Below are 144,179 nucleotides of genomic sequence, written 5' to 3' on the forward strand. Positions count from 1 at the left end.
CAATAGTGAATGACCGATCGCATTCTTACAGTTGGTTCATTCTCCAAGTAGCCACACATAAATTCTAATCTGTGCTCTAATGACCAGTTGGGAGGAAAACAATGAGAGAATTGATGGAGCCACGCTTGTGGATGAATGTCGTTGCCAGAATTCTTAAATGTTTTGAATTTACGTGCAGTAATGAACAGCTTATAGTCGAAATCATCGTGTCGGCGGGTAGCATATCGGTCATTGTTACGTCGTGTCGGCGGTTCCATCTCAAAATTCGGTGCACCTTGCCAATTTCTTTCATAATTTCTGAAATGCCCTGTGTTATAATTTTGTGGCTTTTCCGTATTTATAAGTCCCTCTTCCCGTGTTGGAGCGCGAGTGTCCTCTGAAATACGTAATTCTTGTATTACCTGTGTCAGCTGATCTTGCACTTCCCGGATTTCTCTTTGGTGTTGTGTATTAATTTGATTCTGATTTTGTTTGAATTTCCTAATTTGTTCGCACTCTTCTGTATCATTCAGATCATCATCTACCTTTGTAGATAAGTTAATGAACTGATCTGAAAGTTCGGCTACTTTCTCCGATAGTGAACATATTTCCTCAGTGTGTTTTTCTGAACCAAGTTTCAGAGCGTCCATTTGTGTTGAAATCGAATCTACTGTGTCCTTTGCAGTTCTTTTATGGCTGCTTCGTGATTCTGTAATGCATTTTCATGCCGGGAAAAAATAGGTTGAAAATGCTCACAAATTTGTGTTTTTACCTCATTACAGATTTTTTGACATTTCGATTCAATGTTATGTAACTCAGTAGTTAAATCTTCACGTGATTGTTCAAGCGTGGTGTCTAACTTTTGAAGCTTTTGCTGTGTTTGTCTCTGATTTTGTTCCATTGTGTGTAACTGTTGCTGTGTTTGTCTCTGGCGTTGTTCCATTGTGTCTAACTTTTGAAGCTTTTGTTGTGTTTGTCTCTGATTTTGATCCATTGTGTCTAACTTTTGAAGATTTTGTTCCATTGTGTCTAACTGTTTCTGTGTTTGTCTCTGGTTTTGTTTCATTTGTTGCATTAATTGCAATAATAATGTATTAGTGTCTGGAATCTGTTCCTCTATGCTTTTCGGCAGTGCATTTGCACCGGCAACATTCCATTTTGACAGGCAGAAAATGTGTCTTGACTTATTTGAGAAAACGGTGAGGACGCAAAACCTGAATGTACAGTATTTGCAAGATTGTGTCCTGTCATTTCGGATTCCTGACGCGAGCTGTTGCCGACCGATCGATCGATAATGCTTCCCTGTTCACTAATTGTTTCACTGCCTACACCATTATTTGCAGCCTGCTCCATTTCCCTATGCACTATTACCAAATTACTAATTTGAACATTAGTGAATTCATTGCATGGTGGCGCTAACACACTGCTTTCGTCTTCACTGTCATTTCTCAGTTTACTTTGTAGCCTAGTATTACGTTTTTCACACGCCATTATTGTCACAATATTTCACACGATAACACAGAAAAGCACAATTTGAAGATCAAAAATAAGAGAACACATTTTGAAGAGCAAAAATAAGAGAACACATTAACGTAGCACTGAAAATAATATCTAGTTAATTGCAAGCGCAGCTGCGAAATACTTGGTGCAAACCTACATGAATGCCACAACTGTTTTACTGTATAACAATGAAAAACTACAACTACAAAGGAAATTCTCTCTATAATTATGCGCTAGCAATAAACAAAAGCTACTCTAATTACACAAACTACAAGAAAAAAAATCAGAAGATTCCAGTGAGGTATCCTCGGCTAAGGGTCGACATATGAAACGTCCACTTAGAACAATTATACAAGACTGTGCTTAAACTGACACACAATATTTTTAGTGCAACGCAATCTGACTTCCAAAAATCCCTACGAAAGAATGGCCCTGATTAACATTAACCTATACGTTTCACAAATCACTTACCTCACAAAAATCTTCGTTACTCAAGCTACAGCAAGACAGCGAGCGCCACTACTGCCAACTAAATAAAAGATTCAAACTACTGAAGGCACTAACTACTGATAGGCACAGTTAGAAAATGAAAGATTTTAATAGAGAACAAACAATGTATTTACCTTAATAGTCATAATATATATAGCAGTTCATAACATCCAGTCTTACAAATTTCAAAACTCCGCCATCTCTCTCCCCACGTCCACCACTGCTGGTGGCTCACCTCCAACTGCGCAACGCTACGCACTGTTAACATCCAGGTGCCCAACACTACAATGGCAGACAACAATGCAAACCAGCCACAGACTGCACACAGCACAGCCAGTGATTTTCATACAGAGCGCTACGTGGCGGCGGCGTTACCAATAAAAAAAACTAAACAGCCTTCTTACACAGTATCTCATTGTGTGGGTGATGCACGCAAGAAGAGAGATGTGTCCAGGTGACCAAGAACAATAGAACTTTATTACTGACACAGAAAATGCACACTAATGTTAGGATCTGAATAGCAACTGAAGAGGCTGTGCTGTGCTCTTTCGAATGTCGATGTCAAACTTGTGAACTGGAGCTGGAACTTGGACACTCGTAGTACTGGAGAAGTCCAACTGAAGACACATGGGTGTAGCCCTGTAGAGGAAAGGTGGATACTCTACTGACATGAGGAGGCACTTGAGACAATCATGACTGGTAACATATGTGGCTGGCCACCAGGGTAGAGTGATGTAGAGCAGAGACCCAGAGTAGAGGTGTCACTTGCAGTGAAGGTGCCATTTGAAGAGGAAAGCAAATACATGAGATGAGTGTAACCAATACACTGACAAGAAGAAACCTGGGAGAGGAAGCAGGACCCCAAGGATGTGGGTTGCACACTAGCACAAGCAGAAAGGATGGCTGAACCATGGGCAACATGTCCATAGGGAACAAGATGTGGTCAGTAGAGATAACAGAGAGCAGAGTGCAGTCACCTTTGGACTGAGAAGGGGTCACAAAGAGGACAGCACTGGAAAGCATATGAAGCACAATTGTGGTTCTGTGGAGGAGATGTCAAGTGGGCTAGTGGGATGCAGGCTGGGAGCATGTGGGATAGCAGCATGCTGGCTGCCAGCAAGGAGAATGTGAGCTGTGCTGAAATCTGAAGAGGTGCCAGGGCTAGCAGTGAGGGCACAACTGGGCTGGAACTGCAAGAGATGTTGGGGCCAGAGACAAGGGCTCCTGCAGTACTGGAGTAGGTATGGTAGGAGCTGGTGGCACCACAGTAGAAGATGTTGCAGCAGGAGGCATTGCAGTGGGAGGCACTGGATTGGGAGGTGCCAGATGGGAAGGTGCCAAATGGGGAGGCGCCATGTTAGGAGGTGCCAGATAAAGAGGCACAGGATCAGAGCAATGGATTCGAGGTGCCAGAGCAGGAAGCACCAGATCCAATGGCACTGGAGACAGTGGAACCCATCATGCAGAAGCCGGCAGGGCCTGTGGCACAGGAGCCAGTGAGGCCCATGGCATAGCAACTAGTCGGGGCTAGAGTGCAGGAATTAATGGAGGCTGAGGAGCAGGAGCTGATGGTACAGGAGCTAGCAGTTCAGGAGCAAGGGGGAATAGCAAATGAGGGCCCACCAGCGTGAATGGCCTGCATCATCATACAGATAGTTTAAAAAAGTCGATCACACCACTGGGGAGTAGTAGCGCAACAAGGGGATCAGTGCAGTTGGTTAGTGCAGGTTGCCGACTTCAAGGGCAAGTATACGTTCAGGGCCAAACCTATTGTTCTCCTTTGAGTAACAGGTCCTTAACCAATTGTTCTGCTATGAGTGTTATGACCCATTGGGGGTAATCTATTCTTCCAAGAACCCCTCGCCCCACCTCCTCCTCCCCCTCCCCTCCTTCTTCACCACCCCTCTCGGAATGCCAATTGCAAATGCAAGCACACATTTGATGTCAATTTGGTCGACTAATTAATTAAATCGATCAATTAATTAACCCCTCCCCCTCTAGGAAATCCCCCAGCCCTCCTTCTCTCCTCCCCACCTGTAAATTGGTGGGAAATGATTCATTTGATTCGCCACTTGGCGGGTAATCGATTGCAGTGTGTGGAATGTCTAAACAATTCAGACAATATGTGGGACATTGCTTAGTTAAACGATTTATAGACTACAAGGCAGTGTTTGGAATATAGATTATTTATTTATTTAAAGAAACTGGTGGGAAATCGATTGCATTGTACGGAATAATGTTAATTTGAACATTTTGAGGACGACGCGGCAGTATGGAATGTTTAACAGTTGCGGCGCTTTTTTCCGATCATGCAAGGAATATCGTCAATATAATTCACTGCACGAAATTACACTGTTAAAAATCGTTCACAGCAACCTCAAGGTTGGACAGTGAACGAATAACTTTAAATTAAGCCCGCTGATTATTTTTCAATGTGTTGGGCTAAAAAGTTGATAATTCCCTGCAAATAATATAATCATACTAAAAATGAGCGGTCTGGAGAGCTCTTTAATGTGATTTATCATCAAAACTGTGTATTTTCGTAATATGCAAATACTAACACAAAAACCTCGCAAACTCTGAAATCAACATGTCGGCTGCTCTGTGATCCCGTGTCTTTCTTCTGTTTGCTCCAGTGTAAATGCCTATTCGAAGGCACAGGTATGGATGGCATACACTAGCGAATACTTGCGCATCGTTCACGCGAATGTGCATTCGCTCATATTCACTTGTGATCACTTCGGTGTAAAGAAGGCTTTCGGTGTAAATGGGGCCACGAGATGTGGTATTGTTACTTTTACAGAATGAAGGATTGACTGCCTACATGAGGAACATCAAGGCTTGCGACATTAGAAGCAAAAAAAGCCAGAGATCAGACTTGTTGAGGAAAGAAAAGTGTGTACGTCAAAAATGTTAAAGGGCAAGAATTGCTCGACAAAGAAGCCCTCAGTGAAATCAGGCGTAAATATGACAATACAGGTATTCAGATTAGGGCACCACCTGAAGTATAAAACGAATCCTTTCACCTAATACGTTCGTTCTCGGGCTTGTACTATTTTCCTCTTCTGAATGTTTATCGTGTTTAATACGAATATAGGTTTCAGATAAAGGTGTGATTAGCATGTGCTGATTGTTACTGGTGAACTGAGGAGAACTTGATTCCTGGAGTTTCAAAGATACAACCCGACATACCTGAGGAAAACAGAAAACCCATACTGTTGGCGACACTGATTAGCGACAATCTCGCTATGTGATTATTGTGTTGTTTAAGCATGGAGTGTGGGAGTAGGACTGTGTGGATGTTATGTAGGAAAAAATTACAAGGACTGCGTAAAATATATGATAGTGATGTTGATCTTTGAGAGCGAGTTTGGTTATTGTTAATGACTGTAAGGAGTCCATAGTCCGCTTTGCTGCGATCATAGCAGCTGAACTAGGTTAAGTTTATCTGTCAAAAATTTACTTTTTTGTTTTTAAACAGTTTATTGCTCTTTCTGCGAGTTTATCATTGTTTTTATGAACACTATGTACGTCACAGTAAATTATTTTCTCGTCGTGAATGAATATATTCATACGATTCATGATTATGTAGTACACTTCCAGGTGAGAAAGGGGCGGAACTTGTCACCGGTAGTAAGGCCTAATATTCAGGAATGCATTCCTGTGGAACGAAGCTGAATATATCCGCGATATTTTTCTATTAGTAGAAGTTTGAGAATCAGTCTGAGTACGCGAATGTAAACAAATTGATTGTATATTGAATTTGCAAACTTTGTAGTCTCCGTATGACAGCCTCACTTATTTGGTTTTTAGTGGATGTTGCTGTGGTTTTCTATGGTAGCGTTTAATTCGAATCAATAATTGAAGTTAGATCTTCTTTATAAGAGGTTGTAATGGTGCAGTGTGTCTATTATGATTTTCAGATATTTTATGAAAAGTATCTCAGACAGAATTTGTGACAGGTCGGTTTATTTTACAGCTTTATCAAACATGGCTCCTCCCCCGATTGTAACCGGAATTTCCCCCAAAGAAGGACCTCCAGGGACGAGAGTGACACTGAGAGGAGAATTTCTTGGAACTAGTCCCACAGATCTTATTGGTGAGTGACGATATTCTGTATCATTATTGTTGTAGAATGGTAACACAATCATTAATTCGCTACTTTGTGTAGATGGTACTTCCTAGCATAAGAGCAAAAAGGTGTAGCTAAGGAATTGTGATAATATTTGCAAAATGTATGGTAGGAGTTAAGCAGTGGATCTCCCTACCATTTATCATAGTTTTTGTAAACAATGTACATCAAAATACTTGTTGGGGACATGTTAGTTATGTATTACACAGCGTTACGTTGACAGTTCAAATTCTTTATAAATAAAAGTGTGTTATATATGGAGTGAATGTAGATATCATGTTATGTTGGGGGTCAGTGAGCTACCACAACCAAGGTTTTCAGAGAGGACAGTATCACGCTCCAACCCCAAGATAAGAATAAATACATAACTGAGCAACAACTGATAAACAGCTAACTTGGTGTAAACGTACCCTCTCAGGGTATTAGTGAGTGGGATTTGTATGTATTTTTGATTATGTCGGCTTTTGATTTCCAGCCAGGTGCTAGACTGCATAAATATGGCTGTTACAGCTTGTCAGGTTTAGTGAGTGTGTTATATATGTATTTTTTGTTGTCAGATTTCCATTTCCAGCCAGGTGTGAAACAACATAAATAAGACAGGCACAGTCTGTCAGATTTGCTGAGTTAGAAGGTCTCACTGTCAGTGTGTAGGCTGTGATATGAGTGTTTGAGTTTGTTATAGTGTTTAGGTTTTCCTAGAAAATAGTTTAGCCAACAAAGCCAAACATTAGTGTGCTTATCACTCAAATATATTTCTTCATAGCACTATTTATTTAAAAAAAAAAAAAAAAAAGTACGGTCCCCCCTTCACCTGTAAACTTATGCTGTAAGCCTTGTGTTGTTCTCCTTCTTTATCTTTCATGTCACTATGCTCTGTAATGGCTTTCAGGCTAACTATATAGACACACACACACACACACACACACACACACACACACAGGGTGATTCACGAAGATATGCAAATGTTTTGTTATTCTACAAGAAAATCGAAAGAAAAAAGTTTATATAAACATAGGTCTGCAAATGTTTAGTTATGGAGTTAGGGCAAATGAAAGATTTTTCCTGATATTCAGCAACTTCACTAATATGGACCCATCACAGAACTATATAAGGTTAAAGTAAAGCACAAATTCCATTTATTTTGTTGTTATTGATCTGGTGAATCTAATAAAACATGCCCCAGACATGAATGTGCAATAGGTTCCCAGGACATCTAGAAAAGCAAAGAAATCATTTCATAAAATTTTTTAATTCCAGACAATTGTAAAAAGTTTCTAACAGAAGTTGTAGAGAATTTAATTTTGCAAACATGATGGTAATAACGTTAACTGAAACTGTATGAATGTGTCAGGTGTTCTGCTTTTATTAATATCGTAGCAAATGTAAATTCATGTTAAACCGGAAAAAACAAAGCTCATTGTTAAGGAAGTTGTACACTGTACATACAGTTTCACAATAAATGTTCAAAAATGTCTCCACCAAGTTCAGTGCGTTTAACTGCATGTGTACGAAAAGATTCTGTAGCTCGTTTCAGTTTCACAAGGTTGTCCGTTAACTGCAGCCATAGCATTACCATTACATTGTCATAAATAGACACCACATCGGCGTATTCCTCTCGTAAATTTGAAAGGAATCCTTCTTTCACAATCAATCGACAAACTACAACATTTACTATGTGGTTTCACTTAAATACACTGTTGTTATTATGTTCTTTCTCTGAACAGTGCAGAAAACTAACTCATTTCAAGGTTACGAAGTGACAGAAACAACTCACTAATGGTTGCCAACAATGACCTGAACATCTCTACATTCTTAATGGAAAGTAAACAAATTTACTTGTATAATAATATTTGCTTCTCTGTATGTTCTGGAAAACTACTGCAGATACACGTCTGGGACATATTTTATTAGATTCACCAGACCAATAACAACAAAGTAAATGGAACTTGAGCTTTTCTTTAACCTCGTGCAGTTTTGCGATGGCTTCAAATTAGCGAAGTTAAATTTCAGGCAAAATCTTTTATTAGCCGTAACTCTGTAACCAAACATTTGCGAACCTATGTTTACATGAACTCTTTTCTTTAGTTTTACTTGTATGGTTGTACACAATTTCGTAATCCTTCTAATTGCGTCTGGAGGTTTTTATTGAGTTTTTTATGCATGTAGTCATCTAATTACATTTGAAATACTTTTAAAGGTCTTACAATATGTGGATGTGACTGCCAACTGTCTGCTGAATGGAAGTCACCCAACAAAATCATTGCACGATCTGGACCAGGAAAAGGTCGTGGAGATATTATTGTTACCACCCGGTCTGGTGGAAGAGGAACATCTACTGTGCAATTTAGAGGTATGTGTGCATGAAGTGCTGAGCATTGTGTCTTGTGTTTGTTTTTGTTAAGGCACTTGCTCTTTCCAGTGTCTTGTGTATTGTCTGTATCCTTCCAAAATCTTTTAAATTCTTTCAGGTATTGCTTAGAAAGCAAGTATGAAATCTCTTCACTGTAATAATTTTAGTTTTTGTCTTTCCATTTTCTCAGTTGCTATTGCTGATGTAAAATAAGTGTCATTTATGTCAGTGAAACATTGGGACTTATGTATATTGTACTCTGACAGAAAAACCATATTTTATAACTAACAATTCACTCAGGAAATTGTTTCCATCTGGTCTCTTCTCTTCTTTGTGATGTTTTAACATGTGACACTATATTATTTATTATTTAGTGCAGTTCAAACATAATGTTGTAATGAGGGTGTTCACGCTGTGTTGAAACAATGAGAACCTCTCAGCACTCAGATCACACCAGTCCTTGAGATGACTATATTTGAAGAAGTACTCTCTTCTCCCTAGCTTCAGCCACGTCAGTGTCATCCTCCTCCTCCTCTTCAGTTAACAGATGGGTTTGTTGCAGCTCTCCATGTTAGTCTATCCTGAATAACTACTGCCACCTACAGCCATTTGAATCTGCTTAATTTATTCATCATTGGTATCTTCCTTCAATTTTTACTGACCGCACTTCTCTCCAAATACCAAATTGATAATTATTTGGTGCCTTAGTGTGTGTCCTTTGAACTGATCCTTTCTTTTAGTCAACTTGTGCCACACATTTCTTTTCTGCTCAGTTCACTGCAGTACTTCCCCATTTGTTATTTGATCTACCCACCTGATCATGAGCATTGCTCTGAACACCAAATTTCAAAAGCTTTTTTTTTTTGTTTTGTTTTTGTCTGAACTGCATATTGTCCATGTTTCATTTATGTACAAGGCAATATTCCAGACAAATACCTTCAGTAAAGATGCCCACAGGTAAATTTATATTTGGTGTTAACCAAATTTCTCCTTTTTGAACTGCTTTCATTGCTGTACCCAGTCAGCATCTTATATCCTCTCTGCTTCAGCTATCATCATTCATTTTGTTGCTCAAATAGAAAAACTCATCTGAGGCTACTTTTAGTGTCTCATTTACTGATCAGATTCACAAAGCATCATCTGGTTTAGTTCAACTATGTTCCATTACCCTTTGTTTATCTTCTGTTAATGTTCATCCTACAACGTCTTTTCAATAGATTATCCATTCCACTCAACTGATCTTGCAAATCCTACGTCTTCTCTGACAGAATTACAATGTCGTTAGCAAACCTCATACAAAGGCTGTACCATAGGTACCCAACTCTATGTATAGATAGTGGTTGTTGTACCAATCTTATAAAGCCTGAGTTTGAAGTGTGACGATGCTACATTGTTTAGTATTTGTTTGGTAGCCATCAGTAGTGAACACCAACATGAATTTGTAAATGTAGATAAAACTGGTCATCATTGTGGAGTACGATAATGTACCCTGCTATTCCTCCCCTTTTGTGCCCTACTCCTTATTGTTGCTTTTGTTCGATACAATAGTTGCAGTCTGCCCAAAGCGGCCGAAGATAGTACTGCTGTGTGTGTGTGTGTGTGTGTGTGTGTGTGTGTGTGTGTGTGTGTGTGTGTGTTTTCCTTTCTATTTCTGAAGAAGGGTTTGGCCAAGAGCGCAGTTGTAATACTCTTTTCATTGTGTCTGTCTGCAATCCAGTCTGTCATCTTTATGGTGACTAGCAATCTATCCTTTTCATAATTGTTGACAGAAAATTGTGTGCAAGTTGAGTCCTGGGTTTGACCATAGAACAGAAGTGGTGTCAGGTGGATGTTGCAGTTGCGTGTTTGGGGATGTTTCACTGCAATAAAACCACATTTTGTGTCAATTCATAACCATGGATGGAATATAGGTCCATCACATCACACCTGATATGAAGGAACAGTCAGAACAGTGGATTGAAAAAGTAAAATTGGCTCCAAAGAAGGCAGAGACAATTCCATCTGCTGGCAAGGTTATGGTTTCATTTTTTGGGTTGTGCATGGGGTAATTTTCATTGATTATCTCCAGAAATGAAAAACAATCAATGGTGAGCATTTTCTAAACTTATTGCAGCATTTGACTGATAAAATCAACCAGTTGCTTAAAAGCAAGTTATATTTTATCGCGACAATGCAGCAGTTCACAAATCTATTATTGCCATAGCGAAAATCAGTGATTTAAAGTTCAAATTGCTTTGTAATGTACTTTATTCTCCAGATTTATCCCCTCTGATTATATTCTGTTACCAGGCTTTAAGAAATGAATGGCTTGGTGGTAAAAGATTTGCCAAATATGAATTGGTGGAGTCTGCAGCTGACGGCTTTTTTGTAGAGCTCAGTGTTTGTCACTACACATAGGGTATCAAAGCTATTCAGCATTGATGGGAAAAGTATATTGAGCTGAAATGAAACTATGTGGAGAAATAAAGATGTCTTCCCCTACATTTTTGTGTTTTCTTTGTCAATTTTGTAGTTGCTGGGACAGTCCTTGTAATTTATATTTCTTCTCCTTGAACTTCAATTTCATCTTCAAATTTTTTGTTGGTTTCCTTTACTGCTTGTTCAGTGTGCAGATTGAATAACATTATGAATAGACTACACTACTGTCATACTCCCTTCTCAACTACTGCTACCTTTCCATGACTGACTCCCCACTGCGGGTCCAGGGGTTAGAATAGGACCGAGGTATTCCTGCCTGTCGAAAGAGGCAACTAAAAGGAGTCTCTCACTTTTTGGCCCTACGAGTTCAGGTCCCATTCTACGGTTTGACCTGCCACTTTTGAAATTCTACAGAAGTGCAGGCCATATGGGGAAGGACGCCTTACGTGGTGCATGAGCTATCCATAGTGCTGTAAGATTCGATCTCCTGAATCTCTTGTCATGGCTTTGCATATTTGCAAACTATTTGGGTGAGGACACTTTCCAGGGTATGTCATCTTCTTCTGTTGTCTCCTGTCCTCTCTCGACCCCATGACGATATTGGATTTCTCTGTGCTGTATATCCAGCACGGTAGCATGGCCATTGTGGTGGGGCCGTCTTGTACCTATTTGGTGGTAGCCGCCTGACAACACAGGGCTCACACTGCTGATGTCTGAGCTGTAAACTCCCCACATACGTGAAGGAGTAGATGCTTGTATTCCTGGGTTATCAGGACTCCCAGCAATGGCCATCGTACCAGTTGGCCTTTGTTGTGGCTGGGTGACATCCATGGGGAGAGCCCATGATTGGAGTGGATGGCATCAGGGTGGATGACCCACAGTGAAGTGGACTAAGTCATCTCTTGCTGGTGACCGTACGGCACCAGCAGTCTCTAAGAAGGGCAAGATCAAATACAATGCCGACAGGTATGACCCTAAATTGTTTCCCTCCCTTTCTACACCATGGGAGGAACATATGGCTACAGAATGGACAGAGCCATATTCACCTCAGTTTTTAGTCTGTAGCACAACTGACGGGGACTCCTTTCTGCCTATGAACCCTCAATTTTTCGTTGAACACCTTCAGGATAAGTTTGGAGAAGTGACAGCACTGTCCAAGATGCGAAACGGCACAGTCTTAATTCAGGCAGTTTCCCCAGCCCAATCCCAAGTGTTACTTGCCTGTGACATGCTGGATGATATTCCTGTTTCTGTCACTCCCCATAAAAACCTCATCATGGTCCAGGGGATCATTTTCCCTCGTGATCTCCTCTTTCAGTCTGATGATGAGCTCTGCACCAATTTAGAACAGGGGGATGTTCATTTCATCTGGTGCGTTTACAGGGGACCAGAAGACAACAGAGTTGCTACCAGTGCCTTCATCTTGACATTTGAGGGTGATTAATTGCCTGAAATGCTGAGATGTTAAACCATACGTCCCTCTCCCATGTGGCGCTTTAAGTGTTCTAAGTTCGGACACATGTCTTCACGCTGCACTTCCAGCGCCGCATGTCGAGACTGCAGACGTCCACTGCACCCATATACTCCATAAGCGCCTCCTCCCACTTGCATCAACTTTGGAGAGCACCATTCTCCCTGCTCGCCAGACTGCCCAGTACTCCAAAAGAAGTGGAACATCATGAAGTACAAGACCCTGGACTGGCAGACTTACACAGAGGCTAAATGTAAATTTGAAAGATTACACCCCATTCGGTTGATGTCGACAAAGGCTGCAACTATGGCGTCCCAAGCGCCATTGGTTCCTCACTCTGTCCCACAACCAGTGAGCTTTCCAGGCCACCTGAATACATCCAGCACCTTGGTGGTAGGTGGAAAATCTTCCTCCATTGCTCCCAAAGCACCTACTTCGGGAACAAGGCCCCCTCAAATGCAAGGGACATTGGTCCCCTCCCCCCCCCCCCCCCCCTTGCCGCAGAAGCAACAGCCTCCTCCGGCTCCTCTCATGTGGAAGGGGTCCCTTGAGGTCGTCTCTACCAATGCCATGGTGGACACTGGCCAGTGGCTTAAGGAGCCATAAGCTATTGGATGAAGAGCTTCACGATTTTCCCCCGTGCCTGAAGCTGCTTGGGAGAATTCTTCCCAGCAAGCCCCTAAAGAGAAGCGAGAGAGCAAGCAAACTAAGAAGTACTCTGCTAAGAAACAGGACCCTATGGTGGCCCCAACACAACCACCACTCCCTATCAATTCTGCATCTGAGGATGCAATGGAGATCTTAGCGTCCTCTGCAGATCTGGATCTCACTGATGCCTCATCCACTATAGAAATGGCTACAAATACTCAATCGGTGGCAGCAGGTGACCCTAAGGCATAACCTGCCTCCATGCGCATTTCATGCCTTCCCAGCCTCACGATAACGTCATCCTCCAGTGGAATCACAGTGGTTTTTTCCACCACCTGGATCTGCTGCGGCAACTCTTAAGCTTGACACCTGCTATCTGCATTGCTCTTCAGGAAACCTGGTTTCCGGAAATGGGGACTCCTGCCCTCTGCGGCTATAGGGGATATTACCAAGAACCGTAGTGACTATAGTAGTGTGTCAGGTGGAGTTTGTGTCTATGTCCTAAACTCAGTATGCAGTAAACCTGTGCCCTACAAACCCCTCTTGAAGCTGTGGCTGTTAGGATAAGGACGACGCAGGAAATATCTGTCTGCAACGTATATCGTCGTCCTGATGGTGCAATACCCTGATCGCATTGGCTTCACTGATTGATCAACTCCCTAAACTTTTCCTGCTTTTGGGAGATTTTAACACTCAAAACCCCTTGAGGGGTTGCACCGTGCTAATTGTCCGAGGCAGAGATGTCGAATGTTTACTGCCACAACTCGACCTCTGCCTGTTAAATACAGGTGCCCCCACACATTTGAGTGTGGCACATGGCACGTATTTGGCCATTGATCTCTCGGTTTGCAGTCCTGGATTTCTCCCATCTATCCATTGGAGACCACATGACAACCTAGGTGGTAGTGACCACTTCCCCATCTTCCTGTCACTGCCCAGATGGGCTAAAAACAAGGCAGACTGGGAAACTTTCACCTCTGCTGTCGCTGCTGAATCTCCTCACATGGTAACATCGATGTGGTGATTGAGCAGGTAACTACAATGATCGTTTCTGTGGTGGAAAACACGATCCCTCGTTCTTTAGGGTGCCCTAGCGAAAGACAGTACCTTGGCGGTCACCAGAAGTCGCTGAGGCAGTTATGGACCGTCAGCAAGTTCTACAGCGGCGTAAGTGGCACCCTTTCCTGGAGCACCTCAAAGCGTTTAAACGGCTACTTGTCTGTGTTCGCCAGCTTATCAGAAGACGGAAACAGGAGTGTTGGGAGAGATATGTCTCGATCATTGGGTGCCATACGTCACCTTCCCAAGTCTGGGCAAAGATCAATAGAGTTTTTGGGTACCTGACCCCAACAGGTGTTCCCATAAATGGCGTGTTATCTACCGACGCAAACATGATTGTCGAGCACTTTCCTGAGCACTATGCCTGTGCCTCTGCATCAGAGAATTTCTCCCCAGCCTTTCGCTCTCTCAAACGGCTTGTGGAAGGGAAAGTCTTTTCATTCACTACACACCATAGTGAATCCTATAACTACCCATTTACAGAATAGTAGTTCCTCAGTGCTCTTGTACATGGGCCCGACACAGCTCCTGGGCCAGATCAGATCCACAGTCAGATGATTAAACATCTCTTCTCTGACCACAAGCGACATCTCCTTGTGATCTTCAACCAGATCTAGTGTGATGTTTTCATTCCAAAAACCCAATTGATGTGGATAGCTGTTGGCCCATCAGCCTCACCAACATTCTTTGTAAGCTGCTGGAATGTATGGTATGTTGGCAGTTGGGTCGGGTCCTGGAGTCATGTGATCTACAGGCTCAGTGTCAGGGCAGTTTCTGCCTGGGTCGCTCTACCGATGATAATCTTGTGTCCCCCGAGTCTGCCTTCTGAACAGCCTTTTCCAGACGCCATCACCTGGTTGCCGTCTTTTTTTTATTTACTACATCGTATCCTTGTCACATTATATGAGTGGGATCTCCGAGGCCCTCTCCCGATTTTTATCCAGAATTTCCTGTCGCTTTGTACTTTCCGTGTCCAAGTTGGTGCCTCCCATAGTTCCCCTCACATCCAGGAGAATGGGGTCCCACAGGGCCCGGTATTGAGTCTATCTCTATTTTTAGTGGCCATTAACAGTCTAGCAGCAGCTGTAGGGCCGTCTATCTCACCCTCTCTGTATGCAGACGACTTCTGCATTTCGTACTGCTCCACCAGTACTGGTGTTGCTGAGTGGCACCTACAGGGAACCATCCACAAGGCGCAGTCATGGGCTCTAGCCGGTGGCTTCCAGCTTTCGGCCGCGAAGTTCTGTGTTATGCACTTCTGTTGGCATAGTACCGTTCATTCGGAACGTGAACTTTACCTTAGACTCACTGTAGTGGAGACATATAGGTTTTTAGGACTGGTTTTTGACACCTCACCTTCGTCAGGTAAGTGGAAGTGCTGGCAGCACCTCACTGCCCTCTGCTACCCGAGCAACACCAACTGGCGTCCAGATCGCTCTACGCTGCTGCAGCTCTACAGAGCCCTTGTTCAATTGCACCTTTACTATGGGAGTCTGGTTCATGGTTTGGCAGCGCCCTCAACGTTGCGTTTGCTCGACCCAGCACACCACTGTGGTATTTAACTATTGACAGGAGCTTTTAGGGCAAGTCCAGTGACCAGTGTCCTGGCGGAGGCTGGAGTCCCTCCATTACAGGTCAGGCATGCGCAACTTCTCGCCAGTTACGTTGCACACATTTGTAGTTCTCTTGTGCGTCCGAATTACTGTCTTAGAATTGCAGTTCGCGTCTGATCCCTTCTATCTGAACTATAGTCGTTACTTTTAACACCTATACTCAAGGTCCATTCGCGTACACCTCTATGGTGTACACCTAGGCCCAGGCTTCGCCTGGAACTTTCACATGGTCCAAAGGACTCAGTTCACCCCACAGTTCTCCGCTGTCACTTACCCTCAATTCTTGACATGCACCGAGGCCACGAAGTGGTTTACAGTGACGGCTCGATGGCTGATGGTCTCGTCGCCTTCGCATATGCCTGTGGAGGACATATTAACAGTATTCCATGCCCGATGGGTGCAGTGTTTTCACTGCAGAGCTGGTGGCTACATCTCAAGCTCTTGAGCACATCTGTTCATGCCCTGGGGAGTCTTTCCTATTATGTACTGACTCCTTGAGCAGTCTACAAACTATCGACCAGTGCTACCCTTGTCATCCTTTGGTAGTGACCATCCAGAAGTCCAACTATGCCCTAGGTTGGTTCAATCATTCAGTGGTGTTTGTGGGGACTCCAGGACACGTCAGAATCCCAGGCAACAAACATGCTGAAAGGTTGGCCAAATAGACTACACGGAAACCGCTTATGGAGATTGGCATTCTAATAACTGACCTGCATTCATTTTTACGCCACCAGATTTTTCGGCTTTGGGAGACAGAATGGCATAGTCTCAATACGCACAACAAACTGCCTGCCATTAAGGAGACTATGAATGCGTGGCAGTCCTCCATGTAGGCCTCTCACAGGCTCCGCATTGGCCATGCTTGGGCGACCCGTGGCTACCTCCTGTGCTGTGAAGACCCGCCTCAGTCTGGATGCGGCACCCAGTTGACAGTGGCCCATTCATATTGCGATGCACTGTCCCACTTTGACTGTCCTGCAACAAAATCTTCAGTTACCGGACTCGTTGCCACTAATTTTATCTGTCAACGCTTCATCGGCTGATTTAGTTTTACGTTATATTTGTGAGGGTGTGTTTTATCGTTTGATCTAAGTTTTTTAGCACATGTACTTTGTCCCTCTGTGTGCTCCACCCTCGTGCTTTTAGGATGGAGGTTTTAATGTGTTGCAGGGTGACTGGCTTCTCTTTCTTATTCTCATTGTCAGCCAGCCATGGTAATCTGTTTTGTCGTTTTAATCTCTTTTACCTGTTTCTTGCATTTCTGTGGTTTTCTTCTCCCCTTTTGTCCATTTAAGTAGTTTGTTGCCCTTCAGTCGTTCTTTTGGTTTTTCCTTTCTCTCCATTTTGTGTTGTCAGTCTCGCTTGTTTTATTCTCACTCTTGTGGCATTGTTTTATTCAGAACAAGCAGTTTGGTCCCTTCCCTCCTCTTTTAAACCAACCAACCAATCATGACTGACTCTTATATCTTCAGTCTGGTTTCTGTAAACGCTGTGTTTAACAGTTTGCTCCCTACATTTTATTCCTGATACCTTCCGAATTTCAAAGGGAATAGCCCCATCAACGTCGTCAAAAGCTTTCTCTGAGTTTACAAAATCTGTAAATGTTGGTTTGTCGTTTGTTGACCTATCTTCCAGGACAAGTTGTATGGTTATTATTGCCTTGGGTGTTCCCACATTTCTCCAGAACCCAAACTGAACTTCCCTAAGGTTGGCTTCCATCAGTTTCTATATTCTTCTGTAAATGATTCATGCAAATATTTCTCTACCATGAAAAATTAAACTGATAGTTCGACAATATTCATGCCTGCCAGTACCTACCTTCCTTGGAATCATTACATTCTTCTTGAAGTCTGAGGGTATTTTGCCTGTCTCGTATATCTTGCACACCAGGTCGAACAGTTTTTTTGTGGTTGGCTCTCCCAAGGATCTCAATAATTCTTAGTGGGTGTCATCTACTCCAGGGCCTTTGTTTCCAGTAACATCATTGAGAGCTCTTTCGAATTCTTCCCAAAGTATGGTATCTCCTATCTTGTGTTTTCCACCTACACCTCTCGTTCTATATTGTGGCTTCATGTTCATTTCCCTTTTAGAGCCCTCTATATATTCCTTTCATGGTTCGCTTCTCTGCTTAGTATTGGCTTGCCGTCTCAGCTGTTAATATTCATAAAGTTGCTTCTCTTTTCTCCAAACATCTCTTTAATATTCTGATGGGCAGTATCTACCTCTCCGCCAGTTATGCGTGTTTCTGAAGTGTAGTATTTATTCTCTATCCATTCCTGCTATCAGGTGTGCACTTAACACCAATTTAATTTTTGAGATGCCTGTATTCCCTATCAGCTGTTTCTTTTGCTGCATTGTTATGTCTTCACCTTTCATCAGTCAAATTCAGCATCTCTTGTAATATCCAGGGATATGTAGTAGACTTGCCTTTTTACCTATTTGACCTTCTGCCTTCACTATTTCTTCTCTCAAAGCCACCCATTCATCTTCCGCTGTGTCCATTTCCCCTGTTTCAGTAAAAAATTGCCTGATGCTCTATATGAAATTCTCAACATCCTCAAGTTTTTTGAAATTACCTAGGTCCCATCTCCTTAATTTCCTACCTTTTTGCAGTTTCTTCAGTTTTAATGTGCAGTTCATAACCATTCAATTGTGGTGAGAGTCCACACTCATGCCAGGAAATGTCTTGCAGTTTAAAATCAGGTTTCAAAATCTTTCACTTATCATTATGTAATAAATCTGAGTGCTAACAGTGCCTCCAGGTCTCTTCCACGTGTACAGCCTTTGTACGTTGTTATTAAACCAAGTGTCAGTTATTATTAAATTATGCTTCTTTAACTTTTGCAACTATTGAGTTCCAGTTACTCATCACAATTAAATTTTCACCGACTGAGGTGGTGCAATGGTTAGCACACTGGACTCATAATAGGTAGTATGACAGTTCAAACCTGCATCCGGCCACCCTGATTTAGGTTTTCCTTGATTTCTCTAAATTGCTTCAGGCAAATGCTGGGCCGACGGGACTAATGACCTCACTGTTTGGTCCCCTCCTCCAAATCAACCAACCAACCACTTGAGGGTCCTTAATTATCTGCCTAATTTCTTTTGATCCATCATACATTCTTTCAGTCTTTTCACCATCTGCAGAACTAGTGGACATATGAAATTTTACTATTGTGTTGGGTGTTGGCTTTGTGTTTGTCTGTGCTACAATTATATGTCCACTATGCTGTTCGTAGTAGCTTACATCTACATTCACATTCATACTCCACAAGCCACCGAACAGTGTGTGGCGGAGGGCGCTTTACATGCCACTGTCATTACCTACCTTTCTTGTTCCATTCACCTATGGTTCGCGGGAAGAACGACTGCTGGAACGTGCACGCTCGAGTCTCTCTAATTTTGCTTTTGTGATCTCCTAGGGAGGTATAAGTAGGGGGAAGCAATACATTCGATACCTCATACAGAAACGCACCCTCTTGAAACCTGGACAGCAAACTACACCGCGATGCAGAGCGCCTCTCTTGCAGAGTCTGCCACTTGAGTTTGCTAAAGATCTCCATAACGCTATCACACTTACCAAATAACCCTGTGACGAAATGTACCGCTCTTCTTTGGATCTTCTCTATCTCTTCTGTCAACTCGACCTGGTACGGATCCCACACTGATGAGCAATACTCAAGTATAGTTTGAATGAGTGTTTTGTTATCCACCTCCTTTGTTGATGGACTACATTTTCTAAGGACTCTACCAATGAATCTCAACCTGGCACCTGCCTTACCAACAATTAATTTTGTATGATCATTCCACTTCAAATTGTTTTGTACGCATACTCCCAAATATATTTATAAATATACAATAAAGGATCCTTCTTTCTATGTATTCGCAATACATTACTTTTGTCAATGTTAAGGGTCAGTTGCCACTCCCTGCACCAAATGCCTATCCGCTGCAGATGTTCTTGCATTTTGCTGCAACCCTCCAATGCCACAACCTCCCTGTATACCACAGCATCATCCGCGAAAAGCCGCATGGAACTTCCGACACTATCTACTAGGTCATTTATATATATTGTGAAAAGCAGTGGTCCCATAACACTCCCCTGTGGCACCCGAATTCCTGTTTTCTTACTTTCTATTAGACTTACTCCTGAATTACTCTTATTTAGTTTTGTGTGTATAATCCTGTATTCATTTGACCAGAAGTCTTGATCTTCCTACCACTGCACTTTACTGATTCCTACTGTATCTTACTTCAACCTATCCATGTCCCTTTTTAAGTTCTCTGACCTCTCTACCCAGTTATGAGGTCTTAACATTCCAAGTTCCAACGACTAGAATGCCAATTCTGTTTTTCCTGGTGCCAGTATTCTTAGTTGTCCCCACTCGGAGATCCAAATGGGGATCTGTTTCAGCATTGGAATATTTTACCCTAGATGACGCCATCATTTAACCATACAGAAGAGCAGTATACCCTTAGAAAATTAACAGCTGTAGTTTCCCCTTCCTTTCAGCATGCCGGAACATCTTAAATTTCTGTGTTGAAGCTTAAATGCTGTTGAGTATTAGTATCATGTAATGATTTCCCCAACAGTTAAATGGTTAGTCAGCCACATTTTTGTTGGCTAATAACTTGGACTAGCTTCTGTTCCTGCTTCCCGAGTTTCAGTGCAGTGCTGCTTCTGTTTGCTTACAGTGCCTGTTGATGATTTACACTAAGGACAAATTTTTCAGACTGTCAATGGTAAGAAAAGCATTTCTGAAAAAGAGAAATTTGTTAACATCAAACGCAGATTTAAGTGTTAGGAAGTATTTTCTAAAAGTATTTATAAAAAAAAGGAAATGAGCATATGGCTTCATTGGCCGTGAGGCCTGATCCAGGGAAGTTCGGTTGCCAAGTGCAAGTCTTATTTCATACAACGCCACATTGGGCGACTTGAGTGCTAGTGATGAGGATTTATATGGAGTGTAGCCATGTGCGGAAGCAGAACATGCACGATAAACAGTTTAGACAAGAAGAGAATAGAAGCTTTTGAAATGCCGTGCTGCAGAAGAATGCTGAAGATTAGGTGGATAGATCATGTAACCAATGAAGAGGTACTGAATGGGATTGGGAAGAATGGAAATATGTGTCACACCCTGACTAGGAGAATGGATTGGTTGATAGGACGCCTTGTGAGACATTGAGGCATCACCAACTTAGTATTGGAGGGAAGTGTGGGGGGTAAAAATCAGGAGGAGACCAAGAATGAATACAGTAAGCAGATTTAGAAGGACGTAGGTTGCAGTAGTTACTGAGGTAAGAAGAGGCTTTTACAGGATAGAGTAGCATGGAGAGCTGCTTTGGTCTGAAGACAACAACAACACAAATAACAAGATACCTGTGCAGATTTATTTGTCTGACAGTGTCATACTTTGCAAATATGATTCCATACAATATTGTGGAAATGGCAGGTTGTTATCTTCCTTTGGAGTGGTTGTGAAAGGTCTTTGATATATACTTGTCACTCATCATCATCATCATCATTTAAGACTGATTATGCCTTTCAGCGTTCAGTCTGGAGCATAGCCCCCTTATAAAATTCCTCCATGATCCCCTATTCAGTGCGAACATTGGTGCCTCTTCTGATGTTAAACCTAATGCTTCAAAATCATTCTTAACCGAATCCAGATACATTCTCCTTGGTCGGCCATGACTCCTCCTACCGTCTACTGCTGAACCCATGAGTCTCTTGGGTAACCTAGCTTCTCCCATGCATGTAACATGACCCCACCATCTAAGCCTGTTCGCCCTGACTGCTACATCTATAGAGTTCATACCCATTTTTCCTTTGATTTCCTCATTGTGGACACCCTCCTGCCATTCTTCCCATCTACTAGTACCTGCAACCATCCTAGCTACTTTCATATCCGTAACCTCCTGAATCTACCCAGCTTTCACTCCCATACAACAAAGTTGGTCGAAAGATTGAACGGTGCACAGATAACTTAGTCTTGGTACTGTCTTCCTTCTTGCAGAAGAGAGTAGATCGTAGCTGAGCGCTCACTGCATTAGCTTTGCTACACCTCTCTTCCAGTTCTTCACTATGTTGCCATCCTGTGAGAATATGCATCCTAAGTACTTGAAACCGTCCACCTGTTCTAACTTAGTTCCTCCTATTTGGCACTCAATCCGTTTATATTTCTTTCCCACTGACATTACTTTTGTTTTGGAGATGCTGATCTTCATGCCATAGTCCTTACATTTCTGATCTAGCTCTGAATTATTACTTTGCAAACTTTCAGTCGAATCTGCCATCACAATTAAGTCATCAGTCTATTGTTTTTAACACACTTGTCACTGTGACATTTTAATTGAAATAACTTTATACAAGATACTAGTGGACCCAGCAATGATTCACAATTGCTACATATGTATGGGAATTGCATATGCATCCAAGATTCCATGCCCCACCCTGCCCATCTTCCCCCCCCCCCCTCTCTCTCTCTCTCTCTCTCTCTCTCTCTCTCTCTCCTCTCTCTCTCTCTCTCCTCCTTCTCTCTCTCGCTCTGTGTACATTCCCTCCCCCTCACCCCTTTCCCCATCTCTCCTGCCTCTGCCCATCTCTTCCTCCCATCTCTCTATACCCATTGCTGTCTGAATGTCCAATAGCTCTGTACCCCCCCCCCCCCCCCCCCTCCTCTCCCCCAATTCCCTCAGTGCATAAGCTCCTCCCACCTTCCACTGTCTATCTCCCCCACTCCCATGTCCATTTCCATCTGAATGTTTGTTAAAGTGTTGTGTGAAAATTTGTAATAAATTGGTTAAAAACTTGGAGAGTTTTTGGCAACAGCTTTCAGGTGATGCCCTTAAGACTAAATAGTACAGAACCAGTAAACCCCCATCCCCGGCTCTTCAAAGAATCTAACTCCCATGTATAAAACATCATATCTCCAGGTTCATTCAGTTCTCTATGTGGATGCTGACTGCAAAATGTGTTGCAAGTAGAGTAAGTGTTGCAAATAGAGTAAGTAGTAAAGACATAATAAATTAAAACATCATGCCAGATGCTGCATGAACAGTGAAAATGCATTAAGTGATAAAATTTATTTATTTATTTTTGGGTGTGGAGGGTGATGTCAATTAGAAATAGTTTTGTAAAGGTTGGAAATTATGTGTAGAATGTGTTGGAAGTCTCTAAATGCTCTCATTCTCAAATACCAAACGAATGAGTAATTAGACTCTGTGAATTATGCTGCCTCAAGATATATAAACAGTTCTTAACAGCAGTACTTGTCTAACCATATCAAACCTTTAACATAAGATCATAGCTCTTCATGCTTGGGTTGTGATAGCCTTTCAAATTCAGTCAATAACTATATGAAATGTAGAAAATCAAATTTTTGTTGCCTCCAGAAACCATTGGGTAGGCACCCTGCAAATGGGACCAAGCCTCAGGTTAGTCATTTAGCAATAAAGATACACACACTGACACATACTTGCCTAGTTTCATTGTTCTGGCTAACCACATTTGTCTTGTCTTACTGGAGGTGGTCCATGGTTTCAGTACAGGGAAAGCTGGAAATTTGTTGCGAGTGTTGTCAAATTATCAAGAGCCCAAGTGTTCTACCAATTTTTGACCCCTTCAGTTATTTTTCACAATATGTGTTTTTGTCATTTGTATATAGGTATCGCACTTCTTCCAGAAACTGTCAAAGTGAGACACAAGTAACAACAAGAAATTTGGAAATAATACGCATTATGAAGTAATTATCACTTGATATCAACAGTTTTAAAAACATCAGACTTAATTATTTAAACCTTAGTTGAAAATATTTGAAATACTTCCTGGTGATTTAAATTCCTTAATAAATGAGTGAAAAATCTATTTTAAAACATCTTTTGATGTGGCTCCAATTAGAGTTTTTAACTTCACGTTATGCCTTCTCTTGTCATACTCACAATAGATGGGTCCATCTCATCCAGAGGTTTTAGTGACTGCCCCTCCTTTCTAACCTTTACCAATCTCTTCCACTTTATTCCCTGAAGTAGAATGTAATTGTTCTGAAAACTAGGAATAGTTTTTTGCTTGTGAATATTTATATTGGTGGTACTGGAATTTTATGTGCTGAAAGTACTGGTAATCCATTCTCTCTCTTTTTAATTTTATAATTACGTCAAGTGAACTTCCTTTTGAGACAAATTTAGGTTACATCTTTTCTTTCCCTTTGTAATCCTTGTAACAGTTATTTTCAATTTTCACATTTAGCACTCTTAAGTAATTGTGTAAACGGACACGAGACTCTGCTGCCCATCACTGGGTTCAAACGTTGGTTTGCTGCTGGCTGTGACGAAGAGGTTGGTGGGGGTACATCTATGGATGGGTCCTGATGACAGAATAACAACATTTATGAAGAACTGCAATACATTGGTTATTGGCCCTCTGGCTGGGGTTTGCTTCTGCTCCTAATATTTCAGCAATGACGAAGGTGCTGGCTGATGCTCAGATGTGCACCTGCTGAGGTAACTGTAGCTTCTTTGGCATAACTGAAACCTGCTGTTTTGCAGTGGTGCTGTGCCTTGCTGGTTTGTACCATGAAGGCTGGAACCATGTGCTGTGGGTCTCTGTTGCTCGATACCATATTCTGTCCTCTGTGCAGGACTCCTTTTATTTAGAAAGCCACTGACAGTCCTCCATTCAGTTATGTCACTGTCTGTGCATTCCATAGCATGTACCTTACAGTTGAGTCCATCTGCATTAGTGTGCAACCTTCCTGGGTAATATACTACCTCACAATCCAATTCGCTTAACCATACCCAGTTCCAAAAATCACTTCAAGCATTTCCTTCTCTGTAGTAGTATAATTTCATTTAGCATTATTGAGCTGCTGTGAAATATATGCAGTAGGGTGTCCTGTCTATCTACTTTGAGACTCAAAATAACCCTTAGCACGAAAGTGCTTGACTCACTAGAGAGAATAAATGGGTTTTCAAAGTCTGGCTAGACAAAAACGGGACTAGATGTCAACAGATCTTTTAACTTCTGGAACGCCATCTCTCACTAAGCTACTCAGTGAAACTTCAGTCCTTTCCATAGCACTTGCATGAGAGGTCATGCAGTTTCTGCTAATTATGGAACATACCTATGGTAAAAATTCGTGAGCCCCAAATGAAACGACGATTCCTTTACTATGTTGGTGGGTGTTGGAAAATTTTGAAAGGCCTCAACTAGCTTTGGATCACTATGAATTATATCCTGCCCTGTAAAGTGAACCAAATAGTGAACTTCTGGCAGTACAAAATGGCATTTCTCTAAGCTCAATGTTAACGGTGCAGTGTGCAGATGATCAAACACTTTGTACATTTACACCAATTGTTTTGGAATATCCTTTGAATACGCGATTATGTCATCCAGGTACACTATGCACAGTTGTATTTTTAATGCATGGAACACACTCTCTAACACATGAAAGGTTGCCGGCCTGTTTTTAAGTCCAAAAAGTGTGCAGCAAAACTGAAGGTGTCCAGTCAGTGTGGAGAATGCAGTTTTTGGTCAGTCCTCTGGTGTCACTGCCAACTGGTGGTAATCACTATACAAATACTGTGTTGTTAAATACTGACACTGACACAAGTTGTCCAGTGTTTCTGTTATATGAGGCATAGGATATGCATCCAACCTTTCTCTGTTTGAGGAACTGGTAATCGCAACAGAAACATTATGTTTGCAACCATCTGGTGTTGTTTTTTGCTTACAATTACAATAGGAACATGCCAAGGACTGCAGCTAGGTCCTGTGATGCCATCTACAAGTTGCTGGTCTATAAACGCTTCCATAATCAGCTGTAAATGCCTTGGAACTCAATACAGTTGTTTGTTGATGGATGCCTGATTTCCAGCAGGAATTTGGTGCTGGCAGATAATGGAACCGACGGATTAAATAATGCCTTGTACCCACTCAGTAGTTTTTCCACTAATGACAGTGCATTACCACAATGCAACCCAGGTAATGATGGCCCTCCCTGACAGGCAGCAGCCTGCAGGCAGCGTCCGACAATCAAATAGTGACAGTGATGAGTACAGTGGCGGCATCACTCTGGCACCTCCTAGACAATGACCTGTATTATGATGCTAACTATGACAATGACTGTGATGACTCAGAAACGGTGGCGTCTCTGAATGACATAGGCTCTGTGTCGCTCCAGTATCTCACGGTGGTCGACGATGACCTGCCTGTGGGTCCTGAAATATGGCTTTCTGCTGCTGATGTGTGCAGTTCATCATCTCCAAAAGGATGATAGAACACTGTGGTGTTGCTCAGTTGGCATAACTGACCCGATTACCACCCTTGATGTTGATAGCTGGAGTGCGGCGAGCTGTGTCTTGTCACGTCCTCCGATGGCCAGTGGACACAGCGTTCTCCTTTGTACTGCTGAACTCGGTGCTCTGCCAACCCACTTGCATCACATGATCATACCACTGAGCTGTGCAACAGAATGTAACAAACATATGACTTCTGGCTCCCAATATTCATTTGCATTTATTTCTGTGAAAGTCTTGTCTTTAACTAACTGAACTGTGTTAATCATTCGACCCTGTGCAATAGTCAATATGGGTGAATCTTCAACCAAAACAAAATTTCACGCTCAAATTCGGTGTTATATTTGGCCAAATTTGATGTCATTTGTTGCTAGATTAAGTGCTGCTTTTTTTCAAATTCAGTGTTGCTTTTTTGCACAATTTGGTGTTATTTTTTGCCAGTTTTGGCGTTATTTTTTGCATGAGTTCCTGTTGTTTTTGCCATATTCAGTCTTTTTTTTTCCAAATTCAGCTTTTTCCTGTGAAACTTAGTGCAATTTTTTGCCAAATTTGATAATATTTTTTGGCAAATTCAGTGCCTTTTTCCCAGTTCTGAGTTGTATCCCACCACCAATTTTTGTGTTGTCCCACCCCCTCATTTTGTGTTGTTTACTGCCAATTTCTGTGTCATTTTTTTTTTCAAATTATGTGTAATTTTTGCAAAATTGGATTTTTTTGCCAATTTGTTACAAGATAAATGAAATGTCATTTTAAGATTATGCATGAACCTCAGCCTTGAGGAAATTAGATATCACTACAGATTGTGAACATCAGTAAACTACCATTCTTAGATTTATAACATTTTTATACAGCAAAATTACGAATTTTGTGACATATTGTAAAAATTGCCTATTTTGTTAAAAACTGCTAACTTCACATTATTTTCCATGTTATATTTTTTTGTGAAATCTTCTTGTCCCTATGTATGAGTAAAACTACTCCATTGTTGTGTTTACTTCTATAGTAATATTATGTCCTACACAGGTTATCATGAGACAATTGGTCCTTTGAAAGAAAGTGCCGTTTGGGTTGAAGAAGCTCCACTTCGGACGCTTGTTTGGGGGCGAAGATCACTTTCCCCCACAAGTTATCAACAGGAAGATCCGCTAGGTCTATCTGTTGAAGAAAATGAGTAAGTTAATAGATTAAGTGTTTGCTTGTGTCGGTCTTCTAATTAAACAAATAAATGTCTCACGTCTTGCTCAATCTTTCAGTAAGAAATTTCCTGAGGATGACCTTCGAGAGCTTTTTCCTGATGGATCAGGTGATCTAACATCAGAGCAGTTTGTAGCTGCTTGGTTTCTTCTTGAAAACCACCATGCAACATCCTTTGAAGATTTAAAGGCTGGCCTCGCATTTCTGCGACGGAAAGTTGATGGGCAAAAAGAAGGACAACTTTCATTTTTGAAAGTGAGATGCACTGCTTAACATGAAGTTTTAAGTAATGTACTGTATTATGGTAAATATTTGCTTGCAGAAATTTGCTGAGATGGTAATAGAGGATATATCTGCTAATTTTGCTTTTGTACAGTTCACCAAAGATTTCCTTCGGGGATATGGTCTTGAGTGTACATAGAAACGAAACTGTGGATACTGACTTTGGTTGCAAGTTATCCTTTACTTTGGTATTTTAGGATTGAATTTGGGTGGAGCATACTTCCTGACATCCAGATTTATATTTCCATAGTTTCTATATTTCAGCTGCAGTGAATTCAGAATGGCATCCAAATTACTTCTCCATCCTTGTTTCCCCTAAACGTATGTTCCATCGTGTAAGACCTTGTCGTTAATGGGACACAAAACATTAATTCCCCCCTCCCCTTTATTTTTTTTAAGAATGATCTTCATTAATTTAGAAAAAAATTGCCATTATACTTTGATTAAATCTTGAACATCAAAGTATTTTTCCACAGTATATTTAATATACTTTGCCAAGTTATTGAATCCATGTATACCCTTCCATGTGACAGTATGGAAGGTCATATATTAACTCCCTTCTGCATTCTGAAAATAATATCCCTGCTAAAAGACCCTCGCTCCCCTAAAAAAGAAATATTCATATTCAGTAGCAAATAGAAACTATTAGAATAAACTAGCTTCTTTATTTGTAGACCACATATACCTGCAGTCCTGCGTACTTTACTGTAGTATAACAAAGGTATTTGTTAATTAAAGTGTATTAGTAAGTTTTTCAGTACAGATTGTGCTTAATTTGTAGTTCTAAAAACTGAATAGTATCTACTACTTGCAACATCGGTATATCACATTATATGTACCTCCAATTTTGAGGAAGTATTTTATTTATTTAATATACGGGTTGTCATTCTACTGGTGCTTGTCACTTTTTAATTTTGCATGTTGATTGATATGGTGCAACGCATCCTCAAAAAGTTTCAGAATGAGCATGGAAACTGGAATCTTCCTCCCCTCTAAAAGTTGATTATGAAATAATCAGTGAAAATAATCAGTGTTTGAAAATATATTATAGATACGTAAATAGTTTACTCACCAAGCATCGGCAAGAATAACACACGAAAGATGTGGAAATACGTGAGCTTTTGGAGCCAGTGTTTCCTTCTTCGGACTCACTAAGCATTGGCAAGAATAATAGATGAAAGATGTGGAAATCTGTGAGCTTTTGGAGCCATTATCACATTCTTCTGACATAAGGGTTGAAGGGAAAGGAAGAAGGATGCAGGAAAAAGGGCTGGTGAAGTTTGAAATGGGAAGAGTTACAGAAAAGTTGCCCAGAATCGTGGGTCAGAGGAGGCTTACTAGATAGGATGAGGAGGAGAGACTGTTTGTTGGTGTCTGCGCAAGATGGGATTAAAAACCTAAGAACTGAGAAGTGGAAGGTAGGGTAATGAGTTACACAGATTACTGGGAAAAAAATCATGAAAGCGTCAATCAGAATGGAAAGTTAAGCTCATTATATGTGGTACACTAGATCGCGTGTTAATGAGTTACACAGATTACTGGGAAAAAAATCATGAAAGCGTCAATCAGAATGGAAAGTTAAGCTCATTATATGTGGTGGTCAAGTGAGTAGGACAGGGAAAAATAGAGAGATTGGAAAAAATATAGGAAAATAAACGGGAGTGAAGAAAAGGAACTGATAAAAAACTTCTCAGTCTGCAGACGTTAAGATACAGATGGCAGTGTGATGAAACAGGCACTATGATCTATTTCCTCCCTCCCTCCCTCCCTCCCTCCCTCCCTCCCTCCCTCCCTCCCTCCCTCCCTCCCTCCCTCCCTCCCTCCCTCCCTCCCTCCCTCCCTCCCTCCCTCCCTCCCTCCCTCCCTCCCTCCCTCCCTCCCTCCCTCCTCCCTCCCTCCCTCCCTCCCTCCCTCCTCCCTCCCTCCCTCCTCCCTCCCTCCTCCCTCCCTCCCTCCCTCCCTCCCTCCCTCCCTCCTCCCTCCCTCCCTCCTCCCTCCCTCCCTCCCTCCCTCCTCCCTCCCTCCCTCCCTCCCTCCCTCCCTCCCTCCCTCCCTCCCTCCCTCCCTCCCTCCCTCCCTCCCTCCCTCCCTCCCTCCCTCCCTCCCTCCCTCCCTCCCTCCCTCCCTCCCTCCCTCCCTCCCTCCCTCCCTCCCTCCCTCCCTCCCTCCCTCCCTCCCTCCCTCCCCTCCCTCCCTCCCTCCCTCCCTCCCTCCCTCCCTCCCTCCCTCCCTCCCTCCCTCCCTCCCTCCCTCCCTCCCTCCCTCCCTCCCTCCCTCCCTCCCTCCCTCCTCCCTCCCTCCCTCCCTCCCCTCCTCCCTCCCTCCCTCCCTCCCTCCCTCCCTCCCTCCCTCCCTCCCTCCCTCCCTCCCTCCTCCCTCCCTCCCTCCCTCCCTCCCTCCCTCCCTCCCTCCTCCCTCCCTCCCTCCCTCCCTCCCTCCCTCCCTCCCTCCCTCCCTCCTCCCTCCTCCCTCCTCCCCCCCTCCCTCCCCCTCCCTCCCCCTCCCTCCCCCTCCCTCCCCCCCTCCCTCTCTCCCTCTCTCTCTCTCCCTCCCTCTCTCTCTCTCTCTCTCTCTTTGTCGTTCAGCACTTTCAGAGTTTGCCCCACATTCAAGAGAATGGGGTTTCTCAGAGCTCTGTACAGACTGTCCCACTCTTTTTAATTGTTATTAATGGTCTCGCAGCAGTAGTGGGATCCTCAGCCTCCCCTTCTCATATGCTGACGATTTTTGTATTCCCTTTTGCTCCTCTTCCTATTGGTGTGGTTGAACATTGACTGCAGGGAGCCATACAAAAGGTGCAATAGTGGGCACTCACTCATGGCTTTTAGTTGTCAGCTGCAAAGACTTGTGTCATGCACTTATGTTGTTGTCTTACTGTCTACCCACATCCAGAACTTTACCTCAGTCACCAGCTACTTAAAGTAGTGGAGACTTACTGCTTTTCAGGACTGGACTTCAACACCACTTAACTTGGCTTCCACATCTTCATCAGCTTAAGGAAAAGTGCTGGCGGCATCTTAATATTATTCGATACCTGAGTGATACCGACTGGGGTGCTCATCGCCCTACAATGCTGCAGCCGTTTGGAGCCCTTGCACAGTCCCGTCTTGACTATGGGAGCCCAATGTGTGGTTCAGCATTGCCCTCAGAATTGCAGCTGCTGTACTCTATACACCACTGTGGAATTTGGCTTCGGGGCTTGGGACAGAAGCTTTTCGAATGATCTCATGCCGCCTCATGGAAGCTGGCTTTGCTCCACTGCAGATCAGGTGACAACAACTGCTTGCAAATTGTACTGCACACATTCATAGTTCATCTCATCATTGCAATTACTATCTCCTTTTCCCTAACACAGTGATCCAGCTCCCACAACGGCAACCCAGATTGGGGATTCCAAATGCAATCCATGTCCAGTCGCTTGTTATTGTACTTGACGCTTTACCTCTACCTTTCATGTAGGTCCATTCGTGTACACCTCTATGATCCATGCCTCGGCCACAGCTTTGTCCACACCTATTGCAAGGCCCAAAAGGCTCAGTTCTGCCGACAATTTTTTTTTCTCTCTCCGTGGTGATTTCAAGGACACATAAATAATCTACGCTGATGGCTTGATGGTCGATAGTCACATTGGCTTCACTTACGTCCACGCTGTACATACTGAACAGTGCCGGATGGCTGCATTGTTTTCACTGCAGAGTTGGTAGCCATCCCTTGCGCTCTTGAGCATATCTGCTCCTGCACAGATGAGTCTTTTGTTATCTGTAGTGACTCCTTAAGCAGCCTACAAGCTCTTGATCAGTGCTTCCCTCACCACTCTTTGGTAATGACTATCCAGGAATCTTTTTATGCCCTTGGAAATAGTGAATGCTTAGAGTCCTTCATTTGGACCCCAGGAAATGTTGGGATCCCAGGCAATGAACTCGCTGACTGCTGGCCAAACAGGCTACTGGTAAACTAACTCTGGAGACTGGCCTGCTGGAGACTGATCACTGATTGGACTTACACTGTGAAGTTTTTGCTATCTGGGATACTGAATGGTGCTTCCTCAGTACACCAACCAAACTACACTATGTGATCAAAAGTATCCGGACACCCCCAAAAAATACGCTTTTATATTAGGTGCATTGTGCTGCCACCTACTGCCAGGTATTCCTTATTATCGACCTCAGTAGTCATTACACATTGTGAGAGTGCAGAAGGGGGTGCTCCGCAGAACCCAGGGGCATTGAACGTGGTCAGGTGATTGTGTGTCACTTGAGTCACATGTCTGCACGCGAGATTTCCACACTCCTAAATATCCCTAGGTTCTCTGTTTCCGATGTGATAGTGAAGTGGAAACGTGAAGGGACACTTACAGCACAAAAGCGTACAGGTGACGCCGCCTGTTGACTGACAGAGACGGCTGACAGTTGAAGAGGGTCGTAATGTGTAATAGCAGACATCTATCCAGACCATCACAAGGAATTCCAAACTGCATCAGGATCCACTGCAAGTACTGTGACAGTTAGGTGGGAGGTGAGAAAGCTTGGATTTCATGGTTGAGTGGCTGCTCATAAGCCACAAATCATGCCGGTAAATGCCAAACGATGCCTTGCTTGATGTAAGGAGAATAAACATTGGAGGATTGAACAGTGGAAAAACGTTGTATGGAGTGACGATTCATGGTACACATTGTGGTGATCCAATGGCAGGGTGTGGGTATGGTGAATGCCCAGTGAACATGTGTAGTGCCAGCAGTAAAGCTCGGAGGTGGTGGTGTTATGGTGTGGTCATGTTTTTAATGGTGTGGTCTCGCATCCCTTGTTGTTTTCGATGGCACTATCACAGCACAGGCCTACATTGATGTTTTAAGCACCTTCTTGTTTCATGCTGTTGAAGAGCAATTGGGGGATAGCGATTGCATCTTTCAACATGATCGAGCACCTGTTCATAATGTATGCCTGTGGCAGAGTGGCTACATGACAATAACCTCCCTTTAATGGACTGACCTGCACAGAGTCCTGACCTGAATCCTATAGAACATGTTTGGGATGTTTTGGAACACCGATTTCGTGCCAGGCCTCACCAACCGATATCGAGACCTCTCCTCAGTGCAGCACTCTGTGAAGAATGGGCTGCCATTCCCCAAGAAACTTTCCAGCACCTGATTGATTGTATGCCTGTGAGAGTGGAAGCTGTCATCAAGGCTAAGGGTGGGCCAACACCATATTGAATTCCAGCATTACCAATGGAGAGTACCATGAAGTCATTTTCAACCAGGTGTCCGGATACTTATGATTACATAGTGTGTTGCAGAGGAGCTTGCTCACCCTTTTTTCTTCTTGTGATCAGCCATCACCAGCCATCAGCTATATTCTTTTAATACCTCCTACTGCTTCATTCCTTTCTGTGCCTTTTCTCTTGCCTCTTTTATTTTCTCCATCAGTGTGTTTCCCAGTTAGTTTTCCATCTTTTTTACTTTCCAGACTTTTTTGGGGAATGGTTTTACTCCGTGACCTGTTTGAATATGGAAAATAGGACTGATGACTCAGTAGTTTAGTCCCTCTCTCTCCAGCCCAACTAGCTATCCAAGCTCCCTTTCTCTCTCCCTCCCTCATATTTTTAGTGGCTACTGGTTCTGCTGATGAGCACAGAAATGTCTTGACTGACAGTAAATGAACTTTCCTTGGGAGATTAGTATAAAGTACTCATAGTACCCCATAGCAAATTGTCATTTGTGCCTTGCTGCAGAAGCTAGTATGATTGCAAAACATATACTTATGAATCATATAACCCCGAAATTTATGCCACAGCTTGATAATATGTAAATTTCTTTTTGTTTCCAGACAAATGTTGGCTCTGTAATGGAGCAGCTAGATACTCTGATGGTTTTGAAGGAGAAATTTGAAGCTGACATGAAAGAGTTTGGTCCTGATCAAACAGCCACAGTCGAGAAAGCTATTAGAGGTATGAAAACCAATGAACTGGCAAGTTAGAACAACAGTTCATTAAAACGGTTAACACTAGAGAGCTTTGTGAAGTCACGTTGCATTACCCCCCCCCCCCCCCCCCAAAAAAAAAAAAAAAAAAAGGTTGCAGTGAGATGGTCAGATGATCACCCCTGCCCCTCCAAACAAATCTTCTTGACTTTTCTACGTAGCCCATTATTTTACATTGATCTGTTCAAGTGAAAAATCTTTTACTGTTAATAATTGCACTTACTATCTGTTTTGCCGTAGTGCTAAGATCTGCTTTCATTTCAAGCGCAAGTCCAGTTTTCCAGAAATGTTTTATAATATTTCAACATTTGTATGGTTTGTGCACTCTATACAAACACTGATTCTTGCTGTATTCATAGTGCTCTGTAAGCTACCTGTGAATGGGAAGATTCCAAGAAAGTTCATCAGGCTGTGCTGAAGTAAAGTTTGACGAACCTTAGATTCTCAAATTAAGTTGCTTGAATCTGGATGTTTATAATTTGAGCCTAACTTCTATGCTAGAAAACTTATTTGCCTTAAAGGCTGGAAAAAAAAGATGCTTTTGTTAAAAAAAAAAGGCTTAAAGAAAGTCCATAAATTATTCTTCTACTTTATATTCACTAAATATTGTGATATCTCAAACTCCTTGAAATTGATTGTGGTTGAAATTTTCTGTTTCTGTATAGTGTCTGTGGAAGAAGCAAACAAGTTGTTCGAAGATGTTCTTGCTCGCAGAGAACGTGCTGATGCCACTAGAAATGCTCTTGGTGTCTTGCAGAGGTATAAGTTCTTGTTCAGTTTACCAGTGAACATTGAGCGAAACATACGGAAGGGTGAATATGAAGTTGTCATCAATGATTATGCAAGAGCAAGAAACTTATTTGGAAATACAGAAGTCAATGTGAGTTCTTTAAAGCACTATAAAATTAATTTACTGTTTCAAATAAATGCTTCATGAGGCAGAAATGAAAATGTAGTTGTGACTTTTTGAGATAGGAGGAACTACATATAGGAGGAAATACATATTGTAATACTAACCTTTTATTACATAAAGAATAATGTCTTCTCAGGAGAATAGACATGTGGGGTATGAGAAAAGCTGAACAATAGACATGCAGATTAAGTAAGAAGAAGAAATTGTTTTGGAACAATTGTCACAAACATGTCTCCGTATCTCAGTGAGTTGCACCCCACCCCCAATACCTCAGAATGTAGTGTATAAAAACAATGGAAATTCCTGAATGGAATAATTCATAAAATGGTGGAAAGGCAACCACTTACCTGTAGCAGATCAATGTGAGACACGTAGAAACACTCAACAGAAAATGTTACTTTCATCAGCTTTCGAGCTCTTTCTCTAATAGGAGTACACACACACACAACCACATGGACAAAATACACATCTATCGCTGTGGGACCTTCTTGCTGTGGGTGAGTGTATTGTTGTGTCCATGTGGTTGTGTGTGTTAATGTATGTATTCCTACTAGATAAAGAGGAAGAGCTCAAAAGCTAGTGTAAATACTGTTTTCTGTTGTGCGTTTGTATGTGCCACACACTAGCCAACTATAGGTGAGTGGTTTCCTTTCCTTCATTTATTGTAAAACTACTTGTATGTTCTTCTGTGGTTATTTTATCTCATTGGATGGCGAGCAGGCACTTCTCCTTTGCCTTGTATAGTGGCTTGGTGCCAATTTTTTGTTTATGTGATGTGTTAAAATATCAAACAAGTCACACTGGATAGTGAATCTGATCAGGTATCTTATAACTTGCTTGCTTTCCTCAATTACATTTTTTACATGTGATGGTGTCTTTGCAGCCTGCCTATTAATCTATTTTGTGGTCATCCTCAACATGCTTATTTTTCTCTGTGTCAGACTAATAGTTACTATTTCTTACAAATAGAAACATAATCAGTAGAATTTTGAGTTCTAATATACAACATAAGAGTATTGACACGTCTAAACAAAAGTGAATCTAAGGCTTTAGTGCAGTCCAGTTGGAAACACTTTTGTGAGGTGGAAATACTGAATTTTATGATTAGCTGAAGAATGAAACTACATCCAAACAGGCATTGGGAGGTACAATGGTACCGAGTGACCATTTTGTCACCCTCAGCTGATAGGTGTATTGAATGCAGGTATGGAGGGGCATGTAGTCAATGCACTACTCTCCCAGCCATTGTCAGTTTTTGTGACCCGAGCTGCTACTTTTCAATAAAGTAGCTCCTCAACTTGTCTCACAAGGGCTGAGTGCACTCCGCTTGGCAACAGCACTTGGCAGACCAGGATGGGATCACTCATCCAAGTGCTAGCCCAGCCTGACAACACTTAACGTCAGTGATCTAACAGGAACCTGTATTACCACTGCGCTGAGGCCATTTGCTGAAATGAAGAGTTGACCTGTAAATACAGAAGAATAATGATTGACCATCTTTTATTCTGTTATGTTTTTCACGTGATTAACAATGGAATAGGATGCATAAATAATGGTATACTCTGCTTAGGGGTATTTACAAACATTTCCAAGTGAAATGGCTTTTCAGTGGTCTTTGCTTAGTAACATTGTAATTTTACTCTTTCCTTTTCTGGAGAGACAGTCTGTGCTGCTTGTGGCTTCTGTTCTCATAATTGTAGAATCTTTCCTCCAAAACAGTGTTTGTGTGTGGACATTGTCTTTGCCGTTTCTCAGAGTAGTGGGAACCAATTTCACATAACTCAAAGGCAGATTAGTGGCCTAAGGCCAAATCTTTAATGTGTTTTACCTTTGCAACATCCAGTTGATTAACTTGAGTGTTGATGTGATGATTTTTTCTACTATGAGTTCCATATGGATGTTTGTTGTATATTTAATTGTTACTATACAAACTAATTTCACATATGATTTATTAATCACCCCAGGGGAATCAAAGCAAGATTTACAGCATTTTTGAGTCTCAAACAATGGAAAATCCAGGATGGAATGTAACAGTATTGTGTAAAGGGATGTTTCTACTCACCATATAGTGTAGGTGCTGAGTTGCAGATAGGCACAACAAATAGACTGTCATACATGAGCTTTTGGCCAGTGAGACCTTCATCAGAATTAGACGGCAAATGCACACACACACACACACACACACACACACACACACACACACACACACACACACACACACACACACACACACACACACGCGCGCAAACACAAACACAACTCACACACACAACTCATTCCCAGGCAACTGAGACCACACTGCGAGCATCAGCACCGGTGTGTGATGGGAGTGGCGACTGGGTGGGGGAAAGGAGGAGGCTGGGGTGGGGAGGGGGAGGGATAGTATGGGTAGGTGTAGCAAGCAGTGTCACGCTGTTGGAGAGCACTGAGGGACGAGGTGGAAAGAGGGTAGGGCAGCTGTGTGCAGTCCGGAGGTTAGAGGGAGGGAGCGGAGATGTGGGGCGGAGGGGGGGAGAGGACAATGACTTACGAAGGTTTGTATATATTGCAGGGAAAGTTCCCACCTGTGCAATTCAGAAAGAGCTGGTGATGATGGGAAGGATCCATATGGCACAGGCTGTGAAGTAGTAATTGAAGGATGTCATGTTTGGCAGCGTGCTCAGTAACAGGGTGGTCCACTTTTTTCGTGGCCACAGTTTGTCGGTGGCCATTCATGTGGACAGACAGCTTGTTGGTTGTCATGTCCACATAGAATGCAGCACAGTGGTTACAGCTTAGCTTGTATATTACATGACTGATTTCACAGGTAGCCCAGCCTTTGATGGGATAGGTTATGTTTGGGACCGGGCTGGAGTAGGTGGTGGTGGGAAGATGTATAGGACAGGTCTTGCATCCAGGTCAATTGCAGGGGTATGAGCCATGAGGCAAGGGGTTGGGAGCAGGGGTTGTGTAGGGATGGACAAGTAAATTGTGTAGGTTCGGTGAATGGCAGAATACCACTGTGGGAGGGGTGGGAAGGACAATGGGCAGGACATTTCTCATTTCAGGACACAATGAGAGGTAGTTGGAACTCAGGCAGAGAATGTAATTCAGTTGCTCCAGTCCTGGGCGGTACTGAGTTACGAGGGGAATGCTCCTCTGTGGCCGACGGTGGGACTTCGTGAGGCGGTGGGAGATTGGAAAGATAAGGCACAGGAGATTTGTTTTTGTACAAGGTTGGAAGGATAATTACGGTTTCTAAAGGCTTCAATGAGATCCTCAGTATATTTTGAGAGGGTCTACTATTTACTGCAGATGCAGCGGCCATGGGTGGCTAGGCTGTATGGAAGGGACTTCTTGGTATGGAATGGGTGGCAGCTGTCAAAGTAGAGTATTGTTGGTGGTTTGTAGGTTTGATATGGATAGAGGTACTGATGTAGCCATCTTAGAGGTGGACGTCAACATCTAGGTTTGTGGCTTGGTTTGAGTAGGACCAGCTGAAGCAAAAGGAGGAGAAATTGTTGAGGTTCTGGAGGAATGTGGGTAGAGTGTTCTCAGCCTCGATCCAAATCACAAAGATGTCATCAGTGAGTATGAACCAGGTGAGGGCTTCTGAGTGTTTAGGAAGTATTCCTCTAGATGGCCCATGAATAGGTTGGCATAGGATGCTATGTGGGTGCCCATAGCTGTATCATGGATTTGTTTGCAGTACTGCCATCAGAGGAGAAGTAATTGTGGGTGAGGTTATATAGCATATAGCTGCCCTACACTTTTTCCACCTCGTCCCTCTGTGTTCCCCAACAGCATGTTACTATTTGCCATGCCTACCCTACTATCCCTCCCCCTCCCCACCCCAGCCTCCTCCATACCCCCAACCAGGCACTACTCCAGTCATGCACTGGTGCTGCTGCTCTTCGTGTGGCCTCAGTTGCCTGAGACTGCAGTCATGTGTGTGTGAGTTGCATTTTGCGTGAGTATGTATGTATGTTTTTGCTGTCTAATTCTGATGAAGGACCTACTGGCCAAAAACTGATTTGTGACAGTCTTTTTGTTGTGCTTATCTGTGACTCAACATTTCCACTATATGGTGAGTAGCAACTTTCCTTTTTACAGTATTGTTACATTTTTGAGTATCAGTTTGAAATAACCTCATCGTGCTCCCTCTTTAGCTCAGTGAGTAAATAGTTACTTATTTAATTCTCAAAGTGAATCAGTGAGTGTGTACCAGGATTGTGCAGTTTATTTTCATTGTATGTGTTTTAAGCCCCAGAAATTTTTATATAAAAAGACTTTGAAATTGGCATTCCCAACTTTTCTATTACTGTCTTGTCAGCTGCCATCTTTACAAATAACAGTTTGAAACAATGGCTTGTAGTAATCCTGCACCTCATCAGCCAGAACCTTTTCTTTCAAATCCTCTAGTGATTTTAAACCCAGAAATGTAGTGCCAGTCCTGTCCTGTCCCAGCTACCAGTGATGTCAAAAAGCATAAAAGTATTATGCAAATTGTCAGATGCACTCAAACAGTAAACTCTCTTCTACCACTGAAATCGAAAACTCAGAATTACCTCTTCCAATCTAATTATTGTTTGACAGTAACCATAGTACTCTGAAACAGCTTGAAAAAGTTTTCTTTTCTATGTGTGTGCAATGTGACGAGAAACATACACTGATTAGCAAATTTGCAAGATAATTGTCAGCATCACAAGATTAGAATTGTGCTACAGAGGTTTGAGGAGCATAATAGTGAACTCATGTTAATGTCTTGGTCACCAGTTTTGCCTAATCTGAACCTGATGAAACACGTCTGGGGCTCTGGAAATCTACCAAAGACTAGTCGAATCCTTGCTATGCAGAATAGCTACCATGCTATGTTCCAAAAATTGACCAGCACACTGTTAAGCAGGTGGTCATAATGTTTTTGCTCTTCATTGTGATATGCAGTTCAGAACTCTGATTTCTGTGTGAGTTAGTACTATCATATTTCTGCATAACATTGTAACTCCAAAAGTTCAAACTTCTTGTGCAGATTGCTTGCACCTGAAATTACATTAAATAACATTCAGTCAGTCTGCAGCTTGCAGTTCTTGCGTATGAATGATAAGGGTAGCAACATTATTAAAATGAAAACACAGAAGTCATTAAACTTCACACTTATTTCAAATATTTCACCATCAGATAGTGAGTTCTAGATTTGACAGACAGACTCCTAATCTTTAAAATCCTGTCATATACTGGGCTGAAAAATTAATGAACATCTCATCTCTTAAATAAGCAAAGAATAATGAAATATTTGCATTTAGTGTTTGTACCCAAATTTTTCATTATATTTACAATTCAGTAATATTATGTACCACTGAATCAAACTTTTTATCTTTAATTCATTAAAAATAGTTCTCCAACAAAATTTGGAAATAATTTACCATACACAAAACTCCTCACTTCGTTAAACAGCTGCTACTACTGCAGTTCTCATCACCTTCTTTACTTAAGGCTATCAACCAGAGCCTCAACATTAGTAATGGTGTGGTAAAGCTCAATACGTAATTCAGTTACTTAAGCATCACTTGATAAAAGTACAATTCATTAACACATTGGTCATGGAAATACAAAGCAATACTCATTACCTCTAACAGCAATAAGAAGTTAGATAGGGAGAGATTGTGTTTTTTCTTGGGTTTTTATAGAACGGAAAAGGCAAAAAATAACTTTCATTTACATGGTCATCTTTAGTTCAGTGATAGTAACTTCATAGTTTAACATAACCTACTCAGTTTCATGACATTTTGCGACACAAACAATTTGTTCATCATGCATTCATGGTTAATATATGCAATCAGCCACACATGACACCTCTGTCTCAGCATCCAAAACCACTGTAGTACTTGGTTAGGTTCATAGCAGTCAGATAGCACTGGCATTCTCTCTTGCATATTTCATGAAAAATAAAAATAACAGGCAGCTCTCAGTACATACTCTTAATGAAAAATATGAACTTCGTAATATGCACTACTATTCTTCATGTGTGATGAATACATATGCACAGGAACAGATGGTTTGATTATTTACTGAATTTATATTTTGCCTGATTATTTTTTATTTGCAGATTTTTAAGAAAGTGCTTGTTGAAGTTGAGCAGCGTATCAGCGGTCTACGAGAACTTTTACATTCCAAACTTCAAGATATGCCTGCTTCTCTGGAAGACCAAAAAAAGATTATCAAGTATGACTACTTAATTTGAGGATTCACTTCAGAATATTAAAGAATCAATAAATAACTCATTATGTTATTCTCTTTATGTTAACTAGAAACTTGGTGCATCTGGAATCAACGGGGGATCCAGCATGGGACTGCATTTCAAGCCATTCATCCTACATCTCTAAACAGCTCAATGCTTGCAAGGATGAGCATATTGCATTGGAAGCTGCTTGTGGTGATGAATCAGGTTAGATGCAAACAGTATGCAATACATAGTTGTAGCAGTATGTGTGGCAGAATGTTTGTTTATAAAATTAGCCCTTTTTGCAGCTAAATAGTCAATGGTATGGAATCTTGTATCAGAAGGAAAATTCACATAAGGAAACAATTAAATTGAGAGACAGACTCGTTATCCAATACTTCAGGAGGTGCAATGTCAGTGCTGCTGATAGGCACATAAAAAATACAGGATACTGTCCTAGGTTTTGGAACTAAATAGTTTGTCCCTTGGGGACGAGAGTGGGATAGGTTGGATCAGGTTTAAAAAGGAAGGATGGCTCTATCAGGTCACATGATGAGAGGGATCTGCCTGTTCTGAGGATGAGTGGGGAACTGTCTATTTTTCTTCATTTAGAAAGGTACAGAATATTACTCTTAATGAATAAAGTCTTTTCAGTGAATAAAATAATGTTTTCTTTTTATAAATATATTCCCTTGTATTTTAATTAAACCTAACTAGAAAAGCATGCCTCAAAAACCTTCCGAGCTGGTAGCTCTTTTGCATGCGGCTGCATATGTGCCATGTTGTGACAGAATAGCCTAGTCCAAAGATATGCTCTGTCAACTGTATGTAGCCAGTGGATGATTGAGAGCAACAATCCCATTAACTGCATTTGGCTTCTTAATACTACTGCAGTATCTCCTTAACTGACCGAATAAGCCAGTTCAGGACATCCAACATCCAACAGGACTGTGCCCAATAGCACACTGCAATGTTCAAACAAACCTTTAGGTCACAGGCAGCTTTATTGTTTAATCGTTACAGGAGGAGATCAAATATTTTTGGTCTCCATTTTTATGGGGTGCTTCAAAAACATGTTTGATGGTTGTGAACTAGTGCTTAGATGCAGTATCAAAACTTCATGTGAAACAAAATTTATGGCTTTCTGTTTTTCTACAGTGAAAAAAGAGAGAACTTACACCTTAATGAAACTTTTTGCAGCCAAACACAAATCTGGCAGCCATCACTCAGGATCTACAAAATACAACAAAATTAACAACTCACCACAGAATCAGGACTGGCAGAGTTCAGTCCCCCAGAGAGTACTTTTTGTCGAGGAACTAACAGAGACTTTGAATGAGTGCTTTCCAGATATGTGGAAGCTGGGCCAGGCATATTTCAGTGGTGATCTGCATGTCAAAGTTGACACTGATAAGCAGCCTTTATTCAAGGTATTTGTGACATGTCTCTCAGTTCGTTAATTTCATTCTGATAGTTCACAGACACACATTCTTTATATACTAAATTTATTTTCCAGCGAATGGTACTGGAGTCTATCGAAAGATTTACTAATCTTCTTCGTGCTGCTGTTTTGCCACATACACTTGACCGTATGTCACCTCAGAGACAGAGTTATGGAGTCTGGCCATCTCATGGACAAGAGGCAGTGGTGCCTTGGCTGCCCCATTGCCTCCGCTATGTACGGGCTACGTATTCAGCCCTCATTCGACTTGACCTTCCAGGAGAGGCACTTGATATAATTGGATCTCTAATATTTGACTTACGGTGAGTCAAGTGCTCTGGTGTGTGTGTGTGTGTGTGTGTGTGTGTGTGTGTGTGTGTGTGTGTGTGTGTGTCAAAATGGCAATACTGACTGCTGATATTTTTATTTTATGTTATATTTTTTTCCTCAATTATCAGTAAATATATAAAATGGTTCTTTTGAAATTGTAATAGAACATAATTTTACTTTCACTGTGTGAAGAAGTCTTACTACTTTTTGAGCTCCCATTACGTCCAGTTTTTCTCTTTGACTATGTGAAACAAGTGTAGGTGGCACAAAGTAGGAGTCCGATTGCATTGGGGAAGGTGGTGTGAATGGAGTTACAAGGTTTCCGATGTGTAGAAATAGCACACCAGTTGCATTGAAAATCAAATTTTGACATAACTTTGGTGCTATTTCTTCACATCGGCAGTTTCTGAAAAAGTTAACCATAATCTAAATGACAAGAATGGTTTTTGCTGTGGGCAGAGACATGGGAGGGGACATGCTGATGTAATCGTTGCTTGGTGCTACCAACAGAAACTGCAACGTATAATTTCACCACACAATTTTGAGACTAAAACTGTTAGGTCGCTGGTGTTAGCAGAAATGAAAAAACAGGGAAGTCAACATGAAGTGTTCCAGACAAATCTGACAGAGACAAAACCGAAAGATGGACCCATTTTATTGTGCCATTTACATGGAGTTAACCATTGTTGGAAAAGTGGTTATCGCCAAGCATGAATGTGCATCATTTTCCAATCAATTCTTACTCTGAGGGGGTTAAGCGGGCAGCTAGCTTGTTGATTTACAGAATAACTAATAATAAATAAATACCTCAATATATAGTCTTAAAACTGGCAGTATATTTATAATGTGCAGCTGATACTTTTATAGGTTGGTACATTGATTTTTTTCATCCATATATCGATAATCTTTTTTGATATATCGAGGGCCAATAACAATATTTATTTAAATGTCAGTATATCATATATCAACAGTCCTACTTGTTACTGTGACAGTGTCTGTGCTGGGCCTGTTTTTGACCAGAATAAAGGTAAGTCCACTATTGAAAAATTAGTGGTATCTATTAGTGAATTATTAATTTGTGCCAGATCAGTATATTCATCTTTAGCAATTCAAAACATGTGCTATATCTTGCACAAACGTAATTTATAGTTGCATTTGCATATCTTGTGTGATTGATTCACATGAAAATACAGAAAGTACCAAAATAAGCACAAGGTTGGTTTCTCTCTCTCCCTCCCACTCTCTCCCTCCCCCTCCCCCTCCCCCTCCCCCTCTCTCCATCTCTATCTCTCCCCCTCTCCCTCCCCCTCTCTCCCTCTCTATCTCTCCCCCTCCCCCTCCCCATCTCCCCTCCCTCTCTCCCTCTCTATCTCCCCTCCCCATCTCCCCTCCTCTCCCTGTCCCCCTCTCTCTATATCTCCCCCTCTCCCTGTCCCCCTCTCTCTATATCTCCCCCCTCTCCCCTTCCCCCTCTCCCAATCTCCCCCTCCCATCTCTCACCCTCTCCCAATCTCCCCTCCCATCTCTCCCCCTCTCCCCACCCCTTCTCTCCCCACCCCTTCTCTCCCCACCCCTTCTCTCCCCACCCCTTCTCTCCCCACCCCTTCTCTCCCCACCCCTTCTCTCACCCTCTCCCTACCCCCTCTCTCCCCTCTCCCCACCCCCTCTCTCCCCTCTCCATCCCCCCTCCACGCCCTCTCTCCCCTCTCCATCTCCGCTCCACCTCCTCTCTCCCCTCTCCACCCCCCTCTCTCCCCTCTCCATCCCCCTCTCTCCCCTCTCCATCCCCCCTCTCTCCCCTCTCCATCCCCCCTCTCTCCCCTCTCCATCCCCCCTCTCTCCCCTCTCCATCCCCCCTCTCTCCCCTCTCCATACCCCCTCTCTCCCCTCTCCATCCCCCCTCTCTCCCCTCTCCATCCCCCCCTCTCCCCTCTCCATCCCCCCTCTCTCCCCTCTCCATCCCCCCTCTCTCCCCTCTCCATCCCCCCTCTCTCCCCTCTCCACCCCCCTCTCCCCCTCTCCACGCCCCTCTCCCCCTCTCCATCCCCCCCTCTCCCCCTCTCCATCCCCCCCTCTCCCCCTCTCCATCCCCCCTCTCTCCCCTCTCCATCCCCCTCTCCCCTCTCCACCCCCTCTCCCCCTCTCCACCCCCTCTCCCCCTCTCCACCCCCCTCTCCACCCCCCTCTCCACCCCCCTCTCCACGCCCCTCTCCCCCCTCTCCCCCTCTCCACCCCCTCTCCCCCTCGCCACCCCCCCTCTCCCCCTCGCCACCCCCCTCTCCCCCTCTCCATCCCCCTCTCTCCCCTCTCCCTCTCCCCCTCCCCCTCTCCATCCTCCCTCTCCCCTCTCCATCCTGCCTCTCCCCCTCTCCACCCCCTCTCCCCTCTCCATCCTCCCTCTCCACCCCCTCTCCCCTCCCCTCCCCCCTCTATCCCTCTCCCCTTCCCCCTTCCATCTCCCTCTCTATCCACTCCTGTTCCCCCTTCCCTCTCCCCCTCTATCCACTCCCCCTCTATCCCCTTCCCTCTCCCCCTCTACCCACCCCTCTCTCCCCCTCCCCTCTCTCTCTCCCCTCTCCCCTCCCCCTCTCCCTCTCTCTCCTCCCAATTTGTCTTCCTCATCTCTCCTTCCCCCTCTCCCTTTCCTCCCCCCAAATTAGTGCTTCTTGTAATAAGTGCTCAGGACAGTATAGTTCCACGTTTGAGAGAGATAAAATACCATATTTGTCAGTCAGATGATGATGATGAATGATTAAGCAGATCTAGTTAAAGTTGCCATTTATTTCTGCTTCTGTAATATTCTGTTTAGAAGATGAAAAGAGTTCCTCCTCTCTCTTGATGTGTGACAATTATTTGCACAGGCAAAACAATGCATCTTCTCTTACAACAGTATATTCTCAGATTATAACAATCCAGGAAAACTTTATTTGTACTAATATTGATCCTAGCAGTTTCACAATTTGTATTGTATTTCATTATCCATCAATTACAACTTCACTGAGACACACACTAATGACTGAAAGTATAATGATCATCTGCTAAATAGAGGGTTGGTCCACCTTTAGAATACAATACAGCAGTGATACTGTGTTGCACAGATTTTACAATTCCTTGGTAGATTTCTGAAGGCATGTGCCACTAGATGTTCTATCCACAGGTCGTGCAATTCCTTTAAATTATGGGCTGGTGGTTTGTGGATGCGGAGCTTGCATCAGATAACATCGTAGATGTGTTCCATTGTGTTCAGATAAGGGGAATTTGGTGGCTAATGCATCAGTGTGAGTTCAGTAGCATGCTCCTCGAACCACTGTTGCAGATACTGGCCTTTTGGTGCCGACAGTTATCCTGCTGGAAGACACCATTTTTGTCAGTGAAGATATGAAGCCTGAAAGGAAACAGTTGGTCTACAATGATTATTACATTGTCCACAGCTGTCCTGGTGCTGCCACATATCCCATGGAAACCTGGGTGAATGTCAACTACGGTATAAAATTGCCCCCACTGACCAGCATCCATGATCCAGTGAATGTTTTGAGCAGCCTTTTGCCTGGATGACACTATACCCAAACATGACCATTGACCTAGTGTAACAAGAAAAGTGATTCATCTGACCAGATGACGTGTTCCCATTGGTTCACTGTCCAATCTTGATGATCTCGTATCTGTTGCAGTTGTAGTTGATGATGTGGCAGCATTGGAAAATGTACACGTTATCTGTTGAGGAACCCAATGTTCAATGTTGTATGCTTCAGAACACTTGTGCCTGCATAAGCATTGTACTCTGTTGTCAGATCAACCTCTGACTTTCTTGTAATGTGATGAGGCGTAAAAGTCGAACACCTTGTTGCCTGTTCACGGTTTCAATGTTTCAACAACTCTCCATAGATGCTCACAACATTGGCACATGAACAGCTGACCAACTTGGGTGGTTGTGAGATGCTAATGCTTAACAGTCTGATATTTGTCAGAACTGCTTATGTCAGGAGATTTTCCCATTTGGCCTGTATTGTCAATAGATTGATTCCCCATTTGTCTCTTATATATACAGGTGTGCAAAACTTGAACGAAAGTAATTTTAGGGTGATGTGTCACTCCCAAGTAACATAGTTCGATGAAACTTGGACCATAAATTAAAAGGACTGCTACAGTAGAATACAGAAGATAGTTATAAGGTGTAGGCAATTAAATAAACAGAGATAACATGTTTATTTGAAGGCAATAATTACACTCTAGTTACCACAATTTATGAAGGTTTTCTGAACATTACAAAAGCCTGGACATAGTTTGTAATGGGGTATATGATGATCGTGGATGGCAGTAAATGCTGTGCATTGTGAAAGTGCAATGTTGGTAAGGGGTTCTTGCGGTAGTGCTTTCCATTAGTCCACCAGCACAGTTAACAACTGCTGGATGGTGGTTAGTGCATTTAGATGTACTGTAATGCATCTCACACGTGCTCGATGAGATTTGAGCATGGGGAAAGGGCAAGCCAGTCCATTCAGGAAATATCTTCTTGTTAAAAGGGCTGGTCCACCTTAGCTGACGGATGAGGTCATGTAACGTCATCCATAAAAATGAAGTCGGGGCCATGTGCACCCCTGAAGACAAGTGGGGAAGGACTACAGTACAGTGTCACAAAATGTTGTCCAGGGAACATACCATGTTCATTAGTTCAGAGGTCAGTACGCCCGTGTAATATCATGCCTCCTCACACCACTCTGGAAGCATTATGTGTACCCACCTCTCACGATATGGCAGCATGTGCAGAATCCCTACACAGACTGAATCTGCTGTCATCTGAGAAGAGCATGCTACCTCACTCCTCATTGGTTCAGTCCCCATGCCCTTGGCACCTTTGGAAATGGTATTGCCAATATGCAGATTTCACAGAATACAATGTACTGGTTGTAGGGCAAATAGACAACTGCCATAAAGTCGCCATGCCACTGTGGAGTGTGAGATTGCATTACATGCAGTCTTGTTAAATCTGGTTGCTGTTGTACACGCTGTTTGATGTGGGTCTTGCCTGTTGTACAATGTAGCGGTCATTTGCTGCTGTACTTGACTGTGGTCAACCATTTCCTTTTCTTCAGGCAACAGTGCTGTGCTTTGGAATGGCCCCCACGCATTTGAAACAGTTTTGTGAGCAGTTTTGAATTCCTGGGCTATACCTGTCACACTTTGTCTTTCTTCCACTTTGCCAGTGATTCTTATCCATGTAATGTCATCCAGATGTTATCTCTGGGCCATGTTGTTGTTGTTGTTGTGGCTTTCAGTCCTGAGACTGATTTGATGCAGCTCTCCATGCTACTCTATCCTGTGCAAGCTTCATCATCTCCCAGTACCTACTGCAACCTACGTCCTTCTGAATCTGCTTACTGTATTCATCTCTTGGTCTCCCTCTACGATTTTTACCCTCCACGCTGCCCTCCAATACTAAATTGGTGATCCCTTGATGCCTCAGAACATATCCTACCAACTGATCCCTTCTTCTGGTCAAGTTGTGCGACAAGCTCCTCTTCTCCCCAATTCTATTCAGTACTTCCTCATTAGTTATGTGATCTACCCATCTAATCATTCTCTTCTCATCCAAACTATTTATTATCCATGTTTCACTTCCAAACATGGCTACACTCCATACAAATACTTTCAGAAATGACTTCCTGACACTTAAATCTATACTCGATGTTAACAAATTTCTCTTTTTCAGAAATGCTTTCTTTGCCATTGCCAGCCTACATTTTATATCCTCTCTACTTCGACCATCATCAGTTATTTTGCTCCCCAAATAGCAAAACACCTTTACTACTTTAAGTGTCTCATTTCCTAATCTAATTCCTTTAGCATCACCCGACTTAATTCGACTACCTTCCATTATCCTCGTTTTGCTTTTGTTGATGTTCATTTTATATCCTCCTTTCAAGAGACTATCCATTCCGTTCAACTGCTCTTCCAAGTCCTTTGCTGTCTCTGACAAAATTACGATGTCATCGGCGAACCTCAAAGTTTTTATTTCTTCTCCATTGATTTTAATACCTACTCCAAATTTTTCTTTTGTTTCCTTTACTGCTTGCTCAATATACAGATTGAATAACATTGGGGAGAGGCTAAAACCCAGTCTCACTCCCTTCCCAACCACTGCTTTCCATTCATGTGCTTCGACTCTTATAATTGCCATCTGGTTTCTGTACAAATTGTAAATAGCCTTTCGCTCCCTGTATTTTACCCCTGCCACCTTCAGAATTTGAAAAAGAGTATTCCAGTCAACATTGTCAAAGGCTTTCTCTACGTCTACAAATGCTAGAAATGTAGGTTTGCCTTTCCTTAATCTTTTTTCTAAGATAAGTCGTAGGGTCAGTATTGCCTCACATGTTCCAATATTTCTACGGAAGCCAAACTGATCTTCCCCGAGGTCGGCTTCTACTAGTTTTTCCATTCGTCTGTAAAGAATTCGTGTTAGTATTTTGCAGCTGTGACTTATTAAACTGATAGTACGGTAATTTTCACATCTGTCAACGCCTGCTTTCTTTGGGATTGGAATTATTATATTCTTCTTAAAGTCTGAGGGTATTTCACCTGCCTCATACATCTTGCTCACCAGATGGTAGAGTTTTGTAAGGACTGGCTCTCCCGAGGCCGTCAGTAGTTCCAATGGAATGTTGTCTACTCCCGGGGCCTTGTTTCGACTCAGGTCTTTCAGTGCTCTGTCAAAATCTACACGCAGTATCGTATCTCCCATTTCATCTTCATCTACATCCTCTTCCAATTCCATAATATTGTCCTCAAGTACATCGCCCTTGTATAGACCCTCTATATACTCCTTCCACCTTTCTGCTTTATCTTCTTTGCTTAGAACTGGGTTTCCATCTGAGCTCTTGATGTTCATACAAGTGGTTCTCTTATCTCCAAAGGTCTCTTTAATTTTCCTGTAGGCAGTATCTACCTTACCCCTAGTGAGATAAGCCTCTACATCCTTACATTTGCCCTCTAGCCATCCCTGCTTAGCCATTTTGCACTTCCTGTCGATCTCATTTTTGAGACGTCTGTATTCCTTTTTGCTGATTCATTTACTGCATTTTTATATTTTCTCCTTTCATCAATTAAATTCAATATTTCTTCTGTTACCCAAGGATTTCTAGCAGCCCTCATCTTTTTACCTGCTTGATCCTCTGCTGCCTTCACTACTTCATCCCTCAAAGCTACCCATTCTTCTTCTACTGTATTTCTTTCCCCCATTCCTGTCAATTGCTCCCTTGTGCTCTCCCTGAAACTCTGTACAACCTCTGGTTCTTTCAGCTTATCCAGGTCCCATCTCCTTAAATTCCCACCTTTTTGCAGTTTCCTCAGTTTTAATCTACAGGTCATAACCAATAGATTGTGGTCAGAGTCCACATCTGCCCGTGGAAATGTCTTACAATTTAAAACCTGGTTCCTAAATCTCTGTCTTACTATTATATAATCTATCTGATACCTTTTAGTATCTCCAGGGTTCTTCCATGTATACACCCTTCTTTTATGATTCTTGAACCAAGTGTTACCTATGATTAAGTTGTGCTCTGTGCAAAATTCTACCAGGCGGCTTCCTCTTTCGTTGCTTTGCCCCAGTCCATATTCACCTACTACGTTTCCTTCTCTGCCTTTCCCTACTACCGTATTCCAGTCACCCATAACTATTAAATTTTCATCTCCCTTCACTATCTGAATAATTTCTTTTATTTGATCATACATTTCTTCAATTTCTTCGTCACCTGCAGAGCTAGTTGGCATATAAACTTGTACTACTGTAGTAGGTGTGGGCTTCGTATTGATCTTGGCCACAATAATGCGTTCACTATGCTGTTTGTAGTAGCTTACCCGCATTCCTATTTTCCTATTCATTATTAAACCTACTCCTGCATTACCCCTTATTTGATTTTGTGTTTATAACCCTGTAGTCGCCTGACCAAAAGTCTTGTTCCTCCTGCCACTGAACTTCACTAATTCCCACTACATCTAACTTTAACCTATCCATTTCCCTTTTTAAATTTTGTAACCTACCTGCCCGATTAAGGGATCTGACATTCCATGCTCCGATCCGTAGAACGCCAGTTTTCTTTCTCCTGATAACGACATCCTCTTGAGTAGTCCCCGCCCGGAGATCTGAATGGGGGACTATTTTACCTCCGGAATATTTTACCCAAGAGGACACCATCACCATTTAACCATACAGTAAAGCTGCATGCCCTCTGGAAAGATTACGCCCATAGTTTCCCCTTGCTTTCAGCCGTTCGCAGTACCAGCACAGCAAGGCCGTTTTGGTTAGTGTTACAAGGCCAGATCAGTCAGTCATCCAGACTGTTGCCCCTGCAACTACTGAAAAGGCTGTTGCCGCTCTTCAGGAACCACACGTTTGTCTGGCCTCTCAACAGATACCCCTCCATTGTGGTTGCACCTACGGTACGGCTATCTGTATCGCTGAGGCACGCAAGCCTCCCCACCAACGGCAAGGTCCATGGTTCATGGGGGAAGGGCCATGTTGTTATGAACAGCATAACCACAGTGTCCTGGGTGCAATTGGGCGACCTCTAGCAACATGCTCATGCACTTTTTGATTGCCACCGAGCAGTTGACATTTTGAATCTTATCTGTCTCATCTCTAAGTTTTGCAGAGCAGAGTACTTTGCTTACTGTATAGTGTGTTCATAATGCCTTTAGGCAGTATTCAGTCTTGCTGTGGGTAATGATCTTTGTGTGTGTGTGTGTGTGTGTGTGTGTGTGTGTGTGTGTGTGTGTGTGTGTGTGTGTGTGTGAGAGAGAGAGAGAGAGAGAGAGAGAGAGAGAGGGGGGGGGGGGGTGAAATCAAGATTCATATAAGTATTTCTGCTGAGATTTTCTTTGTAAACTGCCAATAGCTTGTAATTTGAGGCATCAAAATGTATGATCTTGGTTCTTGAATACTGAGTTTGTGGCAGAAATAGCAAGGGAAATGTTACTGAGAGACACGTAATACATTACTGAGAAGTAGTAATCTTGTGTGCTATAATAAAAACAGTTGGAAAAATGTTGACCTTCCCCTCCATTACAAAATGTAAGTTTTTGTGGTAAAGTAAGCCAAAGAAACAGTTATTTTTTGGGGCATTCGCAGTTGGTTTCTTCTTTTATTTTATTGAAAGAACAATTTCTTTATTTTAGATTATGTAACTATGGATATAAATGACAATTTTGAAAATTGTCTGCTACTAACTGTTCTGTATTTTTATGATTATTTTTGATGTAAGAGGTAATTAATTTCCTTTTTTAGGTTTCATTGCATGAGCACGCTTTTCCAGCAGGCGTCTGAACATATCAAATCACTTCATAAGAAAGAAACATGGAAAGTTGAATTTGATACTAAATATGGTGGCATAACAGATCTTGTAAGTATTCGCATATTTCTGAAGTGTGATTCACAAATGACTCAGTGAAGTATCTGAATAATGTTGTTTTCTGAGACCATAACTGAACAGTTAAGACAGATACTTCAACGTAAAAGAGTAATAACAGTTTTATTCAGAGGAAACTAGTACAGTTTCTTCTAATTCAATAAAAACAAGTCTATAAACCCTGGTCAGGAATCTAACAAAATGTGTGTTTACTTCATTATACTATCTTGACCTTTTACAGCAGTGAATGTGACAGCCTCTAGACTGTAAATTCATGCGTTACTTAACCTTGTTTGAATTGTGTGTGTATCAGTTAACATTCAAATTGAATTGGCACCTAACAATTTTGTTCTTACAAGGGAAGTAAGAACTGAAATCAAATAAAGATTACAAGGGCATACTGAAAATTAATGCTTCCAAATGTTCTATGTGAAAATTCATAAAGCTTTTTAAATAAGTGAATCTTATGAACAATTGTACATCTTTATTCTTCATATCTGCATATTTATTTCTCAACATAGTCACCATGATACCTGTACAAACACATTCCCCCCATTGAGAGACCAGTTTGTTGATACTGCCACTGTAGAATATTCGACTTTATCTGCGGAGCCAAAATCTTACCTCTATGTGCACCACTTCATCACTATTAAAGTGAAGTCCTTGAAACTGTTCTTTAAGTTTTGGAAACAGATGCAAATTGGATGGAATCTGTGTGGAGGATGATAAGTGATGGTGAATCCAGGATGCCGGGCTGTTGCAGATGTCGCAGTGCTCATGTGTGGTCTGGCATTGTTATGGTGACAGAGAGGGTGACAAGAAAAATACAGATGTAGAATGTCAGTAATACTTGTTTCCATATAAAAAATTTGAAGGCATTACTTTTCAGCAGAGCTTCGTATTTTAAAATAGGGAAAGGTGTTTGTTCTGTTATCCATTGTTATTTATCATTAAGGCTCTGCATTAGTGTACTATCTATACTTGAAGGTTAATAAATGTAAAGACCACAGAACCATAAAATGCTGAAGAAACAGTACTGTGACACAAGCAGCTGTGACCAGCAGGTTGACAAGAGAAATAAATGTATTATTTGGCAAAAAGGTAAACTTTTACGTGAAATGGTATATGTTTACACTTGCATTACTTACAGATTCATATTCCCTTCAGTAGAATTTGCTATGTTGTCATCTGATCTTCCCATATTTGTCATTGAATTGCAAATGTAGGGATTCAGTTAAGTGATTAAAACACAGCAGAATGGAACAGCTTGTGGCAAAGATCTACATAATGTGGTCACTTTGGTCTTCAATATGAGACTACTGCAGAGTGGATACATAAAAAATTATGTAACATGCTCATATGTTGTCCTTGTGAAGTGAGCAAATTGTTCCATTTGGCAGCATTTCAATCAGTTCATTGAAACTTCACTTCACATTTGCACTTTTATGATGAATCAGGTAAGAATGTTATGACATTACAGCATCTTCTATTTTGGGAAATAAGTTCACTGGACAAAATAATACTCAACAACCTAAAAAAGTGTTCTAATCACTTTGGAACATACTATATGTAATAGAACTGGTATCAGGCAGTCGTGTGATCCTCTGTCACTGGGGTAAGTCATGGAAGTGAATAGTGTGTGTGTGTGTGTGTGTGTGGGGGGGGGGGGGGGGGGGGGTGTAATTTGGTTGTGTTGTATCAACACAATAAGATAGGACAGAAAAACTGAAAGGGGCAATTGTGTTTGGACATGCCTATGACCAACTGTGAATGGAATTGCTAGAGTTGTTGCTGTGTAAATGCAGACAGTCAAATGTGAATGTGTCTTGAAGTATTGGTGTGTCAGTCACAGACTTGTAACATAGCTTGAGAACAGTGGTTGTAAAATGATCCTAACTGACAGGCATTGGTCGTGTCATGTCTTGTCAATCACATTCAGTTTCATAGCCAACAGGAATTGCTAGTGATAGCAATACAGAACCATCTCAACCAGTAACTGTGCAAGCATTGTGAAGGGAACTGCTTGCTGTGAACATTTGGGGTTGGGTGACTCGCGGAAGTCCATTGCTTGTTGCACACAAATAGTGTCTTGTTTCAATGGGTCAAACAACACAGAAGCAGGACAGTAATTAACCTGAAGCTTGCATATTGTCCAATGAGTCACGATTTTGCCTCTCTCTAAACAATGCAAGATGTCGAGTGCAGTGATGGTCTTATGAGACGTTTCATCCTCAGTGTGTGGAGGGTGTAGTTTACACTGGATGTGGTTCTGTGATGTTGTGGGGCTCTTTTTTTTACCACGACTTGGGTGCACTCATTCTGGTTATTGTGAATGTGACCTAGGATGTTTGATATAAACATTCTCGGTGACCCAGTGTTGCCCTTTCTTCTACAACGTAATGATGAGGACACACTCGTCTTCCAAGAGTTCACAGTGCTCCATGCATACATTCCTTTCTTGGTGAATATTTGGCCACCAGGTCGTATCTCTATTGGTCCATAAAATTACCCAAACTTAATTCCGTAGAAATGTCTGGGACCCTTTGGAACAGTGGGTGAAATGTGGAAATCAGTAACCGAGCAGTTTGGTACTTCTATAGGATCTAATTATCAATGGGTGGCTACAATGGAACACACAAAGAAACTTGTGGAACCTTTTCTCACCCAGTTGAAGCCATTATCAAGGCTGGAAGTGATTTTACACAATAGTAGCATGATGTCTCCTGGGTTGACTATTTTTTGTCTGGTGTGCTTATGACTCTATAACATATTGTTTCAAGCAAATTTTCAGCTATTTGCTGAAACATTTCTTGTGAATGACCCTTGTTAATATGCTACTCTTAAGTGTTACGCAGTATTGTTTCTTTAGAAACTTATGCCCCTAAAGTTTTTAGACTATTTAGCCTTCAAACAAGAATTTATTTATTTATGGATAAATAGTGAAGGTGAACACACGCATTTTAAAATAATTTTTAGTCTTTTTTACCCAGTCAAGTTGGAGTAATTCCCTTGTTAGATCAGATTCCCTGCACATATTAGAATATTGACAAGAATGTATTTGACCATCTTGAATAATGTCAGGGAAGTCATTCAGTAATTATTGTTAGACTTCTCTCAAGTCGATAGTGCTGGAATGTCACTGGTTGAAAAGCAACATAAGACATAATTTTGTGGTAAAAACAGCTTTCTTATACCATGCTACTGTAATTCGAAACATAAGCAAGGTATTTCAAGGGAGGTACCGATGTTAGCCACAATTGCGCATTGAAATAGTTTCAGTGGCAGAAGTTGAAAATTTGTTCCGGACCGGGACTTGAACCTGGATTTCTTGCATTATGTGAGTGGTTGGCTTTACCATTGGCTATCCAAGTTCACTTTCCATCCAACCCGAATTCCCAACTTACCACACACAGCACTTTCTGTATTTCTGAAAGAGTTCAGATCTATCGTGGACCCCACACTGATGATATCACAGCAGTTGAGCTTACAGATATACTATAGTAATGTCTGGTGTCTGTTCTATCTGACATGTCTGAAAGAACAGGCACCATTGTTTTTTGATACAGCATCCATAAATATCAGTATTTCTGAGGGAAGGCGCTGACGTCAGCTGCAGTAGGACATTGAAGGAATGTCACAAATTGAGAATTTCCGTTGGATGGAAAGCGTGCTCCGGTAGCCGAAGTGCTGGAGGCAACTACACATATTTGTAGTACAAGAGAGTAATTATTCACCTGCAGTTGAATGATGGATGGCACATAGAAACACTAAAAAGATCAGAAAATTGTGCTAGGTTTCAAGCCCCAGGTCTTCATTCAATATAAGTACAACTTCTCTCTCTCTCTCTCTCTCTCTCTCTCTCTCTCTCTCTCTCTCTCTCTATGAGAAAAATTATAACTCCAGGGATGTCCTAGATGGAATGAGAGTTGCAACTTCACACACAGGCAAACCACAAGTGTGAGTTTTGTGAAGGTCCTGCAGCACTATGACCAGTTGTAACGTGCCGGGCTGTTTCCTCACCCGGGGCACCAAATGTAACGTGCCAGGACATGACCTTGTATTAGTGCCACTTAAAGTTCACGTCACAACCAGATGTACCGGTAATGAAACACTTCCTCACCCAGTAGATAGTGCGCAGTGTTCTCGACCTACCTTGCTTTGCTTATTCAATATTGTCTTCCCAGTAGCTGCGTCCGTCTCACCTAAATCACACTGGAACTAAGAAGCCAGGATCCTAGGTTAAGTTTTACAAAATCAAAAGTCAAGATTGTATTCATTTCTGAACATTTACGTCAACGACAGTACGATTTATTTGTTATCTCTCACACACACAATATTCATGTGACCAGGCCTCTTACACATAAACGTCACATTAGGTAGGTCAAAAACTTCCAGTCTTTAACAAAGTTCACAATTACAGTTACTGGAAAAATTAACCAACTAGCCGCACTTTTGCTCCAAGAGAATCTGACCGAGAACTAACAAGAGCTGCACCAGCTCAGACCTTATATAAGCGAGCGCTTTAATATTTGACTATTTCTGTTAATATATTACAGTTTATAATTTCCCAGGGTTAAAATGATCATCTCTAACTGGTATTCAAGTTAACTATTGGGTTTTATTATTTAAATAACATGAGTGAGCTGTATCAATTTAAATACGCGGAACTTAACTTATGCATCTGCCGTGGGAATTCCCGACTTATAACCACGGCAGGCCGTTTGAACAATAATTTTTATATATTCAAATTTACTTAATTCTTAATTAATCCACTTACAAAGTTGATACTGGAGTTATTTTACGTAGAAAAATAAAGGTAGCAAAAGTATTGAAACAAATCTCGGAATTATTTAGTAGTTTGGTTACAATTGGCACCGAAAGTCATACAGGCTACAGATTTTAAGTCTTAATATCTATTTAACTAACAGACTTTATGTTAATTTAAACACTTTGCTGGAATCAGTAAAATTTAGGCTTTCTTTTGGATGAAGTCTTATAGCTGAATTTGATCTATTAGCTCACTCGAATTTTACTTGATATGTATTGCACAATATACATCATTGTCCATAACTGTTAATAGTATGCATTTCCAATAAAACTGATTAGCTCATTTCTTTCAGAATAGATATTAAAATGTACTGAAATAATAGATTTTACTAGAGGAATTTTATTTAACTATTTCTCAATTCTGTACAATGAGGCTGAAGGCCATAGAATCTGTAGTAGGAATCTGAGTAGTGAAAATGAAAAAACATAAAAGTTCATTGCTTAACTAAGTTACTGAAGGAGTGTAAAACCAAAACAGGATAGCAGTGGTCTAACCTGCTGTGTTACACAGTCTTGAGTTAACATTGCTGTGAGCTGTGTGAACTTCAAGTAGCAAGATGATGCTTGCTGCTAACTGCTATGAAATCTCACGCAAGTGTTGAATATGTTGCTACAATTGGGAGATAGGGATATGCTAGACATGCACTACAACTGAATTAGAGGGGAAAGTTAGGTTACCTGAGCTTATTGCAGAAAATGTGTGTGTGTGTGTGTGTGTGTGTGTGTGTGTGTGTGTGTGTGTGTGTGTGTTTGTTTGTTTGAGGGGGGGCGGGGGGGGGGGGGGCACAGTCACACAAAGCAAGGTCCTTGTGTTTACTGCTGTCAGGATTTAGGCATTTTGTTATGAAAGAAATTAAATTAACATATGAGCCTCTCAAAATCATAATAATATACAGAAAAATAAAGTTAGCTTATATCAGCAGAATATTAGACAGGGTGTATACGATCCGGGATAACAGGGAAATCTGGATAAAACCCGGGCATATTTTTATCCAGGAGAAAACAGGGAAAAGCCTGGGAATTTGTTAGAATTCCAGGAATTTTTCATTGTATTAGTCTTCAGTTAAATTTCTGTAATTTTGACTGTCAAGAACTGATAGTCTAACATAGAATTTTACTGTATCACACCGCTGCAGTAATAAAATGTAAACAAGAAAATAAAACCAAAATAAAACTTAAGTTGCAAGGGAAATGGGCCATTTACAACAACAAAACACAGTGTACACACAAGCATTTACTAAAAGCAAAATGTGTCAAAGGCTTTAGCACGAAGATGATGAAATACTTCACAACAGCAAACTGCTTCTGCTGAGTGTGGTGCCATATTTGTTTACATTAAGTTCATTTTGACCAGTTGCCAGTGGGCTCATGTGCATGCGCACTTGAGTTGCATACATGCAGTACTCTCTCCTGCTTGAGGCTACTTGTGAGTGAGGCTGCAGCAGTAGCAAGAAGCAGTCACACGACCTAGAAAAAATTTTTTGGCGTACCCAAGCTGCCGGCTTGGCACATGTGCAGAGCTGTCTGGGTTGTAGTGGGAAGGAGGATAGTGACCTGTGTTAATGTTTAGTGATTTTGCTGTTTCATTTTTGTTTACAGCTCAAACATCAAATAAAAACAAAACTGAATTCTTTGGCCGGGAGCTATCAAGTGAATTAAAATATGTTCACATAGTTACAGAAAGTTAAAATATGTTATTAGTTTCAGTTGAATAATTTCATTTTCTTTCCACATTTTTTGGCAGTCAATCATTAATTACCTTGTGCAATAATGAAGTAATTTTTGTCAGTTTGCTAAATAAATGTGGCTTTTATTAATATTTTCCACAGATGCAGTCAGTTATAAGAAATGAAGTGTTTAATTCACACTATTGGCTAGTTTCAACTGTTTACTGAATTTCAAGTGCACATTTTCATCTTCTGGCACTTATGGCATTATCACATAATAATAAACCAAACATAAGAAAATACAGTACTGGTACTCCAAGAAAATTTGCATCCTGAAAAGCACACTGAAGAGTTTCATATCAGATTGGAACCTACTTCATTGTGAATCTGGACATATGAAAGTGTGTGCCAAATTATGCATTTTAGTATGGTTTACAAAATTCCTATGTTCTTGGAGTATCCTCTGATGGCCTATTTTCTTTTATAAAGTCATGTGCGATCTCTTAATGATATCTGTGTACAACCATGTGGGCTTCTTATGACATTGTAGCTGCCCACGCACAGTAACACTTGTTTTCTGGTGCTCTCTGGCACCAGCTGAAATGATATATTGATAATTTTTACTTTTTGGACCTTCAGACTACAACTGAATGAAACACAATTTTCATGCTGTACATGTTTTGCCTTTGTTCTTTGCAGGGCATCTTCAGTGGCCTACTGAAATGAACCCATGTCTAAGAGGTCGCAGGAAAATATTGTGAATGGTATTTCGAAAAGTGTTCTTTTCAAAGGAAATTTCCTTTTATGCGAGATGAATTATGTTAGTGTGAGAACATGCAATGAATTTTTTAAATCACAGACACTCATGTAAAACGTAACATTTTGAATACCAGCCACTCAGAATAATATCGAGCCCAGAAAACCAGACATTAATTTCATTGTTTAAAATTGTATTGGCGCATTTGCGTGATGTATCTTAAAGTGTAATACATGTGAAACAGGCCAATATTATATTTGAAAGCTTAGCTTTTCTTGTAGCTACACTATGTACATCTACATTTACATCTACATGAATACTCTGCGAATCACATTCAAGTGCCTGGCAGATGGTTCATTGAATAACCTTCACAATTCTCTATTATTCCAATCTCGTATAGCGTGCAGAAAGAATGAACACCTACATCTTTCCGTACAAGCTCTGATTTCCCTTATTTTATCGTGGTGATCGTTCCTCCCTATGTAGGTCGGTGCCAACATAATATTTTCGCATTTGGAGGAGAAAGTTGATGATTGGAATTTCATGAGAAGAGTCCATCGCAATGAAAAATGCCTTTCTTTTAATGATTTCCACCTCAAATCCTGTATCATTTCAGTGACACTCTCTCCCATATTTCGCGATAATACAAAACGTGCTGCCTTTCTTTGAACTTTTTCGATGTACTCCATCAGTCTTATCTGGTAAGGATCCCACACTGTGCAGCAGTAGTCTAAAAGAGGATGGAGGAGCGTAGTGTAGGCAGTCTCCTTAGTACGTCTGTTACATTTTCTAAGTGTCCTGCCAATAAAATGCAGTCTTTGGTTAGCCTTCCTCACAACATTTTGTATGTGTTCCTTCCAGTTTAAGTTGTTTGTAATTGTAATACTGAGGTATTTAGTTGAATTTATGGCTTTTAGGTTAGAATGATTTATCGTGTAACCGAAGTTTAATGAGTTCCTTTTAACACTCATGTAGATGACCTCAAACTTTTCGTTATTTAGGGTCAACTGCCATTTTCGCACCTTTCCGATATTTCTTCTAAATCGTTTTGCAGTTTGTTTTGATCTTCTAATGACTTTATTAGTCGATAAACGACAGCGTCATCTGCAAACAATTGAAGACGGCTGCTCAGATTGTCTCCCAAATCGTTTATATAGATAAGGAACAGCAAAGGGCCTATAACACTACCCTGGGAAACACCAGAAATCACGTATGTGTTACTCAATTACTTTCCGTCAATTACTACGAACTGTGACTTCTCTAACAGGAAATCACAAAGCCAGTCACATAACTGAGACGATATTTCATAAGAATGCAATTTCACTACAAGCTGCTTGTGTGGTACAGTGTCAAAAGCGTTCCGGAAATCCAGGAATATGGAATCGATCTGAAATCCCTTGTCAATAGCACTCACCACCTCATCTGAATAAAGAGCTGGTTGTGTTTCACAGGAACGATGTTTTTTAAACCCATGTTGCCTGTGTGTCCATAGACTGCTTTCTTCGAGGTAATTCATAATGTTCGAACACAATATACGTCCAAAAACCCTGCTGCATATCAATGTTATCGATATGGGCCTGTAATTTAGTGGATTACTCCTACTACTTTTCTTGAATATTGGTGTGACCTGTGCAACTATCCAGTCTTTGGGTATGGATCTTTCGTCAAGTGAATGGTTGTGTATGATTGTTAAGTATGGAGCTAATGCATCAGCATATTCCGAAAGGAACATAATTGGTATACAGTCTGGACCAGAAGACTTGCTTTTATTAAGTGATTTAAGTTGCTTCATTACTCCGAGGATATTTACTTCTATGTTACTCATGTTGGCAGCAGTTCTTGATTCAAATTCTGGAATATTTAATTTGTCTTCTTTTGTGAAGGCATTTTGGAAGGCTGTGTTTAGTAACTCTGCTGTGGCACCACTGTCTTCGATAGTATCTCCATTGCTATCATGCAGAGAAGGCATTGATTGTTTCTTGCCACTAACATAATTCACATATGACCAGAATCGCTTTGGGTTTTCTGCCAGGTTTTGAGATAAAGTTTCGTTGTGGGAACTGTTATAGGCATCTCACATTGAAGTCCGTGCTAAATTTCGAGCTTCTGTTAAAAATCTCCAATCTCGGGGATTTTGCGTCTGTTTAGATTTGACATGTTTGTTTCATTGTTTCTGCAACAGTGTTGTAACCCATTTTGTGTACCAAGGAAGATGAGCTCCGTCGTTTGTCAATTTATTTGGTATAAATTTCTCCATTGCTGCCAATACTATTTCTTTGAATTCAAGCCACATCTGGTCTACACTTATATTTTTAATTTGGAATGAGTGAAGATTGTCTCTCATGAAGGCGTCAAGTGAATTTTTATCTGCTTTTTTGAAAGGTATATTTTTGCGTATTTTTCGAGGATTTGGGGTTACAATATTCAATCTCGCTGTGGCAACCTTGTGTTCACTAATCCCTGAAACAGTTTTGGTGCTCGTTATTAACTCAGGATTATTTGTTGCTAAGAGGTCAAGTGTGTTTTCACAACCGTTAACTATTTGCGTGGGCTCATGAACTAACTGCTCGAAATAATTTCCAGAGAATGCATTTAGCACAATTTTGGATGATATTTTATGCATACCTCCGGAATTAAACTTGTATTTTTGCCAACATATCGAGGGTAAATTATCGTATGAGTCAGGTACGTGTTTGAAATCAAACTCAAGTTTTCATTGAAACTTTCAGCAACTGTATCATCTGAATTGGAGGTCGGTAAAAGGATTCAATTACAATTTTATTCGAGTTGCCAACAATGACCTCCGCCTGTACTAACTCACAGGAATTACCTACTTTAATTTCACAACAAGTTAAACTACTTCTGACAGCAACAAACATACCACCGCCAACCGTGTTTAGCCTATCCGTTCGGAACACGGTTAGGTTCTTCGCAAAAATTTCAGCTGAGCTTATATCTGTCTTTAGCCAGCTTTCAGTGCCTATAACGATTTGAGCATCAGTGCTTTCAATTAGTGCTTGGAGCTCTGGTACTTTCCCAACACAGCTACGACAATTTACAGCTGTTATACCAATGGTTCTTGTATCTATGTTCTTCCTCTGGTCAGCCTGCACCCTTTGTGACTGAAGCCCTTCTTGTGTTTTCCCGAGACCCTCTAACCTAAAAAACCGCTCAGTCCACGCCACACAGCCCCTGCTGCCCGTGTAGGTTCCTCCTGCGTATAGTGGGCACCTGACCTACTCAGCGGAACCCGAAACCTGACCACCCTTTGACACAAGTCGAGGAATCTGCAGCCTACACGGTCACTGAACCGTCTGAGCCTCTGATTCAGACCCTCCACTCGGCTCTGTACCAGAGGTCCGCAATTGGTCCTGTCGACTATGCTGCAAAGGGTGAGCTCTGCTTTCACCTTGCAAGCAAGACTGGCAGCCTTTACCACTTCTTTTAGTCGCTCAAAACCAGAGAGAATCTCTTCTGATCCAAAGTGACACACATCATTGGTACTGACGTGAGTAACCACCTGCAGTTGGCTCACCCTGTGCTCTTCATGACATCTGGGAGGACCCTTTCACATCTGGGATGACTCCACCTGGTATGCACACGGAGTGCACGTTGGTTTTCTTACCCTTCTTGTCAGCCAAGTCCCTAAGGGGCCCATAATGCACCTAACGTTGGAACTCCCAACTACCAATAATCCTACCCTCTGCGACTGCCTGGATCTTGCAGGCTGAGTGGTTTCCTCTGAAACAGGACAGGTGACAGCATCTGGCTTAGCGACAGTGTCAGCCACAGAGAGCACCTGGAACGTGTTTGTCAGACAAACCTGGAAGGCCTTATGTGCGGCCACCTGGGAAGTCTTTCAGCACCTGCTTCACCCTGGGGCGACCTCCCACTTGACCACAGGTGAAGGGTCAGCCTCAGTGCGAGCAGTAACTGGGTTGGCCACCGGTGAGGACCGATTGGAGGACTCTTGACGTGCTGGGCATCTGTTGGATCCCCACAGTCAGCCCACAACAGTGGTGCCCATCCACTGCAGCCTCAAGCCGTGTAACCAAAGCCATTACTGGCTTAAGCTGAAAGCGAATTGTCACCAATTCGGCTCGCATCTGCACACAACAATCGCAGTCCCTGTCCGTACTAAAGACCGTGGAAAACTAAACTATGCAGATAAATGGACTATCGGCATGTGCTGTGCAACTGTACTGTAGACCCTGACGAAAACGCGTGAACTGTGTCTAGTAATATGCAGATATTTGAAAACCTAAGTACCAAAGCACTCCGGTGAAACTAAATAATTTGCCCCTGATTAAGAACTTGTAGTATGTCACAAAATCAGTTTACTTTCCGACGCAAACGAAAACGTGACATCTGTGGCTATTAGATGTTAAATTTACATGCAGAAACTCAAGAACCTAAACTATTAAAGCACACAGATGGTATAATAAAATTCACTCCTGGTTAGGAACTCGTAAATGGCTCGAGCGGTTACTACCCTGTTGCTGCGTCTGTCTCGATCAGCTACTGCTACATTTATTTAAACCATTAACTTCTCCTGTTTATGTGTTCACACTAGTTAAAAGTGATGTTGCTATTGGCTGACTACATCACATGTCCTATGCTCTGAATATCTGCTGTAATTGGCTGATGAGATTACGTGCAATGAGCTATGATTGGCTTGCAAAAGCACATTTCAATCTCTATTTCAATGCTTTGGAAATGAACGTGCTGTGTTTGGTGGTATTTGAATTTATACTTTTGTAATATGAAAATATGCAGCGTATCGAAATACGAAAATGCACAACGTACATGTTGCTGTGTATCAAAGATGTTTCAAAAGGTGTTTTCTTTTTTCCAGCCTTTGCCGAGTTTCGCTTTATAAAGTGCTGGGAAGTTCTATGCTGGTATATATAGCTTATACCATTCAAAGGACTGATATTTTTACAGCTCCAAAGGAAAGTACACCGTCGCTTATCACGGAGAAAGTGTATTTTCACCTAGGAAGAAGTGTATTTTCACATGGGAAAAAGTGTTTTTAACTGGGAAATCCAGGAAAAATCAGTAACTTTTTTTCTAGTCCACGTATACACCCGGTTAGAGGATTGAGTAACAGAATATATGTTCAAAAACATTGAAACGATTAGAGATCAGTGCATAGAAGTACAAATGTGGATGGCAAACTGCAACTGTGATTTAAATTGGCAATGTGTCACAACAGTGGAAAGTCCTGAATTGGACAATGCGTAAAATAAGGAAAGGCAGCTATTCACCTATAACAGACTTGTGTGTGCAGCATAGGAACATGTATCAGAAAACAGCATTCACATGACCTTTGAGCTCTTCCTCTTTTCTATTAAAAACAGACAGATTTACACACACACACACACACACACACACACACACACACACACACACACACAAATATACTCCGACAGGCATGTAAGTTTAAACAAGTCTGTTTGGCACTATATCTTTCCACAGAGCGTGTATGTATGCCAACAGAGTCATCTTTACTTGCTATTTAACTGACGTGTTGTGCTTCTCTGTGTCTGTAATAGTTTACGCTGCATGTGTGTAAATGTAAACACTATAAATCTACCTTTTGTGTGCATTTCTGGCTGGAACTGATAGCCTATCTGCAGCAGTCAGATCTGACAGGAGAATGTGTAGGCCTCTTAACTCATCGCACTGCTCAGCCACGCTGCCTTTGAATCATGCCCTGCCCACCAGACATCTGTTAGAGGTGTGCTGACCAGGCTCTTGCTATGCAGAGCGTGCAATCCCGTTGCAGCATCTGACCAAAATTAATCACCAATATTTGAATATGACATGTTGTGTACCGTTGTTGTTGTTGTTGTGGTCTTCAGTCCTGAGACTGGTTTGATGCAGCTCTCCATGCTACTCTATCTTTTGCAAGTTTCTTCATCTCCCAGTACCTACTGCAACCTTCATCCTTCTGAATCTGCTTAGTGTAGTCATCTCTTGGTCTCCCTCTACGAATTTTACCCTCCGCGCTGCCCTGCAATACTAAATTGGTGATCCCTTGATGCCTCAGAACATGTCCTACCAACCGGTCCCTTCTTCTGGTCAAGTTGTGCCAAAAACTTCTCTTCTCCCCAATCCTATTCAATACTTCCTCATTAGTTATGTGATCTACCCATCTAATCATTCTCTTCTCATCCAAACTATTTATTATCCATGTTTCACTTCCAAACATGGCTACACTCCATACAAATACTTTCAGAAATGACTTCGTGGCACTTAAATCTATACTCGATGTTAACAAATTTCTCTTCTTCAGAAACACTTTCCTTGCCATTGCCAGTCTACATTTTATATCCTCTCTACTTCGACCATCATCAGTTATTTTGCTCCCCAAATAGCAAAACACCTTTACTACTTTAAGTGTCTCATTTCCTAATCTAATTCCTTTAGCATCACCCGACTTAATTCGACTACCTTCCATTATCCTCATTTTGCTTTTGTTGATGTTCATCTTATATCCTCCTTTCAAGAGACTATCCATTCCGTTCAACTGCTCTTCCAAGTCCTTTGCTGTCTCTGACAGATTTACGATGTCATCGGCGAACCTCAAAGTTTTTATTTCTTCTCCATTGATTTTAATACCTACTCCAAATTTTTCTTTTGTTTCCTTTACTGCTTGCTCAATATACAGATTGAATAACATTGGGGAGAGACTAAAACCCAGTCTCACTCCCTTCCCAACCACTGCTTCCCATTCATGTCCTTCGACTCTTATAACTGCCATCTGGTTTCTGTACAAATTGTAAATAGCCTTTCGCTCCCTGTATTTTACCCCTGCTACCTTCAGAATTTAAAGGAGAGTATTCCAGTCAACATTGTGAAAAGCTTTCCCTAAGTCTACAAATGGTAAGGTAAGTCGTAGGGACAGTATTGTCTCAAATGTTCCAACATTTCTACGGAATCCAAACTGGTCTTCCCCGAGGTCGGCTTCTACTAGTTTTTCCATTCGTCTGTAAAGAATTCGCGTTAGTATTTCGTAGCTGTGACTTATTAAACTGATAGTTCGGTAATTTTCACATCTGTCAACACCTGCTTTCTTTGGGATTGGAATTTTTATATTGTTCTTGAAGTCTGAGAGTATTTCGCCTGTCTCATACATCTTGTTCACCAGATGGTAGAGTTTTGTCAGGACTGGCTCTCCCAAGGCCGTCAGTAGTTCTAATAGAATGCTGTCTACTCCCAGGGCCTTGTTTCGACTCAGGTCTTTCAGTGCTCTGTCAAACTCTTCACGCAGTATCGTATCTCCCATTTCATATTCATCTACATCCTCTTCCACTTCCATAATATTGTCCTCAAGTACGTCACCCTTGTATAGACCCTCTATATACTCCTTCCACCTTTCTGCTTTATCTTCTTTGCTTAGAACTGGGTTTCCATCTGAGCTCTTGATGTTCATACAAGTGGTTCTCTTGTCTCCAAAGGTCTCTCTAATTTTCCTGTAGGCAGTATCTACCTTACCCCTAGTGAGATAAGCCTCTACATCCTTACATTTGCCCTCTAGCCATCCCTGCTTAGCCATTTTGCACTTCCTGTCAATCTCATTTTTGAGATGTTTGTATTCCTTTTTTCCTGATTCATTTACTGCATTTTTATATTTTCTCCTTTCATCAATTAAATTCAATATTTCTTCTGTTAAACAAGGATTTATATTAGCCCTCGTCTTTTTACCTACTGAATCCTCTGCTTCAATTGCTCCCTTATGCTCTCCCTGAAACTCTGTACAACCTCTGGTTCTTTTAGTTTATCCAGGTCCCATCTCCTTAAATTCCCACCTTTTTGCAGTTTCTTTCGTTTTAATCTACAGGTCATAACCAATAGATTGTGGTCAGAGTCCACATCTGCCCCTGGAAATGTCTTACAATTTAAAACCTGATTCCTAAATCTCTGTCTTACCATTATATAATCTATCTGAAACCTGTCAGTATCTCCCGTCTTGAACCAAGTGTTAGTTATGATTAAGTTGTGCTCTGTGCAAAATTCTACCAGGGGGCTTCCTCTTTCATTTCTTTGCCCCAGTCCATATTCACCTACTAGGTTTCGTTCTCTCCCTTTTCCTACTACCGAATTCCAGTCACCCATGACTATTAAATTTTTGTCGCCCTTCACTATCTGAATAATTTCTTTTACTTGATCATACATTTCTTCAATTTCTTCGTCATCTGCAGAGCTAGTTGGCATATAAACTTGTACTACTGTAGTAGGTGTGTGCTTCGTATTGATCTTGGCCACAATAATGCGTTCACTATGCTGTTTGTAGTAGCTTACGCGCATTCCTATTTTCCTATTCATTATTAAACCTACTCCTGCATTACCACTATTTGATTTTGTGTTTATAACCCTGTAGTCGCCTGACCAGAAGTCTTGTTCCTCCTGCCACCGAACTTCACTAATTCCCACTATATCTAACTTTAACCTATCCATTTCCCTTTTTAAATTTTCTAGCCTACCTCCCCGATTAAGGGATCTGACATTCCACGCTCCGATCCGTAGAACGCCAGTTTTCTTTCTCCTGATAACGACATCCTCTTGACTAGTCTTCGCCCGGAGATCCTAATGGGGGACTATTTTACCTCCGGAATATTTTACCCAAGAGGACGCCATCATCATTTAATCATACAGTAAAGCTGCATGCCCTCGGGAAAAATTACAGCTGTAGTTTCCCCTTGCTTTCAGCCGTTCGCAGTACCAGCACAGCAAGGCCGTTTTGGTCATTGTTACAAGATCAGATCAGTCAATCTTCCAGACTGTTGCCCCTACAACTATTGAAAAGGCTGTTGCCTCTCTTCAGGAACCACACATTTGTCTGGCCTCTCAACAGATACCCCTCCATTGTGGTTGCACCTACGGTACAGCTATCTGTATCGCTGAGGCACGCAAGCCTCCCCACCAACGGCAAGGTCCATGGTTCATGGGTATTGTGTCACAACTTTGTGATTTCTAGCACATCAGAATCATATTTACTGTATGCAAAGCCTTGCAGTACATCATTCATGGAAAAAATGAGTGAATGATTATGAAAATTTAGCTTGCATGACAAATATCAATCTGGTTTTTGCAAACAAACACTGCACTAATTAAGGTAACTGATGACATAAAAATGTCATAGACAGTCATGACTTCAACAAAGATCTGACGCCATTAACTATGACACATGGCTCATAAAAATGTGACAACTAAAATTTGCAAATAATAGGCTGAAGTTGTTTTGAACGTTGCTTGAGAAACAGACAGCATGGTGTTGTGTGCTGGAATAAAAGGCACCTGAAAATGTGTTCTCTCAGTAATGCCATGGGTCAGTCCTGTATTCACTACTGTTCTCCTTGTATGTCAGAAATATCTTGTCAGTTTTATCCTCCTGTAAACATCATTTCTATGCCAATGACTTTAAGCATTATCTTAAGTACCAGGTATGAAGAAATTGATACTGTAATCATCTTGATAATGACAATCTGTCCTCATTGTTCAGATGCACATAAAACTCAGACCATAAACTAGATGAAAAGAAGTCCAAATAATTGTAGTTTTGCATCAAAAAGTAATTACCTCTACATTCCACAAACAGTTTCCTCATATTTTTCTCTGTGGTATCCCAATACCGCAGTGGTGAAAAAGTGGGTGTAACTTCGATAAGAACCCCCACTAAGCAAAAACTACTGTTGCTAAACGGTGGAAGACTTCCCCTTGCCTCCGTGACTTCAAGAAGTTTTGAAACATATTTACTCTGTATGTGAAATGTGAACTTCAACATTGACTTGTTTTGTCAAGTCTCCATATCATGATATAATCCAACACTGCATCTACTCTAGTTGATCAGAACTAACCGTATATGCTTGTGTTCTTTATATAAGCATCATATGTCCGTTTCACTGTGTCAGTGCTTCATATGCCCTGTTAGGATAGTTGCCCTTGTATCCTGTGAAGTTAGCAGCAGTTCAGACACTGACTGCAAAATGACATAAATTAACAGAATTTGTGGCAGGAAACATCCACCAGTAGATCACTTTTCACTGCTGTGGAGAAATTGTCCTGTGATGGCTCCACGAGATGGTGCACCCCATGTATCGTGTCAGCTAATCTCATGGTACGGGAGGGACTGTTAAGAGCAAATGGAACTACCAGTTGGAACGGACAGTCCATGACTGAATCAGAAGCTTCCATAACTTCTGCTAGAGCATTACTGGAACCCTAGAGTGTTGTGATGGCTTGGGAATGTTGGACTTTGCATTGAGCTGTTTACCTGTGTGCTGTAGGTGAATTTGGTTTGTGATTATGGACTTGAGTGAGTACCTTTCAGACCAAGTTCTGTGTTAGTCTGTGCCATGACCCGCAAGAAAACCTACAAATTTGTCAGGGAAACAAAACCACCGATGTCAACATAGCACTCAAGCCAGATACCACTGAGGACAGCAACAAAAGTTCCAGCAGAAGGCTGAACTGTCGCATCGGTTGCTGCGTTTTCTGATGTTCCAGTTGGATGATGAAGATTGGGACAGTTTGCTTTGTCAACAGCAGCTGCATACCCAAGCACATGAGATTTCTAATGTATCAGCATGTGCAAGTCTTCTATTTTCTAACCCAAAACTCATAATATTGTTTCCCAAATTGTGGCCCTCATAGGTGTTGAGGTTACCCATGGGCCTGGGACAAATTTTGATTGCAAAGAATCAGTGTGTTCTGCCATGTATGCATAACTTCAATAGGACATTTCCAGTACCAGCCACATAATTGGTGACAGCTGCACAAGAGTATCAAGTCCTCAACCAAGACTTGCATTTTATGCTACACAGATGACCGCAGCATCTTCCCTTGATCAGACCCCCTAACATAAGCTTCAAACAAACAGCAAATGCATGTCTTATTTTATGTCATACTTCTCATGACTGACAACGATGAATGCCAGATAGCGGCTCCAGCAGTGGTGAGACTCCATCATCCTATGCCTGCTCTTTGGCAACTATTGGGGCATCACAAGATTAAAGGTATGCACCCAGTACCAGTACCATGCTACTTGCTGCGTGTCTCAACAGAGATTAAGTAAATAGCACACACCTGCATGGCATTAGCCATGATGCTAGTGGCACCATTTCCAAAGTTCTCATCTTGGCCACTTCCGCAGCCCCTGCGAAAGCACAATAACATCGATTATGCCATGCCATTTATGATTGACATGTGACTTGTGTTTGTGGATGCATGTTAACAGTTTGTATATGTGATCAGCACAAACTGTACAATGTCACCAGCCACCATCAAAACATTAGAGAGATTTCTGCCATTGAGGGTTTCTAGCATCGTCATACCAGTTAATGGTGCTCATTTTCATTTGGTCAGTTTAAGGACTTCTGTAAAAGAAATAGCATCTTTCACCTCACCACAGCACCAATCATTTGACCTAGAACCGTATGACTGAACTGTTTATGTGAACACTTGAAAATGCAGATGAAACAAGTGGTACCCTTACCTTTATCCTGGCATGATACAGGACAATGCCAGGTAAGGGAAAGTTTCAGCAGAGCTTCTCCATGGCTACTGCCATCACAGGTTATTAAATTTGGTCCTCTTAGCACCAGAACACCACATGCCTCTTTGATGCCCCCCTGTGGAGTTGACACACAACTCTGGGCACACATATTTGTGAGTGCCCAAGAAATGGTTTCCTGGCATCGTCATGGCAGTACGTGGCTGCATGACTGTGAGATGGCCGGCAATGGAACATGCTTCATGCATCACACCAACCAACTCCAAAAATGCTGCCTGAGCTCCATTGAGTATTGCCACCATTGCAGGCACCTCACCACTTCTGGCATCTCAGATAACACAACAAGGAAACGGTGGCTTCAGATAGTCTTCCGGCAGCAGCTGGGGACATGGATGTGCAGTCATAAACATCTGAGGTGAAACAGATCTTCCCCCACAGCTGTCAGCCCTTTGCCCCACCTACCAGTGAAGTGTCCAAAGTGAACTATTGAGTGGAACTGATAGTTAGGGACTGTAACAAAATTTTCTATAACTTTGACTAGATTTCTACTAGGAGGCTGGAGGATTGTGATGTCATATGAGTGTTGGACTCTGGATCAAGCTTTTTAGTTGTGTGCTGTGGACTAAGTTAAGATTCTAATTATGGTCTTAAGGGAAACCTTTCAGATAACTTTTTTGTTTTTTCTGTTTTGTAGTCTGTCACCCAGGCTGCTCCACTGACTTTGGATTCATTTGTAAACTGAAGTATTCCTGTTCTGTATCAATAAATGCTGAAAATTGTCATGGCCAGTAAGAATATTTTATGATTTTGCGGCCAGCGAAGTCTACTTCCTAGGCTCCGCAGCGTGCATGTGCCCCAGTACATCGATTCATACAAGTACCTGTCATCAGTCACAATATCTCACCTGTTAGTATTATAGCTATGCCCTTTCATAAAACATAAACATTTGCAAACCCGTACTCTGTTGCTGGTGTCTGCCTCTGGAACAAGTTCCCTTTCACCCTGTGTACAATTGAATACCATATTGCATTTAAGAGTATGCTGAAGCACATACTTTTCTCATCTTTAATAGTTTGTGACAAAGCAAGCTGGGATGTTTTTACTTCCCCTCTTGTTTTGCCATCTGCATCCCTAAAATAAATGTTCTCATTTTTGACTAATTTCTGTTGACATACATGAGTATAATCTACAGTTCCATAAAAGAGATAAGTTGGCCCTCAGTTTTAAAATAAATAACACCAGATCTAATTTTGTGTCTAGTTTTATGTATATAATTGATTTTATAATTTATTTTGACTATTCCTAGTTAGTATCTTTCATTATAGGGCGAAATCAGTAATTGTTTTGTAACTTAAATTCTGTTGTTAAAATATAAACAAATACCAGGTGTACCGGTATGAAATGAGCATTTTTTTTGTGAAAATTAAACACTAATTTTGAATTGAAAAGTAAAAACATTTTATTCAAAGTACTGACCATTGTTTTCTATACATTTTGACCACCTTTCAGGCAATTTGTGGACACCATGCCAATAGAAATGTTCGTCTTTTGAAGCAAACCAATCAGACACCCAATTTTCGACTTCTTCATAAGAATCGAAGTGTTCCTCAGCCAATGCGTGTCCCATTGATAAAACAAATGGTAGTCGGAAGGGGCCAAGTCTGGTGAATGTGCCGGGTGGGGTAGCAGCTCCCAGCCAAGTGTTTTGATTGTATCCTGAACCAGTTTTGCTTTGTGTGCAGGTGCATTGTCATGTAAAAAAAAGTTACTTTGCCATGTCTTCTGGCCCATTCTGGTCTTTTTTCGATCAATGCATAGTTAAAATTGATCATTTGTTGTCTCTAGTGATTAGTATTCACAGCTTCACCGGGTTTTAGAAGCTCATGATACACCACACCTTTCTGATCCCACCAAACACAGAGCATTGTCTTCTTGCCAAATCGATCTGGTTTTGCAGTCAATGTTGATGGTTGTCCTGGATTAACCCATGATTTTTCCCATTTAGGATTCTTAAAATAAATCTTATTTTCATCACCAGTAACAATTAGATGCAAAATTGATTTTCTTTCATGTCTTTGAAGCAAAATTTGACAAATGGTTTTTCGGTTTTCCATCTGTCTTTCAGTCAGTTCATGTGGCACCCATTTTCCAAACTTTTGGATATTTCCCATAGGTTTCAAACGGTCAGAAATTGTTTTTTGTTCAACATTCAGCATTGTTGCCATTTGCTTCTGACTCAAAGTATCATCATCATCCAATATTGCTTGCAATTCACCGTCTTCGAACTTTTTGGTGGTCTTTCACGTTCTTCATTTCTTACTTCAAAATCATTATTTCTGAACCATTGAAACCATCTTTTGCATGTTACTTCTGATAGAGCATGATCACCATATGCCTCGACAAGCATTTGATGCAACTCTGCAGCACTTTTTTTTCAAACGAAAACAAAAAATTAATGCTTTCCGCAAATCATTGCTTTCTGGTACAAAATTCGACATTGTTAACACAATGAAAACATATGATGTTGTTTGTTCTATGACTTGATGTATACTAAATATTTTGACAGATGTCATACCAACCAACCAAAAAAAAAAAAATTAAGGCTCGTTCACAACAAATGTTCCCTATTGACACATTTGTATCTTAACGCTCATTTCATACCGGTACACCTGGTATAAATTCTGTAGTAATTACAAACATTTGGAGGAACAACTAATAGTATTCTTAAAGGACCTATTTGGCTCTGTTTGAAAACATGTTAGCAAAGCCAGGCCTTAATTAATTCCAAAGTAACTAACAGTTTTGTCAAAAGTATTATTTGCGTCACTATATATGTTAATTTCATGATTTAAACAAATGATTTGGCTTAAACCTTTTAGTAGAAGAAACTGTTAAAAAGACAGAGTTTTTCGATGTATTCACTTAATTTAAAGAGTTAGGTTTTAATTGTAATTTCTGTAAATCAAATTTCGAAGAAACTAGTTTTTGCTCCTATTATAGTAAAGATATAGAAGGGCCCGATTTTTGGTCACAGGACATCAGTCCATCGCCGAGTTCCAGACGAGGAACCTGTGTTGGTTAGAACGACAACAATGTATCACCTTAACAGTGAAATCAGTGTTACACCATTAGATCGTGTGTTAAAGCAATGACAGTGTCTGTTCCATACATACCTTTCTATTCTTCAAGAACTGTGAACTTTGTGGTTAGGCTTTTACTGCTCATAGGGTGTTCAACAGTAAACTAATGTAGCAGTATAACCATTAATAACGCTTATGGGATGTTAGAATTATAGTGTACTGCCCATATATAGCTGTGTATTATTGGGAGGTCGTGAAAAGTGAAAGTAAAAGACTTGAAACGCAACTGTGCATCTGTCGGTTACTTCATTTACAGTAGACAGTACTGCATGTCCACCCCTTATTTTTTCAGCCAGTACATTGACACTGAGGAAAACAAATGAAGAAACGAAGTAGGCAAACCATTACAAGTTTTATCTAAAAAATTAACATGTATTGCCAGTTTTATTTCATAGTTATTTATGAGTGTTGGATTCCAAATCGATTCTAAAATCTCTTGTAACATGTTTTTCATGATAAATGTAATGTAAAATGTGTAGAATGCCTGTTTACATGTAAAAAAATGCCTGATGGCCCTATTCATGACAGGGTACGTGAATAAAATTGAAAGTGAAAGGATATCAGTGTTAAGATTTGGTGATGTCTTTCCTACACTCTCTGAAAGTGAGGAAGAAGTAGATGACTGGGTGAATGTAATAAACAGTTTACCAATCACAGGATATGGAAGAAGTAAACAAAAGCAAGATGGAAGTAATGAGGAATGGCAGAAATCGATTACCTACAAATTTACAGCAACATTTGAGACCACATAGGAGATGAAGTGAACGAACTTGGTTTATTGCCCATGTCTGTCCCATCTGCCTGCAACTTCGACATCTTGCATGATAGAACAGAGATGCAGGATGCCATCTCAGAAAGGAAAACCAAAGCAGATGGTTACAGTATGATTGAGGCCCCTGCCTGAGACAAAAACACAGCTTCGTGTCTCAGCCAATGACCACCAGAGCAAGCTGCCGAGCACTGCTGATTGTCAGCAGCACCAGAGGTCGCGATCAACAAGCGGACTATTTTCCTACGCCCCTCACATGATTAAAAATAGTCCCAAAAAATCCATCTGCCAACTGGCCTCATAAGCTGGCATACTGCTGGCCAGAAGGCAGTTCCACATGGCACCTCAACTTATAGGGATATGCCATCGAAGACATTACATCTACGCACCTCATCTACTTGTAGTCCCAGATCTTCAGGAGTGGTAGTGTTGGACTGTGACTCGAGCGTCTGGCCTCCTGAATAGTTTTGTGGTAATGGTGTGCTGACCACTCTGTAGTAGTTTTGTTTCCTTCTTTTCTTCGGTGGACTTCCTTGATCGAGAGACTTGTGGGGAAACATTTCATCTTGTTATTCATCTGTTATCAAATCCATATAGGGATCCATACTTTGTTTCTTACTTACATTGTTTTGACAACTGTTGTCAACTTCTGCAATGTTCTTGTTTGTTGATTTTTTCGAATAAAAACAGATAGAGGAATATTGTTTGTGTTTTGTTTCTATTACTGCAGACTCAACAATTATCTTTAAAGAAAAATAATGCATGCTGAAAAAAGCAAAGAGCACATTTTAAGAAAGAGACTAGCATAGCCAATGTAAGTTTGCTAATATCAAACCTGGGCCTTAATTTGAGGGGGAAAAAATAATAATAAATAAATAAAAATTGAGAATATATGCCAAGAGTAGTGCATCAGGATGGACGGATTGGGAAAGAGAACCAAAGCAATTGAGATGTGGCATTACAGGGTTCTGAAAATTAGGAGGATTTGTGTACAAATGAGATGGTTCTCTGAAGAATCGGTGAGCAAACCAATACATGGATACCACTAGGTAGGAGGAGGGAGAGGATTGTATGACACTAGATGAGGCAGTCTTAGAGGAAGGCTGTGGTTGGAATATATACCACAAATAAATGGGGATATAAGGTTTAAGTTCTACACTGAGCTCTGAGATGAAGAGAACGGTGTAGGGAAGGAAACACATGTGTACCTGCCTGTCCACACACACACACACACACACACACACACACACACACACACACACACACACACACAAAGTACCTTGTCATAGGCAGTTATAGAATATGCTTTATTTATTCTAATACACAGCAATACATTTTTATTAATTTGGTGGCTTTGCATTAATATTTCATTATTATTAATTTGCTCCTGTGTTTTGTTTTGCAGCCAATGCAGTTTGAAACAAAAGTGCAAGAAGTTGTACAGCTAGTAAAAGAATCTGTTCTTGCAAGTGAGCAGCGCGAGACACCGCTTCTGGAGAATACCACTGCTCAGAGGGAACTCAATGCTCTGATACAGGCAATGCTGCTTAGCTTCAGTAAGGTATACACACATTGCATCATCCAGTTTACTTTATTCTGTCTTAAATAATTATAATACATTAGTCTTAAAGTGAAAGAGGCCATGTAACCTACTGCACTATGTTATCTCCTCTGATACTGTTAGATGTTTTTGACAGATGCAGCATGTAGAAAGATCTGTTCTCTTAGATGAGAGAAAGTATTTCTTTGCACAGGTATAAGGTTGTGTGAACTTCACATCCATTTTCTAATCATTACTATTGCACTTTTTTAAATTTTCCACCCTGACATTGAATTATATCTAAAGAAAAAGTCAGTTGAGAAAATTATCATTCAAAGATGACTGTATGGCTGGCTGGTAGTTAGCTTCAGCAGGTGTTACCAATAGAAACATTGAAAAGCAGAAAATTCACTTTGCAACTTTTGTACCTCTTCTATTCATACCTTGGGGATGTGAAGGAAAGGAAGGGTAAGGCACTTATATTCCAGTTCTATTACTCAGTAGCATATGATAATGTAATGATGAATCTGCCTATTAATTATGCTATATTCTGCATTCTCCTTTACAAATGTATTTGTCTTAAAAGCCTACACAGAATGCATAGTTAATAAATTATTCTTAATGAAATAGTCCCTATAGGATTAACATTAAAATAAATTAGCAATTATTCTAATAAGGGCATGTGCTCTGTCCTGGTTTTTTTTTTTGCAGGGCCACAACTTTATCATTCCGTTTGTGGGGAGAACAAATGATCCCGATGATCTCGCATCTCACGTGCAGTAACAAATTAGTGCACAGAAGTTTTTGTTTCATTTGTTTACTCTTCAAAATATGTACAGCTATGCTGATTTTAGGTGCCTATTTATAACTTGGAAAATGGAAAAGCACACTACTTACAAACCTTCTCAATTTGGATAAATGTCCATTGGTGGTAAATTGTTCAAAGCGAAGAATGTTGTAATGTGCAGTATTCCAGTTATTGATTCAGACAAAACTCATACAAGCTTATTACATCAAAAGTATGTATAATCATTATCAGTAACAACAGCCATTTGATCCCCACTCCTGAATGGCAGCCTCAAGACTTCTTCATGCAGTAGGGTCTTTAGTTAGTCACATACCTTTTTTTCTGATGTTATGTGTCTACATTCAGCTAGGTCGTCACCCTGGCCAGGACACTATAGTATTGGTTATCAAATAAATGAACTGGTAAATCTTAGTATCTCTTTATTTTCTCTTTATTCTCTAGATAACAGACTTTAATGAATTGATAGTTTGATGCTTATGTTTTTGTGTGAGACAGGAAGCTGTTTAATTATTTGTCAGAAATATTTAATTATTCTTCCAAAGGAAAGGATTACAAAATAAATTTTAATAATTTAAATGTTGTGTGTTTGCAGTATTGTTTATTTATAATATTCTGTGGTTTTGTTTTAGACTCTAGAAACACTAGCATTTAGCAATGATGCTATGCAAGACTTACATCCACCAGCTGTTTCACAGTTAATTGGATCTCCAGCGGTGTATAGAGGAAATGAAAAGGAAGGCAGCATTCCAGTATGTAATATCTTCTTTTTGTTCATTCATAATGCTTCATTGATTTTATTACATTAAGACATAATATGATAAAGTTGAAAGTGAAGCCATAATACAAAAGGAAACTTGAAGTCTGCAATAAATGGCTGTGTTATTGGCAGCTTGTTTTAAATGTTTGTTGTTGTTGTTGTTGTTGTTGTTGTTGTCTTCAGTCCTGAGACTGGTTTGATGCAGCTCTCCATGCTACTCTATCCTGTGCAAGCTGCTTCATCTCCCAGTACCTACTGCAACCTACATCCTTCTGAATCTGCTTAGTGTACTCATCTCTCGGTCTCCCTCTGCGATTTTTACCCTCCACGCTGCCCTCCAATGCTAAATTTGTGATCCCTTGATGCCTCAAAACATGTCCTACCAACCGATCCCTTCTTCTAGTCAAGTTGTGCCACAAACTTCTCTTCTCCCTAATCCTATTCAATACCTCCTCATTAGTTACGTGATCTATCCACCTTATCTTCAGTATTCTTCTGTAGAAATGCAAAATGGTGCACTTGAAGAAAAAAAGAAAGGTATCATATGACTACAGTATAATGGGCGCACACACACACACACACACACACACACACACACACACACACACACAGGTACCTAGTGGATTTTGCTTCTAAACTGACATTACTGTTATTTATACTGAATCTTTTTGACTATGGTATATTTTATAAATATGGGTGAATATTATTATGGAATTGTGGAAATTTACGCTTTGGCTAGTGTAAATTACGATGGATGTAACCTAAGCTTATAGTATATTCGTATATTGGCAATAGTTTGACTGTTAAGCAAAATTTCTTCAAACTTAATGTATCCCAATTAAATTTCCTGTTCTACTATTATTTAAATGTACACATGAGACTAGTCACCTTTAATACTTATATATTAACACACAACTATTATTACATGGAATAATTAGAGGTATCACTTCTTATCCTTAATTAAAAGTAAATGAATTAGATATTTCACTCACACACCACTTTTTTTTACTTTATTATAAAAATTATTTTTATCAGAAAATGCACACAATACTGTCGAACATACAATATTATCACTTCACTTCTTCATTTATTTTACTCCTTTTACCTTTTTTTTGCTTGAAGTGAAGATCAGTAGGCAAGCAGTATGCAGAAAAACAGTTAATATGTGTTTTCTGTAATCCCAGGGAAATCTCTGTCTTCTCACCTCGCGAGACGTTCAGGATAATTTGATTTGCATTGGCACCGCAAGGAAAAAAATGAAGTAAATAAATTTCTATAACATTTATAAATTGTAAATTTGGGACTGCTATTATGAAATGAAAGCAGAAATGTTAAATTGAACAATTATTATTGAATGAAGTAAATAATTTGTACAGAGATCTAACACTTTGTGAATAATTCTCACAGTTTTGAACATAACAAAGAATTGTGCCGTATTTTGGCGAAATACTTGGAAATTACAATAATCTTATCTCAACTGTGGAGGGAAAGAATAAAGCATTCTTGAAAAGGTCATATTAGTACTCGCAATTGGCGATTAATAATAGAATGATTAAATAAATTCCCAGCAGGAATACAAGCTTAGTTCATTCGAACAAAATGGAAGAAAATAGGAGTCTGATAGAGTAAGACGCTGTCGGAAAGGCACGCGATTAAAGAAAAGAGAAAAAAGACGAGCGCACATTCTTATATAGAACAAAATGCAGATGATAATGATACACCGCTCTCATTATTCTGGGCGCACATACTTGGTTGACTTACAGCGCAATTCATTGACTCATTGGCTAAATTATATCTTTAAACCTTAATATTCCGATGGAAAAAGAAAATAGGATGTTATTATGTCAAGGGCAGGGCACAATATTGTATATTCCTAAATGTGCCCTCGGCCCACTGCTCTCCTATTGGCGGTACCTCATGGTGAGTGTTGATAACATTGCTACATGAAACTCGTAAGTACGCCATTGGCCGTATCTAGTGTTTTAACTTTCCTGCATTAATGTATACTTTTATTGAGTATTTGTCCCATTTTAAAGTAGATTCAGTTCAGATTATAACTTAATTCCAACAAACTACAGTTTAAATGTGGAACTCGAGGAAGGTGGCTCAGTATGCTTATGTGAGAGTTACAGACATATTTTCAAAAACTGATCTGTTTGAGGCCTGTTATCAAATACACAGTTATAATCACACCATTTGGACTGTATGAATTTAATGTAATGAGTTTTGGCTTGCGAAATGCATCTAAGGTGTATCAACTTAATTCAGGGAAAACACTGTGGTGTGGCAATCGAAAATATCAGACCTTACATTCCACAAGCTTTTGGTTGTCAAATATTTTTTCATTTTCATTGTTTAGCTCATCTTGGCCTGAGGACTACAATGAACCTGCTATCTAGTAGAGTTATTTGATCAAACATAAGAACTGATGTGTGCCAATAGACCAAATCATGTGTTAACTGCTAGAAAACCAAGATTACTTGCCACACACAATTACAATTTGAAAAATTTGTGGAACCTGATGAATGCTTCATTGTTGTACACATTGACCTCATTAGACCTTTATTACCTCCTTAGGGCATGATGTACTGCTTGACTTGTACTGATTGTTCAGAAACTGGATGGAAGTCATACCAGTCGAAAATGTCACCTCTAAAAAAGTAGCTAAGGCCTCCTGCAGCTCAGTCTTGTAAGGTTTTTGTGTTACATCATGGGTAATCACGACCAAGGAACACAGTTAAATTGCAATTGTTTAATAATTTAGACAAAGTATGTGGAATGAAACTTCAACGTACTATGTGGTATCATCCTCGATGCAACAGCAATGTTGAGCGACTACATAGAACTTTGAAGTTTGCAATCCTGGACCATGACACTTCTAAATGGACAGAAAATGTGGATCAGTAAGGTCACATATTTTGCATATTTTCATTCAACAGTATCATGTGGAATAATGTAGGTACCGAAAATTGCAACCAGTCACTTTTTGAAATATTTATTTATTCCATAAAGTGATTTTTGAGTATTTTTCAGGCTTATCTTTATATGGTGCACAGGACGTTGCATGACTGTTTCATGGCATAATGCTGGATGCTGGCTCTGTGACAAGAAGATGGAACAGCCTTTCATGTACTGCCATGAGCACCGTTTATATGGTGACTTAGATCTAAAATTAATTCTGTACTTACTGCAACAGACTGGGCAGTTTTGTTTGTCTGGAGGGAGAGAGAGAGAGAGAGAGAGAGAGAGAGAGAGAGAGAGAGAGAGAGAGAGAGAGAGAGATGTTACCAATTGTCATAGGATAAGCTGATATGTGGTCACTAATAACAAATTCGCCCATACTGTCAGAGTAAATACAGAATTCATTTTTGTACCCGAATTGCCATGTAAACAATACTCATGGCAATATATTAAAGCATGTTCTATCTTCTTGTCACAAAGCCAGCACTGAGCATTACACTATCCTGTGGATCATCTGAAGATAAACCTAAAAAGGTCCAAAAACTGTTTTATGGAATGAACAAGTATTTCAAAAAAGTGACTGGTTGCAGTTTTCTGTATTTGTATTGAAAGAACAGTCATGGGATCTTAAAAGTCCCCATAATGGATAACCTTAGTATAGATAATGTTTTGGGATACATTATTTTTGAAAAATCAAGTCTTCGTTGTTAAAAAATGTGTCGTTAGAATATTATGTAATGATCATCCACAATCATCTAGTAGACATCTGTTTAAGGTGTTAGGCTTTTGACTGTGGCTTCACACCATGTTTATTTCTTCAATAATTTTGTTGAAATAATCCAGTGCAGCTCAAAAGGAACGATGAAACACACAACTATAATACCAGAAGACTAAATGGCATTCATTACACCATACTTTAGCACAAGAAGGGGTACACAGTGCTGCAGTTAAAATTTTTGATTACTTACCCAGTGATATAAAATGTCTGACAGACTGCAAAGTAAAATTTGAAAACCGACTGAAAAAGGTTCTCCTTGAAAACTACTTTTATTTTGTTGAAGAATTCTGCTATTGTAATGTGTAAAAGGTGAATGGTAGGAATTACTAAATCACATCTGTATTATTATTATTATTATTATTATTACTACTATTATTACTATTACTTTTTTAAAGAAAGAAGATAAACTATGTGTAAATCATCAGCATGTAGCCATATTTACAAAATAATTTGTGACGTGAATATAAAATGACCAGTTTCACATCATTTCAATTTATCATGAAAATGATCCACCAAACATGAAACTAATAACTAACTTCAGAAAAAATTCTCATTGACTGAAAAAATAAGCAAATGTGGCTCACATCTTTCATTTTTCAAATAGAAAAGCAGCATTTAACAGGAATGATATGGTACAATGCATTGCTGTGAATATTCGTATCCTCCCCCCCCCCCCCCCCCCTCCCTCTCCTCACACACACACACACACACACACACACACACACACACACACACACACACACACACACACACCAAACTGTGTACATAATGTTAATTTACAGAATTACACTCTTCTTTTCAGAATAGTCTCTATTTCTTTGCACACATTTATCCCACTGTTTTGTAAGTCTGAAAATTCCATCACAGTAGTGTTTCCTGGCTGCCTGTAAACACTGATGTACTGCATTTTGCATGTTTTCTAGCATTGCTCATCATTGGCCTCATAGTTGTTCTGTCACAGAAGCAAGAAGATGAAGTAGGAGAATGCAAGTTGGGACTGTGTGTAGACTTTCCCACAAAACCACTGTCATTTATTTCATAGTAATATGAACAACATAGAGTCAAACTGCAGTTGGATCTTTCAGGTCTTTTATCTTGCAAATCATGACATAGCATCAAAAGTGCCTGGATGCAGCAGACAGAATTTTGGTGTGTGCACTTTAAAGAAAATAAACTGGAATGCAACCATATGCATTTCAGAAGATGACAGTTGTAACTTTGTAGAGAGTATGTTTTTCAGTGTTTCTTGCAATCCGGGTATTGTCTGAGACGTTCATGAACAAAACGCCCTTTGCTCCTCATCTGTGGTCAGTAGTCCATGAAAATCTTGTATTAATTTAACACACATTTCAACAAGAGCATTCATGAATAAAACTGATGTCCACAATATATAGGCAAGAGAGCAGATCTCTACTTTTGCTTGACACGAAGTCAGCTAATGTTTTCTCTGAAATAAAGATGAGTGTGAATTAGGAGATGTAAATTAACAAATGAAAACCAATAATGAATGGTAATAATAATAATAATAATAATAATAATAATAATAATAACCCGTGGAGGCCGGGGAAAAACGCATGGAGGCCCGGAAAAAGAATAGACCTCCGGTATGTTTTGCCAGTTGTAAAAGGCGACGAAAAGAACAAACCACTAATAGGACTAACCCCCTTTTAGTGTGATTAGTTGGTTCAGGACAGAACCAATGAAGCCTCGGACAAGTGCTGTCATGGTCAGGGACGACGCTTGAACCCTATGCCCGTCTACAATGGTAACGACAGTGCTAGCCACATGGAAAATGATTTAAATCCAAATAGAGGTGTTTTGCAGGATATGCTTCCTGCAACCACTCTAGAAGGAAAACAAAGACAGAGGATGAGATGGTCAGATGAAGTTAACCGACACCTCATGTTCTGTTATTACGAAGCAACAAACTTAGGAACCAACACAACTGGATACAGATCACAAGTATACACAACATTTATTACCAGATACCCAGAATTAAAATTTTTAACAGAACGATGACTAGCTGATCAGATCCCTGTAATAATAAAAAATAACAGGATACCCCAGTCAGAATTAGAAAACATCAAACAACAAGTACAACAAATACTGGAACAAAATAATGTTGAATCAGAAGAAGAAGGAAATACAGTAATGGACTCAAACATCCCAGAGCAAACAAACAAAGAACAACACACATCAATTAAACAATCAGAGGAAAACGAAATCTTAAGACAGTCCCCAGAACAAGCACAAATAGAACACGAAAGAACACACATGTTAGATATAGAAGAAAAATTTCAGCTGACACATATAGAATACAAAGACACAAATACAGACATTAGACCATTCTTGCATAGACCACCAAATAACCCACAAGTCGAAACAACAATAACAGCTATCAACACAATCATACACACCAAAATAAATAAAAATACAACAATGGAAGAATTACAACTACTGGTTTATATAGGAACACTAAATATACACACTAGGCAGAGATCAGAACCAACCAACATACAGAAGAAACCCACAAAACCAGCATGGCAACACAGGCTACAGATAAGAATAGAAAAGCTGAGAAAAGACATCGGACAGCTAACACAATTTATAAGAAATGAAATATCACACAAAAAATGAAAAAGGTTAGGTAAAATCTCACAAGAAGAAGCGATAGAGCAATTAGATGAAAAGAAGCAGAAATTACAAGCATTGGCCAAATGACTTAGAAGATACAAAAAAAGTGAAAATAGAAGGAAACAAAACCAAACATTCAACACAAACCAAAAGAAATTTTACCAGACAGTAGATAACACACACATTAAAATAGACAATCCACCAAACATAACAGACATGGAACACTTCTGGAGCAACATATGGTCAAACCCGGTACAACATAACAGGCATGCATGGTGGATACAAGCAGAAACAGACACATACAATGTCTGCTTGTGTCTGTGTATGTGCGGATGGACATTTGTGTGTGTGTGTGTGTGTGTGTGTGTGTGTGTATGTGTGTGTGTGTTACATATTGGATAACCACAGCGACTGCATAGAAGCGATGGAAAAAACAGATGCCTATAAATATCCAGGATACAGACAAAAATAGGAATAGATAATACAAATATTAAAGAAGAACTAAAAGAAAAATATAGACAAAGACTAATAAAAATACTGAAAACAGAATTGACAACAAAAAATAAGACAAAAGCTATAAATACTTATGCTATACCAATATTGACCTACTCATTTGGAGTAGTGAAATGGAGTAACACAGGCCTAGAAGCACTCAATACACTTACACAATCACAGTGCCACAAATATAGAATACATCACATACATTCAGCAACAGAAAGATTCACATTAAGCAGAAAGGAAGGAGGAAGGGGATTTATCGACATAAAAACCTACATTATGGACAGGTACACAATTTAAGAAAATTCTTTATAGAACGAGCAGAAACTAGCAAAATACACAAAGCAATCACTCATATAAATACATCGGATACACCACTGCAATTTCATAACCGCTTCTTCAACCCTTTAGATCACATAACATCAACAGATACAAAGAAAGTAAATTGGAAAAAGAAAACACTACATGGCAAGTATCCGTATCATCTAACACAGCCACACATCGATCAAGACGCATCCAACACATGGCTAAGAAAAGGCGATATATACAGTGAGACGGAAGGATTCATGATTGCAATACAGGATCAAACAATAAACACCAGATATTACAGCAAGCATATTATTAAAAATCCCAATACTACAACAGATAAATGCAGACTTTGCAAACAACAAATAGAAACAGTAGATCACATCACAAGCGGATGTACAATACTAGCAAATACAGAATACCCCAGAAGACATGACAATGTAGCAAAAATAATACATCAACAACTTGCCATACAACATAAACTAATAAAACAACATGCTCCCACATACAAGTATGCACCACATAATGTACTGGAGAATGATGAATGCAAACTATACTGGAACAGAACCATTATAACAGATAAAACAACACCACGTAACAAATCTGACATCATACTCACCAATAAAAAGAAGAAATCAACACAACTAATTGAAATATCCATACCCGATACAACAAATATACAGAAGAAAACAGGAGAAAAAAATTGAAAAATACATCCAGCTGGCTGAGGAAGTCAAGGACATGTGGCATCAGGATTAAGTTGACATTATACCAATTATACTATCAGCTACAGGAGTCATACCACACAATATCCACCAGTACATCAACGCAATACAGCTACATCCAAACGTATATATACAACTACAGAAATCTGTAATTATTGATACATATTCAGTTATCCGAAAGTTCCTAAATGCAATGTAACATATACCGTACAGTCACGCTTGATCAAGGTTTGCGTCACTTTCCATTTTTAACCAGACATAACGTCTGAGGAAGGAAAGAAATAATAATAATTATGATGATCTGACCATGTAAGGGATAATCTAGTTTTCAAATCTCTCTTTTCCATTTGTAGATTCAATTTGTCCAAATTTGCTACTGTTTGGATGGTTTGTACATCTACTTTATCATCAAAAAGCAATTAGAGAAACAAATACAAACCACAAATACAAATGATGACTAAATTCCCTAATATCACCATAATCTTGACTCATTAAAAACCAAGTAGACAGTAATTTTGTCAGTGTTATAGTTACTAACATTGATACTTGCCCAGTTTTCTGTCTCAAATGCTTAAAAACTGTTTCGTCAGGATTGCTCATTACACCATGTACTTTACATTCAAATCCACATTTTAAAATAACTTCATAAATGAAATGATGGTATGAGAAATATAACTTCTCCCTGTCCATGTTTTGTTCAAGTAAAATACATGCCCCATTAAGATGGGCAGCGTTTGAGACAGATGTTACTTTAGAGAATTTGTACATTGTCTTCACTGCCACAATACTTTGTTGCATTCCAAACAGCATTCACTTGTACTTTATCAAAACAATTTTTTAATTTTGGAACACCAATGAGCTGTTCACTGTCCCAATGATTCAAAAGTTGACCATTCCAATGGAAACAAGAGGAACTGCAGAGATATATTCTTGAAAGCTGATTTTATTGTGTCAGATAATTTTCTTCTCTTCTTCTGTCTGAAGAGAAGATTTATTAATACAAGGTTCTTTGGCTTTGTGACTGCTGTTGCCTGAAGAATATACACAAAATCTCTTAAACTTAGCTGGCTTCTATCCAAGGTAGCCACTAAATTTTCTGTAATAAAATCTTTGGTACCTTGTCTTGCAGCATTTTCCTATGAAATACTCTCAGAAATATGTTCTCAGACCTCACCATCACCAGTGTAAGTTTCATCTAAACTTGAAAATGTTCTGTCTGAATTCTTCAGGCAATGAAGGTGGAAGTGCAGCAGACGATGCAGAAGTGGTTGCTTTTCACATTTGTTCGTCAAGATTAGCACTTTTCCCTAACAGTTAATTTTACTTCCTGTATGCTATAAAAGAAAACTTTCAGCACTTGTCCATTTGATGATGAATTGTGTACAGGTATATGAAGATCTATAAACAACTGACTGCACTACATGGGCGCTTACTGATAAGCTGAGATGACATTAGCATAATGTGTCTGAACGGTATGAAAGAGCATCTTCCTCATATGCTCAAGTCAGCTGCGTTACAGTGCTTCGATTGCGATAAAATTTTGTACAGACATGTTTTAGAATCATTCAAACAATATTGAAGAGTGAGTGCTCAAAAATATTGATCTCTGAAAATAATGCAGTTTGGGCACTGCTGGAAATGGATTTGTGCTTATCAATTTCCAGTAAGCTACTAAATAACAGAACTCCGTCCATCTCTGCTTGTTTACTTGCACAGATAATACAAAATCTCTACATGTTGTGCATATCCAAACTTACTAAATCAAATAATAAAAACTAGTAGCATTATTAGGCAGTAATTGAAATATTGTGCAAAACATCACTTCACTGAAGTTGTATGTTACACCTCAAGTGGAACGTCTCAGTGTTCTCTAGAGCAAATTCCAATTTTTTGTCTTGTTTTTGCAGTTTGCTTTTGGACAATTTTCTACTAAATATTAAAATTTATTGCACAGGCTACATTTTTCAAATTCATATTATTCAGAACAGTAATTTATGATTTGCTTATTCCAATCATGTCGTTAGTTTTGTTAGTTTTGCTGAGGAATATTTATTTTACAGAAGAGCTTGATGTTAGAATCTCACAGTACCACATTCTTTAAAAGTCCCCACCAATCATCTTTTGCTGGATCATCATCCTATATTGACTTAAAGTACTGTATTTCCCGGTCATAGAATTTTGATTGATTCTACTTATATACCATGTTTAGGAAGCTATTTTAATTTGAAGATTTCAATGTCTGTGTATAAAAACGTAGTACCATAATAAGTAACATACTGTTTAAATTCCATTCCAGAAAAACAAAACCCAGTTAATTAATGTCTGAAAACAAATATTGAATACTAAAGGTGCAAGGAATTGTAGTGTTATACCGTGTTCTTAACTATAATCACAACTGACATAAACTGTGCGAGATGTACCTGTTAAAATGATTTTTGAGTTCTATTGAACTTGAAGTGATGTAGGCATATTAAAAACTTGAATACACAGTACTGATGTTCCACAACAATATTTATTTATTTTTTCACTACTAACCGGCTTTCAGCTTTCTAGGCTGTCGTCAGATAACTTAATAGTAGTACCATCAGATATCTTAATAGTTAAGTTATCTAATGATGGCCTAGAAAGCTGAAAGCCAGTTAATTACAAACTATTATATATATTTTGTTGTGGAACTCAAAACAGTGTATTCAAGTTTTTAAGATTTTTGAATTGCTGATATAAATGCAAGCTTGGACTATATACATTTTTCTGTTTGTTTCATTGATGTTTTTTACTTTCTTTTTATGTAGGATAGTAATGTTTATTTTAGATATTTATTATTGAATGATTGATTAAGAGTGTTTGTCGAGTGGGTCAAGGTAGAAGAGTTGAACTGAAAACCTTTGTTACAGGTGAGGAACAGAATTCAAAGTAATGTAATAAAATTATTAGCAATAGTGACGGATACTTTGTCTGTAATTGCAGTGTGACATTTTTGGACTATGAATTGCATTTACCACTCAGTGAACTGTGATTTGTGAGGTATTTGGCCAAATTTCTGCACAAGAACTGCATGGAAGCAAGTTAATGTTTTTGTATGAATTATAACCAATTCAACAATAAGAAAGAGTAGATGGCTACTTGCCACATAGAGAAGGCTTTGAGTGGGAGAGAGGCACTTTGGAAAAAACACTGTTCGATAATAGTTAGCTTTCATATAAAGTCCTTCATCTCATGTAGAGAAAACTAAACACACACATTCATAACTCACACACACAAGAAATTGAGATCTGTTTCTGGGCAAATGGGGAGAGTAATTTCAGTCCATGAAAGCCTCAGTGTGGCCCTTAACATATCTGGAGAGGGAGTGCTCATCATTACAGATATGGCAGCTGCAGCAGGCTTTGTTGTATGGAAGGAACTTCTTGGAGTTGAATGGCTGGCAGCTGTTGACTGGAATATTGTTGGTGGTTGGTATGTTTGATTTAGATGGAGGTACTGATGTAGCAATCATTGAAGTGTTGGTTGACATCAAAGAAGGTGACTTTTTAGGCTGAGGAGGGCTGGGTGAAGTGAATGGAGGAGAGGATGTTGAGGTACTGGAGGAATGTGAATAGGGTGTCCTCACCTTTGGTCCATATGATGAAGTAGTCAGTGAATGTGAACCAGGTAAGGGATTTGAGTTTTGGGTAGTTAGGAATGCTTCCTGTATATAGCCCATAAATATATTGGTATGGAATGGTGCCGTGTGGGTGCCCACTGTTGTACAATGGATGTTTTTGTTGGTGACGCCTTCAATGGAGAAGCAATTGTGGGTGAAGATATGGTTGGTTATGGTGACCAGGAAGGTGGTTGCAATTAGGAGTGTGTTAGGCATTGGGACAGGTAGTATTCAGTAGCCATAAAGTCCTGGGAATTGGTGATGTTAATGTAGGGGGACGTGGTATCAACGGTGATGGGCAGGGTGCCAGTTGCTAAAGGAACAGGAACTGTGGAGTCAGTAGAGGAAATGGTTAGTCTGTTTTATATAGGTTATAAGTGGTAGGTGGAGGATGCTGATCCACAGGGGCAGAGATTTTCTGTGTGATGGCGCAGGAATCCATCCTTTGGGGTGGATTCCTTTTTCCATTGTTTAACTGTAACTTTTTTCAATATGTTAAGTTTCGAACAATCTTCTGCTGATGAGCTCTTTATTCACTAATTGCTTATAAAAGTTTGTTGAACATGACGAAATCTGCTTCAAATTTGGAATATATTTCACCCATTGAGGTGGAGGATGGGGGGGTTGGTGGTGGTGGTGGAGGGGGGGGGGGGGGGTAGAGAGAGAGAGAGAGAGAGAGAGAGAGAGAGAGAGAGAGAGAGAGAGAGAGAGAGAGAGAGAGTTTTTAAATAATGATATGTGATTTGTAATTAATCTCTATAATTGATTTACAGGTTTGGGAACACCGCTTATTGACAACACTTAGTAATTGCCAGTACACTTCTCGGGTAGTTCTCCCACGTCTCTCAGAGTTGTTTTCCCACAATGGCTTCCCATCACTGACACTTCCAATTGCAACTGTTCAAAGTGCACTTTCAGCTCTGGACAGGTAAGTAACAATATTGTGTCTCATAGTTTTCTTTTTATTTGTATGGATACACTCGGAAAGAAGAGATGATATGTGTAGAAGTAATCATGTATTTTCCCCATAGTAGCGTTAAAAAAAGTGCTATGAACTAACACTCTAAGCGATGTAAGGAATTAAGATATCTTTAACAGTAATTATTTTGACTGGAAACAGGCACTGTTTTTCTTTTATACTTTTTGTGTTTTTTGCTTCTTATTTGCACATACTCAATTTTTCGTTGGTACTGCACACCAAATGCCTAATTAAGTAGTTAAATTGTAAAAGAAAAATCATGATAATCTTTTGTTACTAAAATGAGTCTGTTCAATGAAAACGCTTATATTAATGTCATTGTCATTATCATCATCATGATCATCATCATCATCATCATCATCATCGTGACCTACTAGGTAAATGTCTCCTTTAGATTTATTCCATCCATTACAGTCTTAAGCTGTTTATGTTCAAGTTTCTCTTCATTAACAACGCTTTCATAGCTGTAGTTTTCTTTGAAGCACTGTAACTTGGTTTTTTAAAGAATTGTGGAACATTAATCTTGTGATGGACTTTTCCAAACTATTTTGTTTGTGTACTGAAGGTATGTCAAACATTTAGTTAACAGTAATTTTATGCTAATAAAGAACAACATAACATCACAATAATATTTATGTAAATGAACAGCTGTATTTATATGGTTTCGGACGTTGTAACTGAAAGTTACTATCCATTCAGGCCAAACATCCGTAGTACAGAAAAGTTATTTCGTACTATGGTTCTGTGAAAGAGGTGGTGGTATACATGCCAGTTAACTCCACTTAATACATGCTGGACAGGGCAGCACTGTAGCAAAAATGTGACAAACAATAAGACATAACATTTATTAATAGTTATCATACAAAGCTTTACCTAACTTTGCTAACAGTTTGGTGTGTGGCACTTGTTGTTCTATGCCTCATACAATGAAATCTAAATAAAATAAAAATGACTCTAAAAATGCTTGTTGGTTGCTGAAAAAATCCTGTAGCTGTTTTTGGAGGTTTTTTTATTTCCACATTCACAACATGTTTCGGGCCCAGTCCAGACCTGTCAGCAATTAAAATTTCGGATTACACTCTTACCATAATATAAATGCAAGTATACACAATTTAAAGGTTCACAAATGTACAAAGGGATAAAAATACAAGATGAAATCAGCTGGATATAACTGTTTGTGTGGGTCAAACTCCTTAAGCTGTCCTTGATGCAACAGATTTTTATCAATGATAATGTTGCAGTAGCCCTCCCCATGATTTTGTTGCTTTAGCATTTCACTTCCTGTCAGATTAGGTTCATATCGATCTGGAAATTAGGTTCATATCGACTTGGAGGTCCGTACTGGTGGGACTGACTTTTTTAAACACTCTGTGGAGTGATGTAGGTTGAGGTCCAAGTGTAGTGCTTCGAGAATTTCGGGGTAAATTCAGAAACACATGGTTCTCCACCATCTTGAACACCCGATGTTTTAATGATGAGGGTGAGAGAGCCTTTTTACGGCACCACACACATCAGTGTGTGCAGGAGGGACAGATGTCACGAGAAGCCAGGAGGTGCGTCAGACGAGCGGCCCCGACAAGTGGTTACCAGCAGCGCCTCGGAATTTATATCAAAAAGTTAAAGAGTGTTTGTATAATGTTTTGTGGTTTGTGGTGTCATGAGGATTGTTATACAGACAGATGAAGCGTGTATTGTATAGAGACTTACTTCAAGCCTTGGCTCTGCATGAGGCACCATGTATGTAATTGTATGGGTGTTTTGTTGATTCTGACATTTATTTTGGAACCAGTTGGATTGCTGGAGCTTGTACAGAATAATTGTTACTTTGGGGATGAGAGTTGAAAATATATTGTTATTGAACTGAGAAGATTCTACAAGTACATGACTTATTTCAAGAATAGAGGGTTGGTTAATATTGTTGCAGAAGGAACTGAGTAGCACAGTCGTCGTTGTGTAGTGGTTATGATACTAGATTGTTGCATGGAGGGTTGTGAGTTCATAACTCCACATGAACTGAAACATTTTAATTTCTATATTCAGTTTGAGTACATTCTAAAAGTATCCACAAATGGCAGGAATCATTATACTGGAATGTTCTGTAGCTGTATATATACCATATGTGTTCTGGCCGGAGGCAGTTCGCTCTGTGCTCTTGTATGTGCAAGTGCTGAATAAACCTTCATTAAGTGAAGTTAGTGTTCGTCATTTATCTACTTACACCTTCCTCTATGGGACGTTATATGGTGGAGATGCTGGGTATTGGAACTTGTACGTTATCGACGTACATTATCGACGACACAGTGGCTGCCATCAGGCCATGACTGAGCCACCGTTTACGTGGCGAGAAACCCGAGTTCGAGCTATATTCAACTGATCGCAATCTATCGGAGACAGAAGAAGAAGAGGGCGTCACAATGACAGCAACTATGTGCCACCACATGAGACATCCTTCCGGGTTCTCTGGTGATGATGGCCAAGATCCAAACAAGTGGCTGAAGGTATATGAACGCATAGCCAAATTTAACAAATGGGATGACACTGTCTGTTTGGCTAACATACTTTTCTACTTGGAGGGCACTGCCAAGGAATGGTATGAGAACATCAAGGAGAAGTTCACAAACTGGGAAGTATTCCAGGCAGAACTGTGTAAGTATTTCAGTGACACACGACGACAGCAGTGCAAGGCTGAAGATAAATTAAAGTGCAGGGCACAGCATCTAGGAGAAACGACAGTGTCCTACATTCAAGATGTCTTGGAGCTGGGTAAAATAGTGGATCCTCGAATGGAGGATTAAGATAACACTGCATATCTCATGAAGTGTGTTGCTGAGGACATGTATCAAGTCCTACTTCTGAAGGAGGTTTCGACAGCAGATGACTTCATAAAATGGTGCCAGTATATTGAGACAATGCATCAAAAAAGAATTATAAGCGAGAAGTTTGAATGGCTTTCAAACATCGTATTGATGTCTGTGATGGAGAAAGAAACTGATTTCACAATTGTGCTTCGTCAGATAGTGAGAGAGGAAGTTCAGAAGGTACTTGGATTGCACGGTGAGTAAAAAACAGAGATGCTTCAAGAGGTCATATGGGAGGAAGTGGAACAGGCATTGAACCCAATCTCTCCTTTAAAACCATAAAAAAGTCGAAACCCAGGCAAAGTTACATTCCTACAATGCTGCATGAGGAACCTGTTTGGACACCAAGGAAGACTGATGTTTGGAGGACCCAGGATAGCCAATCAGTATGTTTCCACGGTGGACGACGGGACATGTGGTGCACTATTGTCGAGAAAGGTGGCGGATATTTGATGACACCTGCGCCAGAAGACAGCAGACCCATCTTAGCTGACGCTAACTCTGGGACGACGAAGATGAACAAGAAGATGTGGGTGCAGGATGATGAAGTACGAGGGGCGTTTGAAAAGTTCATGCAAAGTTCGAGAGATGGCACCACCAGTGCGTATCGAGGTCATGTTTAGTTAGTAGCATCTTTGGAAAGAAGGCACACCAAGTTTCAGCCATATTGGTCTATTTCTTTGTGTTTGGCATTCGTGTGAATCAAGGAAGTCAAGAGATTGTCAAAAAGTGGACAAAAAAATTTTTTGTGTGGTGATTAAACATTACTTTATGAAAGGTAAAATGCCTCAGGAGACTAAAGAGAAGCTTGATAAACATTATGGTGGCTCTGCACCTTCAGTTAGAACAGTTTATAAGTGGTTTCAAAATTTTCGGAGTGGCCATATGGGCACAAGTGATGCTGAACGTTGTGGACACCCTGTGGAGGTTACGACTCCAGAAATCATTGATAAAATCCATGATATGGTGATGGATGACAGAAGAGTTAAGGTTTGTGAGATTGCAAGTGCTGTGGGCATCTCAAATGAACGGGTACATAATATGTTGCATAAACATTTGGGCATGAGAAAGCTATCCACAAGATGGGTTCTGTGATTGGTCATGCTGGACCAAAAACTGATTCGTGTGAAGTTGCAAGAATGGTTTGCAGCTGTTCAGGAAGAATTCTCAGGACTTAAAGCATCGTTTCATCACTGTGGATGAAACATAGATACATTACTATACACCTGAGACCAAACAGCAATATAAACAATGGGCTACCAAGGAAGAATCTGCACCAAAAAAGGCGAAGACCATTCCTTCGGCCAGAAAGGTGATGGCGAGAGTCTTTTGGGATTCGCTAGGGATAATCCTCATCGACTATCTGGAAAAGGGTAAAACTATTACAAGTGCATATTATTCATCGCTATTGGACCGCTTGAAAGCCAAGCTGCAAGAAAAACGGCAGCAATTGGACTGCAAAATAAAGTCCTTTTCCATCATGACAATGCACCAGTACACACCTCAGCAGTTGTGGTTGCAAAATTAATGGAAATAGGATTCCAACTTGTTTCATATCTCCCCCTATTCACCAGACTTGGCTCCCTTGAACTACTATTTGTTCCCCAATTTGAAGAAATGTTTGGCAGGACAAAGATTTTATTCAAACGAGGTGACTGCAGCAACTAATAGCTATTTTGCGGACTTGGACATTTCCTGTTATTCAGAAGGGATCAACAAATTAGAACAGCATTGGATGAAGTGTGTAAGTCTAAAAGGAGACACTCTTGAAAAATAAAAAAGGTTTACCCCAAACACATAAGTAGTTTTTATTTTTGCACGGACTTTTCAAACGCCCCTCGTACCATCGCCAGTTGCAGAAAACTGTATTTGTCGACAACAAAACATCTCTGCTGAAGGTGGCTAATGGGAAATATGTTAAACCTACAGGAAGATGCGTCATTCGTGTGGGTATAAGTGGCCATACGCAGCCCTTAGAATTCATCATCTTACTAGAGAGTAGTCATGACAGTCTTGGGCGTTACTTTTTGAAAGCGTCTCAAGCAGTTATAGATTGTGGTCGCTTGAAGATTATGCTTGACGAGATGAGATACTATGGACAGGAAGATGCACATCCGAGTGTGTGGAGACTGTGTGCTGGATGAAGTGATCATTCCTACAGTCAGTGTTAGAAAGGTAGCTGTCATGTGTTATGCCATGCATCAACCCTTGGATCTTGTTGTAGAATGTAAGAGAAGCATACCATTGAAGAATAACTTGGTCATCCCAGCCTCTGTAGTCTCGTTTAAGAACGGATTCAGTGAATTGTGGATAGTTAACTGTTGCCGAGAAGTGCAGATCCTTCCAAGACGCATGTGTGTAGCAAACACTGAGCCATTAATTGCAGAACAGCTGAGTGTCATAGAAACCTCCCATGCCGAGTCTGTGGGCTAAATTTGCGCTACCACTAGGAGACAAGTGCTACCACTACAAGACAAGATCTTCTAGCTGGACTATCACCAGATCTCACTAAGGAACAACAGAAGAGCCCACTTGCCATTCTTCAAGAGTTCTCTGAATGCTTCAATCCACAGGTGAAGAGCAAATTAGATAAATCAATGGTGAAGCACTGGATTAGCACTGGAGACCATCAACCAATAAGCCAGAGAGCATACCATGTGTCAGCAACAGAACGTCGAATAATTCGCGTTGAGGTAGAGAAAATAATGAAGAATGACATCATTCAGCCTTCGCAGAGCCCATGATCGTCACCAGTTAGAAGGATGGCAGTTGGTGCTTTTGTGTTGATTACCGGAAGCTTAATAACATAACTAAAAAGGACGTTTACCCTCTTCCATGAATTGACGATCACTAGATTGTCTCAAGGGGGCTAAGTTTTTCTCAGTCATGGACAACTACTCAGGATACTCACAAATCAAAGTAGATGAGGCTGATTGTGAGAAAACTGCATTCATCACCGCTGAGGGCCTGTATGAATTTAAGGTAATGCCATTTGGTTAGTGTAATGCACCAGCTACTTTTGAATGAATGATGGATAATCTTCTAAGGCACCTAAAGTGGACGATGCGTCTTTGTTATTTAGATGACATTATAGTGTTCTCAGAGACATTTGATGATCACGTAAGAAGACTGAGGGCTGTTCTTAAATGTCTTCAAGAAGGCGGACTGAAACTTAATCCAAGAAAGTGTCTCTTTGGAGCAAAAGAAATCAAAATACTTGGGCACCTTGTGTCAAACGAAGATGTGCGGCCAGACCCAGAAAAGGTGAGAGCTGTAATGGAATTTCCTATTCCTAAAATCCTCAGATTATGGTTGTGTTACCATTGTTTTATCAAAGACTTTTGTATCAAAGCCAGGCCACTCCAAGAGTTGTTAAAAGCTGATGCTAAATTTATCTGGGGTGGTGCTCAACAAGATTCTTTCGATGTGCTGCAAAAAGCTCTGACAAATGACCTTGTACTTGGTCTGTATGATTAGAGAGCACCTAGAGAACTACACACAGATGCCAATGTATGTGGGATCGGTGCTATTCTGGTGCAGATTTTGAGTGGAAGATGCTTCTAGGACACTTGCAAAAGCAGAGAGAAACTACTCAACTGCAGAAAGAGAATGTCTCACTGTGATCTGGGCCATGGGCAAATTTTGACTGTATCTCTATGGAAGAACATTCACAGTTGTTACAGACCATCATTAACTTTGTTGGCTGACATGTCTTAAGGATCCAACAGGACGACTTGCCAGGTGAGCACTATGTCTTCAAGAGTGTGACATTACCATAGTGTACAAAAGGGGAAGAAAACACCCAGATGCTGACTGTCTCTCAAGAAACCCTGTGTAAGACCATCAAGACTTTGATGAAGGTAGTGACTGTCCCACTGCACTTCAGGATCTCTCTGCTGAGCAGAAGGATGCCAAGATATCTCAAATTATGCTTGCTGTAAATTGGTCACAGGATATGAAAGGACAATTTAAGGTAGTTAATGGATTACTTTGCAAGAAAAACTTTGATCCGTTTGGAAAGAGGTGGCTACCAGTGATTCCTAAACACATGCGCTTAGATGTTCTACAGAAATGCCATGACACAGGAATTCTATGACACACCTGAGGCCGGACATTTAGGATTTATTAAGACAGACGATATGATCCGCAAGAGATTTTTCTGGCCAGGTTTATTTAGGAGTGTCCATAACTATGTGTCACACTGTTGAGAGTGCCAGAGGAGAAGGCAGTTCCTCAGAAACCAGGTGGCCGACTCCACTACTGGAAACGCCTTTCCAACGTGTTGGGATTTACCTCCTCGGATTATTTCCAACATCTGATAGTGGCAATAGATGGATTATTTTTTGCACTGATTATCTGACACGCAATGCCATTACAATAGCCGTTGAAATAGCCAAAGCATTCGAGGTAGCCAAATTCATTGTGGAAGACATGGTATTAAAACATGGTGCTCCATGGTCATTAATTACGGATCGAGGGAAATTTTTTCAATCGAATCTTGTGACAAAAATAAACTGTTGGTGCAACATTACTCATCACGATGACTGCCTACCATCCGCAAACTAACAGGCTTACTGAACATCTTAATAAGACCTTGGCCGACGTGCTATCAGTGTTCGTCAGTGTTGAGCAGAGCAAGTGGGATGAGGTGCTACCTTTCGTGATGTTTGCCTACAACACTGCCAAACAAGACACAACAGGATTTACACCATTTTACGTGGTGCATGGGCGTGAGGCGACGACAATGGACACTGTGTTTCCGTTACACGTGACGTGGACGACGACTGCATCGGCCAGGTGTTAACCAGAGCTGAGGAAGCACGGCAGTTAGCTCAACTCCGCACACTGCAGGCTCAAGAAAACGATCGCCGAAGGTATGACGTGAGCCACCGCCCTGTTGTCTACCAACCTGATGACCTCATCTGGATCTTCACTTCTGTTCGGAAGGTTGGTCTCTCAGAGAAGCTCCTCAGGTGCTACTTTGGACCTTATAAGGTTGTAAGACATTTGTCTGATGTTAGTTATGTAGTTGAAGATTTCGACCTTGACACAAGATTACGAAAGATCAAAGATACGATCCACGTCCTTCGAATGAAGCCCTATAAGGATCCTGCAACCCAGGGTAAATTCGAAGCTCCAGTGACAGGCAACAAGCAGAAAGGTACCGAAAAACTTAGCAGCAAGGGAAGTTCTAAGAAGATCAGCGCCAGGGTGAACATCAGTCATTGGGAGTCGGACTATGCATAACCGATGACTCATTTCTGGACTAGGAGGACGTAACACTGAGACGCTGTTCTCTAAAGGAAGGAGCAGTGTCGTAGAAGGAGCCGAGTAGTACAGTTGCTGTAGTGTAAAGGTTATGATACTACATTGTTACATGGAGGGCTGTGAGTTCAAAACTCCCCTGAACTGAAACATTTTAATTTCTATATTCGGTTTGACTACATTCGAAAAGTATCCACAAATGGCAGGAATCATTGTACTGGAATGTTCTGTAACTGTACATATACTATATGTGTTCTTGCAGGAGGCAGTTCACTCCGTGATCCTGTATGTGCAAGTGCTGAATAAACATTTGTTATGTGAAGTTAGTGTTCGTCATTCATCTACTTACACCTTCCTCTACATGATAATATTATTCCCTTTAACCTGAAACGGTCTTTGTAGAAGAATTTAACGGTGAGAGGTATGTAGGTGACGACCCAAAGAAGAGGATCGGCTGCACGCGCAACGTATGAGTCAACTGGAAGAGATATGTGAGTCATGCACCCAACACAGCACTGTCTCTTGTTGTCTAAGAGAGTGTTAGACAAGGAATCACTCCCTGCAGCTGTTCACCCCAGTGGGCCCTTATTTACAAGTAATCAACGAAGAAAATTTTAGTATTTCACATGATAATCCATAGCATTAAAAGTGGTAACAATTAACAGTCTGGCTGCACTGTGCAAATGGTTAAGGTAATGACTTCAAATACAAAAGGTTGTCAGTTTAAATCTTGCCAGGTACATTGAATTTCTTTATTTTTAAATCTTTATTGAAATGACTTTGATCATTATTTTTATTCAATTTATTAGTTTAAATGTAATTTTTCTATTCATTTATCATGTCATATTAGTTATTGTATGAATGCATCATTTTCTCTCATCTTCTTCCCATCAGTCTGTTTCCACACGGGATATTTATTCATGTGATTTTGAGTATTATGTATTAAATTTGATTTAATTGCTTCCATTTTGTCATTTGACATTTTCATCATGTTATCATGTTCATTGTTTCTGTTTCTCATTTTGCTTGAGTTTTGTATCCCTGACTTAATTTAAATCATCCTCCATGTTTTTTTGTCTGTAATGGAACAAGAATTTGTTTTAAATGTTTCCATGATGACTGCAATCCAAAAAAATGTACATCTTGTAACGAAAAATACATTCTTGACACCATTGCACGGTGATGTAAATAGATTATTTCATATTTCATTTTTTAACCAACAGATCGGCATTTTCAAATGTTTAAACATTATGATAAATAAATAAAAATAATTAGATTTACATTCACAAAGATTTCAAGTTGAAAAAGAATGATGGGAAGGACAAATAAGATCCACTGAAGAAGTTAATAAGTTGATGAAAATAATGTGACAAAGGAATACAAATAAAAGAAACAGCATGTAAACCAGTTAATTGAATAAAAATAATGATCAAAGTCATTTCGATATATAAACAGATTTCATTGTATCTGACAAGATTCAAATTGACAACCTTAACCATAATACTATTCAACCAGCTCATTAGTTGTTACCATTTTTAAAGCTAGAGAGCACTATGCAAAATTCAGAATTTTTTTCTTTGATTGCTCGCAAATGAGGGCTCACCAGGTCCTTGGACCTTCACCTACATCACCATATAAAGTGTTTCAAAAAGTCGATCCCACCTTTGGGGATGTGATGAACGTATACTGATAAACAAATGATACCAGTTTCAGAAAAATTGCAGTTTTATTAAGGAGAAAGTGCTTCACAAATTTTGCAAGTCCGTAATGTGTTCGTCCCTCTCTGGCTCTTATCCAATGATTTATAGAATTGCTGGATGTCCTCCTGAGGGATATCATGACCAATTCTGTCCAATTGGTGCATTAGATTGTCAAAAATCCCAAGCTTGTTGTAGGACCCTATCCATAATGCTCCAAATGATCTCAATTCAGGAGAGATTCAGTGATCTTGCTGGCCAAAGAAGGGCTTGGCAAGCAACAGAAACTCTCACTGTCTGCGAGTGGGCTTTATCTTGCTGAAATGTAAGCCCAAGATGGCTTGCCATGAGGGCAACAAAACGGGTCATAGAATATTATCAACATAGCTTGTGCTGTAAGAGTGCTGCAGATGACAACCAAAGGGGTCTTGCTATGGAAAGAACTGTTGTCCCACATCACCACTCCTGACTGTTAGGCTGTACGGCGGGCTATAGTTAGGATGGTATCCCACCACTGTCCGGGGCATCTCCAGACATTTGAATTGAGGCTCGCTGATCAGTGAAGATGTGTCTGGAGATGCCCCAGTCAGCGGAGGGATACCAACCTGACTGTAGCGCATCATACGGCCTGACAACCAGGATTTTATACTCTGGGCTGCAGTTTCTTTTCATAGCAGCACCTCTTTGATTGTAATTTGCGACATCTTTACAGCACAGTGGTATGTTGACAATATTCTACGCCCTGTTTTGTTGCCACTCATGGCAAGTCATCTTGGACTTAAATTTCAGCAAGATAATGCACACGCACACAGGGCAAGAGATTCTGTTGCTCATTGTTGTGCTTGCCAAACTTTGCCTTGGCCAGCAAGACCTCTCCCCAATTAAGAACATTTGGAGCATTATGGGCAGAGCCCTCCAACTAGCTTGGGATTTTGACAATATAATGCACCAATTGGATAGAATTTGGCATGATGTTCCTCAGGAGAACTGCCAACAACTCTGTCAGTCAATGCCAAGTCAAATAACAGATTGCTTGAGGACAAGAGATGGACCAAGACATTATTGACTTATTCAATTTGTGAAACTCTTTTCCCATGAATAAATCATTCCTTTTCTGAAATTGTAATAATTTGTTCATTTGTACTTGTTCATGACACCATCCCAGATGGATAATCCCTTCATGGTGCATCTTTTTCTTTTTCCCTTAGAGTGTATTTTATTGTTTCTTTCGTTTCCTTAATTTTGATGCTAAATTGGAGTATTGTGTTATACACCCAATACTACTTAAATTATTGATTTTTTAAAAATTTTGTGTTCATGCATCTTTAGCACAAACTATTTCATTATTCTTTACTCCACTTCCTACTAGAACTTATTTCACTATGTCCTGTTGTTAGTTTATTTGGACCTGTATCCGAGTTACACTTGTGTCTGTATGTTGACAGTATGTAATAACCCTGCACATTGAGCGATTTTCTACAGTCCTTCGTAAATTTAATGAACAGATCGTGCATTTCATTATGAATGTTTACTACCATTGGTGGAAATCTCTTTAATTTTTGATTCTCTGGATTCTCTGCCTTCAATTCTTGCTTATAGAGAGAGAGAGAGAGAGAGAGAGAGAGAGAGAGAGAGAGAGAGAGAGAGAGAGAGAGACAGACAGAGAGAATAAAGTCTTGATTATTTTCGTTGAGGTTTTTCTTAAAATCTGTGTTCAGTTTTTGTAAATGTTGCATTAATACACCCACACTTCTTCAATTATCAGTGTGATTGTCATCTATCACTGCCTCATGCAGTTTGATGCATACATTCAAATTTGAACTACCATTTTCAGTTGCCTCTATAATTCTGTTAATTAATCCTGATTAATTAATGAGATCCATATCAATTGTGTCTGGATTAACACTGTCCTAGCAATTACCATTCTCAGTTTGACTCACCATTATTATTCAAATATATGCTCTGCACACACAATTTATAGCTGGCTAATCATTCACTGTCTCTACCTTATTTCCTGTCCAACATTACTGGAAAATCTGCAAATTCACACACCAACATTGACACAAGCAATTGTGCTCTATATTCTGCAGCAGGATGATTGAGTGGTGTGCGTTTTTTAATGATGCTGCTGCCTCTCTCCACTCTTTAAGATGCTAATGATTTATCCTCTTTGACTGATAATCTGAGGAAGTGGACAATGATTGATTTAATTGAGAAAATTTATTAGCGAGTCACAGATTGTAATCGAAACCTTATTTTAGCAGTTTGAATACACTCAGCTTTGGCAACACCCCAAATGCAACCATATGACATTAATTATTTTGCACTGGAGACTTATGACTGTGAGAATGTGAGTGAGGTAATTATGCTCAAAACACACTAGTGGATGCAGCTGAACAACTCGCACACAGTCGGAACTGAACTCAACTGCAAGACTGCCACACTGAATGCTATTGCCAGGCAATCATAATTACTACCTCAGAAAGCATTTTCAGCATGCAAATGCTGAAATTGATTAAAGCAGTGGTAGCTGCAGTAACATAAAACACAATCTGTCAGGAAGCAAATCAATAAGCTTATGACCATTATCGCAAGGAATGATAAATATAGTGATGTGGGAGGATATAGGATCCTCACATAGTGAACACCTGGTGTATGTCATTTTGCATGTATATTTAAGAGTAATTCTAAGGCGTGATTTGATATGTAACAAAGTAATGGATTGAAGATATAAAATCTGCCATAAGGAATACAAATAAAAGGAGATTTATATTTGTAAAAAGAGTTCTGAGAAAATGGAGTGTTGTTGCAGTGTTTGGGATTGAACTTTTCAGAAAATCCTGTTTGATAAATTTGGAGAATTAATATTCTAGGAAGACTGAACCATTACACAAATAACCTGAAAACAGCTTTCGCATCCCGCAACTACCCTCCCAACCCGGTACAAAAGCAAATAGCTAGAGCCACTTCCTCATCCCCTCAAACCCAGAACCCCTTACAGAAGAACCCCAAAAGTGCCCCACTTGTGACAGGATACTTTCCGGGACTGGATCAGACTCTGAATGTGGCTCTCAAGCAGGGATACGACTTCCTCAAATCCTGCCCTGAAATGATATCCATCCTTCATGAAATCCTCCTCACTCCACCAAGAGTGTCCTTCCGCCGTCCACCTAACCTTCGTAACCTCTTGGTTCATCCCTATGAAATCCCCAAACCACCTTCCCTACCCTCTGGCTCCTACTCTTGTAACTGCCCCCCAGTGTAAAACCTGTCCCATGCACCCTCTCACCACCACCTACTCCAGTCCTGTAACCCGGAAGGTGTACACGATCAAAGGCAGAGCCACGTGTGAAAGCAACCACGTGATTTACCAACTGACCTGCCTACACTGTGAAGCCTTCTATGTAGGAATGACCAGCAACAAACTCTCCATTTGCATGAACGAACACAGGCAGACAGTGTTTGTTGGTAAAGTGGATCACCCTGTGGCTAAACATGCCTTGGTGCACGGTCAGCACATCTTGGCACAGTGTTACACCGTCTGGGTTATCTGGATACTTCCCACTGACACCAACCTATCAGAGCTCCGGAGATGGGAACTTGCCCTTCAGTAGATTCTCTCTTTCTGTTACCCACCAGTCCTCAACCTCCGCTAATTTCAAGTTGCTGCCCCTCGTACATCACCTGTCATTCAACAACATCTTTGCCTCTGTACTTCTGCCTCGACTGACATCTCTGCCCAACCTCTTTGTGTGTGTGTGTGTGTGTGTGTGTGTGTGTGTGTGTGTGTGTGTGTGCGCGCGCGTGCATACCTGTCCTTTTTCTCCCTAAGGTAAGTCTTTCCGCTCCCAGGATTGGAATGACTCCTTACCCTCTCCCTTAAAACCCACATCCTTTCGTCTTTCCCTCTCCTTCCCTATTTCCTGATGAAGCAACCTTGCATTGTGAAAGTTTGAAATTTGTGTTTGTGTGTTTTTTATTGTCTCTATCAACATACCAACGCTTTCTTGTTTGGTGAGTTACAGCATATATATATCCACGTGGAATGTTTCCCTCTATTGTGTGTGTGTGTGTGTGTGTGTGTGTGTGTGTGTGTGTGTGTGTGTGTGTGTGTGTGTGAGAGAGAGAGAGAGAGAGAGAGAGAGAGAGAGAGCGGGGTGGGGGTGGGGGGAGGGGGGTGGGCAATCCATGTGCGTAGTTAATTTCTGCTGGAACAATGTAACTTTAACTCCAAGGAAGGACATTGTTTGAAAACTTAGCAGCATTTTCAGTCTAACATTCCATCATTTTTTGGGATTTCAACTGGGAGATTATTAGCTGTTGTACTGAACAAATGATGAAATATTCGATCTGCCTGGAAAACTCCTGAACAAAATGATTAGTGGTGTTACAGAGCGCACAGAATTGTTTACTTTCTGATGATGTGTACTGTTTCACTTAAAACCCAGGGGAAGCGCACAATCAATTTCAAAGTGTTATCCGTGGAATGCAAGTACCAGCTGGATTGTGACGTGTGATAATTCTCTGACTTACTGATATGATATTGTATGGGACTTCACATGTATCACAGAGACTTGGTGATTAAATTTTCTTATCATAAAAAAAAGAAAGAAAAAAAAACAAAAAAAACACTGTTTTAAATATTCCTCAGTATGCTTTTACTTAAAATATTCTCTACAAATAGTAAATATAAGAAACTGTCAGCCTCGATTGCGGTAATGAAACCAACCTTTACCTAGGTTTCAGCCCAAATAATTGAGCCGCCTTCAGAAGGTATACCTGAATCTATAATTTATCTAAGAGGGCATGTTCTAGAAATAAAACTAAAACAGCCTGAATAGGCGTATTCACATCCAGCTATGTATTTGAGATATAATTGTTCAACAAAGTATGCAGACTTCTTTCAACTGTGGATTGTTCAACACATGACAAGGACAGTACCGCCACTACTTCTCTTCTACATTTTCAAATTTGAGAGACTGTCGTGTGACTTTAGACTGACTATTACTGGGAAAGAAAATATTGAGTGTGCAGTTCAGTGATAACTCTAGGTTCAGGTCTTCCACCAGTGAAAATTTGTAAAATGTCAGAAAGGAATGTACAGGTTATTGGTATTTGTAAGGCTGTCTCTTTATATGAAATAGCTCTTCAATGAACTGTTGACATGGAAAAAAAAAATGTATTGCTGTTCCAAACTGTGATGATATTGTATTTATAGAGCACACTTCAGTAATCATATGTTTATTATGTCTTTCTTTATGTGTTTTCTTTTACTTACAGACATGTGCTGGAAGTATATCTAGAGCAGAAAAGTGATCCACTGGTAGGAACTGTGGAACCATCTATGTACCTGGGTCGCTTCGACTGGGATACAACACTCAAGCCAGTGGACATAAGACCGTACGCGAAGGAGGTGATAGCAAATGTAACTGCAGTTCATGCGGAGGTACAACGCGTGTCGCCAGGCCTCGTACACCGTGTACTGTCACAGATTGTTGAAACTGTTGCGGAGGAGCTGGCTCGACTTATGAGTTGTGTGGCTCGCTTCAGCCTGCAGGGAAACCAGCAAGCTCGTGCAGATATAAGGGCAGTGCAGGAAGCTTTGCGCTTCTACACAACCCCTACAGCTCAGTAAGTGGCTTCTCAGAACCCTCCCATAGGCAGATTTCTTCCTTACCACTCTGTATTAATACACAGGGCATCACATCAAACTGTGCTGTCTGCAAGTATTATATATTTTTGATGTGACAAGAAAATGGCCTCAGACAAAGTTCTTTTGACTTCACATTATGTTACCAAAAATCACTTGTATGGCATATTCAATGACTAGCATTTTTTAGAAATGGTACTAGAGTTATTTGCTCTAATTACATATCTGTATTATAATATACAACATTAACATAACACAAGACTTACAGTAAACCAAAACTGAGGCGTATACAAAATTTTGTAAGCTTGGAATCTTAAAACACAGTGCAAGGAACATACGGGAATAACTCATTTGATTGGTCTGGTTGATTCATTCATTCATTTATTCACATTCATTTATAGACAGATTTCTTTGTGTGGATATCATGATTACACTTGCGAGTATACATTATTTACATCATAAATAAACAAGTTAGCTAATACAGAAACATCACCAGTGACATTTACAACTGCTCAAGAGTTACACATCAGTCATTTCACTGCATGGTATAATTCACAAGCTATATACGTACAATGATTACGACAGTCTAAAGTTCCGCTGTACCGAAGCCATGGTTTGATAGTTTTGTCACAGCATATAAACAACATAGTAAATGGTAGAGTTACTGGTAGCATTGATATCATTGGCAGGGAAAGAAATGTAAATGAATGTGTGACAGAGAAATTGTGAGCCAATGATGTCATTGTTTTTTGTTTGTTTGTTTTGCACATAATTAGAACCACACATCCTTCATTGTTAGTCCATCGTGTATTTTATATCCTTACCAAATGTAAATTGCACTTTATAAATAATAAAAACTAGTTGATGGTGTAACTGCTATCCTTTTATGCACAAACATAAAAAATCTTTATAATTGTTGTTGTTATTTTGTACCTCATAAAAGAATCTTCATCATGATCAAAGGCAAGAGTTTCCTGTTATTACTGATAAGTGCATAAGTTGCTTATGAATAACAGAAAAATTTTCTGTGCAAGATCAATGAAGTATTGAACTGATGTTATAAATCAACAATTTTCTTGTAAAAGCTGAGTTAAAGAAATGTCCGGTAGGTAAGCAACACACATAATGCACAGGTAACACGATCATGATCTTAACTGACCATGGATACTAAGAAAACTGCTGTTGTCTACACTTACTTGTGATAGTCTATGATAGCCTACAGTAGTTTTGCAACTCTACTACACACACACACACACACACACACACACACACACACACACATTGTGCTCTGTGGGTAATTTGTTATTGATCAGACTGAAGGTCTATTTGTAATAGTCACAAGCTTTATGCTGTAAACTCCTGAAGTGAGTTAAGACTATTACATAGTAAATATGTTTTAAGCCTTTTAAAAACTGGCATAGTCCCTCTGTCATTGATACTTTTTGCCAGTTAATTACACAACTGTCAGATAAAATATACTTGCTTGGGTCCGAACTTCGTTTATAGTTAAATGTAAGAAAGAACAACCATATTTGAGTGAATATAGGCTGCACTTTTTCCCCTGGATTTTGGCTTGAAAAATCATGATGCAGACTATAATCAAGATTCTCTCCCACTGCCCACCTCCTAAATATCATAAATCATCAATTTCAAAATGGCATGTTCATGTATCTTGTGGGTTGAAATTAACACCCTTGGAAGTTACACTGCAGTTACATTGTAAACCATCCAAGACTCCAGAAGAAAATAGCAGAAAAACTTATACCTTATGTACAAATGCAGTAGTTATTCTTGTGAAAAGAGAAAAGCAACTTATTTTCACAAAACTGCACCAGTCACTTCCCACTTTCTCAGTATTGCCAGCATCTGGTTCTTCATCATTGCTAGATGATCCAGAATTCCGCTTAGACTCACTACCACAAAGAAGGTCATCTTAATTTCCATCAACATTATTGGAAATTCCATTGACTGCCAAGAAGCTAAAATGCAAGGGAAGACTTATGACATAGGCACACATTGCAAATGGCCTCCGGCATTGAAGTTGCTTTGTTCCTGATATAATTTCTGTAGAAATGCCTTACACTAGCTTTGACTGTATAATTGATTTCTACCACCAAAGACAGCAAACACTTGTCAAGGCATCAGGAATAATGACTAGGTAATAGTTTCCTTCTTTCAGGGGCACTGATAACCTCAGTGTTGAGTGCCTGTGAGCTCGAAACACACACACACACACACACACACACACACACACACACACACACACACACACACACACACACACACACCTATTGTTCCGTTCAGTTTTTGTTTCACTTGATCTCCAGTGGGCCCGTAAAAACTATCAGAATAGACTGGCATTTGGTCTGCATTCCTTATGTAAATAAAGATCTTGTCATCAAAGTTGGACCATGGAATGCTGAAAAGATACCCCTGAGTCAGTTTTTGTGTGATTGTAGTTCTGCGATGAAAAGATAGATTATTTCGTATTTATTGACAAACCCAGCCATGTGAAACTTTGTATTCCAGTATCAAAATGTTTCTTCTATGTGTTATTTTCCAGCCTTCAGTTGGAGTCATTTCACTTGTAATGGCATATCCACACTTCTGTTTTGAACTACAAGATCAAACAAGTCTTTTTTCCTCATCTGGATATTTGAATTTTTGCTCTCAAAATGAACACTGATATTTCGAATTATGTGAGAGTTTCTCTTCACGTGCACACCACCAATGGGGACCAAAGACCAAGCAGTTTGGTCCCCCCCCCCTTTAAACAAACCAGCCAACACCCCCCCCCCCCCCCCTCATCAGCATGAAATCTACATGCAGATCATCCAGATTCCTGGTTTCCGTGTTCCTATGTATGGCAGATACTTGAAGTTTAAATTTCACTTTGTAGCTAGAATGGTCCTTTACCATCATCACTCACAAACTAAATGATCAGCTTTTCTCTTGCACTAAGTTTGGAACTTCCCTACACTCTCTCTTAAATTAGTCACTTCACCAGATCTCCCAGTATGCAAAATCAGTCCTTTTTGTGATGAGTCATCCTTTGTAATGATGTAGTTGAAGAAGGGGAGGTGAGTGAGGTGAGAGGTGGGGTGCAGATAACCCTAAGGGCCTAAAGTGCACAGTTGTTGATATTGAGACTGTAGCATATATGCGTGCACCCTACATCTATGGATTATATGGTGAAACACCTTTGTCTCCATTGTTGGCCCACATTGTATATATGAACATTCATGCAAACCTGGCTCACCAGTTTCTCTGATATTTATTTCCAAATGGGTCCAAAGCACAAAGCACAACATTGTTTGTTCTGTTCTGCTCTATTTTTATGTAGTGTTGACAACATAACTTAATGTCTGCATCATGTACATAGTACTACTACTTCATAATTGGAGGTATATTCACAGTTTTTCCTCAACTTCAAGTCCCAGTACATACTTAATGAAAAAGATGATGATGAGGATGATGGAGAGTTGGAATAGGTCATAATTGTATATGTGATGTATTTAGTATCTGTTCTTTGTTCTGATTCTAGTTTCTTATTAATTACAAGCTTTACAGCTGTCCAAACACACTATGACGCTGAAACTTGGTTAAAAAACAAGTCAGACCTTTGTCACCGGTCTTTCGTCTACAAATATGATTTTCACAAACATCTATTTCTCCCAAAACTTTGTGTCATGTCTTTTGGGCCGTTATGGTTCTCATTTCTTCAATTCTTTTCCTACTTAAACTTCCTACTGACACCTGCCCTATTGGTGATGAGTTACCCTTAGTTATGCAAGAGGTAAAGGAGGGGACTGCGAGAGATGCAACTCAGAATACTGTCTAATTGAACTTTCTCGGAAATTTACTAGTGTGGCTTATAGTACAGATTTGCTTTTTGTTGTAATCTGTCAAGAGTTTAACTTCAGCCTATGTTTACACAAATATACAGGATGAAAAGTATTTAAACCGACAAACTCTGGGAGGTTGTAGGGGACATCAAAACAAATACTTTCCCCTAATTTCATTTTTTCCTATGAGGATTATTTAAACCGGTGGAGGCCGTATTATGATCGTCAATTGTTAGAGGGCGTATTACGCTCTTCACTTGTAGGCAACTGTTGTCCACCAGTGTAGTAATGCATTGTCTCTGTTTACTAATGGAGCGATACACCTGGAGTGAGTACACTGATATGGTTGGTGTGTACTACATAGTACACCACAACAGACGAGCTGCACAGTGGGTTTATCAACAACAATATCCTAATCGCCGTATCCCATATCGTACAACCTATGCTGCTGTGTACCAATGTCTGCTTGACACCGGGTCATTTAGCAGATTACCTGGACAGGGACACCGTCGCACGGTAAGAACGCTGCAATTTGAGGAAGCTGTCTTGCAGCGTGTGGAGCGGGATCCTTCAATCAGCACTCGTGCAATTGCACGTAACATGGGGACGAATTAGACTAATTTAAGAACAGTCCTTTGATAGCAGTTGTTACGTCCATTTCACTTACAGTGTGTCCACAATATGGAACCAGTTGGTTATTCACCCAGAGCACAGTTTTCGCAGTGGTACCTGGAACAGTGTGAAATACATCCTACATTTCCATCCTCTGTGTTGTTTACTGATGAAGCAACGCTCGGGAGTGATGGAGTCTTCAACGTGCACAATTCGCATGTTTGGAGTGAGGATAACCCACATGCCACAGTTACTAGCGCTCATCAAGTGCGGTCGGTGTTGTTGGGGACTGTTTAATTGGGCCATATCTGCTACCTAGGCCATTAAATGGCAGACACTATTACAATTTTCTCGCCAGAGCGTTGCCAGAATTGCTGGAAGATGTCCCGCTCCCTACAAGACAATGCAGGTGGTTCCAACATGACAGGGTGCCGGCACATTTCAGTCATCTTGTTCTTGGGTTCCTGGACCAACAGTTCCCCGAAAAATGGATTGGCAGAGGTGGTTCTGTACCAAGGCCTGCTCGATCCCCAGATATGTCCCCTCTGGACTCTTTTTGTGTGGGGAGAGATGCGCAACCTTGTTTATGCAACTCCTGTTGCATCAGAAGAGGATCTAGTTCCCCAGATAGTAGCAGCAGCAGGAACAATTCAGGATACTCCTGTGGTTTTTGCCTGTGTCAGACAGAACATGATCCGACGGTGTAACCTTTGTTTATGTGTCAATGGAGGCATTTTTGAAAATCTACTGTAATTGAAATTGGGTTGTGTTAATGTGTTGTATCTTCGTCATAAAAAATGGAAAAGTGTTTGTTGGTTTAATTAATTTGCCACCAGAGAAATCTTCCTCTACCGGTTTAAATAATCTGCATAGGAAAAAATGACATTAGGGAAAAATATTTGTTTTGATGTCCCCTACAACCTCCCAGAGTTTGTCAGTTTAAATACTTTTCACCCTGTATGTGGTTTCATGATAATGCATGGAGCTGTTTACCAAGTGTAGCTGCATATTATTATTATTTTTGTTGTTTTAAACTGTATTTTTGAAGTTGTATTCACTTTGAACTGTGAAAATACCCCACATATTAAACAGCTCTTTGCAATGGATCTTCATATTAGTATTTGTAATTATTCTGATGGCCCTGTTTTGCATTTTGAATACATTGTCTGGCTTCTGAGCATTAATCACAAACTTTTTTTACATTTTATTCTTTTGTTTGTATTGGAGTAATTTTTTAGTTACATATAGTGTATCCCTGTGTTGGCCATTTCTGTACTGATGTTATGTTTTCACTATAGGGGATTCTTTGAGGAAGCACTGGAAGCGATACCTCCACTAACAAATGCAGCAGACAAGCAGTAAGTAAAACATCTTGTAGACTTTTCTTTAATATGTAGCTGCTATCTTTATTTTTGTATGAGATGGGAGATTTTTCTCCAACCATTGAATATCTGTAGATGTGATCTCTTTTTTAACAGGGTTGTTGAAGACATCCTTGCCAAGTTTAGAGTGAACATGCGACTGCAGCTTTTGTGTTTCTGTGATCCAAAGACACAACAGACACAGGTCATTTGATTCTAGCAAGAGGAGGAGACAGCTTTCGGCTGCTCACTCCAGGCCATCCTTTTTCCAGCAGACATTTACTGGGAAACTCCAGTGTAGAACAGAACAGGTACTGGAGAACACGTGCAATATTGTTTGGAATAGTGGACCTTGGTGTTTGTTAAACTTTCCACATGCTAGTAGCTGGAAAGTTCAGTCAGTACATAAGTGGTATTCACAAAGTGAATGTAAAAGTAATAACAATTCTTTTTAAGAAAATGCTCTCTTCATTGTAAGGTGCTGTTAGCGCTGAAATCTGTAGCTCGTGATTCCATTGGCCATTTCTAGCTACTACCAAGTAGGTACCTAGAATGGTAACTAGTATCAATATATTGTAACATAAGTACTGGAATCAGACTGTGACTTCATTTTATAGAAGCAGTAGAGTTTCCATGCATATGTGTCTGTGCTGCATGTAATATTTTTCTACTGTTGTTGAGAGTCAATTTTTTTTCACAAGTATGTGCTCAAAAGCTTTCACTCACCAGCGAACTCATCATCCTTATGCCTCTCCAGAGTGCTTATAATATATTGCAGTTCATTATACAACAAATACACATATAGCCAATTTGACCGCAAAAGTGTGCTGTTGAGGTGTTTTGCACTCTGGACAATTTCCTAATACTAGGTAGTAATTCAACATTGTTCTTTGATGCAGTGACATTTCATTACTTTCAGTTTCAAAAATTTATTTAACGTAGTTCTAATACATATTGTATTTCTGAGTGCAAATGCTTTTCAGATTTTCTTTGCTGTAAATATTATAGAAACTTCAGCTTGTAGCATTTTTGTAAAAAGAAAGATAATGTAGTTGTTGTTTGGTGCCAGTTAAGTGCCCTTGGACATTCTCTTGGGTTCATTCACCGCCATGGCGGAAGAGATGGTGATAAGAAATGCAGGATACCTTGTAAAATGTGCCTTGTTTTTTATTAACAGTTGTTGTTCTGCCAAGGACTTCATTTGATCTATGAAACTAGACAATACTGAACTTATATACTGTTAACAAGGGCCTGTAACTTGTACTATCATAATATGTACTGTTCTGCAGACTGATATTTGTTCCTCTTGGTTTGTTATTTCATGCTTTTTCCTAACAGGTGTGATTGTTAAGGAAAGTTAGTGATATTGTTTCTAAGCAGAAACTTATATCAAACTGAAATACCCCACTATTTGTTTCTAGAGCTTTCCTCATATTCCCCTTGTTATTCAGTTTGTGATCAATACCTTTCGACTTCGGAGCTGTAATCATTGCTCATTATAAAAGCAACACCGATAATATAAATACAGAAAACTTTCATTTCTCAAATGAGATAACAGAAAAGAAATGAATACCTGATTTACTTGTGCCCATATATACTGTTTTTGAGGCATTAATGTTACTGATAGAACACTTCCACAAGCTAAAAATGTATAGAAAGTGATCTGCATTATTGACAGTCAATTCGTACTTCTCAGGAAGCTATTGGAGGCAGCTCAGCTGAAAAACCACTTTCATAAATATTGTTATGATGAATGTCAGGATGTGTGCGATTGTCATTGTTTGTAGTTGAATGCTATATACTATAGTTGTTTTATCTGGCTGACAGGAGAATCCTAAATGCATCTCAATTTCTAGAGTACAAACAAGTGTAAAGAGCACATAAGAGTACGTTTTCTTTCCATGTTGTATTTTCTTTCATTTACATGTGGTTTTTCCCATGCTAAGAAATGCCTCTCACCCTTTTTTTGTATATACTGCCGTTGTAATTTGCGATAGAAATGAAATTTATTGTAGCTTGTAATGAATGAATTGTATAATTACGCTATCTGAGAGGATTCCTCCGAAGGCTGTTTGAAGCTTTAAAACTTGGGTCACTCCATATCCCATCAGAACAATTTATTTATTATATGTATTAAAGAACATTTATAGCTACACAATAACAATACTTATTCCATTTTTATTTAACTTTGGTTTAACATTAGTACATGTAATAGTGTACAAATAGCCCTAGGCCTTCCAGTTCTATGACATTATCTCAGGATGCTTGTACTGTTTATTTCATTAGGCTGGAACTAGTTGATATGTAGCATATGTGTGTATAGTGTGAGGTGTGATGCAAGGTTGCTGTAATGAGCCTTTATACCAAGTATCAGTGTCAGGTATTTCTTAAGTTATCTATTGTTTAGTGTGAATGACAGATGTACAGCTTAAAGAATGTGTGCACACATCAGAGTTATTTATTTTTCAGTTCACCAGTCATTGAATATTTAATTCTCTCATTTCGTGTTCAGAATAAACCCTGGATGATGATTCCTTGTACAGTTTATAATTGTTAATGTTATTATTATTATTATTATTATTATTATTATTATTATTACTATTACTCATACACTTGTTTACATGTGAGTCATGAAAAGGCTTTTAGTTTGTGTGTGTGTGTGTGTGTGTGTGTGTGTGTGTGTGTGTGTGTGTGTGTATGTGTTGGTTGCCACTTGTTTGAAGAAGAAAAAACGAATTAATTGTGATACTGTAGTAGAAATAAAAGAACTTGTTATGAAATTACATTACCTGATAATAAATTATTTTTCAGTAAGCTTAGCTGTGACTTTTTAACAGTCCTTGACCTTTGAAATGAAAATAAATAATTAAATTGTGGAATGTGCAACGTGTCTAATTATGAAAGTTGAGTAATGTAGTTGTTGACAACAGTGATGCACATAGGCTGCAGTGTTAATGCTACAAAGATACAAGATAGCACAATACATATCTGTATTAGGTCTCCAACAGTTGAAGAGTAACAAAATATGTGCATATAAAATATCCTAACATATGAATTGATTGAAGACTTCTTTGTGAACAGAACTCGGTATGCTTTTTTTTAATGGAGAGTCATTGACAAGGTAATGTTTGGCATACCAGAGGCAGTCTGATAGAGCCATTGTTGTTCAGATGACATGGATGTGTACTGGGAGGTGACATCATCTGAAACTTGCTTTGAAATGCATAGAGCTGATGATCAATACCTGGTACTAAGCATGGCAGCTGTTTCTTAAACATAGAGAATCATAATGTGGCAGTTATAAAGAGACTGAGAAACGTGATATCATCTGACTACACAATTAGCGATCAACAACTGGAATCGATAATAATTTTCGAGTATCTTGATGTATCTGTCCTGAACAATTTATGATTGCACGGCTAGAATTTAGCCATGAGGAAGTTAGATAAGACACAGTTTTTGGAAGAATACTAAGGAAGTGTAACTCTCATACAAAAGAGGTTGCTTAAAAACTCTGTGTTCAATCAACTCTTGAGTTTAGTCTGTTACTTTGGGACCCTTGTCAAGTAGGATTAATAGAGGAGATAGAGATAATTTAAAGATGAGCAACACAATTACTTCTGCCAGCATTCATCTTGTGTAATGGCTATGGTACTGAACTTGGAGAAGTTAGGGCCCATACAGACAGATACTAAGTCTGTCTTCCCAAGTATCATCCACAAACAGAATCAGAAGAGGGAAAATGAAACTGGTACTATGTGTTCCCCTTCACTGCATGCCTTACAGTGCCCCCCCCCCCCCCTCCCCTCCCCCTCCCACCGGTCTACTGCAAGGTAAAGATGTAGATTTGCAAGTTGTGTGCCTTTCAGCCCTCTCAATACTCATGCCTATTAATGTGTTGAAAGAAAAGTAAATGTAATACAAAATGTTGTTTTCATCTACCATTTTGTTGTTTCTCCATAGTTGATCTGGAATATTTACTAAGAAAAATATATTGTTTTATGTGCTAGGTATTGTGAACTATCGCAACTTAATATGGCAGTGCTCTTTCCTCACGGTTTTCCCCCTTTTCTCCAAACTAAATTTATGGGTCTGTGAATGTCATCATAATAGAGAGCCTTTCAGAGGTGTGAATAAAAAGTAAAAATTAAAAGAGAGAAGCAATCAATGCAGGTAATTGCTGTTAAGTTTATTACCAACTGATCATAGTGAATGCAAATTTACTCACACTGATAAATAAGGCAATTACATCCAGATCATTTAATATGTTGTTGTATTCAGTCAAATGCAGCATTCTGTGCTAGTCTGATGTGTGCAAGTCCCTTCACCTCTACATAACTATTGTAATCTACATCCATTTGGACCTGCATACTGTATTCAAGCCTTGTCTCCCCTACAATTTAACCCAACACTTCCCTCCATTGCCAAATTAGCAATTCTTTGATGCCTCAAGATGTGCCCTATGAACTGATCCCATTGCTGATTCAAGTTGTGCCATAAATTTCTTTGGAACCTGTGGTCGGAAATGCAAATTTATTGTCTGATGGACATATGAAATGTGATCATAAAGTAACAGGATTTTTTTTTTTTATTAAAGATCTTTATTTATTTACCATCATCAACTTTGTCCCCTTCAAGGTACTGGTAATCCCCCTCAGATATAATACACTTGTGCTGGCATTTTTTCCAATCATGCAAGCACTTCTGGAACTCACTTCCGTTATTGAGCTCAGCACCAACATCAGTTCTATTTCTATCCCATCAGCGGTGGCAAAGTGACATCCTTTCATGGTTCTTTTCAAGCTTGAGAACAGAAATACATTTGAAAAAAATCATGACCAAGCATTGAGGTGTGAACGGGAACATTATCGTGATGCAATTTCCATAGGTGGTTTTGTCACAGTTCTGCTCATTTTCTTTGAATTGCTTCACACAAACAGCACTTCCAGGTAGTATTCCTTATTGACCGTATGACCACAGGGTTGCCACAGATTTCCCCAAGTGAAGTTCTCTGATATTTCCCTGATTTCCATACAGGTTTTAGCATTTTTCCCTGACAAATTTTGAGATCTCAAGGGCAAGTAAACACCTAAGTTGACAAAAAGTGTAAGGACTCCCATATTTCTCCTCCATGTGAGCAACAATCTTAGGTACTAACATAAACGTCTTTTGTAATTAACCATTTTTAGATGGAGAAAGCAAGCCAAATAGTGTATGTGTTTCATTAAGACCACTGTTGTTATTTTAATTCAATAAAATGAAACACATTTGGTGACAAAAATACGTATTTCCTTCGAGTTGCAAGACAGATTTAAAATACCTTCACTGGTTTCAGAAATAACCTCAGAAAAAAGTAGGCCCTCTTGAAAGTGTATAAGGCAGGGAAGAGTTGTGTAAATCAACACTACATGTGACCACCAATAAAATGTTGGTTCTACTGTAACAACACAGTCGTTCAATGCTAGGGCTTCCCGCCAACTGGAGCTGTAGAGAAGAGGCTACAGAACAAGGCAGTACCTGCCGCATACCAGTGCTGCCAACTGTTGAAGAGTTACGAAGGTGGAGGCACTACTTTTCAGTTGTATGCATACACAGACACAAGCAGACATATATGTCTGCTTGTGTCTGTGTATGTATGGATGGATATGTGTGTGTGTGTGTGTGTGTGCGAGTATATACCTATCCTTTTTTTCCCCCTAAGGTAAGTCTTTCCACTCCCGGGATTGGAATGACTCCTTACCCTCTCCCTTAAAACCCACATCCTTTCATCTTTCCTTTCCTTCCCTCTTTCCTGACGAAGCAGCCGCCGGTTGCGAAAGCTCGAAATTCTGTGTGTGTGTTTTATTCATTGTGCCTATCTACCGGCGCTTTCCCGCTTGGTAAGTCTTGGAATCTTTGTTTTTAATATATTTTTACCATGTGGAAGTTTCTTTCTATTTTATTGTACAGATATTGTGTGATTTTTTTTTTCCCGAAGAACATATGAATACATAGCATGCAAACTGCCAATGACTACCACAATTTTCTTCTTCTTATCATCCACACTTTCAAATATATAAATTATTTATGAAGTGCCAAAATGTGCTAAGATAAGTAAAATGTCTATAAAATACCACACTGTACAATGTACTTGGGGTGAGAGAGCCGCAATTCCTGAAAACCATCACCCGTGGCCTCTGGCCTGCCGAGGAGCACCACAGTTCTGCGTCCTTGGATAAAAAATGAAAATCGGCCACATTACGCCACACACAAACAGATCTGGCCTGCCGGCAGATCAGTGAGACTAGATCCAATGGGCAGGGCTTACACATTAGTTCGAAACAGTGGGCTACAGATCGGCAGGCCCAATCCATTACAGATACCAGCAGAATTGGCCTCCAGTTTCGGCTTGTCATGGAAGTCCACTTGTGTGGCCAGCTATTCATGTGCCACAGACACCATGTTGATGAAATGAGACAGTGATGATAGATCCATGCAACGGATAACTTGCACAAATACTCTGAGAATCAATGTTAATGAGGATATGTAGCAGCTCAGAGTAAAGATGATCACTGAGCTGCTGACAGGCATGTAGAAAAGACAATCACACTCTCATAACTAAATTTTCGGCCATAGCCTTTGTCAGAAAATGAGAGCACACACACAGCCACTCAGACACAACTCTTGCACGAATGACCGCAGTCTCTAGCTGGTGCATCAACAATCTCCGAGAATCAGGTCCAAACAAACTACTCCTCACACCTCCCTATCTCTCGTCGGCAGCTTCTAGGCTAGTGGCAAGAAGTGGTGGGAGCACTGACTGCAAGCTGAGGGGAATGGTAGGAAGGGGAAAAGCAGTAAGAATGAGGGAGTGCGGAAGTGGTGCACATACTCAGCTGTGCCCAGGCAGCGATGATGCATGACATCTCATTAAACAAAGCATTTCATGTGCTGAGACAAAAATGAGATTTTTCCAGTGTTTTCCTTTTTTCTTCAAATTTCGCCGATCTTTTCCTGGTTTTCTGACACATTTGAAATTCCCCGATTTCCAAACTCATGGCAACCCTTGACCATAAGGCTGGAACTTGTGATGCACTGTTTCATTGTAATCGAAGAAAACAGTGAGGAGAATCTTCACATGTGATCGAACTTGAATTTTTTTTTCATTCTTGGCTCTTTAGGCAGTTTTCATTGGGAGAGTTGGATCTCAGTTTTGACATAGTACCTGGGCACACGTTTTGTCGCCTGTTATAACTTTGTTTAGAAGTTCTGGATCATTTTTGACTTCATTCAGCAATTGCTGAGTGATGTCCATGCGATGCTGTTTTTGGTTGAAATGTTTCTGGAACCATTGTCTTTAGTCCTTCCACATTGTCATCAGTGAATGACTTGCTAGGCCAAAGTTGTCATCTTCATCATCTTCTTGACCCTCTTTGAAAAGTTTGTACCACTTGTAAACCCTTCTCTTGCTCAAAGTAGATTTTTCAAAAGCCACAGTCAGCATTTTTAATGTGGTGGTGCATTTTATTCCATTTTTCAAGCAAAATTTAATGCATATCCTTCGATCCATTGTTTTTTAAAGTAAAAATTCTCCAAGTACTTGGAAACACATATAACCTTTTCAACTTTCTGCAAGAAACTAAATATTCAAAACAGCTGAAAAGGCAACAATACATCAGAAACATGTGTACCAACAATTTTTTTTTTTTTAAAAAAAAATTGAAAATTGGGTGGATGAAGCTTGTAAGATAAAAATTTTCCTGTTACCTTTTGATGAAACTATGTATGCAGGCGTAACAACAATGTAGCTCATAGTAAATGTTCAAAGCAATGACTGCAAGTCTCAGTGCATGCAGTTCTGCTGCACTGGAACAGGCAGTGGATGATAAAAAGCGTATCTCCCTGACCACCAAACAGGCCTGCTTGCTAAGGTCCAAGCTCCCTGTCTCCTTGTACAACAGACACAAGGCGTCTTTGAGAGAGTGCGGAAGAACTTCATGCACTGTTGCTACGCTTGCACTGAGACTGGTGGTTGCCACTTTGAAAAATCACTGTGAGCTATATTTTTGTTATGTGGGGTACACTAGTTATGCCCACAACAAAATAAATATGCGTTCTGACTATTGGTTCCCAATCTCAATATAATCAGTTTTGAACGCATTTCATCTGTTTCAGTTTGGCCCAGAAGGTTTGAGACGCCCTGTATGTAAATCCTTAGTACTCTTCTATACCACCTCATTCCAGAACCTTCAGATCTCTACTTGTCTTTACTATTTATCATCCATGTTTCATTTCATAAAAGACAAATACTTTCTATTTTCCAAATGTCTTCTAAAAGTTAAAATATCCCTCTTTTTGAGTAACACTTGTCTTGCTACTGCCAATATGCATTTTATATGCTCGACAGCTCATATCGTTTGTTATTCTGCAGCTCAGATTGCAAAACTATCCCTGAACATCCTCTGATTTAATTTACCACATTCCATTATCCACGTTTGACTTTTGTTGATATTCATCTTACCTTCCCAAGACATTATTGATTCTGTTCAACTTATCTTTCAAGTTCTTTGTGTTTTTGATAGAACTCCATCACCTGCAGACCTTAAAGTTTTATTTTCTCTCCCTAAATTTTAATCGCATTTCCAAATTTATCCTTGAATTCCTTTTCTGCTTATTCAATCACAAGAATATCACTGGGTTCCCCGTATGCAATATGCTTAGTCTTTGTAAAATTCAACTTTGATAGTATTCCTGTCAAACACTCAGCTATACGGTGTGTGGTTATCTGTAATATTTCCGTTATTTTTGTTCCACTCAGGACTTCTAGTGTTGTATTAATATTCTCTCATGTATTTAATGATTTCTGCAGCATTATTGCATTCATCACATGACACTGGTGTGTTCTTGGAATTACATCAATAATAACAGAATTACCATGTCAGTTTCCTCTTAAATGGGATATTGGAAGCCAAGTAGATATGTTTACAAGGTAGGGGTTTACTAGGAATAGGTTTGAAAAAGATGGGCACATTTTCGTTCTTGAACATCTTAATAAACTTACAGTTGGGTCCAGATATCAACTGAGGTACAGACTTTTTTTGTACGAGGGCTGTACAGAAAGTAGGGAACGTTTCCATCTGACACCGCTAGGCGTGCGCCGATCACATATATTTTGGTACGTGCGTGCTCGGCAGCTCAGTTGGCATTCATCCGTGACAGCGGGAAAGTCTCTGCGCATCTGGTTTTTTTTATATTCGAATTTGAAATGTGCGCTGCAATCGAAAATCCCGCCAGTTTTGAGGTGCGGTCTGTGATACGGTTTTTATTGGCAAAAAACCTAAGACCTATAGAAATTTATCGTGAACTGTACAAAATGTACGGAAACAATGTAATGAGTTAATGTTCTGTCTGGAAATGGTGCATTTGGTTTAAAAATGATGGAACCAATGTTCATGCTGAAGAGAAGGGTGGATGCCCAAGCATTGTGACTGACAATCTTGTCACTAAAGTTGATGAAACGATTCGTGAAAACTGTTGTTTGAAATTATTACTCAAAAGCTAGGCTACCACAAATTTTATCCACGATGGCTGCCCAAAATGCTTACAGAGCACCGTAAAGAACAGCGAATGGCGGTTATTTTCACATTTCTGGAGGCCTACCACAAACATGGTGATTCATTACTGGATTGAATCATGACTGGTGACGAGACTTGACTGAAACATGTCAATTGTGAGACAAAATTACAGTCCATGGAGTGGAGCCACACAAGGTCCCCTCAAAAACCTAAAAAATGTTTGCGAACATTGTCAGCAAGGAAGTTGATGGCGACACTGTTTTAGGATAGGCAAGGTGTGCTTCTTATTGATTTTGTCGAACGTGGAGCAACTATGAATTCTGCCCGGTTCTGTCAAACTTTTCACAGCCTTAGAAGAGTAGTTCAAAACAAATGCCGAGGAAAACTGATAGCAAAAATTTTGTTTTTGCACAACAATGCCCGACCTCACATGGCAAACCACTCCAGAGAACTCCTTAATTCATTCAAATGGGAAATTTTCGCTCATCCGTCCTACAGCCCTGATCTTGCAGCAAGCGACTTCCACTTGTTTCCCAAGATGAAGAACTGGCTTGCAACGCAGTGCTTTGATGACGACACGGAACTCCAGGCGGGCGTGACTCACTGGCTGAAGTCTCAGGCGGCAGAATTTTACGACGAAGGTATTTCAAATCTTGTCCACCCCCATGACAAGTTCCTCAATGTGTTTGGTGACTATGTGGAAAAGTAGAATGTCAGTCACTCTTTCAGATGTATATAATAAAATATATTTCTTGTCCTTAGTTTTTTTTAATGCCAAAACGTTCCCTTCTTTCTGAATAGCCCTCGTAAAAGCTGTCATACATCATGGCATGGAAGAAGTGTGGCGTAGGTAGATCGCTGGAGGGAGTTGATATCACATCTACATCCACAAGTCACCTAATTCCCGTAAATTCCGAGGATGGGGCGATGAGCTCTGACCCCATATTCAGTCACATTCTAGACATATTCGACCGGATTCAGATATGGCGATTTGCGAGCCAGCACATTGGCTGGGTCGGCCACTGTTCCCCAAACCACTCCATCACACTCTTGACTTTGTGACATGGCGCATTACCTTGTTGAAATGAAATAGAATGGAATCTTTTTTGAAAGAATACAAAAATATGTGCATATCGTAATAGTCATTCTAATTTTAAAGACTGTTTTTTGAAGAAAATGGCTTAGCATCTTGTAATGACATTCCTTATGTTATGGAGACGTTTGGTATTGAGTATAACTCAACAAAATTGCGTTTGTTGATTGATGCCTCTAAACTTAGTTTAGAAGTAGTGTTTCTTCATGAAATCGATACCTTCCCATCAATACCTTTTGCACACTCTTCTAGTATGATAGGAAGGTATGAAAACTTTAAATTTATGCTGGAAAAAGTTAAGTATGCAGTACATGAGTGGAATGTATGTAATGATATGAAGGGAATTGCACTTATTCTGGTCTGCAGCTTTGTTACACAAAATACTGCTTTTTGTGTCACAGAGGAACTCATTATGTTAGAAAGGAATGGCCCGAAAACGTGTTGGACAACACTCCTGGTTTCATGTACTTAAGTTTGGTATAAATTTAGTGAAGGAAAAGTTAAGGCGTATTTCTGGGTTCACAAATGCGATGACTGATGTATGATGAAATATTTGAGGACCCATTGTATTTACTGGAGAAACCAGCTTGCCAAACATTAAAAAAAAATGGCAGTTTTTTGGAATATTGAGAGGTGGGAAATTATCGTGCTATTGTTAACGATCTTTTAAAAATTAAGTTGTTATGTTGTTGTTGTGGTCTTCAGTCCTGAGACTGGTTTGATGCAGGTCTCCATGCTACTCCGTCCTGTGCCAGCTTCTTCATCTCCCAGTACCTACTGCAACCTACATCCTTCTGAATCTGCTTAGTGTATTCATCTCTCGGTCTCCCTCTACGATTTTTACCCTCCACGCTGCCCTACAATGCTAAATTTGTGATCCCTTGGTGCATCAGGACATGTCCTACCAACCGATCCCTTCTTCTAGTCAAGTTGTGCCACAGACTTCTCTTCTCCCCAATCCTATTCAATACCTCCTCATTAGTTACGTGATCTATCCACCTTATCTTCAGCATTCTTCTGTAGCACCACATTTCTAAAGCTTCTATTCTCTTCTTGTCCAAACTAGTTATCGTCCATGTTTCACTTCCATACATGGCTACACTCCATACAAATACTTTCAGAAACGACTTTTAACAAATTTCTCTTCTTCAGAAACGCTTTGCTTGCCACTGCCAGTCTACATTTTATATCCTCTCTACTTCCACCATCATCAGTTAATTTTACTTCCTAAATAGCAAAACTCCTTTACTACTTTAAGTGTCTCATTTCCTAATCTAATTCCCTCAGCATCACCCGATTTAATTTGACTACATTGTTTTGCTTTTGTTGATGTTCATCTTATATCCTCCTTTCAAGACACTGTCCATTCCGTTCAACTGCTCTTCCAGGTCCTTTGCTGTCTCTGACAGAATTACAATGTCATCGGCGAACCTCAAAGTTTTTACTACTTCTCCAAGAATTTTAATACCTACTCCAAATTTTTCTTTTGTTTCCTTCACTGCTTGCTCAAGATACAGATTTAATCTTCATCTACATCGTCTTCCAGTTCCATAATATTGTCCTCAAGTACACCGCCCTTGTATAGACCCTCTATATACTCTTTCCACCTTTCTGCTTTCCCTTCTTTGCTTAGAACTGTGTTTCCATCTGAGCTCTTGATGTTCGTACAAGTGGTTCTCTTTTCTCCAAAGGTCTCTTTAATTTTCCTGTAGCCAGTATCTATCTTACCACTAGTGAGATAAGCCTCTACATCATTACATTTGTCCGCTAGCCATCCCTGCTTAGCCATTTTGCACTTCCTGTCGGTCTCATTTTTGAGACGTTTGTATTCCTTTTTGCCTGCTTCATTTACTGCATTTTTGTATTTTCTCCTTTCATCAATTAAATTCAATATTTCTTCTGTTACCCAAGGATTTCTAGCAGCCCTCGTCTTTTTACCTACTTTATCCTCTGCTGCCTTCACTACTTCAAAAATATGCCCTTAAATCTACACTTCCTGCACTCACACCTAGATTTCTTTCCAGAAAATCCTGATATAGTGAACAATGAGCAAGGGAAGACTACAGCTATGGAAAAGAGGTATCAAAGCTGGAGTAGAGTAATGCTGGCCGATTATTACTGTTCGACCATCAAGCGGGATGCTCCACAAGCGAAATATAGGAGAAAGTCATCCTTTCTTACTTTCAGGATGATCATAAATTTCTCTCTCTCGGAAACTTTGCGTAACGGGGAAAATACTATCAGAATCACGTAATTTTCTTTCTCAGACAAAATTTTTTTTTGTTCCTCAGTGCTGTTAAAGCATCTACTCTAGAAGTACTATAATTGCGTTGAGTTAATTTGTTAACACAAGCTTTTCCACAGAAAGAGCACTCCAGTAAGGTAGTTAAGATGTGATAATGTGAAGTTTTCTAAAAATGAAATTTTTGCTAGTTTTATGTATAGAGAGCATAAATGAACTTTTATTTTAACAGGACACAACGAAAAATAAAACAGAAATGATCGTTTTATCACTCTTATTACCTCATTTCTTACAACATATCCTCGAAATTTTTGCCTCCAACATCCGTAAATAGTCATCATTCTCGAATAAGTGATTGGCTCACTCTCTTCTTAACTCCTGGCGTGTAGCGAATGATTCTGGCATGCTCAGAAATTCTTGCGACTGTTTCATCATCATAGGTGTTGACTTCCGCACACTTAGCTAATTGACAGCAGTGTATTGCCAGCCCTTGGTTATGTGGGAAATTGTGCTCGATCGACGCCCTCAACGATGATCTTACATTATTGTCAGTTTTTTCCTGTGCCCTATAAATGGGAATTGAATGCAGACGTAATTTACAGGTGCGTAGTTTTTACGATGAAGTAAAGCAGGAAACTAGAAACTCCAGCTCGTTAAACAATGAAATTTTCTGCGGTCCTTTGACACGCTCGCTCTTTGTGCAGATGACACTAAAGGTGTACCGAAACTGCAACCATCCATTTGGAGAGAGGGGAGAGGATTTACGCATAATAATTTTGCGTAGAAGGCGAAATGTGCGGAAATAAATACAGAAGGGTCCAGAAATACGTGGATACTCTTGGTAGTGAATATCTCTGGAACAAAATGACGCAGCTTTGCAATTTTGCGCGCTGGTGTAGTCCATCGTTTTCTCAACGGATCTCGGAGTGCATCTTCTAGCAGATGACAGCGCAGCAATGAATGAAGTACGACTGTCGTCGTGCAACGCAAGGCCGTACTGAAGTAGTACTGGAATTACGAAATCACGATGGAGCTACTACAGCAATGGCGTAATGTGTATGGAATTCAACCACCGACACGTACAATAGTTTATCGTATTCGGGATAAATTTGAAGCCGACGATACCATTCAGGATGTACATAAGGAAAGATGTGGCCGATCAAAAACATCAACAAGTCCAGCTTCCAGCTGCTGTGTTGCAACATTTAACTAGGTCATCTCAAAAATCTGTGAAGCAGCTTGCATATGAAAGCAGGATAAGCTGATCAAGCATACGACGAATTCTGAAGGCCGCAAAGTGGAAAGTTTACGTTCCAAGATTCCTGCACGCTGTGAACGAGGACGACCCGGAATGAAGGGTGAATATTGCATGTAGTTCGAGGGCATGCTTCGCGACGATGAACTGTTCGAAGAGATGGTTATCAGGTCTGACGAGGCGCAATTCAAATTGAACGGTGGCGTTAACGGCCCCAGCGGCGTTACTGGGGTCCTGAAAACCCTCACGTTCACAGGGACAACATGCTAATCTAACAGGTGTTAATGTGTGGTGTGGCCTATCCTTACGCAGTTTGATTGGCTCATTCTTGTTTGAAGGGTCCGTATCTCACGGGATGTATCTTCTTCTTGTGCAAACATCAATTTTACTAGCCATCCGAAAGGTGTCTGGAAATGAAGGATTTTACGTACAACGAGATGGCGCTCCACCTCACTACCACAGAGATGTCAGAGCCTACTTGGATCAAAATCTACCTGAATAATATATAGGTCTAAGAGGAGCTGTTGATACCCACCACGGCCTCCAGACCTTACATCTCTGCCTGTGGGGGACCTTGAAAAATGAAGTTTATCAACAGATGCCAGCTGCATTGAACGAGCTACGAGAAACCATCGAGGTGTCCTGTGCGACTATCACACCAGCAATATTGACAGCCGTAGTTCAGTCAACAGTTCAGCAACATCGACTTTGTTTGGCTGCTAATGAGGTTACTTTGAACACATATAATAACCTTCTCCCCGCGCAAGGATTGTTATGATATGTCATTTTGTTCCATTCATACTGACTATGAAAGCGTGTCTACTTTTTTCTGGGCCCCTCTGTACTGTGGTGGGCCGTTTATGACTATGCACTGCCGTACTCGTCATATGACATTGTTGGCTGGGATATACCATTGTGGGGGTTTCAGTGGCTTTCCGCAGAACCCGTCTCGCTCCACGCACATTGCCCGTTTCCTCGCCGATATGTGAGGGATGTGTTTATGTGTGTAGAGTGTAGAGTTGTAAAATGTAAACTTTCACGGCCGGAACTGTCATGATTAATAAAATTCTTTTCCGGGCTATTATGCCGTGGTCTGATGGATTTCGCATTGTAACCCAACGTTTCGTCCCCATCTGCTTAGGACATCTTCAAGGGGGTTCGTGGCTTCTGTTAACTTCCGAAACACACACTGTCTCACTACTGACTGCAGCAAATTTTTGTTTTCGCGTGCTCCCGCGCATAGGCGTGACGTCACATGTTTTGAATACGCGAGCGCAATTGGCCGTTGTCGGTTGCCGCCGTCCGCTGTTGCTATCATCCCATGGCGGAAGACTGGTACACATCTTCTTCAGCACCGGCATCCAGATGTCATTCAATTTCACGCCCTCCTCCTTCCTATTAAAATTCCTGGGGTGTTTCATAATCTCTACAGCCTCTCTGTAAAGCCTTTCACGATATCCGCTTGTGGCTGCCAGTACTTGAGTTCTATCAAAATAAATGTGGTGGTCTCCTGACTGCAAAGCGTGTTCCGCAACAGCTGATCTATCAATCTCTCCCCTTCTACAATTGCCCTTGTGCTCTTCTAGTCGTTTTTTGACCGTTCTTTTTGTGGTACCCACGTATACCTCCCCACAACTACACGGGATCCTGTAAATTCCTGCTTTTTCCAGCGGTTTACGAGCATCCTTAGCCAATCTCAGGTGTTCTTGTATCTTCCGGGTAGGTTTGTAAATCACCGCGATATTCCGTATGCAGAACTATTTAAATATTGCCTTACGACCACATATTTCAAATGGAACGATGAGTTCTACGAACAGACTGATGGCGTGGCAATGGGGAGCCCCTTAAGCCCGGTTATAGCTAACTTTTTCATGGAAAAATTCGAGGCGCAGGCTCTAGAAACTGCCAACAAAAAACCGAATATCTGGTTCCGCTACGTAGATGATACGTTTGTGTTGTGGAGGCATGGCAGAGAGGAACTAGGCCGTTTTCACAAACATCTAAACGGTATTAATCCGAAGATTCAGTTTACCATGGAGGAGGAGGCAGAAGGGAGACTAAATTTTCTGGATGTGCTAGTTTGCAAGAAACAGGATGGTAGCTTAGGCCATACAGTTTACCGGAAACCCACGCACACGGATCGTTATCTATACCGGGATTCGAACCACCACCCACAACAAAAGCGAGGCATAATAAAAACGTTGGCGGATAGAGCGAGGAACATCTGTGAACCTGGGCTACTGGATACGGAACTGGAACACCTCACTGATGCATTACTCAGGAATGGTTACTCGGCTGCTGAGATAAAAAGAGCGTTAAGACCGCCGCGTGAAAATCATAGCAATGCACAAGCGCTTGCAAAATCGAAAGTTTTCCTGCCTTTTATTAAGGACGTCACTGACCGCATAGGGAAAATATTGAAAAAACGGAATATCGCGGTGATTTACGAACCTACCCGGAAGATACAAGAACACCTGAGATTGGCTAAGGATGCTCGTAAACCGCTGGAAAAAGCAGGAATTTACAGGATCCCGTGTAGTTGTGGGGAGGTATATGTGGGTACCACAAAAAGAACGGTCAAAAAACGACTAGAAGAGCACAAGCGCAATTGTAGAAGGGGAGAGATTGATAGATCAGCTGTTGCGGAACACGCTTTGCAGTCAGGAGACCACCACATTTATTTTGATAGAACTCAAGTACTGGCAGCCACAAGCGGATATCGTGAAAGGCTTTACAGAGAGGCTGTAGAGATTATGAAACACCCCAGGAATTTTAATAGGAAGGAGGAGGGCGTGAAATTGAATGACATCTGGATGCCGGTGCTGAAGAAGATGTGTACCAGTCTTCCGCCATGGGATGATAGCAACAGCGGACGGCGGCAACCGACAACGGCCAATTGCGCTCGCGTATTCAAAACATGTGACGTCACGCCTATGCGCGGGAGCACGCGAAAACAAAAATTTGCTGCAGTCAGTAGTGAGACAGTGTGTGTTTCGGAAGTTAACAGAAGCCACGAACCCCCTTGAAGATGTCCTCCGCAGATGGGGACGAAACGTTGGGTTACAATGCGAAATCCATCAGACCACGGCATAATAGCCCGGAAAAGAATTTTATTAATCAGAGTGTAGAGTGTAGATTATTCTAATGGATGCATTTATAATGTAGTTTAAGGTTGGTGTTGTTTGATGATACTGCAACAAGGGAGATGGTGAGGCCCACTGCCAGCTCATAGCCTACTTATCTCGAATAGCACCAAAATAGGCCGCCGAGTTTAACAGCCCTATCTGACTGACCACCATCAAGTGTGTCACATGCCCTCACTTCATGAGCCAGTGCAGAGACGTTTTGAATTGAATTCAAGACATTGGCGAAGAGACTGGTGGTAAGGAAATTTACACCACCAAATTTCCTCCCGTTACCGGCTAAATACCATGAGTGAAAACTTCGTCCACCAGCAGCATTCGACGTCCGAGTACCATCGGTTAGAGATGTGTTTAGTGATGTTGGCTACAGAGGCTGGTCGTGCTCTGAGATGTGAAAGTCTGTATTTTATCAAAATGCGTGACAGATTAAAACTGTACCGGATTGGGACTCGAACCTGGAACTTAACTATTCACGGGCAATGCTCTTACTGACATTTTAATTCTTTTTCTGATGAATTTGATTTTTCTTCGTTTCTTTTTTTTCTTTTTGCTACTTCTATTATCCTTTTGTTTTACAGGGTTTCATATCACAATCAGTAAAAAAGGACCCTTATACGATAACTTTGTCTGTCTGTGTGCTCTGCTTCTCAGACGGCTGTTTCCCAGGAACGCGTAGAGGTTTGTCACATACAAACGTCTGCGTTCCCTTAGTGATGTAAAAAATGTAAGCTTCTAAGTCAAGGCAATCAAAAGATAGGCCGTTATTTGATAATTGCAAACTCAATCATCAAAACCTATAGCGTACTTGGCGTTGACCAAGAATTATGAAATTTGGCCAGAAGTAAGACTTCACAATACAGGTAAAGGAAAAAAATCCGAAAACTGGTAATTTAAACTTATATCACAAAAAAAATTTTTTGCAGTTCTAACTTATCCGTCACAAATCTCAGGCACGACTGTAAGGGTTTTGATCTGGTTCAGTAACAGACAAAGTGATTCACAAGGAAGATTTGTATATATATTTTACAAACTGGTTGAGCTACAATGGAGTGAAGTCCTCTGCCCCTGTGAAAACGATGCTATTGCCATCTAGCGGTGATAGGCATAAACTTGCTCGACTACCCCGATACGCCAGCGCTAGCTAGCATCGCAAGTCCTTCGTGAACTGCACATTTTATATGTAAACATTCCATGACACCCCCCACCCCCATGAACCATGAACCTTGCCATTGGTGGGCAGGCTTGCGTGCCTCAGCGATACAGATGGCCGTACCGTAGGTACAACCACAATGGAGGGGTATCTGTTGAGAGGCCAGACAAACGCGTGGTTCCTGAAGAGGGGCAGCAGCCTTTTCAGTAGTTGCAAGGGCAACAGTCTGGATGATTGACTGATCTGGCCTTGTAACACTAATCAAAACAGCCTTGCTGTGCTGGTACTGCGAAAGCAAGGGGAAACTACGGCTGTAATTTTTCCCGAGGGCATGCAGCTTTACTGTATGGTTAAATGATGATGGCGTCCTCTTGGGTAAAATATTCCGGAGGTAAATAGTCCCCCATTCGGATCTCCGGGCGGCGACTAGTCAAGAGGATGTCGTTATCAGGAGAAAGAAAACTGGCGTTCTACGGATTGGAGAGTGGAATGTCAGATCCTTTAATCGCATAGGTAGGTTAGAAAATTTAAAAAGGGAAATGGATAGGTTAAAGTTAGATATAGTGGGAATTAGTGAAGTTCAGTGGCAGGAGGAACAAGACATTTGGTCAGGTGAATAAAGGGCTATAAATACAAAAGTAAATAGGGGTAATGCAGGTGTAGGTTTAATAATGAATAAAAAAATACGAGTGCAGGTAAGCTACTACCAACAGCATAGTGAACGCATTATTGTGGCCAAGATAGACACAAAGGCCAAGCCTACTACAGTAGTACAAGTTTATATGCCAACTAGCTCTGCAGATGACGAAGAAATTGAAGAAATGTATGATCAAATAAAAGAAATTATTCAGATAGTGAAGGGAGATGAAAATTTAATAGTCATGGGTGACTGGAATTCGAGTGTAGGAAAAGCGAGAGAAGGAAACGTTGTAGGTGAATATGGATTGGGGCTAAGAAATGAAAGAGGAAGCCGCCTGGTAGAAGTATGTACAGAGCACAAATTAATCATAGCTAACACTTGGTTTAAGAATAATGAAAGAAGGTTGTATACATGGAAGAACCCTGGAGACACTAAAAAGTATCTGATAGATTATATAATGGTAAGACAGAGATTTAGGAACCAGGTTTTAAATTGTAAGACATTTCCACGGGCAGATGTGGACTCTGACTACAATCTATTGGTTATGACTGTAGATTAAAACTGAAGAAACTGCCAAAAGGTGGAAATTTAAGGAGATGGGACCTGGATAAAGTGAAAGAATCAGAGGTTGTACAGAGTTTCAGGGAGAGCATAAGGGAAAAATTGACAGGAATGGGGGAAAGAAATACAGTAGAAGAATAATGGGTAGCTTTGACGGATGAAGTAGTGAAGGCAGCAGAGGATCAAGTAGGTAAAAAGACGAGGGCTAGTAGAAATCCTTGGGTAACAGAAGAAATATTGAATTTAATTGATGAAAGGAGAAAATATAAAAATGCAGTAAATGAAGCAGGCAAAAAGGAATACAAACGTCTCAAAAATGAGATCGACAGGAAGTGCAAAATGGCTAAGCAGGGATGGCTAGAGGACAAATGTAAGGATGTAGAGGCTTATCTCATTTGGGGTAAGATAGTACTGCCTACAGGAAAATTAAAGAGACCTTTGGAGAAAAGAGAACTACTTATATGAACATCAAGAGCTCAGATGGAAACCCAGTTCTAAGCAAAGAAGAGAAAGGAGAAAGGTGGAAAGAGTATATAGAGGGTCTATACAAGGGTGATGTACTTGAGGACAATATTATGGAAGTGGAAGAGGATGTAGATGAAGATGAAATGTGAGATACGGTACTGTGTGAAGAATTTGACAGAGCACTGAAAGACCTGAGTCAAAACAAGGCCCCGAGAGTAGACAACATGCCATTAGAACTACTGACGGCCTTGGGAGAGCCAGTCCTGACAAAACCCAACCATCTGGTGGGCAAGATGTATGAAACAGGCGAAATACCCTCAGACTTCGAGAAGGATATAATAATTCCAATCCTAAAGAAAGCAGGTGATGACAATCAGTGTAGTAAGCCGCAGCTGCAAAATACTAACACGAATTCTTTACAGACGAATGGAAAAACTAGTAGAAGCCGACCTCAGGGAAGATCAGTTTGGATTCCGTAGAAATACTGGAACACGTGAGGCAATATTGACCTTACGACTTATCTTAGAAGCTAGATTAAGGAAAGGCAAACCTATGTTTCTAGCATTTGTAGACTTAGAGAAAGTTTTTGACAATGTTGACTGGAATACTCTCTTTCAAATTCTAAAGGTGGCAGGGGTAAAATACAGGGAGCGAAAGTCTATTTACAATTTGTACAGAAACCAGATGGCAGTTATAAGAGTCGAGGGGAATCAAAGGGAGTCAGTGGTTGGGAAGGGAGTGAGACAGGGTTGTAGCCTATCCCCGATGTTATTCAATCTGTATATAGAGCAAGCAACAAAGGAAACAAAAGAAAATTTCGGAGTAGGTATTAAAGACCATGGAGAAGAAATAAAAACTTTGAGGTTCGCCGATGACATTGTAATTCTGTGAGAGACAGCAAAGGACTTGGAAGAGCAGTTGAATGGAATGGACAGTGTCTTGAAAGGAGGATATAAGATGAACATCAACAAAAGCAAAACGAGGATAATGCAATGTAGTCGAATTAAGTCGAGTGATGCTGAGGGAATTATATTAGGAAATGAGAAACTTAAAGTAGTAAATGAGTTTTTCTATTTGGGGAGCAAAATAACTGATGATGGTCGAAGTAGAGACGGTATAAAATGTAGACTGGCAATGGCAAGGAAAGCGTTTCTGAAAAAGAGAAATTTGTTAACATCGATTATTGATTTAAGTGTGAGGAAGTCATTTCTGAAAGTATTTGTATGGAGTGTAGCCATGTATGGAAGTGAAACATGGACGATAAATAGATTGGACAAGAAGAGAATAGAAGCTTTAGAAATGTGGTGCTACAGAAGAATGCTGAAGATTAGCTGGGTAGATCACATAACTAATGAGGAAGTATTGAATAGGATTGGGGAGAAGAGAAGTTTGTGGCACAACTTGACGAGAAGAAGGGATCGGTTGGTAGGACATGTTCTGAGGCATCAAGGGATCACCAATTTAGTATTGGAGGGCAGCGTGGAGGGTAAAAATCATAGAGGGAGACCAAGAGATGAATACACTAAGCAGATTCAGAAGGATGTAGGTTGCAGTAGGTACTGGGAGATGAAGAAGCTTGCACAAGTTAGACTAGCATGGAGAGCCGCATCAAACCAGTCTCAGGACTGAAGACCACAACAGCATTCCATGACAGTCTATGTCTGTGACACGTCCAGCAATTTTAATGTTACAAAGCAAAATAACAAAGGTAATTGGTGCAAGATTGCACTTTTATTGTTTGGGATAAAGTTCCGGTATCCCATGAAATATCTGTTGCAGCATTCCACGGAAATATCTGACATCTGCCTAACAACAATAGCCCTGTGGCTGGATGTACCGTTTTCTTCTCTTGAGACTTTAGTCAGGTCTTACCAGTAATAGCAACAGGGACGAGTGCAGACGAAGGTATTGCATATGCAATTGCCAATTAGTGTTGCATGTTAATATAATTTCTTAATTAACAAGTTAATGAAAAATTACAGTAGCAAGTAATACGCTCACAGAAGTCTTGGAATCCCCGGGACTGATAACTTGTAAGTATCAACAATGACAACAAACAAAAATCGTCGGGATTCTTGATTCCCGTAACTCGTATTGAGTCTACATCTACATCTACATTTATACTCCGCAAGCCACCCACTTTACATGCCACTGTCGTTACCTCCCTTTCCCGACTGCTACGGTCGCAGGTTCGAATCCTGCCTCGGGCATGGATGTGTGTGATGTCCTTAGGTTAGTTAGGTTTAAGTAGTTCTAAGTTTTAGGGGACTGATGACCAGAGTAGTTAAGTCCCATAGTGCTCAGAGCCATTTTTACCATTTGAACCTCCCTTTCCTGTTCCAGTCGCGTATGGTTCGCTTTAAGAACGACTGCCGGAAAGCCTCCATGCGCGCTCGAATCTCTCTAATTTTACATTCGTGATCTCCTCGGGAGGTGTAAGTAGGGGGAGGCAATATATTCGATACCTCATCCAGAAACGCACGCTCTCGAAACCTGGCGAGCAAGCTACACCGCGATGCAGAGCGCCTCTCTTGCAGAGTCTGCCACTTGAGTTTGCTAAACATCTCCGTAACGCTATCACGCTTACTAAATAACCCTGTGACGAAACGCGCCGCTCTTCTTAGGGTCTTCTCTATCTCCTCTGTCAACCCGACCTGGTACGGGTCCCACACTGATGAGCAATACGCAAGTATAGGTAGAACGAGTGTTTTTTAAGCCTCCTCCTTTGTTGATGGACAGCTACATAATACTATAAGTGGCTAAATGAGAGGAATAGCGGAATTACGGAAAATCCATTATAGAAGATCATGAAAATTCTGTAATGAATAAAAACCCTCTACTCCACCTTCCACGGTGAGGGGAATAAGTGCTCCCTTTGCCTTCAACCTTCCTCCTTGTGGACCCTATTTGTTAGAGGCGTACTTCGTGGGAAGTACATATTTAGAAACCACAGTTCCGGACAATAACGAGATTAACCTTCCCATTTCCGGGAATGTGGTTCAGTTGCAGACAAGAAGAGAACCGGGAGACCTCTCATTTTGACGGACGCAGACTTTCGAGGTGATCAACTTGATTCTGCTTTCTCCTTCGAAAAATTTGAGGAGACTATCTGTCCAGTCTCATATTTCGTCTGGTAGTGCCAGAAAGCAGTGCAGAAGTTAGACGTTTTGGCCATATCGTCATCGTAGTGTGCAGTGTGCATAGGTGTCGTGTAAATAAAGTGTGTAGCATACTGTACCTGATTTTGGTCATTTGCTGACTCCATGCCATCGCAGAACGGTGTTTTCTTCACTGATAATGCGTGGATTCAACTCACATGGGGAGGGCACACGTTCGGAACATGGATTTACTTCAGACTTTGTACACTCCGTTAGGACAATCCAATGTGCAAATAGTAAGGCCTACTACTTAGGCAATTTCGCGAAAATCAGAAGATAAATTTTATCGGTGCGTTGCGGCCTTGAGCACTAGCTGGCGGCAGTCGTGTGGTTGGCGTTCAAGCTCCGTAATAATCAGTGGATCGCTGGATCGGGTCCCGTTCATCCTTTTTTTTCTTAATTTATATTTTTTCAACACTAGTCATTTTATATCGTACTTATCACATTATAAGCTAGTATAAAGAAAAGACAGGTGAATTTGCTTCTACCTTTAATGAATTTCCGATGTTATTAGGCTCTTTGCTAACTTTTATTACTACGACAAATATTATGCGACTTTTATTTTTGTAGGCAAGTTGAAACCTTATCAAGTGCCTTCAGACTCGTTCATATTTGATTGACAACGAACGAGAAATTGTTTCTCATCAAGATGGTATTAAAATACGTTTCATCATACATCGCCAATTTTCGACACCGATATTTACGAAAATGTTGCGTTAAGCATGGTTAGCATCGAAATTGTTTGAAGAAAGAAGGTTTCCGTAATGTCAACGAGCTTTGTGTTTCCTTAGAAACTCTGAAGATTTCTTGTGCATACGGTAATATTGCATTGATTCGATGTCGTAGATGCTGTTTTGATTTATGTTTTCCGTCTATGTACGAAAACTATCATACTGTAACTTGTAATGTCGAAACCACATGTGACGATTAATCGTACATTACCCTCGCATTCTGGCTTATTGTAATGTATTGTATGACTGTATACAGTTATTTACACCTTTATGCATCGATGTTTGATGTAGGCTTTCCAAGCCTGTCACTCGTCGTCTCTGAAACCTGTTTCTACAAACCGAAGCGTCCAGGTGCAAAGCAATTCTCTGTCCTTTACCCAATGTCAGTTATTAGGAATCTGGATATGACAACAGTTATACATTTTTCAGGAAAATTTATGCATTTGGTCATTTATTTGTCGATAGTTATATCTATATAATATTTGTTGTGATAATAAAAATTAACAAACAACGGAGTAACAGTGGAAAATCAATAAAGTTCGTGGGAATACATGTGTCTTTTGATCATATCACCTTTCAAATTTAAGAAGTATGTGCTAGTAAGACCAGTGATGAAAAAATATGAGTGGGTCCCGATCCAGCAGTACATCGATTACGGAGCTGAACGCAAATCACGTGACCGCCAACATGTTTCGTTCAGCGTCGCAACGCACTGGTAAATTACTGACGCGTAAAATTTTCCTTGCGATTTCCTCGAAATCGCCTAAGTAGTACGGCTTACTACTTGCAAATTATGTTGCGCTAATGAACTATTAAATGTGTACAAAGTTTGTAGTAAATCCGTTATCCGAACGTAGTGGCCTTGCCCTGTCAGTGGATGCTTGAATAATCAAAAGACAACAATTTAATCAGTTAAAAATCCACATGTTTTTCATAAAGTACAGAGCAGCTCCTGAGCAGGATAGTCCAGGATGTGGGTATCAAAAGGGATCTCTTCAAATTAAAGGTTTAATTAAACCCTCTGTCTACTCGTGACATCTGTCCCCGCTCCCTGATGGCTACTCACAGTGGTGCACGGTGGCGTGTTTGTCAGCTTGTTTCACAGGAACGAACAATATATTCTGAAGCAACATTCCTACTCGGCACATAGACTGCAGCGAATTGTATTTGAACGTAGCAGGCAAAAATTTAAATGAAAAATTAGCGAAAAAACTAAAAATTTGTAATACTTCGTATACTGCCGGGCGACCTGCACAATGTAGACGCCTTTCATTGCCAGAAAATTGGAGCATGGTGTGACGTGGGCGTACCCAGCGAGGGGCAGGGGGGGGGGGCAGCTGCCCCCCCCCCCCCCCACCCAGAAGATATTCGCAGTTTTTCACTAGTTGAATATTTTATTTAATAAGAAATGCTGCATGTTTTCTCGGATTGTACCAGTGCATTATTGTATTTCAAATGTTTATTAAAAGCAGTTTTTCGCTGGTTTACTGTTTTATTTAATAAGAAGTGCCGTATGTTGTCTCAAGTCGTTGTTTTCTGAGACTAGAATGACCTGCCCCCCCCCCCCCCCCCCTGCCCCCCTCGTTCAGATCCTGGTTACGCCACTGGCTGCGTACCAAGGCATCATCACACAGTTCATTTCGCTTCTTGAGGCAGATGAACGTTACTGTTGTTTGTAGCAGAACGGCGCTACTTATCACGCATCTAATGAAACAATTAATTTCATGAGCGATCTTTTTGGTGATAGAATCATTGTTGAAGGACTACGTTCCCGACGTTCTCCCGATTTAACGTTTCCTGTGGGGTTTACCTTAAGACAAATGTTTATAAAAACAGGCGGCACACAGCCACGGAACTACGAGTATAGTACGAGGGTTGCGCAGAGAGTAATGCACCATTTTTTTCTCAGCCGAAAACAATGCTGTAAATGCGAAACGTTACGTATGTATTATTTGAAGTCTCCTGAGTGAGCGCGTCACATTTTCGTCACTACCGACTGATAGCGTAGCTGCAGGACAGTTTCAAAATGGCGTTTGTAGGTGGTGCATGTTACAAGCCACGTGCCGTCATTGAATTTCTCACTGCAGAGAAACAAACTGTGGGGAATATTCACAAATGCTTGTGCAAAGTCTGTGGAGCATCTGCTGTCGACCGAAGTACAGTTAGTCGCTGAGCACGGAGGTTGACTTCATCAGAAGGTCGTCCAGCGGAGCTCCACGATTTGCAACGGTCGGGGAAGAACATACACGGCCGTCACACCTAATGGCCCTGACCTAGCCCCCTCGGACTTCCTCTTGTCTGGGCCATTACAGAACGCCATTATTCGAAGACAATTTGAGGACGAGGACAGGGATTGGTACCGACAGGGCATACATGCCCTAGTTTCGCGCTGGTGGAAGGCCATAGAAAGGGGAGGGAGATTACGTGGGAAAATAGGGTGTGTCGATAAAGTACCATTCTTTCGTGTGTGAAATTCTCTTTATGTTCAATGAAGAATTGTTGAAGAAGAAAAATGTGGTGCATTACTTTCTGGGCAATCCTCGTATATATACACTGCTCTGAAAAACTTGAGTATGTTGCCAGAGGTCTCCGTGCACAGGAAGGTGGACGTCACGTGGTATGAGATCAGTGCGAGCTCAGGGCCAAATGAGGCTGGCTCCGCAACACGAGGTCACTGAATGACCAGGGAAAGACAGTGTGTGCCAGTGAGCAGTTACTGTGCACTCTAATGCTATTCGTTTCAGCATGGCCCGGAGACAGCATATGGGTGACTTGATATGGGGAAGAGACTTCGGCAAAATGGAAAAAAGATGATGTGGATGAGTGTAGTCCAGGAGTTTGGCATTGCTCGCAGAATTGTTTCACATGCATGGGGAGCGTTCCAAACCGGCCAAAGGAGAGGAGTTGGTTGACCACGGTCAACTACAGCAGCAGATGATTATACAATAGGCAAGAAGGGACCCACGACAAACAGCAGGTGCAATTGCAATCATATTTAACTTTGCCCGACGACCAGTACTTAGTGTTCACTGACACCAGCATATCGGTGGTACCGTTGTAGGGCATCCTCATTTTTTGGACCTTGAGCTTCATAATTACGATACAGAATAAAAGCCCCAGAAAATAATTCTATATTGTTGACAGGAAGCAATTGAATACTATCATGTACCGAATAACAAAACAATATCTACCCTTATAATGACAGGGGCCTGCGTAAATGAGATAAAGTGAATGCACTTTGGAGGCGGACTGTGCACTTGGCTAATGGCAGTGGGAAACCTTAATTAAAATTAACAAAAGAAGGCCCGGCTACAGCGCAGAAAGAAATGAAGCGAGAACAATATAATACCTTCTAAATAAGCACAGCCGAAACCGTGGGTAAGTGGCTAGACAGCATTTACAAGGCTAGCGGCGACCCAGCAAGAAAAATAAAAATTCGCCTATAACGAGGAAGCGGTTGGCTGAAGCCATACTGTGTGATGTAGAACAGACGCACTGGGGAGAGTCACGTCATATAAAAGCATTTTTGAGAACTAAATTAACAGAGCTCTCTCGTCTCGCAGTGGGCCACACCTATGTGTGGAAAAATAGTGAAGACGTTGAGACCATTACGTCTGCGAAGTGAGGGCAGTATGATTCATGTGTAAGTAGGCTGTTTACGTTTTCTTATTGGTAACGCCACGTAGCGCTCTGTATGAAAAATCACTGGCTGTGCTGTGCGCAGTCTGTGGCTGGTTTGCAATGTTGTCTGCCATTGTAGTGTTGGGCAGCGGCAGCTGGATGCTAACAGCGCGTAGCGTTGCGCAGTTGGAGGTGAGCCGCCAGCAGTGGTGGACGTGGGGAGAGAGATGGCGGAGTTTTGTAATTTGTAAGACTGGATGTCATGAACTATCATATATTTTTTGACTATTAAGGTAAATACACTGTTTGTTCTCTATTAAAATCTTTCATTTGCTAACTATACCTATCAGTAGTTAGTGCCTTCCGTAGTTAGAATCTTTTATTTAGCTGGCAGTAGTGGTGCTCGCTGTATTGCAGTAGTTCGAGTAACGAAGATTTTTTCTGAGGTAAGTGATTTGTGAAAGGTATAGATTAATGCTAGTCAGGGCCATTCTTTCGTAGGGATTTTTGGAAGTCAGATTGCGTTGCGCTAAAAACTATTGTGTGTCAGTTTAAGCACAGTCGTGTATAATTGTTCAAAGGGGACGTTTCACATAGACCAGTCTTGTGTAAATTTTTCTAAGGGGACGTTTCATATGTCGACCCTTAGCCAAGGATACCTCACTGGAATCTTCTGATTTTTTCTTGTAGTTAGTGTAGCCTTTGTTTATTGCTAGCGCCTTATCATAGAGAGAATTTCCTTTGTAGTTGCAATCTTTCATTGTTGTACAGTAAAACAGTTGTGGCATGCATGTAGTTTTGCACAAAGTATTTCGCAGCTGCGCTTGCAATTAATAGATATTATTTTCAGTGATATGTTAATGTGTTCTCTTATTTTTGCTTTTCAAATTGTGTTTTTTTCTGTGTTGTCGTGTGAAATATTGTGACAATAATGGCGTGTGAAAAAACGTAATACTAGGCTCCAAAGTAAACTGAGAAATGACAGTGAAGACGAAAGCAGTGTGTTAGCGCCATCATGTAATGAATCAACTAATGTTCAAAGTAGTAATTTGGTAATCGTGCATAGGGAAATGGAGCGGGTTGCAAATAATGATGTAGGCAGTGAAACAATTAGTGAACAGGGAAGCATTATCGATCGATCGGTTGGCAACAGCTCGCCTCAGGATTCCGAAATGACAGGACACAATCTTGCAAATACTGTAGATTCAGGTTTTGCGTCCTCACCGTTTTCTCAAATAAGTCAAGACACATTTTCTGTTTTTCAAACTGCGAATATTGCCGGTGCAAATGCATTGCCGAATAGGACTAAGGAACATGTTTCAGACACCAGTGCATTGTTATTACAATTAATGCAACAAATGGGACAAAAGCTTCAAAAGTTAGATACAATGGAACAAAATCTTTAAAAGTTAGACACAATGGAACAAAATCAGAGACAAACACAGCAAAAGCTTCTAAAGTTAGACACAATGGAACAAAATCTTCAAAAGTTAGACACAACGCTTGAACAAAATCAGAAACAAATGGGACAGAATCTTCAAAAGTTAGACACAATGGAACATAATCTTCAAAAGTTAGACACAATGGAACAAAATCTTCGGAAGTTAGACACCACACTTGAACAAACACGTGAAGATTTAACTACTGAGTTACATAACATTGAATCGAAATGCCAAAAAATCTGTAATGACGTAAAAACACAAATTTGTGAGCATTTTCAACCTATGTTTTCGCGGCATGAAAATGCATTACAGAATCACGAAGCAGCCATAAAAGAATTGCAAACTGTTGTTCGTGAAAATCACGACACCTTGCAAGCTAAAATGGACTCAGTTGCATCCACCGATTCGGTTACGCAACTTGCAAGAACTCAGGAAAACTTAAAAGTCACAGTAGATTCGATTTCAACTCAAATGGACACTCTGAAACTTGGTTCAGAAAAACACACTGAGGAAATGTGTTCACTATCGGAGAAAGTAGCCGAACTTTCAGATCAGTTCACTAACTTATCTACAAAGGTAGATGATGATCTGAATGATACAGAAGAGTGCGAACAAATTAAGAAATTCAAACAAAATCAGAATCAAAGTAATACACAACACCAAAGAGAAATCCGGGAAGTGCAAGATCAGCTGACACAGGTAATACAAGAATTACGTATTTCAAAGGACAGTCGCGCTCCAACACGGGAAGAGGGACTTATAAATACGGAAAAGCCACAAAATAATAACACAGGGCATTTCGGAAATTGTGAAAGAAATTGGCAAGGTGCACCGAATTTTGAGATGGAACTGCCGACACGACGTAACAATGAACGATATGCTAACCGCCGACACGATGATATTGACTATAAGCTGTTCATTACTACACGTAAATTCAAAACATTTAAGAATTCTGGCAACGACATTCATCCACAAGCGTGGCTCCATCAATTCTCTCATTGTTTTCCTCCCAACTGGTCACTAGAGCACAGATTAGAATTTATGTGTGGCTACTTAGAGAATGAAGCAGCTGTAAGAATGCGATCGGTCATTCACGATTGCCGCAGTGAAGGAGAATTTTACCATGCCTTCCTCTCAGCATATTGGTCCCAAGCCATACAAGACCGATTAAAACATGGCATCATGATGATGAAACGTTTCGAACAATCTGAATTTTCCAGTCTTGTGAAATATTTTGAAGACATGTTGCAAAAGAATCAGTACCTGTCAAACCCATACAGCCCCTCAGAACTCATCCGTATTTGCTTAATCAAATTACCTGAACATTTACGACAGATTATTTTAGCAGGACGATGCAAAGACGACATTGAAGCTTTTCAGGGACTGTTACAAGAACTGGAAATTGACACTGACAATCGCGGAACGCGAAAACAGGAGCACAACAATTACAGGTCACACCTGTCACAATTCCGCGATGACAGAAATAATACACGACAAGGCTATTCGTACAACGTAAATCGTGACCAAAACAGACACCACCCGTATGACAACCGTTGGCAGAGTAGTAATTATTACAGGAAAAGATCACCTCTCCGCGGTAATGACTATCACAGAGACAATCAGAGAAACAGACAATATGGAAACCAAAATAATTATTATCAAGGGAGACGGAATAACTTAAGACGCAACGGTCCAGCGCGCAGTTACGATTCAGGGAGAAATTCTCCACCACGTGACCGACAAGAAAGAAACTATGGAATCTACCGACATGACGACACACGATATGATCGTAACGACAGACCTGAATTGCAGCAGAACTGGCGGGATTCAAACAGAGCAGGGCCCTCTCGACAAGGTGAATTTGTAGAAGTTAGGTCTCCAAATCCCAATAACGACGAGCGCCAACAAAGACACAATAGGCAATTACTCACACCGCTGGCAGCCACAAAACGTACGCATGAAACTGACGACGCAGCTGTCGTAGCTAGTAATTACGTAAAAATGGAAGACATTAGGGACATCTTACTCCAGGAACAGGACGTAAAACATAACAACATTGCATATCCTGTAATTCACATTACAGTAAATGACGTAAAATTTACGGCAGTACTTGACTCAGGCAGTCCCATTTCAGTAAATAGTGAAACAGCTTTTAGTAAATGCAGCAAATCGAAAGATTGTCCCACACTTCCGTTACGCAAGATTAAATTACAAGGTGCAGTCATTGGAAAAAGTGTAGATGTACGCCAACAAACCAACTTAGAATTCTTTTGTCAAAGCCACAGCTTCTCTATGAATTTTCTTATTGTTCCATTATTGTCGACGGAAATTATACTGGGAGTAGACTTTTTGAATGAATACAAAGCAATCTTAAACTTTCACGATGCTGAAATAAGTTTAGAGAAAGAAGGTAAGTCAATAGCTTTGAAATTTGAAGATTGGCTCTCAAACCATGACGAGGAAATTAATCGGCTTTACCTTCTGTTAGACAACAGTTCGGAATTTTCTACGGAACTAGACACTAACAATCACTCTGCAAGTACTGACAGGGATGATATCGACGGCCTATTTGAAACTAATGAGTTAATTCAGAATAAAATTCAAAAAATTGAGAATTGTAATAACACTGATAGGCAGGACCTTTTTGAGATTTTAGAAGCACATTCCACAGTTTTTACTCACAAAACAGGAACAATCAAGGGATTTGAATACCAATTTCGTGTTTGTGAGCATACTAAATTTTGTGTTAGACCATACGTAATTCCAGCACATTATAGGCACCGTGTTAGAACAGAAATACAATCTATGCTTGACGACGGCATTATTGAGCCTGCAGTAAGCTCATACAACAATCCATTACATGTTGTTGAGAAGAAAAATGGATCGATCAGGCTTGTCTTAGATTCGAGACAAATCAATACTATCATTATTCCTGAAACAGACAGGCCGCAAACGTTGGAAGAACTTCTTCAAAATTTTAATGGTGTAAAAGTGTTGTCTTCCATTGATCTCAGATCCAGCTTTTATCAGGTCGAACTTCATCCAGAATGTAGAAAATACACAGCTTTCCTTTGTTTCGGCGTTTGTTATCAGTTTCGGAAACTTCCTTTTGGCTTGATCATTTCTTCGGCGGCATTCATTCGCGGGCTAAATTCCATATTACCTGAGTTCTTAAAACGTCACATCACCTTATATGTGGACGATATTCTGATAGCAGAAGCCTCATGGGAACAACATAATCGCATCCTCAACAGCGTGTTACGTATTTTTGCAGAATCTGGAATTACAGTTAACTTGGAAAAGTCTGAATTCGGTAGGACAAAGGTGAAGATTTGGGGACATATTATTTCTTCTGAAGGCATCCAGCCGGATCCTGAAAAGTTAGAAGCAATCAGAGCCATTCCAGTTCCATCCACAAAAAAACAAGTCCGCAGTTTTCTAGGTCTCATAAATTTTTACCGTAGTTTTCTGAACATGCAAATTCTAGTTACACCAAAACTTTGTTCTCTCACTGGAAAAAATACTATTTGGAACTGGGACGAAGAAGCACAGTTGGAATTCAATTCTTTGAAAGAATCGTTACTTAACGCGCCAATACTAGCTCATCCAGATCTCTCACAAGATTTTTGCCTTAGCACAGATTCTTCTAAAGTCGGTCTTGGTGCCCATTTATTTCAAGAAGCCACAGAAAATGACATTACTGTTCAGAAAACCATTGCTTTTGCTAGCCGAGTGCTAACAAAATCTGAAAAAAATTATTCCGTTACTGAATTAGAAGCTTTAGCTATCGTTTGGGCATTTAACAAATTCCGTTTCTTTCTTTATGGTAAGCACGT

At 40.4% G+C, this 144,179-nt stretch overlaps 1 protein-coding gene across 1 annotated transcript; it reads left to right on the forward strand.

Annotated features, from left to right (window-relative positions):
- The first annotated feature begins 5,082 nt into the window (after window positions 1–5,082).
- LOC126271977 (exocyst complex component 2) lies at window positions 5,083–114,107 on the forward strand. The gene is made up of 18 exons (XM_049974442.1): window positions 5,083–5,405; window positions 5,948–6,067; window positions 8,298–8,450; window positions 26,979–27,126; window positions 27,209–27,404; window positions 33,257–33,377; window positions 34,075–34,289; window positions 40,408–40,523; window positions 40,610–40,746; window positions 41,722–41,951; window positions 42,038–42,285; window positions 51,573–51,687; window positions 75,777–75,932; window positions 77,349–77,468; window positions 89,795–89,949; window positions 105,101–105,451; window positions 111,226–111,285; window positions 111,406–114,107. The coding sequence occupies exons 2-18, from the start codon at window positions 5,959–5,961 to the stop codon at window positions 111,500–111,502; spliced, it is 2,727 nt and encodes a 908-aa protein (XP_049830399.1). The 5' UTR covers window positions 5,083–5,405; window positions 5,948–5,958; the 3' UTR covers window positions 111,503–114,107.
- Window positions 114,108–144,179: the final 30,072 nt, after the last annotated feature.

The sequence above is a fragment of the Schistocerca gregaria genome, chromosome 5 (assembly GCF_023897955.1).
Source record: "Schistocerca gregaria isolate iqSchGreg1 chromosome 5, iqSchGreg1.2, whole genome shotgun sequence".
In the NCBI taxonomy this organism is placed as follows: Eukaryota; Metazoa; Arthropoda; class Insecta; order Orthoptera; family Acrididae; genus Schistocerca; species Schistocerca gregaria.

Bases quoted from the DNA above. Each gene is read 5' to 3' on its own strand.
- LOC126271977 (XM_049974442.1), top strand. From the start codon at position 5,959: ATGGCTCCTCCCCCGATTGTAACCGGAATTTCCCCCAAAGAAGGACCT. The intron at 40,524-40,609 runs GTATGACTACTT...TATGTTAACTAG, and splicing joins GACCAAAAAAAGATTATCAA to AAACTTGGTGCATCTGGAAT. The intron at 51,688-75,776 runs GTAAGTATTCGC...TTTGTTTTGCAG, and splicing joins ATGGTGGCATAACAGATCTT to CCAATGCAGTTTGAAACAAA.